Genomic DNA, 144,179 nt, shown 5'->3' on the forward strand with positions numbered 1-144,179 from the left:
CACTCTTACCCAGAGCTCTGCTGGCTGGAAATGACAGCCCAAAGCCCACTATGCATGGAGGCTGATAGCTCTCATCCCTTTATAATAATCTTGTCACCTCTGAGAACCTCTGACTTTCCATGTGTTTCAAATAGCAGGGATCTTTCCCTTTTTCACTGGTATGTGTTGGAAGTCTAAAGTCAGTTTACTGCCATTCTCTCTGTGGAAAAAATTGGTTTATTGGGGGAAAAAAAAATCCATTGTTTTGCTTTTACAAAAGGAAAAAACACCCATCATCCTAAACTGTAGCCTGGAAAAAAAGAGAGAGAAGTGGGCATGTAAATTGGTCCCTGTGGATGTGAGTCTAAATCCTGTTGTTCAGAAATTGCCTTTCAATGTCTGAAATGTTCAATGTGTGTATGAGTCCTCTGTAAATTCCTGTAAATTGGAATTTATTAGTTCCATTGTAGTGAAATGGTTCCATTCTTAAGGTTTTTAATTTTCACTCATTTTTCCTGAGTATTCTATTTCTCCTTTGTTACTTAGAGAAGCACCCACATAAATGTGAGGGACTGAGAGACAGTACACAAGTACCAGTACAGTCACAAATTAAAACAGCTTTTTCTTAATAAATGAGGTGCTGCCTCTAATGAGAGATACAAACATTTTGGATGTAAATATGATTAACGCTTAAAGTCAAACTATTGCAGCATCGTTATTTTTAGAGTGACAGTCTTAATGAGAAGATCCAAAGTGTTAGAATAATTCACTCGGGTTAATACCTCAGATTTAAAATGGTTTTAACTGTTTGTGACTGTAGCATTGAAGGTTTTTAATTTGCTTTCCTTATGGCTCCTAGGTGTGTAGTATCCTCTTACAAAAAACAAAGTGAATGCTGCTGACATTGACCATTTGTATCAAGCAAGTGGACTACTGCAGTTTGCATTGGTAGTGGTTCTGATGATCTCAATCATTCCAGGAGCCTTGTATTTTAATGTGTGGAGCAGATACCCAGAGCATTGGAGGAGGGTATTTAAAAGTATTTTATCAATTTGATTAAATTATTTTATTGCCATAAGTTACATAGGGCACTTATAGAGAGTAAGATGCGTTCTTTGACAGTGGATAGTAAAAGGCAAGACACAGCGATAGCAGTAATGAAGGATTTCGAAATGCTGAGTTACTCATGTTGGGGTGGAGGCTGTAATGGTGAAATTTCCTGGAAGAAACACAGGAGGAGCCAAAGGAATGCTTAATTGAGAGCAAGAGCCGAACAGTTCCAAGGATAAGGGCAGTAAATGCAGCCAAAAGTAGGCGAGTAAGGGAAGGGGAGAGACATTTCTGTACTGATTTCTAGGTGAAAATGAGGTCAGGTTTTGGTGAGGATGAAGGGCTGGCATTTGGAGTAGGACAAGGAAGCTAGTGGAAGAGAGCAAGAAGGAAATGGAGAAAGGAATAACATAACTGCAGACTGCAATGTTAGTGGTACTATAGCTCTTAGGGCATGTCTTCACTTCCTGGAAGATTCATACTGCAGAGATCAATCTTCAGCATTTGATTTAGCAGGTCTAGTAAGGACCTGCTAAATCAAAGGCTGAGGGTGCCCCCATCAACCCTGGACCTCTGACAGTAGTGAGGAGTAAGGGAAGTTTATGGTAGAGTTTCTCCTGTCCACCTCCTGCTGTGCACTTGCTCCAGAAAATCCATGCAAAGTACATTGACACCAGCTACACAATTCACGTAGCTGGAGTTGCATCAATTTTCTCTGCTAGTTTAGACCTGACCTTACTTGCACCAGTTGACAGTTACTCTGTATGTCAGTGAGAGCGTTTTGGAGGGTTAGGGAGAAATGAGGCATTGAGTGAGAGAAACATAGCATGTAATTATGTTATAGGAACAAGCTGAAAGGTAAATGTGGGTGTCTGTACATACATGCAAATAATTTTTCTGTTAAAAGTGACACCTGAGTTTGCAGTACAACCCTGCCTGGCCTGTCTATAGTAGGGAAGAGAGATGGTGGTGATGGAGCTCAGTGTGGAAGCCATTGCCACTATTTGTGCTTAACCTGGTCTGTGGATAAACAGAGGATGGCAGTCTCCAGAGCTGTCAGTCTGTCTCAGTTTAGAGGATGGATCCCTATGACTGGATTAATGAAGCTAAACTGGTAAGTTTCCCCCCTTCTTCGATGGATTGCTCACGTGCATTCCAATTAGGTGTGTACACGCAGCGTGCATGCACCGTCCGAAGCTTTTCCCTCAGCAGTACTCAGCAATATATCCCTGCTGGCCCCTTCACCCACTCAGTTCCTTCTAAATGCTGTGATGGTTGTTGGAACAACCCTCAGCTCTTTACAGTGATCATTGTCTTCAGCATTGTTCTTCTCATTCTTTCAATTAATCTCCAGCTAAGTAGCTGCAAATTAAGTTAAAGACTCTTTTGTTTTCTGTTTAGTTACTCCCCAACGCAGCGCCTGTCTCAGATGCTGTAAAGCAGTGTTTCTCAAACTGTGCTCTGCGGAGCCCCAGGGGCTCTGTGAGGTTGACAAACTGGAAACATCTCCGGCACCTCAGAAAAATAGGAAACCTAGTGGGGGCCAGTCACCGTCCAGACATGTGCCCTCCAGCGGGGCATATGGTGCTGATGAGTCTAGAGCCTGGGCCTTCCAGGTTGGGTGGATCTCCCAGCACAGGGAGATCAGTCCCGTGAAGGACTTCCCTGAGCCCTCCATGCTGGATGCCTTCGAGGCAGCAAGGGTCCTCATGGACGCCCCCTTCCAGGGCATCTGAAGATCTGGCGCAGGAGGTTGGAGACCACAGAACACCCCTACTGACCCCGGCAGCACCGCTCACGGCACCTGCCAGCAGGATGTTCTTTCCCTTGTTCCCGCTCCAGGACATGGCACCAGACTCGGCGTGGCACCACCGTTTGGCACCACTACCAGTCCAGAGGGCCCCGGCACCTACCTCTTGTGTGAGATGCCTGCACCGCTATGCCACCGCATCTGCTTCAGCACCATGGCAAACCGGAATCCATGGCCAGACAAGTGATAGCTTCATCGGCATCCACGTCGGCTCCACCTTGGTCTGCCTTGGAGTATTCGTCTGACTCCGAGGAGGAATCCACCTGGTCCTCAAGGGGTTCCTGATCCCATTCGCAGCGCCGCTCCCGCTCTCGGCACCATTCCTGGCACCACAGCACTCCTTAACCGTACCAACAACAGTAGGCACAGCCTGTTCCGGTGCCAATGTTACAGCAAACTTGGCCCCCACAACCTCTGAGTCAGTGGTTGTTCTGGACCCCCTGGGCGTACCACCAAAGCCAGGGCATAGATCCACCCAGGCTGGGTTCCATCTCCTCAGGCCCATGAGCTCCTGCTTTGTCAACACCTCTGGCCAGGTCCCCTACTTTGGGCCGGTTGCTACGTCCTAGTCAGTCGTTTCCAGGCCCTGGGAGGATCACGGCTCCGGTGAGCCAACCTTCCCGCTTCGTCGTCTCTGGGTTCCTTGCACGTGGATGCCCCTGTAGGAGAGGTCCAGAAGGGGTCGTCATCGTCTCCTCCGGACAAGGCCTTAGGCGATTCCGCACCACCCATTCCCTCCATGGACGCTAGGGCCGACCAGGACCCTCTCCACTGCCTGGCCCAAAGTCTGGGGGTCCAGGTGGAGGTGTCCGAAGATTCAGTCCCAACGGTAGACCACCTACACTCCGATGCCCCCTCCAGAGTGGCTCTTCTGGTTAATAAAACTATAGCCAAAATTTCTAAGGCTTTGTGGCAAACCCCTGCATCTATCCCTCCGACTGATAAGTGAGCCAAAAGGAGGTACTTTGTTCCCCAAGAGGGCAATGATTTCTCGCCCTCCCCTGGGCTCCCTGGTGGTACAAGCAGTCAACCACAGGGAAAAACAAGGCCAGCCCACTGCCACCCCTAATAACAGGGAGGCCAAGAAGACTGACCTGCTCAGAAGGAGGGTCTATGCATCTGGGGGTATCCAGTATCGCATCGCCAATCAGCAGGTTCTCTGGTCACGTTATGCCTATAATACCTGGGTGTCCATGGACAAGTTCTCGGACCTGCTTCCCAGGGACTGTGATCTCCAGAGCAGCACTTCAGATGGTTTTCGACATGGCAGATGCCGCTGCCCAGGTGATGCCCACAGGTGTGGTCCTACACAGTAGTTCCTGGCTCCAGGGTTCTGGGGTTCCCCCAGAGCTCCAAAACACCCTCCAAGACCTCCCATTTGAGGGCCCTTTGCTCTTCTCTGAGCAGACCGATCAGAGGCTCCATGGCCTCAAGAATACCCAAGCTACTCTAAAATCCTTGGGCATGCACACTCCTGCTATCCAGAGGCTCACTTTTGCAAATAGGAATGTGCCTAGAGCACCCCTTCAGGCCCCACATCCTCACTTCTACTGTTGTAGGAGTGGGAGTGGTAATGGCAGGAACCAACAGGCACTGACCACACCCGGCTCCAGGCAACAACCAGGGGCCCCCTAACAAACCCCTGGGTCCCTGTCAGGGGGCCCCTGATGGGACCCCAGAGGGTTTTTTACCAGTCTCCTGACTAACCTTCCAGGACTGTTTATCCCACTTCTTCCAAGCCTGCCAGTCTGTTATGTCAGACCGATGAGTGCTGGAGATAGTAGAAAGGGGTTTACATAATCCCTTTCCACTTGCCCCCTCCTTCCCAACTCCCTACCCCGTCCCTTTTCAGGGACCCCTCTCATGAGCCTCTGCTTCAAGAGGAGGTCCAACATCTCCTTATGATAGGGGCAGTAGAGCGTGTTCCCCCTGAGTTTCAGGCAAGGGGATTCTATTCCTGTTACTTTCTGGTCCCAAAGGCCAAAGGGGTCCTCCGTCCCATCCTGGACCTCAGAGCCCTCAACTCCTTCATCGCCAAAGCAAAATTCAAAATGGTAGCCCCCGGAGACTGGTACACTGCCCTCGACTTAAAAGATGCTTACTTCCACATTTCAATTGCCTCCTACCACTTCAGGTTCCTCCGACTTACTGTGGGCCCATATCTCTACCAATTCACGGCCCTCCCCTTCGGTATTTCCACGGCCCCTTGGGTCTTCACCAAATGCATGGCCGTGGTGGCTGCCATGCTCAGGAAAAGGGCGGCGTTCCCCTATCTAGACAACTGGTTCCTGAGGGGGGACTCTGAGACTCCGGTGAAAGCCCACATCACCATAGTCTGCACACTCTTTGATATAGGCCTCCTGCTAAATCTGGACAAATCAACCCTAACTCCCACCACAATAATAGAGTTTGTGGGCATCAACCTGGACTCTCTGTCAGCAAGAGCCTCTACCCAGCTCCCAGATTCTCACAATAGGCAGTCAGGGCACTCCAGAATTTTCCAGTGATCACTGCCCGATCTTGAATGCGTCTCCTGGACCTCATGGCCGCCTGCACTCATGTAGTGCAGCATGCCAGACTGTGCATGTGCCCGCTACAGATGTGGCTATCGCGGCCGTCCACTGTTGGGACGGAGCGGTGACGGTTCCTGCATCCGTCCTTGTCTCATCGGATTGGTGGACCCATCAGGTGGAGGTCTTCGTGGAGGTCCCATTTTCCAGACCAGTGCCATCCACTCGCCTTGTCACGGACGCGTCAGACACTAGCTGGGGAGCCCATTTAGGAGATCTACATGCAAGGTATATGGTCTGCGGAAGAGAGCTCCCTGCATATCAACATCAGAGAGCTCCGGGCAGTCTGACTGGCTTGTGATTTTTTTTCTTTCCCCACCTCAGGGACAAGTCTGTCCTTATCCTGTCAGACAACACAACAGTGGTGGTGTATATAAACAAGCAGGGTGGGGCTTGTTCTCCTCGCCTGTGCTTGGAAGTGATTCACCTGCGGGACCTCTGCATCGGGGCAAATATCCACCATGGCCTCTTATCTCCTGCTAATTCACAGGGTCCTCCTCAGAGTGCGGGAATTCAAGGCATCCCTGATGCTAATCGCCCCAGAATAGCCCAGGCAACACTGGTTCTCAACCTGTCATGTGAGAGACTAATAACCCTCCTGCCGCTTCCAGACCTGATATCTCAGGACTCGGTCAGGCTCCGCCACCCGGACCTGCACTCGCTGCAGTTGACAGCATGGAAGCTCTGTGGTTGAGGGCTGAGGAGCTTCAGTGATCAGAACGGGTTCAGGAGGTCCTGCTGATTATCAGGAAGCCCTCCACTAGGACCACGTACCTTTGCTAAGTGGTTCTGCATCTGGGCTTCCCAGAAGGGGGTGCACCCAAGGCGGGCTACAAGCTCCATGATCCTGGATTACCTGTTGGATCTCAGGCTTCAGGACCTCTCTTCCTCCTCCATCAAGGTTCACTTGGCAGCCATCTCACCTTCCACCCGGGGAAAGGGAGGAAAACCCTGTTTGCTAACCCGATGGTCAACAGGTTTCTGAAAGAGTTGGACAGGCTCTACCCACATGTCTGCCAGCCCATCCCTCAGTGGGACCTAAACCTGGTCCTTTCCAAACTTATGGGACCCCCGTTCAAACCGTTAGCGACGTGTTCTCTCCTATACCTATCTTATAAGGTGTGTCTCCTGGTGACAGTCACTTCTGCCAGGCGAGTATCTGAACTCAGGGCACTTACGTCAAATCCCCCCTACACAATATTTTTCAAAGACCAGGGTTAGGCTCTGCCCCCATCCAGGTTTTCTGTCTTTTCCACACCTCCCGGGATATTTTCCTGACAGTCTTTTACCCTCAAGCCACACACATCTGAGAGAGAACAGGCTTTACCCACTTTAGATGTGCGTAGGGCATTGTCCTTTTTATTTAGACAGGACAAAACCATTCAGGAAGTCACTGCAACTCTTTGTGGCCATTGCTGAAAGGGCGAGGGACCAACCCGTGTCCTCCCAGCAGATCTCCTCCTGGATAACCACTTGCATCAAGAAGTGCTATGCCCTGGCGGGGGCACTGGCCCCACCCCTTAGAGCACACTCCACAAGAGCCGTGGCAGCCTCCACTTCTTTCATGGCACAGGTTCCCATCTTGGACATCTGCAGAGTTGCTACATGGTCCTCTGTCTGTACCTTTCCAATTACTATGCACTAACGCATCAAGTCAGGGAAGACACTGCCCTGGGCAGGGCAGTCCTCCACTCCTCTAGCTTCAACATCCGGTCCTCCTCTATAGGTTCTGCTTTGGAGCCACCTAATTGGAATGCACATGAGCAATTACTCGAAGAAAGAATGGTTACTTACCTCATAACTGTGATTTCTTCGAGATGTGTTGCTCGTGTCCATTCCAAATCCCCACCTGCTGCCCTCTCTTCGAAGTATTCCGGTAAGAAGGAACTGAGTGGGTGAGGGGGCCAGCAGGGGTATATATGGGCCGATATACCAGCGCCACTCCAGGGGGCTCCCTGCTGGCCCTAAAGGTACTGCTGAGGGAAAAGCTTCTGACGGCACATGCACGCTGCACGTACACATCTAATTGGAATGGACATGAGCAACACATCTCGAAGAATCAGTTACAAGATAAGTAACCGTTCTTTTCTGTTTCGCGGGCAGTGGTTGGTTTCATACATGTCTTAAAAAGCATTTTAAGTCTTTGAAAACAGACTCTTCAAATTTGGATTAGTAAAACAGTGGTTCCCTAACCCGAGATTAAAGTTTGTACCTTAAAGCTAGTTGCCAGTATCTCTGATTAAGATACAAGCTATATATATTTCAGAGTTCCGGAGTCTTAATATTTAATTGCTTGTGATTCCCATGCTGAATGTAAATTAGCCTTGGACATGAAGAGACTAATTGAATGTAGTAGTAACTTTCTCATTGGCCTGTGTCACCCATGAGTGATTTATGGTTATTTCTCCTTATGACAGTAGTTGATGTAAATCTAAGGAGAATTTGAGCACTATCTTGAGCTGCTATGAGAGAACCAATAATTTTACCTGGTATAGGTTTCTATCTCGTATAGATTGTTCTGTTTTTTAATTTTTATGAACATTCATTACTGCAAAGTTCATTTTCACTTCATCTTGAATTTCCCTCTATTCAATGGCAAATGAAAATCAGTATGTTTATACCTGGGATATGACAGTTACAAATGAACCAGTCACTTGGCTTTTACAATGCGTGTAGAATAATGTGGCAATACTGATGAATTGCAGCTGGTATATCTTTTGATGTTAAACCATCAGCTTTAATAGAATAAGGAAAACTTATTCCTAAAAGCTTCTGTATTTCCTTCACTATAAGGTATCTTCTCAGAACATCTACAAGCTGCTGTCTGGCTTTAAGGAAATAGCACATGCCTCCTTATATTCGTGGTTTGGGTCATAGTGGTATGTAATGCAGCCAAGAGGGACTATAGCACTCCAAATGTATTTATTCAGGACTCTTCTACACAAAAGTTTATTGTACAACTTTGACTGTACAGGGAAACCTCAGAGGTACAAACCCTCAGGACTGGAGGTTGTTTATAACTCCTGAAAGAAAAACACTATTTTTTCAGTTATTAACATTCCGAAGCTTACACTGAACATTGATTTAATACAGCTTTGAAACTTTACTATGCAGAACAATGTGCTGCATTCCCTTTATTTTTTTTTAGTAGTTTAACACCATATTTCTTTTTGTTTCAGGGCTTCAGGGGATTTAAAACATCATGCCATTAATTGAACCGTTGAACTATAATCGAATACCATTTATTTCAATATTTGAATGTTTTCTACATTTTCAAATATTCATTTAAATTACAACAGAATAAAGTATACTCACTATATTTTATTACAAATATTCACACTGTAAAAAACAAAAGAATTTAAATCCCCCCCATTACAAGTACTATAGTGCAATCTCTTTATCATGAAAGATGAATTTACAAACACAGAATTATGTACAAAAAAACCTGAATTCAAAAATAAAGATATGTAAAACTTTACAGCCCTTCTTGTTCAGCCAGTTCTGTACACAGAAGTTTGTTTATATTTTCAGGAGGTAATGCTGCCCACTTCTTGTTTAGAATTTCACCTGAAAGTGAGACCAGGTGTTCTCATAGTACTGTTATAGCAGGTGTCACAAAATATTTACATGCCAAATGCAGTAGAGGTTCATCTGCCCCTTCGTGTTTCAACCACCGTTCTAGAGGACATGCATCCATGCTGATGACTAGTTCTGCTTGATAACGGACGGTCCAAAGCTCTGCAGGCCAACACATGTTCCTTTTAATCTTCCGAGTTAAATCATGAGCAAGATGTTGATTTTTTCTTTTCTGATGGTTTAGGTTTTGCAGTTTCGACATGGGAGTGTTCTTTTAAGACTTCTCAAGGAATCTTCCACAATTCCTCCCTCTAAAATTTTGGAAGGCACACCAGATTCTTAGACTTTGGGTCGAGTGCTGTAGATATCTTGACAAATTTCACCTTGGTGCCCTCTTTGAATGTTGTCAAATCTGTAGTGAAAGCATTCTTAAAATGAACCTGCACTGGGTCATCATCCAAGACTGCTATAAAGTGAAATGTGTGGCAGAAAGTGGGTAAAACAGAGCAGGAAATGTACAGTTCTTCTCACTTTCCCAAAGAATTCAGTCTCAATTAATACATTTTTTTAAGAGCATCATCAGCATGGAAGCACGTCTGGTAGAATGGTGGCCAAAGCATGAAGAGGCAAAGTAAACTTTAGCATATCTGGCAGGTAAATACTAGGGATGTAAGTGACTCATTGACTATCCGTTAAGCAAAAACCCTCCCCCTTGCTATCTTTATCATAGAGACAGCAAGGGGGCGGGGCGGGGCGGAGGAGAGAAAGGGGTGCTGGAGAGAGCGGGCTTAAAAGCCGGTTCCCTCCAGCTCTGTAGGAGGAAGCAGGGGTGCAGTTGCAGCCAACTTTGAAATGTACTCAGAGTCCCCTACTGGCCCCACGCTCCATGTGGTGCTTCCGCTTTGAAATGCACAGGATTCGCTGCTGGGGCTCTTGTACATTTCAAAGCAGAAGCACCCCCATGGAGCCCTCAGTCAGTGGCGGACTCAGTCCCCCGCTGGCCCCAGACGCCATGCTTCACTTCCTCTTTGAAATACACAAGTGCCTCAGTAGGTTTGTATGTTTCAAAGGCAGAACACGGTAGTTCTTGACAGGATTTTCATCGGCTATTTGATTAGTCGATGAAAATCCTGTCAACTATTCGATTAGTATTTAATCGAAATTTAACATCCCTAGTAAATTACCTTGCAATGCCAGCTACAAGAATGCCATGTGAATGCCTATTCTCACTTTCAGGTGACATTGTAAATAAGTGGGCAGCATTATTTCCCATAAACGTAGTCAAACTTGTTTCTCTAAGTGATTGGCTGGAAAAAAAAGTTGGACTTCTTCATTGCACTTTCACAATACATTGCAGTGTAGTACTTGTGTGAAGTGAATTGAAAAATACTGTAATTTTTTACAGTGCAAATATTTGCAAAACAATGCATTTTAAAATGTAGGAAACAATCAAAAATACATTCCAATTGATATTTTATTTTTAATATTGTGATTAAAACTGCAATTAATTGTGATTAATTTTGAGTTAATTGTGTGAGTTGAATAAATTGACAGCCATAGGTGTTTTGGTTATTGTGATCTATGCTGCTACCTGATTGTGTATTTCTCGTTCCAAATGACGTGTGTTTGGTTAGTTCATAACTTTGGTGTTAGTAATTCTGAAGTTCTACTGTATTAGACATTCTAACTTATTCCTCTTGGGATGGTACATTATGATACTCCTTAATTGCATGACCACATTATCTTTTCCTCTGTCTGATTAAGACACAGGATGTACAAGAGAGCCCGATTAAAGTTGCCTGGGCAACCTGACCAAGTTCTTGGTGATGCTTATCCATGTGCACATTCTGGTCTCCAAAAGGCTTTTTTAGCATGTTACAGGCAGGGCCTAACCACTTCCTTTTGGAAGAAGGATGGTATTGGAGTGAAGGACTGGAAGTTGGAACTCAGGTTCTGTTCCCAATTTCCCACCTTTGTAGGTTCCTAGCTTCAGGGCTGCCTGTTCAAACACAAGGTTCAGAAAATATGCTCAGATCCTCTAATGCTATTGAAATGCAAAAAAAATGGTTTTTGTGTGTGCATGCATATAATTTCGGTGCTGAGGGGAGCAGCTTCACCATGTCCCTTCCACAGTCTCAACTCTTCAACTATTTTTTTAAATCTTGCTTTAGTAGCCTCTAGTTAACAAGCCCTGCTGTGATTCTGCTTTCAACTGCTGCCAGCAGCCTTTATCAGATTCTTCCAGTGCTACTCACCTGCAAAGCTGGGGGAAGAAAGAAGGAAGCCTCATAGTAAAATAATCTTCTCTATGATGGATTTCAAACACCTTAATCTACCAAGTACTATGTGTTACAATGGTCAGAGTTACCTGAAGGCACTATTACCACAAGACAGATCAGATAAGGCACAATTGCTAATTTTCCCTTCTTGGGCAAGGTACTCGAGAGGGCGGTGGCGTTGCAACTCCAAGCTTTCTTAGAAGAAACAGACTATTTAGATCCATTTCAGTCTGGCTTTAGGCTTGGTTTTGAAACTGAAACAGCCTTGATGGCCCTGGTAGACGATTTATGCCAGGAGATAGACAAGGGGAGTACATCCCTGTTGATTCTCCTAGACCTCTCAGCAGCTTTTGATACCATTGACCATGATATCCTTCTGGGATGCCTGGCGGAGTTGGGTATTGGAGGCACTGTTTTGCAATGGTTCCGGTTCTACCTGTCAGGATGCTTTCAGAAGGTGGAGCTAGCGGGCTGCTATTCGACCCCATGGCGGTTGTGCTACAGGGTCCCACAAGGTTCCATCTTGGCCCCTATGCTGTTTAATATCTACATGAAGCTGCTGGGAGAGGTCATAAGGAATTTTGGAGGATGGTGCCATCAATATGCAGATGATACCCAACTCTATTTCCCTGTGACATTAGAACCAGGTGTGGCAATGACTGATTTAAATCGGTGTCTGGAGGCAGTGATGGTTTGGATGAAGTCAAATAAACTGAAGTTGAACCCAGATAAGACTGAGGTCCTGTGGATCAGGAGGCCATCAGTGCGTGAATGTGGCATGGCACCTGTTCTAGACGGGGTTACTCTCCCCTGCAGCTTGGGAGTCCTCCTGTACCTTTTTTTAACATTTGAAAATCAGATTTCTTCGGTGGCCAGGAGTGCTTTTGGGCAACTTCGTTTAATCCGCCAGCTGCGACCCTTACTGAACAAACATGACTTGGCCACAGTGATCCATGCTCTTGTTACATCCCGACTGGATTACTGTAGTGCACTTTATGTAGAAATGCCTCTAAAGAGCCTTCAGAAACTTCAGCTGGTCCAGAATGCGTCTGCTCGAGTTTTAACCAACACTAATTATACGGAGCACGTTATGCTAGTGCTTTGGCAGCTGCACTGGCTTCCAGTATGTTTCCGGGCACAATTTAAGATTTTAGTTATGACCTTAAATGAGTTGGGTCCAGGGTATCTGAAGGACCGTCTTCTCCCATATGAACCTGCCCGGGGATTGAGGTCAGCTGGGGAGGCTTTGCTTCGTGTTCCCCCACTGGTGGAGATAAGATTGACATCTATGCGGAACAGGGCATTCTCAGCTTTTGTTCTCAGGCTGTGGAATTCTCTTCCTCGGGATATTCATATGGCACCAACGCTAGCGTTGTACCGGGGTCAGGCTAAAGCCACCCTCTTTACTCATGCTTTTATTAATGTTTGAGAATGTATGTGCGTGTTCCTCCCCTCTATATGTTTTTAGCTGGTTATGCCCCTCTGAGGTCTCCTATTTTAAATTTGTATATGTATTTGTATTTTTTGTTTGTTCTTGTAAGCCACCTTGAATATGTTAAATAGAAAGGCGGGGTAAAAATATTTAAATAAATAAATAAAATAAATAAATTATGAGCTGGCCTATATACATTCCTGATGTAAGAATCTGTGGATGAGTAGAGATAGAAGGACCTGCTTTGGTTCTGAGTTTTCTTGTGTTGACTACTCTGCCTTTTTGATTGTTTCCATTTGGTGGGAGGAACATGAAGGTCCATAAAGGAGTTTGCAGTCTTGTTGAATTTGAAAGGTTCATTCTGTCTGGATTTAGGACCACAAACTCAGGAAGTTATTAGGTCCCGCTAGTTAAGTATCCTATCTCAGATGCTGTAGAGCAGTGTTTCTCAAACTGTGCTCTGTGGAACCCCAAGGGCTCCACGTGGTTGACAAATTGGAAACATCGATAGGTACAACACATACAATCAGTGGACCGCTAGGGCTCCACATAAATTTTTACTCATGTAAAGGGCTCCGGAACCCAAAAAGTTTGAGAACCACTGCTGTAGAGGAAGGCAGATTTGCAGTAAGCATTATATGTGATAATCTGCCCTTCCCACATTAGCTCTGATTGGTTTAAATCAAGAAGCATGAAGTTTAATATCCCTCACAAAACTTCTTCACCTTAGTTACAACAGTGCTGGATCGTCTTATCGAGGTCTCCTTTTTGAATCTCGATAATTCTGGGCTTTAGTGATTTATTGGATCAATATGGCCTACTACAGTCTAATGTCCCTTCTAAATTCGTGGCATCACTGGAATTCTCGACAGAATCTAACTTCCTGTCCTGAAATTGGGACATAGCAGCTCCATGTACTTGACGTTTTGTGGTGTGAACTCTGTTTGGAAATGATTTTAACGTCTTCTGAAATTCATGATTTTGCACCTGAGACTTCAAAATACAGCGGTATCCTTAGCGGCCGTGCTATGCTTTGCTGCATCTGCTGCTGACCTCCGGAGATGATTTTCCTGATACTTGATTGGTCGCATCTTTGCGCCTTGCCTCTGCACACCTCCTGCCCGGGCTCTGGTGCTAGGTTTCGGTTTCCTTTCTGTGGCTCCGCTAAGTTTCCTTTCTCCTCCCAAACCGGCGGCTCTCACTTTTCCTCCGCCGTCTGAGTCAGCTGATTTTCAGTCAGTCTGCGCCGGGGAAGAGCTGTGAGCATGCGTCGGGGGGGAGTTGGTCTTCCCTGTCCGCCTGTGTCTCGCTGCTGAAGTGGAGCGCAGGGGCCAGCAGTTGTTTTCTCTCCGCTGCAAGCGAGGAGCCAGTGCAAGGGGGACACAGGGCACCTGGGAACTAGTTGCGCCAGCGCGGATCCACACGCTGGAGCGCAGATGACTGCGGAGCAGAAAGCCAACCTGCAGTGCTACAGGCAGTACATTGAGAAGACGCTGAATCCTGCCTATGTGGTGGGCAACATGAAGGAATGGCTCCCCGACGGTGAGATGCTGGCTGGGCTTGCACTGGGGGCCGAGAGGGGGGCTGCTCTGGCCAGGATACCCCTCGCCCTCCATCTCCCCCTCTCACGAATGTTCCCTTCCTGGTTTGCCACGTAGTGGGAGTTTTTTGTTGTCTCTTCTCCCTGCTCATTACTTGTTTTCCCCTCTTGCCCATTCCTCTTTAATTACATCCCATGAAATCAAGCTATTGCTATTGAATGTTGGCTTAAAAATAGATTGGGGGCCAGAATACAGCAAGAGTCAGCAGGGCCCCTTTAACCTGTAAAGGCAACTGTATCCTGCGACTCACTGCTCCTAACCATAGAATCATAGAATCATAGGACTGGAAGGGACCTCGAGAGGTCATCGAGTCCAGCCCCCCGCCCTCAAGGCAGGACCAAGCTCCGTCTACACCATCCCTGACAGATGTCTATCTAACCTGTTCTTAAATATCTCCAGAGAGGGAGATTCCACCACCTCCCTTGGCAATTTATTCCAATATTTGACCACCCTGACAGTTAGGAATTTTTTCCTAATGTCCAATCTAAACCTCCCCTGCTGCACTTTAAGCCCATTACTCCTTGTCCTGACCTCAGTAACCAAGAGGAACAAATTTTCTCCTTCCTCCTTCCTCTGAATTACAAAATAATTTTAGTTTTCCTCAGCACCCATTGCTGAGGTTAATAGGAGCTTTGACATGGACTCAGGGTCAGGGCTTTAATTCTGTGCAGTACTGTCCTTAGGTCTAGGATTTAAATGGAGAAAGCAGGCAGGAGGTGGAAAAAAAATACTATTTCCCTTGTTAAATGGCTGGTAGCTTAATGCATATAGTGAGTGGAATGAAAGGAAGAGGCAGTTTCTACTGTGAAAATGTTGAACCGTGTAGGTATATGATGTACTTGTGCTGTGCTGAGTCTTTTTATATTTAGTTGCTTTGATGCTTTGTCTGTACCTGGCATTATATGTCTGGGGAAATGAACAGTCATTGCTGCCGGATGTATGAGTTGTGTCCTCTTTAAAGTGCTAGCCTTCCTGCTCTTGGGACAGGGACTACCTTTGTGTTCTCTGTTTATACAGCTCCTAGCACAAAGGGTCCGTTGTGCTCCAGTGTCCTACTGCAATGCAAATAGATGACAATGGAAGATCCATGCATTAAGGCAGGGGTGGGCAATAATTTTAAAATTTTTTGAAATGGCCCCCAGCCACACTTTAAGGGGTGGGTCCAGGATGCTTCCAGGCTTCCCCACCCCCAGACCATGATTGGTCTGGGGTGTGGGAACGCCTTTGCCTCCCTTCCCACTAAGCACCCATGCCTCTGGAGGTGGGAGGAGACTTCCCATGCTCTCCCACCCCAGCCCAATCAGGACCTGGGGACAGGGGAGCACACAAAGCCTCCTCCTGCTCTGCCAGGAGCGTGTGGCACTTGTGCTCCTCACAGGGTGGAGGAAACTTTGGCCTGGGGGGCTAGAGGAGCCTGCAATCAGGGCTTGGGGGTGGGGGAGCGGCAGGGCCTCTGCTGGCTGGATCAACCCACTTGGCAGGCCACATCCAGCCTTTGGAAGCCCTTTTGCTCACCCCTGCAGTAAGGACTACTGCCTCTATTAGCCGCGGCGCACAGCCCTCGGTGGATGATGGCTGTGAATGAGTTATTATGGTACTCCTCTCAAAACACAGCTTTGGATTAATTGGAAAGCCTGAGTCTAATGGCTTGAAATAGGGTAGAATCATAGGACTGGAAGGGACCTCGAGAGGTCATCGAGTCCAGCCCCCCCACCCTCAAGGCAGGACCAAGCTCCGTCTACACCATCCCTGACAGATGTCTATCTAACCTGTTCTTAAATATCTCCAGAGAGGGAGATTCCACCACCTCCCTTGGCAATTTATTCCAATATTTGACCACCCTGACAGTTAGGAATTTTTTCCTAATGTCCAATCTAAACCTCCCCTGCTGCACTTTAAGCCCATTACTCCTTGTCCTGTCCTCAGTAACCAAGAGGAACAAATTTTCTCCTTCCTCCTTGTGACACCCTTTTAGATATTTGAAAACCGCTATCATGTCCCCCCTTAATCTTCTTTTTTCCAAACTAAACAAGCCCAGTTCATGAAGCCTGGCTTCATAGGTCATGTTCTCTAGACCTTTAATCATTCTTGTCACTCTTCTCTGTACCCTTTCCAATTTCTCCACATCTTTCTTGAAATGTGGCGCCCAGAACTGGACACAGTACTCCAGCTGAGGCCTAACTAGTGCAGAGTAGAGCGGCAGAATGACTTCACGAGTTTTGCTTACAACACACCTGTTGATAAACCTAGAATCATATTTGCTTTTTTTGCAACAGCATCACACTGCTGACTCATATTCAACTTGTGGTCCACTATGACCCCTAGATCCCTTTCCGCCATGCTCCTTCCTAGACAGTCGCTTCCCATCTTGTATGTATGGAACTGATTGTTCCTTCCTAAGTGGAGCACTTTGCATTTCTCTTTATTAAACCTCATCCTGTTTACCTCTGACCATTTCTCTAACTTGCTAAGGTCATTTTGAATTATGTCCCTATCCTCCAAGGAAGTTGCAACCCCACCCAATTTGGTATCATCTGCAAACTTAATAAGTGTACTCTCTATCCCAATATCTACATCATTGATGAAGATATTGAACAGTACGGGTCCCAAAACAGACCCTTGCGGAACTCCACTTGTTATCCCTTTCCAGCAGGATTTAGCACCGTTAACAACAACTCTCTGACTACGGTTATGCAGCCAATTATGCACCCACCTTATCGTGGCCCTGTCTAAGTTATATTTGCCAAGTTTATCAATAAGAATATCATGCGAGACCGTATCAAATGCCTTACTAAAGTCTAGGTATATGACATCCATCGCTTCTCCCTTATCCACAAGGCTCGTTATCCTATCAAAGAAAGCTATCAGATTAGTTTGTCATGACTTGTTCTTCACAAACCCATGCTGGCTATTCCCTATCACTTTATTACCTTCCAAGTGTTTGCATATGATTTCCTTAATTACCTGCTCCATTATGTTCCCTGGGACAGACGTTAAACTGACTGGTCTGTAGTTTCCTGGGTTGTTCTTATTCCCCTTTTTATAGATGGGCACAATATTTGCCCTTTTCCAGTCTTCTGGAATCTCCCCTGTCTGTCATGATTTTTCAAAGATCATAGCTAAAGGCTCAGATACCTCCTCTATCAGCTCCTTGAGTATCCTGGGATGCATTTCATCAGGACCTGGTGACTTGCTGACATCTAACTTTCCTAAGTGATTTTTAACTTGTTCTTTGTGTATCCTATCTTCTAAACTTACCCTCTCTCTGCTTGTATTCACTATGTTAGGCACACCTCCAGACTCCTCGGTAGGCACCTTAGAAATCAAGTGAATGCATGGCTTGCACTTCAGACCTGACAAACTCACTACATGGAACACATGTATTTAGCTGTAAAGAGTAACAAGTAAGGTAGTCAGAGAAAGCTCCTAATTTGCAAAATACATGGTCTTTGAGATGTATAGTCAGCTAGTATTTAAGGAATAATATATGTATATCGAAAGTATGCTTTATGGACACGGAGTAGAAAATAGCCATGATGTGTGTTGGTGGTGTCCTGTTAACACGAGATGAATTGTCACCCTTCACTTTTTAGCTGGCAGTGCAAGGCTTGGTTGTTTAGCCTTGTGCAATAATAAGGCCTGGTCAACACTAGAAAATTATGTTGGCATAAAGATGTCACTCAGGATTGTGAAACTCCACACCCCTGAGTGTTGTAGTGTAGTGGATCTAAATCACTGCATGAACAGCATTAGGTCAGTGGGACCGTTCTTCCATCCACTTAGCTACAGCCTCTCAGGAAAACCTGCCTCGTGACACTGTCTGCCCCACATGGCCTTCCAAACCCTTCCCAGAGCCCCCTGCAGCCAGTTGCACAGTAGGATAGCTACCACGATGCACTACCTTTGCAAGAGCTGTTAACGTGGGTGCAGCCCACCATCACAAAGAGCACAGTGGTGACAGCAGTTTAATTCCTGCGCTTTAATGAGAGAGGTATAACTTGCTGTGCAGAAACTTGCCAGTGTAGACATACCCTTTGATTGGGAAACAGTCAGAGGCAAATGCAAACAATTGAAACCAATAAAAGGTAGACAGGCAACATTATAACAAAACAGGGATTCACCCTCTGTGAAAAGAAACAAAAGCTATTACAGTACAGTGAAGGGAGATGCACTCTAGGTCCGTTTACCAAGGAAAAACTTGAGTGGAACACAAAGGTGACTTCATGAAAGTTTGGAGCCTGGTTTTTGAGAAGCCAGCTGGTTTTGCAACAGACTGAATTGTGGAAGATATTGGGGTGTAGGGGTATTTATCAGATGGGAAAGATGCTAATGATAAGGGTAAACTCATATTAAAATTTTATTATTTTTTTCTATCATCATAACCCAAGAAACCTTTACTCGTGTTACATAGGGTAGCCCGATGGTTTCAACAAAAATACCAGACACACTTGATATTACATCACAATCTACATTACATCTTATTTAGAAAATACTGGACATTTATATTTTCTCATTCATATTTTCTCAGTTTGTTTCCTGAACAGAGAGCTCAAATACTGGAATGTCCAATTCAAAAGCGGACACCTGGCAACCCTACTCATGTAATACAACAAGTATAAATTTAAGTACTTAAGAGCCGTATCTCTTGTAGAAGCAGCAGTTTAAATTGAAAATTTACAGTTCAATGTGCCTTGGGGACAGATAATCTGGGATTTCTAGGAATAGACCATGTCAGGGGCTGGATATCATATGGAAATGATTCAAAGAGTCTCGGGGATTGGGGTGAATTTATTTATCTATAACCAGCACGATGAAAAGAAGAGTGGGCGTTGGAAGGCTGGTGGTAATGGGGAGCTGACACCATTACCTCAAGACAGACTCCCTCTTGCTGGAAGCAGGGGGGTAACAATGACTGTCTTGGATTCCCCAAGAGCCGTGAGACTGGAGATCAAATTGTCTTGTCAGCTTTCTTAATTTCAGCCAAGAATTTGCAGTCTAAATTTGAGTTTAAGATGAGGATCTGTAGAGATTGTTTCCCACTCATAAAGGAGTCTATGCTTCCTCTCCTTGTCTCTGGAAGTGCAGTGTAAACATGCCCAGTAAATATTTTAGAGCCTACAGCACTGTGTACCAGTTGCAGTCCCTGCTGCTGTCTTCCTGCCAGAACTACAATTTTAACACATTCCCATCTAATTTCATTCTAGATGTCAGCGAGAGAATTCAGATCGAGCAGAAGGGGCTTACCGCTGCTGCACAATTCTTTGTTGACTCCTTACTGCAGCTTGAATCAGAAGGATGGTTTCGTGGATTTCTAGATGCACTGCATGAAGCAGGTTTGTTTTCCCTTGGAAAGCTGAAAAGGTTGATTTTTTTCCTCTCGCCTCTCTCCCGCTGCTGCTTTTTCATTTCGTGTGTGAATTTGCTGACCTGGCAAATGAATTCCTGTTAGTTCTTTAGTTCAAGTTGTAGCAGTGCAAGCTTCTCCACTAATGTGTTTCTACTTTAAGCAGAATGGGCAAGTTAGGCTAAAGGATTAAGAGCCGTGATTAAACTGGGCTGGCTCATGGCAGCTTGGTATGAGGGGTGTGTGTGTGTGTGCGTGCGTGTGCGTGCGTGCACCCTCTTGTGTCCCAAAATCTTAGCTTTCATTAACTTAGTCAGCTAGCAAAACAAAACAAAATGCAGACAAACATTGGGTTTCAAAGAAAACATGCAAATTGTGAACCATTTAACTGATGCAGTGAGGTCTCCAGACAGCCTAAGATAGTAACTCTGACAGCTGTGATTTGTTGGAAGCCTACTTGCTGACAATTAAAAGCTAACATTTTTAACTGTGCAGCTCAAAGCAAGAAGTAATATTATGAGGACATGGGCAATTTGATTTGGACTTGATTTTTCAGGCCGTTTTCAAGTATTTGAAGTAGGAAAAATCAATCTTTATACTTGTGAACTGAGGAAATTCATCCAGGATTCAGACACATAATGAACAGGGACCTGAAGATGCCATCATTAGTCCTTTTTCAAAGTAAACACAATGCTTCAATGGTGAGGTGCAGAGTATATAGACATTTCACTTCTCCCTTTGATGGACTTATTATAAGGCGTAATGTTATTTTTAAAAACATAAACTAACAATTTAAATGTCACACACTTCATTTATCAGCATTGTATTTTATTTGCCTAGCACTGAAGTGTATACAATGCTATGTAATGGCTGAGTTTGTACCAGATAAATAATGGGTCCATGCCTTGAGGATTGTGTTCAGATTGTTCCTAAATGCTGTGACCTAACCAACAGCTTTTGTGTGTGTGTGTGTGTGTGTGTGTGTGTGCGCGCGCGCGCGCACCAGGGGTTTGCTTAGCAAGTAGTATTTAAAACCCTCTGATCTGACAAAGGAGAGCTCCTCTGATCTTAATGGCATGTAACTCTTGATTAATTGATAAAATACAATGCAATTGTCCTGTTTGATTTAAATTCAGTGTGTTGCCTGGTCCCCCTGAAAAAAATCCTGTGTGCTTCTTTTAAGCACAGCAATATCACCTAGAATGTAATTAAGCTGGCATGAATCTAGTTCAGGTATTTGCATAGGCTACTAAGCTGTTTTATCTACATTTACTGGGAGATTTTGGTGCTGTGGGGATCGATCTCCTGGGGGTTGATTTAGCGGGTCTAGCAAAGACCTGCTAAATCAACTGCTGATTGAACTCTTGTTGACTCCGGTACTTTCATCAACCCCTCTATCCTTTCCCCCCCACGCAGTGGAGATGCTGTGGGAATTCGATCTAAGAGATACATCGACTCCAGCAATGCTATTCACGTAGCTGGAGTTGTGTACCTTAGTTAGACATTGCCCGCTAGTGTAGACTTGTCCTAAGAATGAACTGCCAAAAACTAAGTATATCCTTCATGACTTCTGTATGATATATACAGGTGACTATAGTGCACTTTGACTTTTGCTGGAGGACTCTTTCATACACGTTAGAGATTGAAAAGGCCCCAGTGGTTCCCAAACTTTTTGGCATCACGCCCCCTTTTTTGATTTTTGAGAAACCCTCATTGCTTCCCCCTCCCCAAAATAGCAGCAAAACTTGAGTAAACAAAACAAAAAAAGGAACTGACTGGGGCTGAGAAACAAAAATAGCAGGAAAACCTGGGGGGGAGGGGCCTGGGTTGCCTCATGCCCCCCCCTTGAATTTCTTCACGCCCCCCAATTTGGGAACCCATGCACTAGATGATCTAAATGCGTTGTTACCTGTGTTGTGTATGTAAACATTCTGATTTAAGCAGTTGCAGGCAATGAGGCTTCTACCCTTTCCCTTGGGAGACTATTCCATAGCCCATCTGTACAAAGTATTAAAAATCTTATGTTGCCGTTGTACAAATCAGTGGTACACCATTACTTGTAACAATGTGTTTGGATCTTGTCAATCCATTTTAAGAGAGTGATAGTTTCTGGGCCACTTTTATTTCTGCTCTAAGTGATTTGAGACCAAGGGAGACTTCCATAAGAGGAGAGACTGGAAAGACAGGAGATGTTTAGGCTCAAGAAGAGGTGAGTAGAGGATGTAGCCAAGGTTCACACATCCATGCTTTGTAATGGGGACTTGAAGTTTGGCAGGGGATCTGGCTTGTGCCAGCAGTTGGCCTTTGGCTGTTCCCAGAAAAAAGCTCCCAAATTTGGACACAGCCTCAGAAAAATGGATTTGCACATGTTCAGTTGTTATAATTTGACAGCCCAGTTCTCTGAACATTCAGTCTGTGCTAAGCATGTTTTCTCTGACTGGTCTCTGTGACCATAGCCCATGCAGCAGTTGAGCATGGTTTATCCCAGAGGGACACAGACTGAAGACTTTCCCCACAACTACCCCTCCTTTACCCCCAGGATCAGTTGCAGCACTGAGCTCCAGAACCAGTGGTGCTGGTCCACTGGCAATTGGAGGGGGAAAAGAGAGCAGCTTGATGTGAATGGAGAGAAGTGAGAAATGGTGGCAGGGAGAGAGAAGAGATACGGGGAGGGCACAAGATGGGGAAGCAGATAGGAACAGGGAGGAGAGAGGGGTGATAACAGAAGCTGAATGGGAGAGGGACCACGAGCCAGGGGTGAGAGAGGATAGGAGATGGGAGAGCATCCTGAGATCCAAATGAGGCCTAGTCCTGTGGAAAAACATTCCCTTTGTATCATAATGCATAGGTAGAAGGCAGCCGAGTTAAGGTTTCACAGGCATAATTAAGTTTGGAATTTCCTAACTTGTCTTTATTGACTTAGCAGCCTTAACCTCTTTAATATAGGGAACCTTTTCTGGTTTGTTTTTGTTTGCTTTTTATGTAAAGCAAAAAGGAGCAGTAAAGGGAATCCAGTTTCCTTTTCAAAATGTGTTTGCAGTTTACGCAGTGGCTCTTAGCCAGTCATGGGCCAAAATAAGCATTGTTTCTCCACTGTTGACAAGAGCATCTTGTTCAGTCTCTACATACCTGTTTTAATTAAAAGCGGAGTTTGCTGGTGTAATTTCCCCAACCCCCTTTTGTTTTTAAGGTTACACTGGTCTGAGAGAAGCAATCGAAAACTGGGATTTCCAAAAACTTGAAAACCTGGAGATTCATCGACAGTTGCTGAAACGTATAGAAGCTACATTGAGAAAAATTGATACAGACCAGATAATTCCTCTTGTATACACTTGTCTTATAGACAGAGAATGTCAAGAGATTAAGCAGGTATCCCTTAAATCAAAACTGCAACTTGATTTGCAGAGTTTACAGTTCTGTGATAATTGTGTAGTCTTGACTGGGGCTTCAGCTATGTCAGTATGATATAGAAACTAGGGAGGTTCAAACGATTAAAGAAAGGAACCATGATTAATTGTGAAATTAAAAAAATGATTAATTGCTGTTTTAATCGCACCATTAAACAATAGAGTAACTTTTACTTAAACTATTGATTTCAATTACAAAATGTACAGTGCTCAGTTTATATTATTTTCATAACATATTTGCACTGTAAAAGGATCAGAAGAAACAGTATTTTTCAGTTCACCTCACACACAAGTACTGTAATGCAGGCAAAGTTCCTTGCTGCTTTGAAGCTAATCTGTTTCTGTGGCATACACCCATATCTAGTTGCGGTCATTAGATAAGGCAATTAACCATTCAGACAGTTCACAGGTACTTTTACAATATGGAGACACACATTTCAAAGAGACATGATCACATGAACAGAGTAATGTTATACTAAAAGTACTATCTAAATTGTAATATCCCCTTTTGATATCTGAATCAATAGAATACAGTAATAAAACTTTATACACCGGAACAAAAGTTTAGCATCTACAAGCTACGTATATCACATTGTTAAACTTCTAGCAAAGATACAGGTAAACATAGATCAATACAATTAGAATCAACTTCTTGAGTCTCTAGCAGTATAGGCCTACATTTCAAGGACTCTAGTCTATTAAACAAGAGTTTGCTAACTATTTATAGGGAATGGCCTGGTTTACCATGTCAATGCTTTCCTAGAAAAACTTAAACAATGAATAGTCTAGCAGCACCTTAAAGACTAACAAAACATGTAGACGGTATCATGAGCTTTCATGGGCACAACCCACTTCTTTAGAGGAATGGAGTTATTAAAGGTCCAGTTTCAAAATAAATCGGGGATAGGGAGGGAGAAGAGTAAAGGGGGGGGGGGGGAAATAGACTATTATATTCTTAAGGATTGTTTTCAGGTCAGACGGCCTGCTGGTTGTTTAACCTTTGCTTGCTCGGCGTCATATCCATAAAGGCAAAAAAAAAGCAAAATGAAGGTTTCAATCTGAAGCTTTTAAATCCAAATCATCTAATGAAGTGAGTTTTGCCCACAAAACTATATACTTCTGTTACTCTCTGAGGCAAGTCGACACAGCAGGGCAAAACTCGAATTAAGCCACGCAATTTCAGCTACGTCAATTGTGTAGCTGAAGTTGAAATAGCTTAATTCGGCTTTTGGCACTGTCTGTGTAGCAAGAAGTTGAAGGAAGAGCACTCCTTTAACTTCCCTTACTCCTCCTGAAACAAGGGGTACAGGAGTCAGAGTAAGAAGTCGACATTATTTTGAAATAATGGCTTGCTGTGTAGAATAACATTAGTTATTCTGAAATAACGCTTCTGTTTAAATGTACCTAAACGCTTCTGTTTAGATGTAGCCACGGGACTGCTTGTTGTTTTTTAAAGCCAACAATTAGATTCTTTTCTTACTGAGAGGGTTAAAGATAGGTGCTAGATTTTTACCTCTTTTGGCATGTTGCCATCAATTAGTAAGCAGCAATGCTGTTGTTTATCTGTGGTTAAAGCATCAGTATGCTTGATGCATTACAAGGCAGCTAAATTAGATGGTCTCCATCCCTGATTTTACTGGCTTCCAGACAAGAGGAACTTCCTAAGCTATTGCATTGTTTTAAATCTGAATAAAATATTGTAGTATTATTATTTATTTTGTATGTTTTGAAAGATACTCCAATTCAGTTAACTTAAAATCTTTTACCTGGGTTTATAATATTTCATATTTTTAAGAGACATTTCATCACATGATTCCAAAACATTTTACAAAGATCGATAAGCAGGGCTTGACAAATGGTGGCGAAAGCTGCTCGCCAGTCCCGCGCTGCGCATGTGCAAGAGCCACATTGCGTATGCGCATGCCGCCGGTAAACAGGGTGCGTGGCTGAAATCTACTGGCCATGGGCGAGTAGATTCTATAGTTTGTCGAGCCCCGTCGATAAGCATTAGTAACCCCTCTTTACAAATTGTGGAACCTAGGAACAGAGACCTATCATAGACTTTCATCCTTCCAAAATTGAAACGCATACATAACTCTGTGGTTGCGAGTAGTTCAATTGAGTTCAGTGAGGTTCCTTGTGAATGTAAAGCCATGCACATACTCAATTGTTTACAAGATCGGAACCATTGTGTGCTATGCAGAACATTACAGAGTTTTGTCCTGTGAAGGCTCAACAATATCTTTCTTTTGAATGATACATTTTGATATTTTGGAAGTAGTTACAAACTTTGTTTGTACTTTATGCAGGTTAAAGAACATAAAGGCCCCATGGCTGGTGCAGTAAAGCTCATAGAATGCCTTTGTAGGTCAGACAAGGAAAATTGGCCCAAAACCTTTCATCTAGCTCTAGACCGTGCAGGATATGACGAAGCAAGCAAACTGTGGAATATGAAAGAAGGTAATACGCAAATTCTTATCATATTCTGTTGTTAAGTTTCTGCTGTTTTACCTGACAGAGGGGTAGCTGTGTTAGTCTGTAGCTAAAAAAAAAAACCTTTAAAAACAACAATGGTCCTGTAGCACCTTAAAGAATAGCTATATATTTTTTGGTTAGTCTCTAAGGTGCTACAAGATCATTGTTTAAGTTTTTTCAGACTTGAATCATCTTCAGTAAAATGTGATTACTTTAAAAGGACACTATCAGCTGGATTTCTTTATTTTTATATGGCTCAGTTTAAAAAAATGTGTGTTTTGGTAATAAAAATCCCTGAAATATAGAACATTTAAAAGGTTTTTTTCTTGCTCCATAATAGGTTCTTTTTAGCAAAGGAGAAATTAACTATATAATGTAAATGAACAAATTGACTCTGCTCAAAGTGAACAACCCGGAAACATTTGTCCCACTCTCCATGCCCTCAAGTACATTCATCTATCATGATCTCATGTGGTGTTTGTAATTGAAGGGGGACAACAATTTCAGACACAAATGTGATTTGTCAAGTTGATGGTGCCTCTTATAGAAACTGATAAACCTTCCTTTGCTGTCCCTCTTGGAAAGTGATCTGTATAGGTTTCCACAATCCATAATGGACTGATCCCCTTTTCCTTACATATATGTGCACACAATAGAAAAGCAAAGATCTTATGTATCAGAGTTTGTGCAGTGTCTACTGGCATTGAGATTAAGCAACTTCTTTTGTTTTGTCCAAATGTGGTGTTTTCCACTAAATCCACCCTCTACCACTAAATCCACCATTTTGTGTGTTTCGTTTTCCCACTTCTTTGGTGTTCTATAAATACTGTCACCACTGAGTTTGCTTCATACTTCCCAGGGAAAGTTGAGGATGGGCACCATATAATTGAGCCAAGTGATTGTTACGGATGAATCTAGATTCAATTTTTTTACTCTTGATTTGCTTTGACCTAGAACATAAGGATCTTGCTTGAAATAGTTTTAATTAGCAAAAATGGGGGGAAATATGTAAATGTTTAGCTATTTTAAATAACTTTTTCATTTCTGTGGTTGGCTCCAATTTGGAGTTAGCTTTATATTACAGTAACCAGTCTGTGTAACTTTGTCTGTGCGTGTCCCCTTACCATCACCTGTATTCATAGTCCTCTTTTTTTTAAAAAAAAAAAAGGCTTTTAGGGTCTTTCATGAAATCTATCACATCGAAACTAAAACTTATCCAATTGCTATTAGACATAAGAGAAATTATCCATGTTGGAGATGTCATTCACAACTCTCGAAGTCTAAAAGAGTTGGTGACAGAAGGCACTGCTAACTAATGCCTGCTCTTTGGAGCTGGATTTGTTGGCTAACAAAGGAGAAGGGAAAGGTAGCTCTGATGTGCTTTTTGTGTGTTTGTTTTTTATTCACAGCTGACTGATAGTTCTATGAGAAAACAGTTCCAAAATGCAAAACATAGGAGGAGCAAGGATATCTAGCGGATGCCCTCAGAACTAGTCAGAACAAGAGGCAAGAGGAGTTGAGCAAGCTGCACTTTAATGAGTGTGTGGTGCTTCTATAAAACCATAGGTCTCCATGTAGTCATTTGTCTACCTTATGGCCAGCCTGCAACCACCATTAGTTTTACTTCAAAGACACTAAGAGCAGAAGAGGCCATTACAGTCATCTGTGACCTCCTCCACTGCCTGCAAACAACTGATTCCCCAATAAGATTCTATGTTGTAGGAGAATTACTTTTCCTGACCTGTCAAATGTATGATATTTAAAATGGAAAAGATGACTAAGATGCTTGCCTTCATATTGTTCAGGTAATGATACAGATATGGATGTTGAAATGATGGATGAACAGAACAGGACCTTAGACATAAATGTACAGTACTCCGAAGAAGCAGAAGTTCACAATTTCAGTGAAAGGCCATGTTCTCCTTCAGGTAATAGTTAACCGCTCAACACTCTTGTAGACCTTAAAATTATGCAATCCTGTAAAAGTCCAAATTCTATGTTGTGTCCTTAAAATGGTTTGCAAGAAAATTTTAGGAAACAGCCTTCTGCATTGATTTTCCTACTGCCTGGTTGAGCATCACTGTTTGTTGCTAAAAGTGTCCAGTGTCTTGGGCATGACACACACATAATATACTTCTCCTCATTTAGCATACACTATTGGAAAGTTGGTGTTTCATAGGCACACCATAAGAAGTGGTTAAAATACTAGTACACAATCCGTAGTGTTCTCTGATTTGAGTAAGTCAACACCTGACTTAGCTGGTAATTTAGATAAACAACAGTGTAATAGTCTGTCATGACTGGAACAAAGCTGAGCACCTTAAAATATTGCTTGTTTTGCAAATTTCCTTAACTGTTTTGATTAATCTTAATTTGTACTATTACTCTCTGTTGTTCACACAATGGTAACTAGTAATTGTGCCAGAGTGGCTGTTTGTTTTTAAAGTTAAAGTTTCTGAGTTAAAGAAAGTTCTGGAAGGTATAGCAATCAATAGACATAAGAACGTAAGAATGGCCATACTGGGTCAGACCAAAGGACCATCTAGCCCAGTATTCTGTCTGCCAACAGTGGCCAACACCAGGTGCCCCAGAGGAGGTGGATGGAAGACAATGATCAAGCGATTTGTCTTGTGCCATCCATCTCCAGCCTCTGACAAACAGAGGCCAGGGACACCATTTCTGTCCCCTGGCTAATAGACTTTTATGGACTTAACCTCCATGAAATTGTCTGGTTTTTTCTAGACCAGAAAGAGATTAAAATAAGACACATTCAAGCTGTGCATAGTGATCACAGAATTTTGCTATGAGAAAACACGGTCAGACATGTTTATCAGGTGCTGTGTTTTCTGGCTTGGAAAGGTTGGGTCAAGGTAAAGATCATTGTTGACTCTACCTGCAAAGAGTTTGAAATGAGTTAATAAAAATGCCAGCCTGTAACATATGAACCACTTACAGGTCCAATCAGATACATGGGCTGTAATAAAATATTTTCCCTTAAGGGTGCTACTCATGTAATTTTAGATCATAACCATATATGGGGAATAATATCTTCTCACCTAAGCATTGCTATATCCTTTTTATGTTATGAATCACGTTCACCACAGTTTTTGTTTTATATTCTAGAAGTTTCTGAACAACCTACTTATGAACCAAAGAAGGCTAGAAGTTATCAGATTGAGCTTGCCCAGCCTGCTATCAGTGGGAAAAATACAATCATATGTGCTCCTACTGGTGAGGACCTGTTTGTTTACAGTGTGAATTTATTTTTTGAGAAGTGCTCTTTATTTTGCTGTGTGGTGTTAGAGGGGAGGATTGGGGGTGTGGGAACAGCCCTAGCTCCATCCCTTCCACCCTAGGCCCTGCCTCGTCCCCCTCCATGGAGCCAAACCCTGTCTGATCCCAGCCCAATCCTTCCTGGCCACCTGAAGGGCCGTGCCTGCTGTGCCACAGCCCCAGCTTTCCCTGGCAACTGTGGAGTGTAGGCATTGCCTTCCCTTGCTTACCTGAGCTGCCACCCCTGTGTGGGCCAGAGAACCTGGGAAGGGGGGTGAGAATAGATGCTACAACTTTGTTTAGAACAAAGATTTGTCAATTTTTCCCATCAACCTTTTATTTAAAAGCAAACTACCCATTAAGTTTAATCCACAGAGGAGCCCCAAGGACTCTCCATTATGATCATGCGGAGATAAGAGATGAGGATCTGCAGCCTGTGATGTGTAGAGGGGTCAGACTAGATGATCATGATGGTCCCTTCTGATCCCTGAGTCTGTGGCATTTTACAGCCAAACTAAAATCCCTCTAATTTGTACTTTGATGCTATGAATGTTCCCGCTGAAATTTCCAAACTAGTCTTTTATGGGCTAAGTAAATTTTCCGTAGTGTCTGTATAGTGTACTGTTTACTACTTTTCACAGAGAAAAGTGTAAAATTGAGACTTTGGAAATTTATCTTGAGATTCTGCTGTGGATTTTCTGTCTAAATAAAGAGCTGCAGTCTCTACAAGCACCAGGCCTCAGGGACACTTTCATGTCAGCTCAGGGACAGGTCAATGTTAAATTCTTAGTTTAATCACAAAACAGCAGTCTCCCTTCTGCCAAGAGAAGCCGACTGAGCAGTCAACTTTCATTGGCTACTTCCCTCCTCAGGTGTTGCCCATTTGACTCACCAATTTCGATCATCACAGGCCTGGAGCAGGGGAACTTTGGGTGGGTTGGACTGGAAGAGGGGCTGTAGAGAGAGAAGCTAAGGAGTGTAGGAAGGGTGAGCAGCATTGTGCAGGGAGACTGGTAGGTTAAGATACCTTGTCAGTAGACCGTGACCACATTCAGAGCTGATTGAAGTCAATGTAAAGACTCACATGGACAAGCACTAGATCATCTTCTCCCTGTAGTGAATCTCGTATAATCTTGCGAGGTCTGGCTGAGGGACTGGATACTTCAACCTCACTTACACCTACAGTCATGGAGAATCATGGTGCCCCTCCCTAATTTCTGTTCACTGGACTGTTGGGAAAGAGTGCAATTGAGGAAGAAAGTTGTGGAAGGAGATAGGCCCATGGAGCAAGCCAGACTCCATACTGGGAGTTGTGTAAGCAGGACTGAGAGAGGGTCACATGGGAAGAGTGCAGCACTGTAGGGTTCAGGGAGAGAAGGTGGGTTTCGAGGGGGGAAAGTGACCGCTGGGGAGCTGTGTGGGACACATCAGAGCTCATGCAGCTTGGATAGTGTAACAGGCCCATGTGTTGGGAAGTATTTGTGTGTTCTTTGTGCACTAATTCCAACATTTTTAATGTTCACAGCATAACTGTGTATGCAGCAATACACAAAATAGTTACACAAAGGTTGGTATTCTGGTTTAATGGAAAAAGTTGAAAAACAAAGACCTTAAACAGCTGTAATCTGATGAGGAACATCTCTTGATTTTTACCCTTTTTTTGGTGGGGAGTGTTTCTTACTATTTTAATGTTTGTTTTGATACATGCGCTGAGCTAGAGAAACACATTTTTCATGCATTGGGGGCGCATTATGGGGTATAAGCCAAAACAATTGTGGCAGGTAATTAAAGAGGTATCCATAACATTATTTAGAATGTTTCATTTCACTTCAGTTTCTTATGAAATTGTGATGATTGCTTCCAGGTTAATCATCAACAATCAGGATTTGCGAAACAGAAGAGGACAGAACTTGTAGGGAATTTGCATCCCTTTGAACAAATAAAGTCAGTATCCTCTGAACAGAGCTATCAGTCTCTCTTTAATCCATTGCTTTGTCAAAGGACTGTCATTACATATGGCAGATAAACTGACTTATGTTATCTTGGTATCAAACAGATTTGGTAGTACAGAATAGAAAGTGATGCTAAGTATTCTGCATCCCCAGCTCCATTCTATTCTCCATTCCAGCAGTGAGCTTAATGTAAGGTTTGTCTGTATGGAGCCCTAAATGGTTACAGCTGCGTTTTCAGTTTGGTGGCTTTATGGGAAACAGTGACTAGCAAACATTAACTGAGAACCTGTGGGAAAATTCCTCCTGTTACTAATTCTATGCTTTCATGTTTGATGCCTAATAGGATCTGGGAAAACCTTTGTGTCACTTCTGATCTGTGACAATCATCTCCGAAACTTGTCCCAGGATCAGAAAGGGAAGATCGTCTTTCTAGCAACTAAAGTTCCAGTATATGAACAACAGAAAAAAGTATTTACGCAGCACTTTGAAAGAACTAGGTGGGTACAAGTAGACACATGTGGTCTTCAAGTTTCTGCACTTCCTAGTATCAAACAGTAGAAACCATAGATTCCATTACATCCTCAAAATTCCTTCTTTTGTTGCACCATTTCAGGACTGTCGCTCAGTACAGTTCTGGTAAAAAGTGTGACTTAACTCCGAAGATGAAAATACACCCAATCAAAAGGTGACCAAACTGTCCTTGAGATGTAATTGAAGACTGCCCCTGAAAAGCAGTTACTTAGGTACAACAATATAGAGCCCTTCTATGGACTTTCATTTAGGTTTACAGGAGCTAATTGACATGCATCTGCATGTAAGCTCCTCTGTGCTAAGTTCAGGAAATGCTTTCTCTTTTTTTTCTAGCTCAGATCTTTGGCTTTCAGACACATAGCGAGTGGGAGAGGTTTTCTAAATATAATCCACTTCATTGACACAACATGATGGCTGAATGACACTGTTGATAACAAAATGCATGGTCCTACACTATGCGTTTCAGTTGGGGAAGTTGCAGGGGATCAGTAGATCTGAAAATGTGGTCCCCTATTTAGACGTGACTCTCATTGACATTAATGGGCTTTGTACCAAACCTTAAGGTTATGTCTAGACTGGCATGATTGGCAGTCTAGATTGGCACGGACGCTTTTGTGCAAAAGCACTTTTTGCGGAAAAGCGTCCGTGCCAATCTAGACACGGTTTTGCGCAAGAAAGCCCCAATTGCCATTTTTGTGATCGGGGCTTTTTTGCGCAAAACAATACTGTGGTGTCTACACTGGCCCTCTTGCGCAAGAGGGTTTTTGCCCGAATGGGAGCAGCATAGTATTTCCGCAAGAACACTGACAATCTTACATGAGATCGTCAGTGTTCTTGTGGAAATTCAAGCGGCCAGTGTAGACAGCTGGCAAGTTTTTCCGCAAAAGCAACTGCTTTTGTTGAAAAATTTGCCAGTCTAGACGCAGCCTATGTGTCTAAGTTGAAGATTTTTGGCCTGAATGCATCTGTCTTATCAAATGTCACTACAGGTTGAAATTCTCTAAACAGGGACTCTCTGGTCCAACATCATCCATTGGTCCAGCACAGGTGTTGCAGAATCAGAGTCCCGGTGGAAGGCCAGCAGCAGGGAACTCTGTGGAGCCAGCAGGGCAGCAAGCTACTCATAGCTAGTTATTGGTGGGGTTGCCCAGTGGGGCCAGGAGCCCTGGTGTGTGGCTGCCTGGTGTGGTTGGCAGAGCAGTGAAGCCTGCAGCAGGTGGGGAACCAGCCAGGAGGCCAGTGGGCTGGGCCAGAGGGTGAGGGTGAAGGCGGAGAGAGGGAAAGCAGAAATGGCCTCCCCTGGTCTTAAAAAAAATGGCTTATCCGGGACTGGTCAGATCCCAAGGATGCTGGACCAGGGAGGTCCAACCTGAACCTTACTTGATACCCTATGAAAACTTGTCCCATCTTCTTTGCTTTTCCTTCTGTACAGTTACACTAATGTAACTCATATTAATGTCATGACACGTGTCTTTTTCTTTTCCAGGTACAAAGTTGCAGGGATTTCTGGGGAAACGGCTGGGGATGTCTCTTCAGCAAGGGTTATTGAAGGGAATGATATCATTGTCTTGACGCCTCAGATCCTTGTGAATAGTCTCAAAGATGGGACCATTCCCTCCCTTGCCATTTTCACATTGATTATATTTGATGAATGCCACAACACCACTGGCAATCACCCCTATAATGTGCTAATGACCAGCTACTTGAACCTTAAATATGATTCAGCTGCAAAACAGCTGCCTCAGGTAAGGAACAACCCATTGGTGGGATTGTTTGGAAAAGAAAATGCTCCAGTTTAACCAGAACTGCTTCAGGTTTTGTTAACTCTATGCCTTTCATCTTTTTCCAGTTTTCCTACAAACCCCATCTTGCTGATCCTGAGACTTCACATATTGACATTGTTTCCTTTTGAGGCTTCTGGCTAGACCACTTTCCAAACAGCTGTCTCCTTTTAGTCAGCAAGATGTGACCTAATCCTTTTAACCACAGACTGGAGTGTTAGGAAGGGAAGGAGGAAAACCTGTGTTACAAAATATAATCTTTGTAACACTGTAATAATTATTCGTAATAATAATATAATTATTTGTTATAATAATATTGTGACGTAGTGGGGGTACCTGGCTGGTTTCTATGCTGCTGGCTCTGGGGGAACCCCCACTGGCTGCTGTGGGTACCACGACCCAGCAAAACAGGATGAGTCACTATGCAAACCAGTGGCCAGACACCCCCCATGGAGAGGAACAAAGGAAGGTGGAATGCTGCCTTGGCTGGGGGGCAGGGCTGGAGGTGAGGGAGTTGGTTGCTGGCTGTCGGAGGGCATGGATGAGACAACCTAGGGAGAGGAGCTGGAGTTTAGGGGCCCAGTCTCCCCCATCTCAAGGGGGCCTGAGGCATCCTAGCCCAGTTCCTGTGACCAGATTACATCTGTGCTGCGCTGTGCTGGAGGAGCAGTAAACCACCCTCAATTCCACTGGCTGGTGCAGTCTGTTTGCGCCATTTCGGGGTGCAGGAGACGGGGGACCCCAACGCGCCGTCACAAATATAACCTTCCAGGAAGGCAGCACAGAATTTGGTCACAATGATTCAGTTGTCACTTGTATTTTTAGGAGCTATAAAATATTATTGGGCTCAGTGTTGTCTTTAAGCAAAATCAACTACAGATGAGCTAGAATCAAAGTTTCTCCGAGCACTGATGCAGGAGCAGCAAGAACCTCTGGATCTTGAGAAGGATGTTGGGGATGGGGGAGAATATAATATAGTGGGTCTTGGTGCCTTTTTTTTTCATAATATCAATGCCTGGGCTCTTGATTTCTCCTGTTTTGCCCTCCTCTTTACAAAGAGGAAGATCAGTCAGGGGACTGTCATGTTACTGGCTGCTGCTTTCTAATGACATGAAAGTGACTATTTTGTATGTGAATATGTGCTCAGATTGTTGGCTTAACCGCCTCTGTCGGAGTGGGCAGTGCCAAGACGACCGAGGAGACGATAGAATACATCTGTACGCTGTGTGCCTGCCTCGACATACAAGTCATATCTACTGTCAGAGAGAACACTGACGAACTGGAGAAGATTGTATACAAGCCCCAAAAATGTAACTGTTTCAATATGAATACATGATTGCTAAGGTCCTGGGTCGATACCGTGTCTAAAAATGGGGGTGCTGCATCCCCATTTGGTACAGCACTTAAGTCAAACTCAGAATTCAGCTGCACATGCATGAGTCCTGTTAACTACAATGTGACTTACCCCCATGCTTAAAATAATGGATGTTCTGAAGAGCTGTCCGGAAATAGGGATGTTTTCCTGAATTGGAACAAAAGTTCTAGTGGGCCTGCTGGTGTCTCACTTACTTTCAATTTACAGCAATTTATCTTCGTTTAGATCAGGGGAGTTACACAAGTCCAGCAAAGCATTTGCCCCCCAGGTTTAATTTTAAGCACAAGTAGTCCCAAGGACTGCTCACATGTTTGTGCTTTGCTGAATCAGGCCTGAAAGTAAGAGAGAACTAAACTTGATCTGCCAGTCTTGTGTTTCTTGCGAGTCTTTCAAGTTGGAAAGCATAGTGCTGAAACATTGAATGTCATTTGAAATCCCCTTTGCTGTGTCCTGTGTTCTTGAGAAGTTTTTCAGTCAGAAATCCACTTTCATGTAACTTTGTAAAGGTAAATGTTGGTGTGTTGTTATATTTGATATATGAAGGGAGGGGAAACAAATATTAACCTGTCAGGAATTCTAGTGTGTCTCAGAATTTCTTAGAGAGAACCTCTAGCTGCAGAATTTAGATCCAAATCTTGAGCCCTCCTGTTTGGACGCAGGTTTTGGTTTGGGGCTGTTTCTATTAAACATGACTGTGATATGTAAAAGATTTAAAGCTTGGAGCATATAACCGTGTTGGAGTAATTCTACATCCCATTTAATTTGTTTGCCTGTAAGGTGTGTGGAAAAGGAATGTATACAGTGTTGGTCTGGAATTTTTTTTTTATAAATGGAATGGATTTCTTTGACATTCATGAAGAATTGAGTCAGTTATGAAATTTGAAAATAGAGACTTTTAACTATGAAACCAGTTCAGTATAGGTATTGTTTGTAAATTAATTGTGTTAGCCAGTACAGGCAGTCCCCGAGTTACATGGATCCGACTTATGTCGGATCCCTACATACGAACGGGGCTTTTCTCGCTGCGGAGGACACGGGCGGCGGGACCGCCCAGACGCGCTGCAGTCCCGCCACCCGCATCCTCCGCGGCGAGAAAAGCTGCTCTGCGTCTCCCTGGTCTGCTGGGGGGAGGGGGGTGCAGCTAGTGCGTGCCTCCCCCCCCCCCCCCCCCCCCAGCAGACCAGGCTTTTCTCGCCGACGCCTGGGATGTAGAGCAGCTGGGACGCTGCCGGGTTGGTCCCACAGCGCCACTCCTTGGCGCTACTGGACCAACCCGGCAGCACCCCAGCTGCTCTGCCCCAGGCGTCCCCAAGTCAGCTGCTGCTGAAACTGAACAGCGACTGAGTATAGGAAGCCTGAGGCAGAGTTGCTCTGCCCCGGGCTCCTTGGAATCAGCCGCTGATCAGTTTCAGCAGCAGCTGACTTGGGGACACCTGGGGTAGAGGAGCTGGGGTGCTGCCGGGTTGGTTCCCGCAGCCCCGAGGTGTGGCGCTGCAGGGACCTACCCGGCAGCGCCCCAGCTGCTCTGTCCCAGGCCTCCAGATTCAGCCGCTGTTGAAACTGATCAGCGGCTTATTTCAGGAAGCCAAGGGCAGAGCAACTCTGCCTCGGGCTTCCTGTAGTCAGCCGCTGGTCAGTTTCAGCAGCAGCTGAATCTGGACGCCAGTTCCGACTTACATACAAATTCAACTTAAGAACAAACCTACAGTCCCTATCTTGTACGTAACCCGGGGACTGCCTGTATTTTGTGGGACGGCTCGTTTGTACAAAAGCATGACTGTTAAATGCCAAGATAAAACCTTCCTAGGTGATTGCTAAGAGCAGGCAAAGGAGAGCATACAAGGAGCCTTCCCCAGTGAACATGGGCTAAGTAAGGGCTAGACAAAATGGCAGTCTGGGAGCTTCTCTGAGTGCGGGAGCCCTGAGGGCATTTCAAAGAAGGCTGCACTGTGGATCCATGGATCCCACAGACTTGACCCATGGATCTGGCTGGCTGCTGCTCTGCTTTCTGAAGCCCTTTTAGGAAGTGTGCTTTTCTGAGAGACTGTCTCCCAAAGCTCACTAAAAGGCTGTTTGACTCCACTGTGCTCCCAACATGCACACAGTCGAGCTGCTAGGAAACACTGCTGTGTGTCTTGTAACCGAGCCTTTCCTGAGAGTTGCATGAAATGAAATAAAGGAAGACGAATAGACCAAAACACACAAACTGTTGGTTAGATGGGAACTTCCTAGAGCTCTGTTTTCCCTATCATTTCCTAGCTTTGCTTTTTGCAGCTGCATTTGCAATCTACTGTTCTTCTGTTCAGGGATAACAGTATAGTATGAACATTAAATGTGTGATGACCAAAATCAGCTTTCTCTGCTGATTTTTGCGAGTAGCACTTTGCCTGTATAGCTCTAGGGATCTTTTTTTTTTTTTTTCCTGCATGTACAGTAAAACAAATCTTTGTTATCCGGCACTCTATTAACCAGAACACTTTGTTAACCGGCATTGCCCCCAGCCACAATACTGTCACATCTTCAGGCGCACAGGCCTGACTTGGTTTACCATGATTGGCTTAACAATTTTTTATTTAAGAAGTACTAATCATCTTTATCAAAATAGAAATGTGAGATCAACTGCCTCACACTGCAAAAATACCAATATTAAAAACTTGAGTTTTACTATTATTGTCCATTGGTTTTTCCTAGGTTGATAGGATCCTCAGATAATTGGAATGCCTTAATCCCCGAGCGTGTTGGTTAACACAGGTTTTACTGTATAACTCTGATGATAAAGGCATTTGTAGTTGCATATCTAGGTTAGACTCGACCCTTCCAAAGATCAAAGACACAACTACAAAGTATGTTAGCAAAGAACAGCCATGCCCACTATTCTTCCATCTAGGGTCCACATAACCATTTGTCTTGTTTGATAGAGGGCCTAGAAATGTTTTAGTTAATCAGCTTTAGGTTGTGATCTGTTGCTGATCGCTTTGTGGTTCTTTCCCTCTACTCTAGCTATCAGACATGTTGGGAACCGTCCCAAAAACCGCTTTATGGACATTATCTCAGTCCTGATGTCTGAGACCGAGGCCCTGGCAAGAAAGGTTTACCCGATAGGTAAGATTACGCAGAATGTCCAGGAGGGGGGGAGAACTGGGGATTCATTCTTTGACTATATCCATAATAGGCTCCTCTCACTGCATCAATATTCATTCCTTCAGTTTCCTTTCACCTTTTTATCCTACCTTTTCCTTCCGTTTTCTTTTATAATATCTCTTAGATGAAATAGGTCTTACGTGGAAAGGGAGCTTGTCATTCAAGCTGTTTTAATTTGTAATGTCACCGTCATTTGACATGCTATGAAACCACATTGCCTCGTGTGTGGAATAGCACATGAAACTGTCAAATAATGTTAAGTAAAAATACCAGAGCTTTCTTTCAAGTGTGGTGTGTGTTGTTATTCCTACAAAGACGGTTCTGTTGTGTGATATTTCTCCAGATATTTCCTATATAGCAAGCCTATGCTAAAGAATCACATGAGGCCTTGGGCATAGCTTACCTTGATTGTTGCAGCATCTTCCTTTCCTGTCTCTGCACTTCTCTCCTTCCTAGTCTATCTAAAACTGCAACAGAAATTTATCTTCCTCTCTTACAATCCTTGAGTTGGGTCACTAGCTTGGCCTCTTTGTCCTTTGAGATTCTCTGTGGCACTATCCTGCCTACATTTTGCTTCATGGGTTGTTTGTCCTTACTGTTCCCTTGGACTCCTCTTCCCAGTCACTCATGTAAGGGGTTTGGAGACAGGTGCTCATATAGTGTATTGAATCCCGTGACGCCCCATGTGAAGATACATTTTACAGATGGGGAGTTGTGGCACAGAGGCACTGTCAGGGAATAAGACAGGGTTGTGTAGCAAAGAAGGTTGTCTGTGGAACTGTCACAGAGTGTGGGGGAGTCACCGGGCTCTGCACCCCCATCTGCAGCCAGATGTGACTCTGAGCCAGCAAATAGAATGGCAGGTTTATTTGTTTGCAGTGGCACAGCACAGACTTGTTATTGGAAACAGGAGCATTCCGTACAATCCATCTTGAGGATGGGGGGGCCCAAAGCCAGGGCTCTGGGCCACTGCCCCCCCAAGCCAGTTAAGCTCCCATCTCCCTAAGCCAGCCGAAAAACCAATTCATACACCCAGTAGCTCATCACCCAGCTCTCTAGGCAGCCCCCACTGCTTGCTTAGTTCTGCTTTCCGGACAAAGTGTCACATAACTGAATCCTCTACCTAGCTCAGGTGTCAGGATGGCCTAGGCCGTTCCCTACGTGCCTTCCCTCAGGAGTCCTCACCGAAAGCTAGCTCTCGCTCTCGCTCTCACACTCACACACCCCATAACAAAGTAAACAGTGAATGCAAAACCATACTGAACACAATCCCCACTACATCACAGAAGCCCAGCCCAATTTTTGCAGAATTTGGAAGGTGTGAGATGAATAAGGCAGGGGGTTGCAGGGGTAGAGGGTGAATTCATGTTTAAGGCAGTTGAATGCCACCCTAGAGAACTGGATTCTACGCCTGCCTCTGCCAGAGTTCCTGTTGTATGCTTATACTTTTCCCACATTTTTGAATTGTGTTCTCCTCCTTGTCTGGTGGGTGCCCAGCTGGAGTCATCTGGGTATGATTTACAGAAGTGCTGAATGCTCACAACAGCAAATGAAGTTGAGGAGAGTTCTGTTCTGAACATAAAATTCCACAAAATGCTAAGCATTCTGAAAAACGAGATGATAGGAGTCTTAGGCAACATCTATGCTTAAGTGCAGCTGTACTCTCCCAGGGACAAAATAAACTACTTCCAATGGTGCTTCTTGTTGCTAAACTTCTGTTTGGAGTATGGTTGTTTTTTCACAGCCTTGAATGACACAAGTTTTACCAGCAAAAGTGCCAGTGTGTACACAGCCTTCAATTAGGAAACCAAAATAAGTGGCTGTTTGTGACCTTAATCTCTCTCTGACTCAGTTCCCCATGTGTAAAATTGGGAGAACACAGTCCCTATTCCTCACAGGAGAGTTGCAAAGTTAAACTGTGAAGCAATGGGATACTACAGTGATAACTCAATAGAAAAAAATCCAAAAGGAAATTGAGGCTTGGTCTATACTAGCAGCTTATGTTGGTACAGATTGAACCTCTCTAGTTTGGTGCTCTCTGGTACAGCAACATCTATGATCTGGTATGATTCGTATGCCCACTTATCATGGGTGTGGTCAAGTTTCTCTGGGTTCCGAGTTTGTTTACGCTCAGCCGCCAGTCCTGGCTCTCACTGTTCTGTGCTGTTACTTAGCTCCAATTTACCCCTAAATGCCTTCTAAGAGCCCAGTAAGCAGTGGAAAAGTCACTATTGACCTCCTGTGGTCCAGAAAATTCTCTGGTCCAGTACCAGTCAGGTCCCAAGGGTGCTGGATTAATGAGGTTTAACTTGTATAACCACATCGCTCAGGGATTGGGAAAGTCCACATTATGACACAGGCCACACACTGAACAATGGGGATAAAATGCAATATAGACTGTTCCTTCAATGCACAGGATAGATAGTGTTCACCAAGTGAGGGAAGGGTCCTGTGGAGAAAATAGGGAGTGAGATGTAATTAAAGTCTCTGCCATAGGGCGTACACACGAAGGAACTGAATTAATGTTGCTAAGGTTTAATTCTGGCATTTCCTAACTTTTGAGTGCTTGATTTGGAAACTTTTTATGTTCTTTTAATACATACGTTCAGTGTCCTGGATCCTGTTCTGGCTGTTGTAGTTGATGACTGAATAAGATGCATTGATGTTGTTTCTGCTCCAGATGCTTTGTCGCACATTAAAACTAAAAGTTTTGGAACGCAGTGCTATGAACAGTGGATTGTTGACACTCAGAAGAAGTGCAGAATGTTGCAACTGCCAGATAAGGAGGAAGAGAGCAGGATTTGTAGAGCTCTTTTTATTTACACTGAACACTTACGGGTGAGTGAATGCCTTTCCCTTTTGCATGTCGTGTTCACAGCATTGCGGATGTCTCCAACTAAAGTAGACTAGGACTCTACCTGTTGCCCAGATTTCTGGGTGCTCTCTTTGTAGGTGGGATGATACGATGGGCCAGACTTAATTTGCGCATTCTTTCATACAAAACATTTTGCAAAGTTAGGATCTGTGGGTCAAATGGCCGGAATGCATTCTAATAAATGTAATGTGGAATGATCAAATAGTACTTTGTTTTCTTAAGGGCTTCATAATACGCAGAAATTAAACATTGGTGATAGAACTTGAAATGTTTTGCAGATAAACCTTCCTTAAGGCATAGGAATATAAATTACAGAGCAATTACTAACAGTAGCATCAGTCCTGCAAAGGCTTATGTCAATGCTGGACTTCTAGCACCTCAGTAACCGCATTGAAACACATGTAAATCTTGTAGGATCAGGACCAATATTTGTAGCTATATCAGCACTCAGATGTAGAGCAGTGTCTTGGATATTTACTTAAAGCCATACTGGTCAGGAATCACTACTTGTAACCACTGTTTTCCTGTGCTACTGTAGAAATAACAAGCATTTCACTTTCTTCCTCTCTACTGATTTAAAAATATTGCATGCCTCTCTCTAAACAGAAATACAACGATACTCTCATCATCAATGAAGATGCAAGGACTTGTGATGCACTGGTGTACTTGACTGAATTTTTCAATGACATCAGAAGTGGAGGGTTTGATGAGACAGATCAACAGTTAACAGCGAACTTTGAAGGTACTTCATGCAGCCCCTCTGAGAAGTGCAAGTACCGGGAGGGGGTTGGGAGGTTGTTTATGATGGTCCAACTTGCTTCCCCTCCTGCGGGGTGTCCCTGCTTAGAGGTTCTGACTGTTGGGGTCTAGACTCTCAAGCCAGTTGTTGGCTTGAAACCAGCTTTGCCTTCCCTCTATTGTCCAGTGCAGGAAAAGACTTTTTAAAGTTAATGGAAAGTCTGAGATTCCCTGTGCACCTGGTGGACAAATGGCCTGGCTTATCAGTGGGGACTGAACTTGGGACCTTCTGTGCTAAGACCAGGAACGTCTATCCCTTAAGCTAAAAGAAGAAATAAACTTGCTGTCAGCTATTGCAGAGTCTGTCTCCTATGTGGGCCCGTCACTCTCACTTTCTTGCTGTGTTATGTGAGAGCTGCGGGGGAGGGGGCAATCTCCAGTGCTAGCAAAGGAGGGAGGAGTAGGGATGGGACATGTGCTGCACTCCATGCTAGTTGGGCTTGTACTTCCCCAGCTCTCCTGGCAATATTACAGCAATGCCTCCAGGAGCTGGGATGCTCACCCCCTTCTTGAGCTGCGGTTTAATGCCACAGGGTAGCCTGTGCATTGAATTTGGAGAACAGCTGAGTAAGAAATGAAGCGTTCAGAATCCGGCTCTGATCCTGCAGCTCTGCAGACTAATTCCTGTTGAGATCTGTGTGTCAGATGCGGGATCTGTCTGCACAGAGACAATAGGAGGATAGCCCCGCTCCAAGGTTGTAGATTGATGCTTACTGGTAGCTGGTTAGCCAGGGCTTGGTGAGGTTGGAGCAGCCTTCTGCCCGCAATGGTCTGGTTAAACATATTGGCTGTGTCTAGACTGCATCCCTTTTCCGTAAATCCCCCCGCTTCATTGGCGTAAACATGGCTGCCGCTTTTTTCCGTCTCGGAGCTTTGCCGGAAAAAAGCGCCCGTCTAGACGGGGATCTTGTGGAAAATAAAGCCTTTTCTGAAAGATCCCTTATTCCTTATTTTAAGAGGAATAAGGGATCTTTCGGAAAAGGCTTTATTTTCCGAAAGATCCACGTCTAGACTGGCGCTTTTTTCCGGCAAAGCTCCAAGATGGAAAAAAGCAGCAGCCATGTTCATGCAAATGAAGCGGGGGGGATTTAAATCCCCGCTTCATTTGCAATTGCGATGTGTCTAATTTGCATCCCTTTTACGGAAAAGGGATGGTCTAGACACAGCCATTCTGGTTAAACAGAATTTTACATCCCTGCCTTGGAGCATGTCTACATGGCAAACCAGGGTACTTGACATTCACAGCCTGGTAGAGCCAGCAGAACCAATATTAGTCTTTAAAAGAGCCAATTTTTAAAAGCAGTTTTTGATTCAGATGCCTGCTCAGAGGGTATGCTGCTGTGATTTCAGATTCAGAATGCAAGTGATTCAGAAATGGCTCGATAGGGACTCGCTTAAATGTGTACACTTTTTGGGTGGTTTTTTTTAGGAAGGCAGTCGAGAATCTTTGAAGAAGTTCAGTGCAAGGGACAGTCCCTTGACACTCGGCAGCTAGATGTGGGTCTGAATGCCATTCGCTGGAACAGAGGATGCTCGCTGTGATCTGAGGAGATCCGTGTTTTCTTCCAGCTAAACAACAGGAACTGAAAGCAGCCTCAGAAGACGAGCTGAGTGAGAATCCCAAACTGGAGGAGCTCACCTTCATCCTGGATGAAGAATATCGCCTAAATCCAGAGACCCGAACGATTCTCTTTGTTAAAACCAGAGCTCTAGTGGCTGTAAGGCCTTCTCTCCTCAACACTACGAAAAGAGGCAGCTAGAAAATAAATCCGGGGGGAGCATGCTTAGCCTGTTTTTCTTGCCAGACAAAATGCTGTTAATTAAGTTTTCTTTACCCATCTTGAGATCTGTTTAACTGGTGGGGGCCATTAGGAGAGGATCCCCTTGTCACAGCCTAATGTGACACTATTTTAATGTAATTTAGATGGAACGTGAGTATGTGACGCCAGGCGTTACAGCTAATGGCTGCTGCTCTTCAGACTGGCTGCAGAGGAAGGCTTTAGTTTAGGCCTACCAGTATGGCTACAGGGAAACCATATTGATACACATGGGCTGCACTTATTGCACATGCCAGGGGCTCTTTGTATCCCTTTCTGTGGCCAAGAGCTTGGAGAGCGTTACTAACAGGTGTCTTTCTTTCCAGGCTTTGAAGAAATGGATTGATGAAAATCCTGCCCTCAGCTACCTGAAACCAGATACATTAACGGGGCGTAGCAAACGAAATGAGCAGACAGGTATGGGAGTTTGCACTGAGGGAAGGGAATTGTATGTTCCCAAATCACATTATTGCATCATCTTGGTATTCACTTTCCATATTCCAGGACAAGTCAACGAGTAACTCCCCAAGCTAATACTACAATTCCTGCATCAATACTAGGGAGGGATCTAAAATGTATAGGAGACTTTAACACCCAGATGGGACTCCTGCTTTTCCTGCCAGAATCTGTGGTTAAAGTGCTAAGTGCATTAGCAACAATATTTTGCTCTGCAATTCTGCTAGATAAAAAAAATAAAAATCCTTCATCCTCTCTCTTAATTCTAGCAATGCAATGGGTGTTCTCTGTTCAGAGGTAAACAAACATTTAAAAATGTGACTGTACCAAACAGAATAAATCTGACAGTTTGCCAACCTCTGAGTGCTTCCCCTGATCCAGGGAACAAGGATCTCATTAAAACAAATCTGTTAAGGACAGCTTCAAATACTTGTGGAAGTGTAAAAGAACGTTGCTTGCTCAAGCAATTCAGTGTGACGCTTTCACAAGAATCTCCCCATTAGATATGGTATGGCACGGCTTTCGAGTAATTTAGGAGTAAGCTTTATATCTTGATTGGTGGTGTTTTTTCTCCAGAGTCTTCATAGCAGACAGACTGACTTTTGCTACTGACTGCAAGGGTAATGTAGATATTATTTGATTTCAGTATCTCTCAGTGCATTGTATTCTAACTTTGCATTGTAGGCATGACACTCTCCAATCAAAAGGGTGTACTGGACTCATTCAGATCCAACGGAGACAGTAAGATACTAATAGCTACAGCGGTTGCCGATGAAGGGATTGATATTGCTCAGTGCAACCTGGTCCTCCTTTATGAATACTCTGGCAATGTCACCAAAATGATCCAAGTCCGAGGTATGAGACACTGGAACTTAAAACTATTCTGTGAACATGGTATAGGTTTAGAAAATACCCCAGTCAGCCCCTCTGGTTGGCAGTCATCTTTACTTAGTGTATTTATCTTACTCTTATTTCTCAATATTACTTTGTGTTTCTAGATGAACGTAGGTTCAAGACAAGTCTTGATGTAAGTTTGTCATAGGATAGAGTCGTCATTTATAAAGTGGTGTGTATGTGTAAGTAAATTATACACATCACATAATGCACGCCACATATGATAGTGCTCCACTTTCAAGGAACATCACTTAAGCACGCATTTGTGCATGCAGATATGCACAGAATAATAATATAACCCCACATGCAATTCGAGGTGTTGCAAAATATGCCCCCATAGAGAAATCAGAAGAAATTCCATTCTGCTTGCATAGTTATTTGGCCCTTGTACTCAGTGCTGTGCACAGAGGCACAATCTGTCCTTAAACTTGTATATAACAGAGTGCCATCAGGTGTATTGTTGGAAGCATGGCTTGAATCTGGGACTCATGGACTTAAAAAATGAGTGTCAACTGCCTGAGCTAAAAGAATGTCGTGCTCATAAAATGAGTCATTCAACCTCTAAAGGGGGCTAGAGGACCTTACTCTAACTGTGGAAACAAGCAGCAGTCCTGTGGCACCTTAGAGACTAACAAATACATCATGAGCTTTTGTGGGTAAAACCCACTTCATCAGATGAGCTAGCCTTTATATGTGGGTTACACTTTCAGCTACAAAAGGGGAAAATGGTGCTAAATTACCCACCTTTCTTTAACAATCCTCTGCAGTATTTAATTTTGTCACCAGAGCTATGAAATTCAATACTGCTGTGAAATGGTTATTCTATTAATTGTAATTGATCTTTCATTGAGTGAGCTCCTGGCATGTGGCATTTGTATCAGACACTCAGGGCATGTCTACACAGCAGGGCCAAAGCTGAAATAAGCTATGCAACTTAGGCTACGCAATTAACGTAGCTGAAGTTGAAATTGCTTATTTCAGCTTTTGGAACTGTCCACGCAACAGGAGCTCCAAGGTGGAACACTCTTCCTCCGACTTCCCTTACTCCTCGGGGTTACAGGAGTTGGAGTAAGAAGCCATCCAATGTCGAAATAACTGCTTGTAGTGTAGATGCAGGCTATATTATTTAGGAATAATACCAATTATTCCGAAATAACACGGTTGTATAGACGTACCCTGAGGGTCCTGGTTTTAGTATTTATTTTTGTATTAAATAATTACTTCAAAATTAGAGGTTTAAAGTGTTAAAGGAAAAAGATTTCACTTGCTGCTAGTGCTGTTGTAAATACCTGCAAAAGAAGTTGGGTATATTAGCTCCACTTAAAATTAGTTTTGGAACTTGAGCTGAATGTGGGAAATAGCTGGTTCTAACAAAGCCCCTTTGTAAAATTATAGGATAACATGGCAAATCCTATATAGTAGTAATAGTCTGTATCATCATAGAGCCACAGACCAGTTGAGATCAGGGCTTCATTATGCTGGGTATTGAGAAAATACACAGTGAAGAGATAAACCTTCCTCTAATGGTATTTCCTCTTGTCACAATCAGTTTTCAGTTGCTAAATTTGTATTGGTTTTGGTGGTAACCCAACAATAGGACAGAAGAACATTCCTCACTTAGCCTTACAGATTTTTCTAAAAGAAACCAGTGAGACAAAAGGCCCAGGTTGCTGGCTATAACATATGACTGAATCACCCTTAAAGGTTTCGTGCATCAGTGTGTAACACTGAAGAGAGAACACGCACAAAATAAGGTGTGATCTTTGTAACTTCAAAATTTCATGGAGTAAGTGTGGTTGTGTTGAAGATGCTAGTTTAGACAGAGGGCCTGGCCTAATGAACTTGAACTGGGAGCCTTTTCTAAGCATGCTTCAATGTGGGGATAGGTAAGGGACACAAGAAGAGCCCTGCAGAAGTGTAACGCTCCCAGTGTCACCATGCCCACTGAGACACCTGCTCTGTGACACAGCCTGTCTGCTGTTTTGCTCTGTTCTCTGTAGATGGTTCTAAAAGGGCTAATTGTCACCCGCAGGCCGTGGAAGGGCAAAAGACAGCAAATGCATCCTTGTGACCAGCAAAAGCGAAGTGGTTGAGAATGAGAGAAACAATATTTATCGGGAGGAGATGATGAACCAAGCCATTGAGCAGTTGCAGGAGTGGGATGAGGATCGGTTTGCAAGGAAGGTAGGTCCACTCGCATTCTGTATTGATTCTGTCACGTGAGAGACAGACCCTAACCTGGGCCGTGTCACAGGGCTATCTCAGCTGCACCGAGGATTCACTCGGGATAAAATTCTCCCTATGAACAGAGCACAAGGTCTGTGTGCCAGGTAAGGCCTTGTGCTCAACCAGTGCACCAGGAAGGGATAAATACCCCCAGTATGTGCTAATCCATTGTGTAGTATTTCTGGGTGCTGTTTCACCCCAATGGTAGCTGCAGATCACCAGATCAAAGTGGGTATTAGAGCCATCTATTTGCACTTTTATGGACTATTGCATTAGTGCACAATTGGACACTTATGTGGCAGGTGTTCAATATGGTAAATGATCATTTCTTCTTGGAGCTGTGAGTGGGCTTAATAGCACTGAAACAATTTCTAACTATTGATGACAGAAACCAGATAAAGCCCAATTAGTTTTTGTGTCCACATTGGGTTATCTGATTTATGTTCTGGACTATTCCAGACTTGCTCTGAGTTTACAGTAGCAATGTCCTGTTTCAGTTGCAGTGGCCTCTGGCTACTGAGTGCACAGCTCCCTGAAGCAGTGGATTCTGGGGAGACTTAAAAGGATCGTTGGTGAGCAGCTTGGGACTGTAGAAGGATGCCTCTTTGAATAATTTGCTTGATTATGTCAGGTCCCCTCAATCCACCCAAGTACTGGAATGGTGGTTAGGCTCACTGTAAGCCAGTCTAATCCTGACAATATTTGACCTGGGCGTTACAAATATGCTGGGAGTATCATCCACTGCTTAGAACAGAAAGTCCCCACTGTGGAGATCACCCTCCTTCACAGATTGTGCCAGTAGCAGCCTCGGGGCAAGACTCTTGACACCAGCTAATCAGCAAAGCTCCATCGATTTCCACACCAAAATTCACTTTGGCTCCCACAGTATTTCAGCTACCACAGAGGTGAGAAGCAGCAGCTGTCTAGTACTGTCAGTGAAGTAACATCACTTTACAGCTGCTGAGGAGCGGAGCTTGGAGATCGCATTGCATTGTGATGTCACATCCCTGAGGCTCTGTTAAGATCTGCAAAAACCTTAATCTCTCCTCAACAGGCTCAAAAGTGATTTGTCCCCAAGCCCCCCCTGCTCCCAAGGTTTTCAGTCACCAGCCGAGACAGGTGCGGGCTTCGTATTTCTGCTAGAAAGAGACTTTGTTCAAGAACTGGGTGTCAGGTTGCCCGTCACACATGTATCTTCTACTTCTATATCCATTCATGTGTGTGGGGATAACTGGGGTTAGCAATTCTGCAGAGAACAGGGGTGGTTCCTTTGGCCAGAGTTATTAAGCTTGAGAGACTGAGTCTCATTTTCATCAGGAGCAGTAGAGAGGACCTAGAATTCCACCATGACCTCCATTTTCGAGACCAGACCTATAGCTGGTGTAAATCAGCATAGCTCCATTGACTTCACTAGAGCTACACAGATCAACATCAGTTGAGCATTTATCCCTCTGTTTCTTGGGTCATAATATCCATGTGTTCCTATGGCTTTGCTTTTTAGATAAGTAACCTACAAAACAAGGAAAAGGCAATGCGAGACTGCAGGAAGAGAGAGAAAAAACAAAAGCCGCTGGGTGGCAATAGGGAATTGCTCTGTGGGAAGTGCAAAACTTATGTTTGCAATACAGAGGACATCAGGGTTATAGCGGTAAGTGTACGTCTTCGGAAGCTGTGAATGTTATGCTTTGCAAGTAGTTTACCAGCTGTGTCTTACCAGTCCCATTTTAGTGTTACAGTGGGGGGTGGAAGTTAAAATATCAGATGGATGCAGAAGGGGACATAAATCGGATCTAGTACTAAAATTCCTCTAGTCTACCCTGTTACTGGTGGCCAGCACCATATGTTTCAATGAAAGGTGGAAGAATCAGTGTAGCATACAGTTTCATGGAACAAGGACCTGTAGGAGACATTTTTTCCTAAGCCCAATGTGTTAGTGTTTACCTCATGCACAAACAGTGGTTTATATCCTGTTTGTATGCTACTGAATGTAACTGGAGGTTCACTTCCCACATCCAGGTTAAAAAATCCTGCTAAGCTTTTTGCTGAAGATTAGTATTGAATTGATGATTTCTAGGTGTTATTTATAGGGGGATAAAAGTTAAACTCATTACCTTTCCGTTTCATTGGCTATCCCCTCGGTCCTATATTGTGACAGAGGCTATATAGGAGCGCACAATTTACTATGTCTACTATTCAATATTTTATATAGCTCGTGTCCTTTCTTTCATCTCTGCACTAACAGCAGTGATCTTCTCAAGCACTCCTAGGGAAGTCTCTCCAGACCTAATAATTTTCATTACCCAGATCTGAACCCCTTTTCTCTGGTGTGCATCTCCTGAGATGCAGGGAGCAGAAGAGAGCACACTGTTCCCAGGCAGGACGTATTACAGGGGGTCCCCGCTATAAGTTGCCCTGGCATACATCCGTTCCACACTAAAGTTGTTGACATTTGTAGGAACTGATGTGTTATAAGTCTTCCCATTCCCCCCTATACGTCCTGTGAAACACTCCCCCCAATTTGCTTAAATGGAAGTCAGCTGTGGGAAAAAATTGCCTGCTTTAAGTTGTTTTGCTATAAGTCCCAAGTTTTTTGGAACATATCTTGGACTTACAGCGAGGAGCCCCTGTATTGTTTTATAGAGCAGCGTTATTCTCTTTAGGATTTATTCTCTCTCTCATTGCTTAGGCAGTGCCCAGAGATTGCCAGCTTCCTACATGTACAAAACCAAACATCCCTGTCCTGTCCCCTCTCTGAGGCCCCACTCCCCGGCCTACTCTCACTTGCTCATTTTTACCAGGCTGGCTCAGGTTAAGATGTAGGCAGCGCCAAATTTAAAAATAAGCTCTTTAGATTCTGAATAAACTGCCCAGTTTGCATAGCTCATTCTGACAGAAGCGTTCTGTCTGGATGCACCCAACCTCTTACTGAGACTTCACCAAAGCTTGCACATTACATCTGGTTTTACAAGTTTCATGAGAGAAAGGGAATGAGTGACCTTATCTTACTTTTGTAAGGGAATTTTCTTTCCCATCGTTGCTATTGTAACTCAAGCTGTTTTGTATAGAATAAGGCCTTGTGGTTTAAACACAGTGACAGAGGTAGAATTCCCTTGGGTGTCCAACATTAGTTGGCACTTTGAAAATGCCAGTCACATGGGTAGAATACTTGTCCCAATGCTGCTGCCAAGTAGGCTATGAGGGTAAAACTTAAAGGTTTTTTTAATGAAAGGAACTCCCGTATGAAGGCAGACAAATGGAAATTTTTTAAACGCTAATAAATTTCTGGTATTAAGCTGCATCTAATAATTTGTACTGTCACTTTAGGAGTCTCACCACACAGTTGTAGATGCCCAGTTTAAGGAACGCTTTATAACGAAGCCTCACAAACGGCCAAAACGATATGGTCAATTTGAGAAGAAATGTAAAATGCACTGCCAGGATGCCAAGTGCCAGCATGACTGGGGAATCACAGTGAAGTACATGGAATTCGATGACTGTCCAGTGATCAAAATCGAAAGCTTTGTGGTGAGAGACATCACAACTGGAAAACTCTCAAATTTCCGGAGATGGAAAGATGTCGATTTTGCAATGAAGGAATTTGACACTAATGAAATGTTAGTTATTCTGTGCTAAACAGGACATCTGATTCCCTGCCATCACACAGTGTGAACTATTTCAAGATACACACAGGACTCTTCCTAACTACCTACCTTATTTGCTGAATGGGTAAACAGCAGACTTGCTTAAAGAGGTTTCTGTTCTCTCTCATTGGTAACTCAAAGTTTAAGGTGGATGAAGACTAATAATGCTCTACTCATTATTGTGCTTCATACAATAAGTGATAGATGTTTTGTCCATAATTAGTTAAAAGTACAAACAAGCAGCTTTTTTGGTCAAGCTTACCATCTAATTACCTAATGAGTCTGGCATTCTTAAATAAGAAGGAGTAAACACTTTGTCACCTCCTATAGACAAGAGTGAGCACTTCCTACTTTGTATTCTGGCTGCATGCTTTGTTAAGTCTTCTCCTTTACAAAACAGTTTATGGAAAAACCAGTTTCCTGTGTAATCAAACTGCCAATGGTTAAACATTTAGCTATTTGCATGTATTTTGCACTGATTCGCTTTGTTGCCCTTTTTGCAGACCATGGAGCCAGAACACATTACATATTAAATTCAATTATCTTGCTTCAGAACTGCTTGTGTGGTTTGCCTCCAGCCTTCATTTATGCTAGGTTGTAGAACTGTTTGCAGACAAAATATAAAGTAAATTGTTTAATCGTCTGTTTCCATTGCTACATCATTATTTTCCTGCTCTAGGGTTTCAGAAAGTTCCCATTTATAAGAGCCCATGTGGTCACTCTACTTACCTCTGTTAAACTGCAATTAGAAACTGTACTACAGTAAAGCACACTATGGAACTTTTTGTGCATGCTACCCTTCCATAAAGACAAGCACAAAGATTTTCTAATTCAAATAAGCAGGAGGTCAGAGGAAGTGATCACAACAATTTCTCATCGTGCTTTGAGTCTGATTCCCTCCCCTCCATCCTCTTTAATCAGACTTACTAGGAATGTTAAATTGTTATCTATATAATACTCATAATGGCAGGTTAAGAGAAATTAAGAACCAAAATGCATCTTTAAAGAGCCACAAACAATATTCCTTTTGCACTATTAGCATGAAAACTACTGCAGTAGTTACTACTTACCTGTAATTTTTGGTAGATAGGATGTTTATCACTGTGAAAAACCATAAACTGTACTTCTCAAATATACTCAGGCCTTCCTCAGGAAGATAAAAGGAAAGTCCAATGCTTTGATCAAACTTTTTTGAAAATAGATTTAATCTCTTAGAAATTTGTCCCTCAATGGTCCACTGTCACAACAGAAATTTAATGCTTAGAGAAGATATTCTTAAAGGAAGAGCATTCACAGTGTAGTTAGAGCCAAGCAATTTACTAATTTCAGCATTAGCCCCTCTCAGGGGATTCTGATCAAATCCTATTTAAATAGAGGAAATAAGGGGGGGGTTAAACATCCGTGCCAGTTTTCAGGAAACTGAAATGAGTACAGTGCTGTGTCTGGCTGATGACAGGTGTCAGTCAAACACACCTTGTATACAAATTGTTTGGGCAGTGTGTACAGCTCCTTCTGCATCAACCCATACTAGAATAGTTAATCTAGCCACCATACCAAAAAAAGTACTTAATTGGGAATAATTAATGATTGTGTCATAAAACTGAAAGCGTTCTACCTGTGTAAACAAGCCCCCCCCCCCCCCGGGTTATACAGTCCACAAGGAGACAACTGATTTTGTGGTTTAGACTTTTAAGTTCCACAAGTATTCAATGTTCTCTTGTGGCCATCAGAGGCAGGTTTCTAACTGGGCATTTGCTTGCTGTTGCTTTAATTAGGATGCCATTTTACGGATCATGTAGTTCAGGATGCCCCCATTGCGGAAGTACGTGAGCTCCACATCAGTGTCAAATCTCATGGTGGCTTGGAAAGTTTTGCCAGTATCCAGCTGTGGGGATTAGAGAGAGAACAGCAGTGTCAGTTCTGCTATCTGAATGACTGAATTCTGTAAGTATTCCCAGTGCAACAGGATCTGCTAGTGAAATGCAGGTTATTTCCCACATTCCACTATAAGCCACTCTTGCTTTAGCACTGACAAACATCAACAACCAGCAATGTGCAGAAGTGGCAGAGTCACTTCAGTGGTCTACCTAGTGCAGTATCTTAGCTGCCTGGAGTTGGAGCCAGATATGAAACCTCAGTAACTTGGCTAGGAATAAATCCCCACATACAATTTCTACCACATTCTAGTCATTAAGGGTTTACGTATGCCTGGAAGCACAAAAGCTTGTGTCCCTTCAAATGGTTCTTAACTGTGCTTTATTATCTAAATACAACTATTTACTGAAGCCAAGAATTTAGAAACAATGTGGTAAAAACAGTCATTCCATTCACTTTTTTTGCAGCCTCATTTTCTTGCTTGTTACTGGCAACAAAGGGGGACAAGAAAAAAGATCAGTTATGAAAGGGTTAATTTTTAATCACGGTTTCTATACTAAAAGCCGTCCCTTTCCAGGAAGTGCACGCATTTTGAGAGAGCTACATTAAGAATTGATATTTGTAGTTCTTAGCTTACAGTACTTTAAGCAGTCTCTTTACCCACAACTCCTTAAACATAACTAGATTTACTAATTTGAACACAGTGCAAAGGCAAAATGGTGGGGACCATCTAAAAACATACTCCCCATCATCTGTTTGGACCTAGCATATGCTTACAGTTGAGTTGTATGTTGCTACTACAGTGCGCTGAGTGTTGCTCAACCCATATGCATTGCATACTTTGTACAAGTCAAACTTAAGATTCAGTGGACTACATCAGTGTTGATTAGCTGCATGAAAGAGTTGCTGGATTTCCTCCTTTGCCACAATCTCTGTACAAAGGTGTCACCCACTCAACAAAATTTACAAATAGCAGGGGCTGGACCAACAATACTGGAAGGTTAGACTAAAGACGTGAAAGGTTAACTGGTGGGGGCCGGAGCAGCTCCTGCCCATGGGGGCCTGCCGTTAACAGGAGGTTGCTCCACAGGCTGAAACAGCCTCTGTCCATAACAGGCCTGGGTGCCCCGCAGGTAGGAATTGCTCCGGCCTGGCTGAAGCAGCTCCTGACTATTATGACAGGGGGAGCTGGGATCATCAGGCCCCCTGCCAGCTCCCCCTTTAACCAATTTAAACAGGATTTTACATCCCTGGGGAAGAAGGACATGGGGCTGCTAATTCAATGGTGCTTTTGAAAATCCAACCTTTGTGATTCTGATTACCTTGATCTGGACATTCATCCCTGGTGCAAGTTCTTCAGGAATGACAATTGTGTAACGTTCCCGTCCTGTGAGACCTAGACGCTCAGCATCCTCTCCAGGCAAGTACTGCAGGGGAATCACTCCCATTCCTACCAGGTTACTGCGGTGGATGCGTTCATAGCTCTCGGCCAGGACAGCTTTGATTCCCTGGGAAATGCAGAGTCTGCATTAGAACAGTCTCTCTACAGGCGGGCAGGAAAGTTCTCCTTATTAGCAGACAGTGGAGCCACAGGCAGAGAGAAAAAAAAATTGGCATGTTGTCTTTTAGGGTACGTCTAGACTACAGGCTTCTGTCGACAGAAGTTTTGTTGACAGATACTGTCGACAAAGCTTCTGTCAACAGCGTCTAGACTACATTCAGTTCTGTCGACAAAGCAAGCTGCTGTGTAGACGCAAAGGACAGTTTACATGCAGTAACACCTTCTGTCGACAGAAGGCGTTATGCCTCGTAAAATGAGGTTTACCAGCGTCGACAAAACTGAAGTCAGCAGAAGTGTAGACGCAGGTATAGTTTTGTCGACAAAAGTGGACTTTTGTCGACAAAACCATGTAGTCTAGACACACCCAAGCAGGCTCAGAAGGCAGCTGTTCTGTGGATAAATGTTTGTTTATATTATGCTTGTGTGTCCCTTACTATTGATTTCATAGAGCACAGCAATCCCAAATAACACCCCATTTAAATAGAAACTTGTATTCAAACCCAGCCTTGTGGGAAATGAACCAACAGCCCAACCTACTCCATTGTCGCAAAGGACAAGTTCCCGTTTATGGCAGCGGGATCAGAACTCTTTCCAGTAATGCACCAGGTGCATTTCAATAGAATATAGGTGCCCCCTCGCCACCACCAGCCTCTGGCTGTGAGGTGCCAGACACCCAGGGAACAGAGTCCTTGGACCACAGGATGTTCAGTCCACATAAAAGAGTGACCATTACAAGCTCTACCCCTTTTTTGTTGGAAGGGTCCTGTGCAAACCAGCCTCTGAGTACAAAGCAATTGTACTCAAGTTTAGGAGAACAGTGTGCACCTCCTGTTGAGTACAACCTATTGCTGTTGGTTGGCATGACTTGTGGGTGGGCTTGGACTGCTCAGCTGTACACTATTGCTTCTGAAATAGCAAGTCCTGTTTAAGAGCATGAAAAACTTAGCTATTCACTGGGTAAGAATAAATTTCCTTAGGAGGGATAACCGGCTTCCCAAGCACAGAGCTCTGCCTATGGGCTATACAATGGCTCCTAGCAAGGACTCTGGTGTGCACATGGCACCTGCTTCCCTCTGCTGGTTATTAACACTTGGAGGGAGTCAGACACACGCTTTGGAATATTCCCTCAATTTACACTCTTCACCCTCCAGGGGGCGTCTGGGCACAGGCTGCTCTGCCTTGTTGTGAACCCTCAGGCTGCTTCTAGCATCTCCCCTCCCCACCTTCATTTATTACAGAGCCACTCACCAGTAGAAAAGGGCCCTTCGCTGCCCAGTCCCGGGAGCTTCCAGAGCCATACTCCTTACCCGTCAGCACAATCAGGGGGTGGCCTTCCTGCTTGTACCTCTCAGCAGCATCAAACACGTCCAGCTGGAAGGAAGCGCAGACATATTAGGTTCTTGTGGTGTAGGAAGTGAAGAGCCCTACTGCTCCCATGTCTACCAGGAAGGTGCCCTAAGACCTTCACACACTTTCTTCCATAATCACAAACGTACAAAACTGCCGTTCGGCAGAGAGCCTATGACACAAGGGAAGTGTGCGTTGGTCAGAATGGGGGTGATACCGATGTAGTTCAAGACCACTCGAAATAGCTCTTTCAAGTCACTTAATACAGTGTCCAATCCCAACATAGCTACCTCTTCCTATACCTACAGGATCACTTGTGCACCCCACCCTGCTTTATACTGGGTGGTCTCTCGCCACAGGTGCTACGGTCAGAGCTGAAATAGCCAATAGTAATGGAAGAGGTATTTTGTATGTGGGAATGACAGCAGGCAAGGACTGCATCTCTACACACATGCCATTAGATTTCTCTCTCGAGTTCTGTCTGTCTTTAATGATCTCTAGCAACACACAGGCTACGTCTACATATTAGCATCCCTTTTCCAGAAAGGGATGCTAATGAGACGAGTCGCAATTGCAAATCCGTGGGGGATTTAAATATCCCCCACGGCATTTGCATTTACATGGCTGCCGCTTTTTTCCGGCTTGGGGATAAGCTGGAGAAAAGCGCCAGTCTAGACGCAATTCTACGGAAAATAAGCCCTTTTCCAGAGGATTTCTTATTTCTACTTGAAATTAGGAATAAGAAATCCTCTGGAAAAGGGCTTATTTTCCGGAGAATCATGTCTAGACTGGCGCTTTTCTCTGGCTTATCCCCAAGCCGGAAAAAAGCGGCAGCCATGTAAATGCAAATGTTGCGGGGGATATTTAAATCCCCTGCGGATTTGCAAATGCGACTCGTCTCATTAGCATCCCTTTTCCGGAAAGGGATGCCAATGTAGACGTAGCCACATTGAGCTAGCTATAGCTACATAACTTCTTTGTATATTGATACAAGAGACCTCAGAGTTATGAACGGATTGGTGAGTTACACCTCATTTGGAATCAGAAGCATGCCATCAGGAAGCAGTAAAGATTAAAAACCAAAATTCAGTACAGCCTTAGCCAACACTACTGAAACAATAAAAGGGAAAGTTACCGCTTTGACAAGCGTGGAAACAGTTTCCTTCCTTTGTTTCATTTAAAAATAGGATGGTTAAAAGCAGCATTTTTCTCCTCCAAAGTCAAGTTTAAGAGTAAGAAGTCAATGTTTAGTTGTAAATTTTTCTAAGAACATTGAGTTGTTCAGAGTTACAAAGAACTTCCATTCCAAAGTGTTCATAACTCAGATTCCAGTGCATACATATTGCTACATACAACGTACAGACCATCAATATAGATGTGTTCTCTAGAAAGCTCATATTTTAGAGAGCCAGAGTCTCAAGCTGGTGTAAGTCAACATAGCTCCAGTGTAGTCGCTGGAGTTACATCAGCTGATGCTAGCTAAGGATCTGAGCCAAGGACCTTAAACCAAAAATAACTATTGCAGGTTAAGTCACTCTGCCCAGGTAGGCAGCCCCAGTGTGGATCAAGCAGTGTACTCACTGTTTCTCCAGATGGGAAGTGGATGGTCTGGGGTGCCTGCTTATTGATGAATTTGTTTAACAAGCGAATGTTTGCAAATGTCCCTCTGACCATGACAGCATCGTTACCTCTGCGGGAGCCATAAGAGTTGAACTCCCTGGGAGTCAAGCTATTAGAAAAAAAGACACTGGTGTTTATTTTTAAGCTGAAGTGGCTGCATAAATCCAACGTGCAGCAGCATCTATGATGCTCGAACCAGCCATCTTGTCAATGTTGTTTGTCTGAAAGCTCTATCCTAGCACTCACGGGGTCCCCAGATCTTCATTACTTCTATATCAACACCTCTCTCGCCAGCCCCTGGAACATGGACCTAGGCAAAGAGGCTACCAATGCACTATTACCCAAGCACCATGCACCACAGATGCTATAACAACAGAAGCCAGGTTGTGGTTAGCTTCCAGAACCACTAGCACTCTCCTCAGATCAGCTGCTACTTAATCACCATCATTGATCACTTCCATTGCTATAGCAGCTGGGTCTCCAACCAGTGCCCCTTATTCCAGGCACTGTTTGAATCAGTAGAACAGAGACTGTTCTTGGGCTCTTTGGGGCAAGAACTTTGAGGGAGGAGGGAGGTAAGGCAGGTCTAGGTGGGAATATTAAGTTATACATGACCCCTTCCAACGGAGCCAGTAACAGACGCAGAGCACAGAGCTGGGTTGTTTGAACTGGGATACAGCCAAAGTGCGACTTGAACACATTACATTAGTTTTGCAACTTGTGCATGGGACTTTAGACTTTTAGCCCAATTGACATCAATGGGACTTGTGCCCATGATGCAAGAATGATTTGCATTCAGTAACCTCTGGTGCATTAAAACCTGTTGAAAGGCTTGTGTTATAAAACATATTTTTAAAAAAAAATCATTGTGTGTAAATTTCAGAAACAAAGAAGGACTAGGGACTGACACGATGTGCGAAACAGAATGGAGAGCCCAGCTTGAGACACAATTTCAACACTAACCCAAAGGCTGGCAGACAAAACCACAGACCTCTCAGAGAACAGCAAGGCAAGAGGGCAGTGTGCTCAAGCCTGTGCCAGCTGCACTGACCAAGAAGGAAGATCTGAACTCGAGCTTCCATAGTCCAAGGTGTCCTGGTTTGACCAATGGAGTCCCATACAAGAGAGGAAATGAGTTTAGGGTTAAAGTTTGGTACTAATGAAAATTCTGCAAGTTTTGCTGTTGACACCAATGGAACCAAGATTTGGCTGGATTATCTGGAAGAGAAATGGTTGATGCAGCTCTTACTGTAAGAGAAGCAAAAATGTCAAGGGAGGACATAAGGTGAGCATTGCTCCCTTGCCACATGATCCTTGGAAGGCAGCTGCTCCTGAGAACAGAAGGAGCCAGCTCTTTCTGAAGAGGTTCTGATCAGTACAAGGCATTGAAAACATCAGGGAAAGATGGCAAATTAATTTCAACCTTCTTACTTGTACAGCACAATCACTGAACCCCAGTGTGAGAGGGGGAAGGAGCACAACATAGGATGTGTAGGAAGGGGGGAAATATAAAGCACGTAACTTGACTTACCCTCTGCTGGTTAAATAGCGAGCAGCGGGGCTATTCCTTGCTATATTCCCAGCTGGAGAGATGTGGTCAGTTGTTACAGAATCTCCCAAATTTAAGAGCACATAGGCATCAACTATGGATTTAGGAGGCTGAAGCTCCAACGTCTACCGAAAAGACAAAATGAAAAAAAATAGTGACCAAGAATTTGCTGAGTTAGTTGAAAAGAGCAAGAGGCACTCTATAAGGTTACTAAACTGACCAGTCCAAAAAAAAAAAAAAAATCCGCCCATTCTCCAATCAAATCGCCACCCTCTGAATATTCATTACCTGTGTTGCAGGATTTTTGTTTTTTTGGAGGCTTTTTTAATCTTGGCTATTTGGGGGGAGGAGGGAGATCCCCTGGGGGACTATGAGAGCAGAATTCAGCCTGGTGGAAGTCTGAAATAACTTATCACATCTGTGGATTACTCCAGCTATACATCATTTTAACAGAACTGGGCCCTGAATTCAGTGTAACTGCCCTGGAAGTGACCAGGAAATTCTTTGGAAAGAAAAAAAAAGTGCCTTACCAGGTTCTCAAAGAAAGGAGGTGATTTAATATATGTAGATTTAAGATCCCAAGTATACAGTTTATCCGATGGAGCAGCTAAAGCATTCCAGGATTTATTTACTGTCTGAAAAACAGAAACTCGCATTACATTTTCAAAAGAATTTAAGTGACTTGGAAGTCTAAGTGACTTTTAAAAATGGGTCTCAAGCTTTTGAAAGTGTTCCCCTCCCCCCACAGTGCTTTCTTACATATCTGCTGGAAAATCTTCCTAGTATGCCATTGTGTGATTCTGTGCTATCATCTAAGTACTGAAACAACCTTCACTTCATTACAAATCGAACCTCGGTCAGACAGCTGGCCATATGTCCGGAGAATACTCTAATATTCTACGGCACTTTTCATCCAAGCATCTCAAAGCACATTCCGCAAATTCGTGAATTAAGCCTGAATACCCCTAGGAAGGCATGAAAGTACGGCAAACACATGTTTTCTTGTTTGGATATTAACATACAATGTATCTGTGCCAGCCAGAAATCCCTACAGAGATGGTAATCTCCCTTAAACAGTGTTGTCTCTCTCATCCAGCATTCTATCAGCTACAGGATTACACGAAGCAAAGCACCCTGGAACAATGCAACCACCATTTAATCTACAGGAATTTGCCAGCTATACGTCCTACTTTTAAAATTACTACTTTTAACAGGAGCATGGTAAGTGGGAAAAATATACTTCATTATCTAAATACCATCAGAAGCTATTCTTGCTGAAGTACACCCGTCAGTTAATGTGATAAACTAAGTAATTGATTCACCTCTATTTTCTGGTAGACTTCTTTAAACATCCCTGGAATGACGTATTGATGCTCAACCGCCTGGATCTCGTCTCTTGTTGGCCAGATGTCTTTTAGGAAAATTTTCTTTCCTTCTGCATTTACTCCTGTGAGAGAGCACACACCATGTGGTAACAAACATGCCCCTTGAAAAAGTGACCCAGTTTCTGTGTGCTATGTTTGTACCCCTTGTTCTCTACTGTACTCCACCCTTGGAGACTATGCTGCCTTTTTTTTCCAGCCTGGGCTAGCCTGGTAGGTGGAATCTTTGACCCAGTGGAGTGGGGTCACCTGCAGCTGTTGATGACAGTCAGGGTGAACTCTCATTAGTATTTTCTAGGTGGTCTGCCAGGAGATGCTGTGTAAAGCAAGCGTCTGCCTTGCCTAAGACTGCTGAGGCCCAACGCCCAATATTCCCAAGAAGGCATTCTCTAGATTCAGGAGATTGGTGCTATTAACACCCCTTTCTCGTGTGCACATAGTGGCCGATATCTACTTGCCTTTTATCTCACCTCGTTGAGCTCCTCACTAACCAACAAGTAAGAGATGTTTCTGCTGGACTCTGACACTCTTCACTGAGTATCAGTTAAATTTACTTTAAAACATTGGGGGATACGGGAGAAATCCCAGCAGTTTCTTACCTAAAGGTTCTTTCTCAAAGTCAATCCTTACAGTCCCTGCAATAGCATAGGCTATTACCAGTGGCGGGGAGGCCAGGTAGTTGGCACGAGTATTGGGATGGATGCGACCCTCAAAATTCCTGTTTCCGGACAACACGCCCACGGCAATGAGGTCTCCCTGCAAGACAGCGGTAGAGACAAGTCAACAAAAAGGCCTTTGGGCTCAAATGCATTGGGAATGGCTTTACAGGTGAGCTCAGAGGAAAGAGCGATGGAACAAGGCAGCTAGCAAACAGCGCTACACAGCTCAGAGCTGCATACGACAGAGCAGTTTATGTAGTTAAACAGCAAGAGCATGGTTGAATGATGGCACATGGTCTGGGTGGCCGTGACTGGCACTGACCAGAAATCATCAGGGCCTGCATTTGGCTAAGACCTCTAATACATTAAGGAAAGGGCTCTGGTGAATCATCAGCACCGCATTTTCTCTGTCCTGTATTGTCCGGAAGGTCAGATTAGAGGCTTGGACCATCTTTTTCTTCTGTGTTGGTGCAGCGCTTAGTACAATGGTCTGTAACCAGGGCTCCTAAGTGCTACTGTACTCCAAATAACAATCAAAATGGTTCTTTCTGGCACGGATATCTGGGATTGTTCTGAAAGCACATAAGTGGCCCTTGGAGGTCTTCCATCCAAACCCTGAGCCCACCCAACAGATGTGAGCCTGCAAGAGAGCTGGCTACAGACCACCACTGAATGAACTGCTGTCATTACAGTATTGCTGAATCAGAGATTCAACGTTTGGGCTGCATCCGAAGCAACACCAGCTGAGACTGCTCCACTGCCTTTTGTGGCCTGATGTTGCTTGGTATTCCCAGCAGGGAATACACAGAGGCTTATTTTGGCAGGGGAAAAAAATGTTTTACACACAGAAGTCCTCCCATAAGCTTCTTAAATATGCAAGTCAAAGACACCAAAACTACAAACAAACAAGCTCCTCAACCAAACCATCGTGAAACTGGTTAACACTAAAGGCTGCACAAAGTGGCTAAGAGATGACTTCAGAATTCCAGGGCAAAACTGCATTTTGAACAGAAAAGCACAGTAAAATAGCAAGATTACACGTAGCCCTCAGCTATTCTGAAGATTTTCCCTTCCCCCGGGGCAAGCAGAAAACCTTCTTTGTCTCTTCAAAACATGGGTCTCACTAGTCCACCCATCCCCCGTTAATATCCTTAGGTTAACAGAAAATGCAGGTAAGAAACAACAGTTTTGATCCTGCTATTGAAATTCTGAGCTTTAGCTGAGAAGAGATTGCCAGTCACACGAAAATGTCTGGTTCTGGCACAGACAGATTCCTGGGAGGAGATATTTTTAGAGACCCAGCCTCTTTTCACCTCTGATCGATTCAGGAATTTAAGCTAGAGGCCACATTCAGTCCTGGTACAGACTAGATCCAACAACCCTAAAGTTAATGGATTTGCACCCTCTTACAATGGGGTTGTATTTGGTCTGCAGTTTCTAAAGGTCAATGGGAAGACTCCGTTTTCAAAAGGTGAGTAGTGATTTTGGGTGTCCTATTTCAAGGGCCTGCTTTTCCAAGGACAGGCACACAGCACCCCGAGAAGTGAAATCAGCCCCCTTTTAAAATGGGATCTTAAGTTGACCAGCCAAAAACAAGCATCCAAACCCACTAGTCATGTTTGAAAATGTAGGCTTCTATCTCCTCAAATCCAGCTATACAGCCCCATTAAAAGGGTGTTACAAGAAGGAGGGAGAAAAATTGTTCTCCTTGGCCTCTGAGGATAGGACAAGAAGCAATGGGCTTAAACTGCAGCAAGGGAGGTTTAGGCTGGACATTAGGAAAAACTTCCTGTCGGGGTGGTGAAACACTGGAATAAATTGCCTAAGGAGGTTTTGAAATCTCCATCTCTGGAAATATTTAAGAGCAGGTTAAACAGACATCTATCAGGGATGGTCTAGACGGTGCTGGGTCCTGCCAAGAAGGTAAGGGACTGGACTCTATGACGTCTCGAGGTCCCTTCCAGTCCTAGTGTTCTATGATTTATAAACACAGGCATTTGGATGGGGGATGTTATTCCAGGGGTTGCTCTCTGTTACCTTTCTAGACCCCCGTCCATTCTTTAATTAGATAGAAATCTATTCTGGATTAAAATATGGACATCCCAACTAACGGGCATTTTCCCAGACACAAAAACATGCCTTTTATAAAGCTGCCTTCTACATCAACTTCAACGATGACGCTAGAACTTTCTACACATTCAGGTATGGCTAGACGACATGCCTCTGTCGCCAGAGGCATGTAAAATAGGCTACCCGACATAGTCAATGAAGCCGGGATTTAAATATCCCCGGCTTCATTAAAATAAAAATGGCTGCCGCGCTGAGCCGGCTCTGCTGATCATCAGCACAGCGCGAGTCAAGACGCAGAGCGGTCGACAAGGGAAGCCTCTGTCGACTGCTCCTGTAAACCATAGTGACAGAGGCATGTAGACTAGACATACCCTCAGCGACTGGTCGCCTCCTCGGCAGACAGAGCTGCCCATTCCCCACTGCCACCTGGAGGGCTGCTTGTGGAGATCAACATCCCAAGGGCTTTCTACTGCTGCACCACAGGACGCTTTAAGTAGGATCACCTGCTCTTGCTGCAGTGCACCGTTGTGTGTGCAGGGAAGGTGTTCTCAGCTGTGTTAGAATCACAGCCCTCTCCTGCACAGCCCCTTGCCAGCAAAGCCTACCTCAATCTCTTGACCGAGTGAAATAAATAAGCAATTTTGTCTCTGAAAGACCGTCCAGCATTACCTGCTACAGAAGATTTAATAGCAGCTAAGTACCTGAGTGATGGCTTCTACTACAGGATCTGGAAGAGGTCCGCTGTTCCCAATGCAGGTCATGCACCCATAACCCACCACATCAAACCTAGAGACAGTATTAAATACATTAGCTCTCATAAGATGGGTATTGATTACTTCTTGATAACGCAAACAACCTGGCAATCAAGTTGTAACACATTTCCTCCCCGTGGGAACAACACAAACTATTCAATATTTTTTTCTGCTCAGGAAAATGTCTATGATAGTGGTGTGTGTTTTTATGCGGTTTCTAAAAAAGTGTATACATAAGTGCACGATTGGTGCACCTAATTTGCACGCAAAATTGCAACAAGTACAATATGTTGCATTCAGTCATTAGTGCATGAGACTGTAACAATGCATAATGCAGAGCATGTTTGTCATCAGCCAAGACACAGAACAAACTCCTGAACTGTAAGTCTTAAGCGCGATACTATTTTAGAATACTTATGTAAAGAAATAAACCATTCCCTTGCCCAACAATAAGTCTTTAGTGCAATCAAAGGCTCCAAAAGGCCAGCTTCTCAGCTGGTACAGGTTGCACCTCCCAAAACCAGAATTCTCTGGTCCAACAACCCAGACCACGGATGTTCCTTGATCAGAGAACCCTGGTAGACTAGTGACAGGGGGGAATCCAGGAGGGGCTGGGTTGAAGCAGCAGGAAAGAGCAGGGCGGGAGCTGGCAGCAGCCCCCAGCATCTCTTGACAGCCTGCAGCACTGGGACTGGGTCGGAGCAGCCCGCAGCTGTGCAGGATCAGGCCAGCGACAGCCCATGGCAGCACAAGGCTGAGACTAGAGCCCTGGGCAGCCCGCAGCAGTGGGCTCAGAGCCTGCGGGCTGCCGCAGGGCAAGGCCCTGTACTCTTGGCAGCCTATGGCAGCGGGACCGGGGCTGGTGGTAGCCCCAGCAACCCACAGCAGCGTGGGCCGGAGCTCCAGACAGCCTGTGGAAGCAAAGCTAGAGCCCGTAGGCTGTCACAGGGCTGGGACCGGAGCCTGAGCCCTCGGCAGCCCGAGCAGGGCCAGAGCCAGCCCCAGCAACCTGCACTGCTGGAGCCCGGCAGGCAGTCCAGTCTGGGCAGGGCAGCAGCAGCGGGACTAGCAACCTCGCTGGCAGCCCGGCAGGGGCTGGAGATAGTCTCCTCCCTTCCCCACAGCTGGCAGAGTCGGGGGCTGGGGCAGCAGACCTTCTCTAGTCTGGCAAATTCCCTGGTGTGAGACTGATCCGGCATCCTCAGGATCTGACAAGAGATGTCCAGCCTGTGTCAGAGTCAGCTGAGTAAATGACAGTGCCTGGCTTACACAAAGATGTGGCCTCAGCTACGCCTTTCAAACCGTGGACTGCAAGTTCTCCAAGGACCATGGGAAACAGGCATCAATGAGCCCTGAGAATAAAAAGCAAACCCCTCTTACCCTAGCTGAGCAAGGTATGGCATGACTCCACTCTCCCTCAGGTAGTAAGTGACCACCCCGCTGCCTGGGGACAAGCTGGTTTTAATGTATGGCTTCACAGTCAGGCCAGCGTCAACAGCTTTCTTCGCAAGCAACCCTGCAAAACACAAAGAACACCTCTGATTGTCCTGGGCCATTGCACAGGCCACCTACAATGGAAAATCAAAATCCCAGACACGGCTGACATCCCACTTGAATAGGCTGAAACAGAAGGGATTTGATTTCTGGCACTGGACTGGTTTGAATCAGCAACACATGCGTAAGCTCCACGGACTTGGAGTGCTTTGACGAACTGTGGTACTGCTCTGCCTGCTTTCATTTCCAGTGGAAAGCTGTGTGCAGCTACAGACAAAGGCACATTCATATGCTTGGCAGGGTATCATCATAAGATCAGGTGCTTGATCAATAGAAGAGCTACTTCCATGCATTAGACAAGTGAAGCGGTGCCATAAAACATTCCACATGAGATGATCTGGTGAACTAGGGCTGACCTAACTACTGGTGTAAGTTCATCTGGCCTTTTGATTTAAGCCAACAATCTCCCAATGTGTATCCAATTTAAGCACATTATCTAATTGCCTTCCGAGTGTGAACCCTTCCAAGCAGTTCACATTCCATCTCTTAGGAGATCCACAATCCTTCTCCTGGGCATATTGAACTGTTTGTGGCTGGGCAGATTCAGTGCTCGTGGTATAGACTCAACAGATTCGGAGACTGAAGCCCACCGTTTGGTCACGGAACAGGTACAGCAGTTGCAGCAGCCCTGAAAGCTGTATCCCAGTGCCCGCCTCTATGTCTCCGGGGCAAGAGGACAGATCAGCGTCTCTAAAATCTATGCCCTTCTTGATGAGGCTGCTAACCAGTGGTGGCTAGTTTTTGCCGGCTGCAGTTCTTGGGCTGAATGATGCGAATCGACCCCCAAGTCATAACATTTAATGGACAAAATGTCAGGCCCAAGTGCCTAAAATTTGACTCCTAAATACAAAATAGCTCCACTTACATGAGCACTCAGTATCCAGAGACACCAATGGGAGCTGCAGGTGTTTGGTGACTGAAAATTGGGCTACACTGAGGTGCCCAGATAAGACTCTAAAAGCTTAGGTAGTTTTAAAGCCATTTAGGCATTTCAGTGCTGAGGACAGCAATGCCTAACTGATTTAGAAGCCTAAATTTTATCTGCAAAAGGCATTGAGGCATGAGTCTAAATTTACCCGATACTTAAATTCCTTTGGAAAGTGAGATTTAGGGTACATCTACACTGCACCCTTAGCTTGAAATAAGCGATGCAATTTGAGCTATGCAAATTGCGTAGCTTATTTTGAGTTAATTTTAAAATAGCGTATTTCATAATCTGGCGCAAGCTAAATGGCGCCAAATTTTGAAATAAACCGCTATTGTGAAATGTCCCTTCTTCATCAAGTAGTGTCCCCGAGGGTGCTCCACTCGAGGTGACGGGCTCGTCCCGGCGCCGCAAACCGGAGGAATATTCCTTAACAGTAGCCCCCCTACTGGACCGCGTATGCGCGTCTGCCTCTTCGCGCCTCTCTGCTGAGCCCAGTCCGGTCCTGTCAGTTTCTCTCCAACCATCCGCAGCTGCAGACGGACTTAGATAAGGCTCCCTTCTCCTCTCTGAGGAAATAATGGGTGTCCCGTCAAGATGCAGAATAGCTATTTCAGGATACTGGAAGAATCCTGAAATAGCGCCACAGTGTAGATGTAGCCTAAGGCATTGAGATATTTAGGCATTGCTGAGCTCAGTATCTTTAAAAACCTGGGCCTAAGAGCCTAACATTAGACACCCAAGTTTGAAAATGGCACATATGTAAACACACCCAGTAAAGGGTTAAAAAAACATTATTAAGGTTGCAAGTCAAGCAAGCAATCAAAAGTTAGGCAGTGACAGAATTGAGGTTGCTCGGGCAACTCATAAGTTGGCTCCTTTGTGCATAGGTCTGATGATATAATCTGTATAACTGCAGGATCACATACTATTTTCCATACGACTCTTGCTTATTCCAGGAGCACCATCCATCCCCTGCATTGAATGAAACTGCTATTCAGTATTTTGTTTTCTCCTGATTGTGCAACGTGTGGCCCCCACACCTTATTCACTGCAAACTCATTTCCTCATGGGCTCTTCTAGGGCACTCATCAATGTAATATCTGAGTTGTCTTCACACACCCCTAGATGCAGGAGAGGTATTATCTCTATTGTAAAAATGGGGACATAGAGGCAGAAAGGTATGAAGGTCAAAGTCATCCACCAATTTTGGGTGCCCACTTTGAGAGGCTAGGACCTGATTTTCCAACATACTTATTATTGCAGAACACTTTATATGTTCAAAGTACAGCTCCCATTGATTCAACTGCAGCCATTAAATGCTCAGCACTGCTATAAATCAGATCCAGGGCCTCAAGCCAGGAATGAACACCAGTTAGGGTGTGTCTACACAGCACAGTTATTTCAAAATAACAATGTGAGCACCTGCACAGCAATTCCATTATTTTGAAATAATTTCAAAATAATGGACGGTTTATTCCGACTTCTGTAAACCTCATTCCACGAGGAATAACACCACTTCTGAAACTGCTATTTCGAAATAGCTGTAGTGCGGACGTGCCACGGCTGCTATTTCAAAATAACTCCCACCCAGGGCCATTCCAAGTAATTACTCCCTAGTGCTTCTTGGAGCTCTAAATCGAGGTAGTACATCCGCATTAGGGGAGTCTGCCTCGGACTAATTTCAAGGTTTCCCTGTAGTGTAGACGTGCTATTTCAAATAAGCTATTTTGGAGATTTTCTTCTGGAATAGCTTATTCCGAAATAAGTGTGCAGTGTAGACATACTCTTAGTGACCATCTGTAAAGAGTTTGGTTCAATTGACTTGCCAAGCATCACAGGTGCTCTGTGGCAAAGGCAGGCATAGAATCCAGTTCTCAAAGGTGACAGTCAATTGCCTAAAGCATGAGACCATCCTGTTTCTTCCTGCAGCCCCTTGTCTCATTCACTACACACATTCCACACCTGTGTAACAACTAAGTGCCAAGTTTCAAGACATTCTCTTTTATTACACAGCCTGTTCCCTCTGCAGGCTCAGTACATCCTGTGCATGGAATGAGGCAGGGATCCTAGGAGCGAGGGAGAACATTTGACAACGTAATTAACGACTATCAGAATGAGAGCCAAATTAAGGTTGCTTGGGCTGAACTGTTTCAGTAAAAGCTCTTCCCCAGAACAGCAGCCGGTGGCAGACATCTAGTGTGGAAAATTTCAGCCCAAGCTCTTAAAATCTGGCAAGTTATAAGCAACTGAAAAGAGGGTCTTAAAATGAGCAACCTTAACTACAGGCATTGCTACCTGCTCGGCCAGTAATATTTGCAATTGTTTTCGATTTGGAAAACAAATAGAAGCACCACCTGGGTGCTGTATAATGTGCCAAATGCAATACTAGTGTGAATGTGCATCTTTAGTCCTGAACAACTGTGCAACTGCCCTCCCATCCCCAGATGATTGGCAGGAGCAGGGCAGTGGGGGAGGGGGTATACCTACCACCAGGCCTTGGAGCAGCTACCAGGCATGTCCAAAGTCCGGCCCGGGGGCCAATTGCGGCCCGTGTTCCGGTTTAATACGGCCCCACAGGTAATTTGGCAATATCTATCTTTTATGGCCCCCAACGAATCCATATGTATTGAGATGAATACATTGTAAAATCTCAGTTAATGTCAGTTGGTCTAAATCAGTTATAAATATATTTGGACACAACATGTATACTTGGTGTTATGTTCCTGTTCATATTTTTTGAACTTAAAAGTTGACAGACAACCTTTATTACCAATAATATGTAATGTACTTTACAATGTTCCTGACATATATTTCAGCTTCCTGGATTTTTTTTTCATCTGGCCTTCAGATATGAAAGGCAGAGTGATTTAACACCTGTTTAGATTTGTCATCCATGTGACGAAATGAAAAGTATGCCATTTGCAGTAAACTTTGCATAAAATAGTTAATTTGCATTTAATTTTAATGGTTCAAAGAATGTCAGGCAAAATGGTCGGCCCTCACGCATGTTCACTTCATCAAATCTGGCCCTCTTTGAAAAAAGTTTGGACACCCCTGAGCTACACAGATTACTCCCACCTGCCTGCTTCCCCTCTCCCCACATCCAACAAGGTTCTGACCTAGAATGTCTTTTCACAGCTCCTGTTACAGAGGCACTGCACAGCCTTTGGAGTGGAGCTAGAACAGGTGCAAAGCGAGGCCATTCCCCCACCTCCCACTGACCTACAGGTTTTCTGGCATATGCACAAACATGGCTGCCAGCCAAAATTTGGCACAGAGATGGAAAGAAAAGGAAACAAGAAACCGAAACCAGGAACACGAGCGAGCAGTTCTTCCCTTTTCCTCCAGGGCATGAACGGAAGGGTGAGCATCAGACAGAAGCATCCCGTGTCTACCAAAGAGCTTCACTGTTGCTATCAGAGCACTAGGTCTGTAACAAGGAACCGTAGGGATGGAGCAATTACAAAGAAAGATAATGCTGTTCTTGGGGCTGTGTACAATGCAAATTCCCACACGCACATGGGCCCTTGCCTCCAAGCTAAAATCCATTACAAAATCACCGACTTGAATAGCAGCAAGTCTGGTACATACGTCTAGCCTACTGTGTGGACAAAGCAATTTGATACCACCCTGGCTAAGCACTGTATCAAATGCCTCACCTAAAGACCAGAGGCAGGCAATAACTAGTGCAAAGTGAGATTTACTGGAACTTACCACACTTAGACTTGTCAGCAGGAGGGAAAAAACCATGTGAGTATCATCCAGAGATTTCAGGTATCAGCCCAAATATTGGTCTCTGGATTCCTCTTGTTACCGCGTGACTGTGGCATAAAGGGATGTGTTGCTCTCATCTGAGGAAGTGGGTTTTGCCCAGGAAAGCTCGCGATACTAGATATTTATCTTTTTGTTAGTCTCTAAGGTGCTACAGGACTAGTTGTTTTTTTTCTGATGTGATTCCATTGATGTCAACGGGGCTTGCTTTTATGAGGCAGACTGAAAACTAGAGAAATTGTTGTAGGCCAATGACCAGACACACTTACCAGCTCCTAACATAACAGAGGGGTTGCTGGTATTCGTGCAGCTAGTAATGGCAGCAATCACTACCGAACCGTGGGTGAGCTCAAAGTTCCCGCCATTGTGAACAAACTTCACACGGTCACTGTGACGGTCTGGGGCGATCTGGAACCCTTTGAACCCTTGCTAGAAAGGGAGACAAAGCAGAACAAAGGTAGACGAGGGTTAGTGCAAGTATGTGAACGGGCAAAGGGGGACAGAACGGTACCACCAAACAGCGGTGCTTTACAAAGCAAAGCATTTGGTGACACTCTGCTATAGCCCCCCCCAGGCCACAGGAGAGGAGGACAAAAGAGCTTCAGAACGAGATGCAGCAACACTTGATGTTAGTTCCAGGGGCCTGCTTCAGTTCCCAGCATTCACCCAACATGGCGGCTGTCACATTTGCATAATGGCGGCCAACCCTATCCTCTCATCCCATGGTGAGGAGCTGGCAGCTGCCTCTTGCGGTGGAACAGAGGATGGTATTTTACAGAACTCCTTGGGCCTGCACAGAGGCATCTGCAATCTCATGTTTCTTGGATCCCACATCAGGTTGTACAGCAGCGTGCAAACCACACACCAGCTACGGAGAGAGAATGAGGCTTCTCTCCAGCCTTCACTGAGAGCCAGAGGTCCCAGGTTTAGTTCCGCCTATCGACATTACAAGCACACAGAATCAGGATCTAAAAAGCCACCCCACGTCCCTAGCCGAGTCACTCAAGTCAGGCGTGGGCCTCTGGCCGGACTACCCAAGATTTCACACCATTGGCACTGAATGGTGTGACCTTCGTGACAAGGTCTAACTGACTAGACAAAGGACAGTCTTCAAAAAATGGAGAGAAGCAGCTTATCAATACTACACACTAGGATAGAAAACCTGGATGGCACAGCAAACGTAGGTTTAGCTAGATTTGAAAACTACTGAATTCTCATAGGTCCTTCACAGGGCGTGTGCCTGAACTGTGAAGTTTAGCTCTGGATTCAAGTCTAAAATTCCCCAGAATTTAGGGGGTTTTTAGAGCTGGGACCTAATCAAAATCCTATACTCAGTTCTATTAACTGCTGTCTAACTGTATGGACTGCAAGAGGCATTTAGGGTTCATTTTAAATTTTAGTTGGGCAAAAAGCACCTCAGGAAATCTGCAGTGAGCCTCAGACTGGTATGCCATTATCAGGGTGAGTCACTGCTTCAATACTGCAAAGGCTTCACTAATGGATTGGGGCAAACCCACAGACCACCTGTGTCCCATGGCCCATAACTTGAGAACCACCATACTTATTCCTTAGTGTTAGCTTCTAGGCTACAGTTGAAAATAACTTGGAAACACCCAAGGTTATTTATACATAAAGTGCACTGAACTGTTTGCCATCAGTCTCTCTAGTGACTAAGCACTAGAGACAGTTTCCTGAAGACGAACATATTTCTGTTTGCAATGCTTTGTGCCTTACCTTGGCTCCCAGGCAGGTCTCAAAGTCCTCCTTCATCTCTGACACACCTACTTTGTCCTGAGGTCTTTTGGGCCCACTGCAGCAAGGCACGACGGTGTGCAGATCCAGCTCCACAATCTGTTTGCCAGGAGGAAAAATACAGGTCACTAAGCTGCTATCATGGAACGAGCTAAATCACACACGATACATTGCTCTAAAGGGTCCCAGTTTAGCCATGCGCCACACAAGGAGTCCCACTGACTAATGTGCTTAAGCACCTTGCTGAATCAGGGCCTTAAATGGTCTCCTGACAACATGAGGCCATTTGAAGGGAGTCAGATACTGTTACCCCCCAAGGAAAAAGTTTTAATAGCCACCTCTAGTCCCCATTTTCAAAGGTGACAAACACAGGAGCTCAAGTTGAAATAAAGCCAATGGGATAAATGTGTTAAGTCACTTCTGGAAACAGATCTGAGGTGGCTTGTAAATTTTACCCCCAGCCTCACAATCGAGACAAGTCCTATTGCTAGCACCAAGACGCATTCTGCGGAATACTAGCAAAGGGGTAATAACAAGACCACACAAGCAGCCTCCTGCTCACCATTTTGCAGGCCACTAGGGACTAGCAACTAGGGATTGTTAGATAGCGTGAAATTGAATAGTCATTTAACCTCATATAATTTTAGTGGTTACACGACTATTCGATAGTCCCAGAGAGTGGGGCCAGCAGCCAGTGCACTCTTAGCCCCACTCCCCGGGAGCCCCCTACCATCCCATGCTGCTGCCTCTATCAGAAACAGCAGCATGGGATGGGAAGCAGGAGTCAGTCCCAGCTCCCCATGCAGACCAGCTCTCATCTGCTGCCTCTGACACAGAGGCAAGAGCGTGGGGTGGCAGCAGCCCCTATTCATGGGGGGCCTGAGTTCCCCACAGACAGAGACTGCTCTGCAGCAGCCTCCCCTGCCCGCCCCCTTTCTGCCTCGAATAGAGGCAGCAAGAGTGGTGGGAAGAGGGGAAGGGTGAGGCAGGCGGCTCCAGGGAGCCAGCATGTGCAGAGAGCCGGCTTAAACATGTATCGGCTCCTGCCTGCCCCCCTTGTGCTGCTGCCTCTGACAGGCAGGCAGCTCCATGGGAGCAGATATGTGCGAGCAGCTGGCTTGAATGCTGGCTTCCCTCATGTATTGGTTCCTGCCTGCCTCTCCTCACCCTCCACGCTGCTGCCTCTTTATCAGAGGCAGCAGTGTGGGAGTGGGGGGGCAGGTGGCTCCACAGGATCCATTGCTCATGGGGAGCCAGCTTAAAATCCGGCTCCTCAGGGTCACTGGCTCCCACTGGCCTCTCCCTCAACTGCCTTTGGTAAAGATAAGCTCAGGCTTATTGGTTATCTGTGCAGTCGTCTACATGTCGACATCCCTAAAGTCAAGTAGACTGAGATTGCTGGACACATTCCAAGCCCTGAGATTGGGTGTGAGCTGTTACAAGAAGCTGCCTATACAGTCATGGAGTGGCCTGCCAACTACAGTACGCCAGGGCATGGTTTGGGCGTGGGATTAAATAAACTGGAGTCATGTTAAAGAAATTTTCACACAGCAACAAAAAAATTTTCAAAAAGAGAACAACAAAAATAAATACAATTCAAGGGAGGTGAGCAGAGGGTCAGGAGAGAAGTAATGGAAAAATTTAATGATGATCAAGACTTTACCTGGGTAAAATCTGGATCCTGGGAGGAGTTACTGAAATCTCGAAACATCCCCACAGCCACAAGATAGTCCTTTATGTGCTTAATTTTTTCTTCGTCGCGGCCTAAAGTGAAATCCAGTCATAGCTAAAGAACAACCAGTCAAGATACAGAAATTTGGGCATTTTAATTATGCAGACCAGGACATTGAATGGGGTAGGTTGCATCCACATCTACTTCATGTTTAACTAGAAAAGCAGGAGAAAAGTCACTGGATCTTTGATGAGCCCAATCCCAGTTTACTGGAACTATTATTTGCATCCTAAGGTTGATGTTGAACTCTTGACAAGAAATTTTCATATGCTGGAGTTCATAAGGGCTTAGCCCCGAAACACATGGTAACTCATAGATACCATGTAAAAAGGGACCCTTTCCCAGGGTTAAGGTTTAGAAAGGCACTGGGACCAAATGCACGGCACCAGAGGTGTGATTTGATCTCTCATTTCAGTGAGATTCTGGAGTTAACCCCACTCAGGTCAATGGCGTTATACCAAAGTCAGGCCCTGTACCACTGTCAGGGCCCAGGTGTATACTCTGGATCTTCAAGTTCTGGTCTCTTTTTGCACTTACCCGTTTGAATCAGGTATCTGATGCTGACTTCATCGACTGGGAAGAAGGCTGCAGTTGCTCCATATTCTGGGCACATATTGGCAATGGTGGCTCGATCAGCAATGGACAGCTGGGCTACGCCAGGCCCAAAGAACTCCACAAACTTACCCACAACCCCGACTTGACGCAGATGCTGTAACACAGGAACCAACACAGGTGCTCAGCTCTGTTCCTCACCTCAGAATGTGAACGGCATACGTCATTCACAGGCAAAGCTTTCTCCCAGTCCTGGGCCACCTGGGATCAGGGTTTGGTTTGGCGTGTAACAAAGCATCAAAGCTCAATGCCAAACGTGCCATCCATGCGTGATTCTGCTACCACTGCAGGCAATGGCAAAAAATCCTCGGGAGCATCCACGGGAGTAGGTTTGGATCCCAAACCTGTCCATGACCGCAAGGGCTGTAAGAGCTCTTGCAGTTGCAGCTCTTCCTATCCCATCAAATCAGGAGCAGGGTTAAATGTTGATTCCACAATCTGGGGTGAGGCTTAGCAGCAGACAAGAGGGAAGGAGCTGCAGAGCTAATGTGGCCCAAGCCCAGTGTGGCTGGGTCATAAAGGATGAAATTAAGATGACCGCTCCAGAGACAGGCCACTGTACACAGCCACACTAAGATTACACACGAATGCCAGGCTGTAGCCCATTACAAGAAATCCCCCATACTCATGGAAAAGCAGCAGGGGTGCATGTTACCTTGGTAACGGTAAGCACGATGTCTGTGGACGTTACCAAGGGTTGAGGGTTTCCCACCATCTTGTAGCCAATCACTTCAGGAAGTACCATGCTGATTGGCTGGCCCAGCATCACGGCTTCTGCTTCAATGCCACCAACCCCTGAATCCAATTGTCATGACAAAAGCACAATTTTTTTTTTTTTAGATGAGGCAATGAATGCTGGAAGTTAATTGACCAGTGAAATAATATTATGGCAAATAAGGGAAAAGGAGTTACCAGACAGCAGGTCTTAGACTGTGCTGTTAATAGGGGATATTTCTTAGATAGCCTCTCTTCTCACATTGTCCAAAGCTTTTGTTTAAGAAGAAAGTTTCTAGCCACCAACTTACTTTCATTTGGAAACTGAAAAATCACTAACTCAACTGTGTTTAACCACAAGGGGCTGGTTGGTCAGAACAGATCAGGACAAATTGGGCTCAATTGTGTGTTAACGAGTCTTGAGTAAATTCTGACAGCAGAAGAGTTTTCCCATGCCTGCTGAGCATGCCTGAACCTCTTCTACACTGACCAGTCAGCATTTTATTATTTGTAGTACCATACCACTAGGCACAGATCGGGACCCATTGCACTAGGCACTGTACAAATACAAAGCAAAAAGATGGCTCCGACCTCAAGAAGCTTAAAATCTAAGCACAAGCCAACAGTCAACAGATGGATACAGTTAGATGGGAGAAGTACAAGGAAACAACTTGATAATATTAGTGATAAGCATTGGTCACAGTCTACCAGCAGCATGACCGACGGTCAAGCAGTCAGCTAGCTTGACTGTCTTGCAACTCTATTTGGGGTAGTTTCCTTGTGAAGACGAGGCCGTGGTTATAAAGAATCTTCCCAACACAATGATTATTTATTCTGTGTATTAAGCTAGCTCTAGAAACTAGGGATGTCAATGTATAGTCAGTTACATGATTAACCAATAAGAGGCAGCAAGGGGAGAGGGGAGAAGCAGAAGCCAATATGTATGGAGAGCCAGCTCTGCCATGAGCTCTGGCTTCCGTGGAGCCAGCTGCCTTCCTCCCTCCCTCCGCTGCTGCCTCTGGCAGCAGCGCAGGGGATGAGGGTAGAAGGCGGGAGCTGGTACACACGGGAAATGGCTTTCAAACAGGCTCCCAGCACTTATCAGCTCCCATGGAGCCGCCTGCCCCTATACTGCTGCCTCTATCTTTTAAGCCGGCTCCCTGCGAGCCCCAGCTCCTGCCTGCTCCCTGCCCTGTGTGTAAACATGTAACTGCTAAAATTTCCAGCAGTTACAAGTTTACACAAATACTCGATCGTTAACATTCCTACTAGAAACCCCAGTCACTGACCAGGTGCTGTACAAAACCACAGAACAAGAAGATGGTCTCAAAAAAGTTAAAATCCAAGTAACATGAGCTGTTGCAGTCCTATATTACCAAGGCTGCAGATTCAGAAATTCCTTATACAGACTGTAATCTATATAGCACTACGTAAAGTAGACACATATACTATGACTTACACTGTGTGCGACTGAAAACTTTATCCATGCGTTTGTAAGCTATCAACATTATTGTAAGCTCTCTGAGACCAAGACACTTTGTTCTGTGTTTATACAGCACCTTGCTCGCTGGTTGATGGACTCCTAGTTAACAAAGGGATTTGTAGGTGTTTTCAAAATAATGTAAGTATCATTGTGGTATTCCCCAGGTATTCTTTATACTAGGAATAAAGATGACTGCAAAATGCTTTGGTTAGACTATCTACTTACACAGATGAAATGTCAAACCTTCACTGTCTACCACTGGCGAGGAACATATTTCAGTGTTATTCTGGCAAGCTGTGTCCAAGTAAAGAACATCTGGTACAAGAATACTGGCAAAGAGTGATCAAACCTTGTCTTGATATACTTCATCTCCTTGACACATTTCATCCCCTCTCGCCAGCGTTTGGCATTGAATCAGAGTTTCTGATCCAGCACTGTATTTATAGTTACAGTCACAGGGTAAACTTCTTCAAAAGCATCCAAGTGATTTTAGGCTCTTTGGTGTCTCTGAAAACCAGTGAAGCTTTCAATAGAACTTTGGCTCCCAAGTCATTTAGATGCCCTTGAAAATTGTCCTCCATGTGTCCTCACTAATGCTGCCACCCATGGAGATTTTAAATCCTCAGTAAAAAATATTTAAAAATAAAAGCACAAGCAAATCCTCTATGACTGGACATGTGATTTGTTGTTGGCTATTACTTGTACAATCAATGGGTATGGAACAGGAGATCGGGTTACAAAATCCTGGTTTATCGGGCCAGCTGAATTGGACACAAAAAAGGGAGTCTGTTGTACTAAATCAGTCCTTGTATTTTATAGGTGGTTTGACAGGAACAAGAGCCATAACCTAACCAACCAGTTCACGAAACTTTAAGTTACAAAATTTGAGTGCACTTACCCCAGCCTAGTACTCCCAGACCATCAATCATTGTAGTGTGCGAATCGGTGCCTACCAGGCTGTCGGGATAATAGTACCCATTCTGATCAAACACCACTCTCGCCAAGTATTCTAAATTCACTTGGTGGACAATTCCTGATCCGGGAGGAATAATTCTCATGTTGTGGAAAGCTTGGGAACCCCACTGAAACACAGTAAGAGCCCCACATATTAAATATACAGTGGATTAGAGTTTGTTAATCCTATCTTGATACACATAACGAAAATAAATTCTTCCCATACCTTTAAGAATTCAAATCTTTCTTTGTTCCTTTCAAACTCCAGCTCCTGATTCTTCTGCAAACTGTCTGATCTGCAAGTGAAATAAATGAACAGAGGTAAAAGTCCCCAAGTGAATTTAGTATGCGGACGTACGTGTGCACATGGAAGAACAGCACTTGTATCTCATTATGACCATCAGTTTTATATGCTTCAAGCAACTGCAGCAGGGAGCTACAGGCAAATCATGAAAAGTGCTTAACAAGTCTTAAGAGTAATACCTCATGCTTGTGTCTACACTGGCAAGTTATTCTGGAAAATCAGCCACTTTTCCGGAAAAACTTGCCAGCTGTCTACACTGGCCGCTTGAATTTCCGCAAAAGCACTGACGATCTAATGTAAAATCATCAGTGCTTTTCCGGAAAAACTAAGCTGCTCCCGTTCGGGCAAAAGTCTTTTTCCGGAAAACTGTTCCGGAAAAGGGCCAGTGTAGACAGCACAGTAGTGTTTTCCGCAAAAAAGCCCCGATCGTCATTTTCGCGTCTAGATTGGCCACGGACGCTTTTCCGCAAAAAGTGCTTTTCCGGAAAAGCGTCCTGACAATCTAGACGCGCTTTTCCGAAAATGCTTTTAACGGAAAACTTGTCCGTTAAAAGCATTTCCGGAAAATCATGCCAGTGTAGATGTAGCCCATGTGGGGCACAAAAGTTAATCCCATAGGGTATGTCTACACTACAACGTTAATTCGAACTAACTTAGTTCGAATTAGTTAATTCAAACTAAGCTAATTCGAACTAACGGATCCAGACTAAAAAACTAGTTCGAATTAGTGTTTTGCTAATTCGAACTAGCATGTCCACATTAAGTGGCTTAAGGATGGCCGGAAGCAGTGCCGGCAGGGCATCAGAGGAGGACTTAGAGCGTGGAGATGCTGTCTCAGGCTAGCCGAGGGCTGTGCTTAAAGGGTCCCGACCCCCACCCCAGACAGACAGTTCTCAGGGGTGCCCCGCTTGCAAAGCAGTCCTGGCTTGGATTGCCCGGAGTACCCACACTGGACACATCACACCACTCGGCCATCAGCCCGGCTGCACTTGCCACAGGCTGCCATCTGGGGAGAGGGGGCAATTGGGGGGCTGCAGGAGAGCTTCCACCCCCAAAAGCCCGCAGAGCCAGCCCAGTCCTCCCCATCGGGGGCTCGTGCCCCATTCCTCCCTCACCTCCTTCCACTTACTCTTCCCTAGCCCCTCTTCTTGATGTACAAAATAAAGATAACGTGTCTTCCAAAATGGAATTTGTCTTTATTGAACAAAACTGGGGGAGACTGGGAAAAGGAGGTGGGAGAGGGGAAGAGAGAGGCTGGGAGAGGGGAGGGCAACTAAAATAATCAGGAGTTGGGAATAGGTCCCATATGAAGAGAGGCTAAACGGACTGGGACTGTTCAGCTTAGAAAAGAGGAGACAGAGGGGGGACAGGATAGAGGTCTCTAAAAGCATGAGTGGGGTGGAGAGGGTGCATACAGAAAAGTTCTTCATTAGTTCCCATAAAGTAGGACTAGAGGACACCAAAGGAAAGGAATGTGTAGCAGGCTTCAAAGTAGTAACAGAAAGTTGTTCTTCACAAAGCAAAGAGTCAACCTGTGGAACTCCTTGCTGCAGGAGGCTGTGAAGGCTAGAACTAGAACAGAGTTAAAAGGGAAGTGAGATCAAGTCATGGAGGCTGGGTCCATGGAATGGTATTAGCCAGGGGGTAGGAGTGGTGTCCCTGCCTGAAGTTTGTGGAAGGCTGGAGAGGGATGGCACGAGACAAATGGCTTGGTCGCTGTCTTCGGTCCATTCCCTCCAGGGTCCCTAGGGTTGGTCGCTGTCGGCAGACAGGCTACTGGGCTAGATGGACCTTTGGTCTGACCCAGTACGGCCATTGTAAGCTCAGGGCTCAGGGTCGGGGGTCTCAGTGGACCCCCTTGATTCTCTTGCACACCTGCTCCTGGGTGGCCAGGCTGGCAGCTCTCCTGCCCTAAACGGCCACTTTCCTGTGCCTAGTGCGGAGATCGTGGACGAGGTCCACGATGTCTGCACTAGCCCAGGCGGGTGCCCGACTCTTGTGGTCCCGGGCAAGCTCCCGGGAGCCGCCAGCCTGGTCCCGGGAAGCGGGGGAAGGCTGGAGGCATCGGGTGGGTGGCTCGATCCGTGCCAGGTGCAGGGTCTGCTGGCTTTGTGCTGGCAGGCTTTCACCTGGCACGGGCACCGTAGCCAGCCCGTGCCCCTTTAAGTGCTCCGGGCCCGGGAGGGGGGCAGACGAGTTTCCCTGGTGTTGGCCAGAGTGGCCACCAGGGAAACCTGGGGAGGGCTAGCCTCCCACTAGTTCGAATTAAGGGGCTACACACCCCTTAATTCGAACTAGCTAGTTCGAACTAGGCTTAATCCTCGTAAAATGAGGTTTTCCTAGTTCGAACTAAGCGCTCTGCTAGTTCGAATTAAATTAAATTAAACCCCTCAGCCTCTCCTCATAAGTCATATGCTCCAGCACCCTAATCATTTTGGTTGCCCTCCGCCGGACTCTCTTCAATGCGTCCACATCCTTTTTGTAGCGGGAGGCCCAGAATTGGACACAATACTCCAGATGTGGCCTCACCAGAGCTGAATAAAGGGGAATAATCACATCTCTGGATCTGCTGGCAATGCTCCTCCTAATGCACCCTAATATGCATTAGCCTTCTCGGCTCCAAGGGCACACTGTGGACTCATATCCAGCTTCTCATCCACTGTAACTCCCAGGTCCTTTCCTCAGAACTACGACTTAGCTGGTTGGTCCCCAGCCTGTAACAATGCTTGGGATTCTTCTGTCCGAAGTGCAGGACTCTGCACTTGTCCTTGTTGAACCTGGATTGTCTGTGTACTGCCATATTGGTCTCAAGATCTAATCAACTGCCATATTTGGGGTTGGAAACAAATTTTCCCCCAGGTGAGACTGGCAGATACCCTGGGAGCCGGGGAATTGCTTTGTGTGCTGCATGAAACATGAGTTTAAACAAGTGTAAAGGGTGAAATCTCTACAACTTTTAAGTCTTTAAAAACATGATCTGAGAATGTCAGTAACTCAGCCACAGGTTGGGGGGGGGGGTCTGTTTCAGATGTGGGTGAGGTGCTGCGGCCTGCCATTTGCAGGTTAGACTAGGTGATTACTATTGTCCCTTCTGACCTTACAGTCTATGAGTGCTCTTTCATTGTATGATTCCCCCCCCCACACACACACACTTTTGTATTGTTTTCATGTAAGTGGACAGCTTCAGTATTTATTTCCCAGAGAACATTCCACGTATAGAACAAGTTCCTGAGTAAGGCAACTGGAGTACTGGAGGAGTTTGGAAAGCAGAAGAAAACCAAGAGAGGACATGAGAAAGCAGGACAATGGCATGAGGTACAGCTAAGAAGCACAGGAAGATGGGTGGATTTCTAAGATCCTGATGCTGCAATGCTGTGCAGATGGCCCTCTGTGCCAAGTCCCATTGATTTCCATGAGGCTCTATGCAGGAGCAAAGTAGCTCACTTACAGGACTAGTTTTCCACTTCCCCCTTCTTTCCGTTCCTCCTCTTCCCCCCGGCATAAAACCAACACTTTGCACTTTGTCACCAAGGCAGCAGCAAGCTAGCAACCCCGTTCTCAGACCTGTGCCAAGACAGCCCAGTGTAGTAAATGGTTTGACTTAAGCAGTCTTGAGCCTCTGTAATGCTGGTGACAAATCTGAAGTTTGCATAGCACAGTGTAGCACCACTGACTTCAGTAGGCCTATGCTAATTAACACCAGCTGACCCTGGCTTCCTAGCAAGCATGAAAAACAAGACATGCTTTATTTCCTTACCTCCTGTTAAAATCCACCTGGATGGAATGATCAATCACTAGATCAGCCGGGCATATGGGATTAATTTTTTCAGGATCTCCACCCAGTTTTTTCACAGCATCACGCATTGCGGCAAAGTCAACCACTGCTGGTACGCCACTGAAATGAGAGATGAAACAAACTGAAGTGATTTAAAAGCAGAGCCCAGGTCCTCAGGTGCAGCATAGCCTGCGGATGCCGCACTGCCAGCAGATTCTGACTCAGAAGCCAACATTGGAATCGCTACTCCAGTGCAGCAGGGTAGCAGAAAGAACAAAGCCACATTTGGATTCATCAGGGCAGAACACTGGGGTGGAAACTCAGAAGGGAGAGTTATTGTGCAACTTAGGCACTGGACTAGGAGCCCTGCTGAGGCCTGGCTTGCACCTCCCCCAGGAGCGAACCTCACTGAGCTATTACTACATTTAAAGTGCAGAGCTGCAGCAGCGGTAGCGAGCTCCCCCCTTATCAACTAATCGAGTAGTCAATGCAAATTCCATCGACTACTCAATTAGCTAATTAATCTTTACTTAAAATCCCCAGTTCGGGAATCAACCTAACACCCTCAGCCATGAAGACTGAAGCAAAGACTTTGTTTAGCTTCTCCGCAATGACCTTATCGTCTTTGAGTGCTCCTTTGGCAGCTCAATCGTCCAGTGGCCCCACTGGTGGTTTAGCAGGCTTCCTGCTTCTGATGTACTTAGAAAACATTTTGCTATTACTTTCTGAGTTTTTGGCCAGCTGTTCTTCAAACCCCTTATTATATTTTTACACTTATTTGACAGCGTTTATGCTCCTTTCTATTTTCCTCGCTATGATTTATCTACCACTTTTTAAATGATGCCTTTTTTTCTCTCTCTGCCACAGTGGCACCATTGACTGTTAAGCCAGGATGGCACTTTTGGGGTTCTCTTAGGGTATGTCTACACCACAGTTTCCACTATACTACAAGCAGTTATTTTGACATGTCAAAATACTGTTGAGCTGGGGACTTTTTACTCCAACTCCTGTAATCCTCATTTTCTGAGGAGCAAGGGAAGTCAGAGGAAGAGTGCTCATTCTCAGACTTCCTGCTGTGTAAACAGCACCAAAAGCCAAAATAAGCTATTTCGACTTAAGCTACGCAAGTGACATGGCTGAAGTTGCGTAGCTTATTTCGGCTTTAGCCCTGCTGTGTAGAGATGCCCTGTTTTTTAATTTGGGGTATACATTTAAGTTGGGCCTCTATTATGGTGTCTTTGAAAAGTCTCCATGAAACTTGCAGGGATTTTACTTTTGTGACAGTACCTTTTAATTTCTCATAGACTCATAGACTTTAAGGTCAGAAGGGACCATTATGATCATCTAGTCTGGCCCCCTGCACAGTGCAGGCCACAAAATCTCACCCACCCCCTCCTAGAATAATCCTCTCACCTATATCTCAGATATTGAAGCCTTCAAATACTTTGAAGACCCCAAGATGCAGAGAATGCTCTAGCTGTGATCTGTACCCCATGCTACAGAGGAAGGCGAAAAACCTCCAGGGCCTCTGCCAATCTACCCTGGAGGAAAATTCCTTCCCAACCCCAAATATGGCGATCAGCTAAACCCTGAGCATGTGGGCAAGACTCACCAGCCAGACACTCAGAAAGTTCTCTATAGTAACTCTTCTCAACCCTCCATTGACCTATTTCCCACTGATAATGAAAGGTCAATTAGTTACCAAGATCATGTTATCTCATCAAACCATCCCCTTCATAAACCCATCGGCTACGTCTACACTGGCCCCTCTTCCGGAAGGGGCATGTAAATTTCACTAGTCGTCGTAGGGAAATCCGCGGGGGATTTAAATATCCCCCGCGGCATTTAAATAAAAATGTCCGCCGCTTTTTTCCGGCTTTTAAAAAAGCCGGAAAAGAGCGTCTAGACTGGCCCCGATCCTCCGGAAAAAGTGCCCTTTTCCGGAGGCTCTTATTCTTACTTTGAAGTAAGAATAAGAGCCTCCGGAAAAGGGCACTTTTTCCGGAGGATCGGGGCCAGTCTAGACGCTCTTTTCCGGCTTTTTTAAAAGCCGGAAAAAAGCGGCGGACATTTTTATTTAAATGCCGCGGGGGATATTTAAATCCCCCGCGGATTTCCCTACGACGACTAGTGAAATTTACATGCCCCTTCCGGAAGAGGGGCCAGTGTAGACGTAGCCATCTAGTTTAATCTTGAAGCCAGAGAGATCTTTTGCCCCCACTACTTCCCTTGGAAGGCCGTTCCAGAACCTCACTCCTCTAATGGTTAGAAACCTTCGTCTAATCTCAAGTCTAAACTTCCTACTAGCCAGCTTATATCCATTTGTTCTTGTGTCCACACTGGTATTAAGCTTAAATAATTCCTCTCCCTCCCTGGTATTTATCCCTCTAATATATTTAAAGAGTGCAATCATATCTCCCCTCAGCCTTCTTTTGGTTAAGGTAAACAAGCCAAGCTTCCTGAGTCTCCTTTCATAAGACAGGTTTTCCATTCCTCGGATCATCCTAGTGGCCCTTTTTTGTACCTGTTCCAGTTCTAATTAACTAACCTCCTCATTTTTGTGTAGTTCCCCTTTCTGAAATTAAATGCCACAGCATTGGGCTGCTGAGGTGTTTTTCCCACCAGAGGAATATTAACTTTTATTACATTATGGTCACTATTTCCAAGCGGTCCAGTTATATTTACCTCTTGGACCAAATCTTGTGCTCCACTTAGAACTAAATCAAGAATTGCCTCTCCCCTTGTGGGTTCCAGAACCAGCAGCTCCAAGAAGCCATCATTTAAGGTGTTAAGAAACTATCTCTGAATCCTGTCCTGAGGTGACGTGCACCCAGTCAATATAGGGATAGCTGAAATCCCCCACTATTATTGAGTTTTTTATTTCGATAGCCTCTCTAATCTCCCTTAGGGTTTGATAGTCCCTATCACTGTCCTGATCAGGTAGTCGGTAATATATCCGTACAGCTACCGTCCTAATATTGGAATATGGAATTACTATCCATAGAGATTCTATGGAACATTCTGGTTTATTTAAGATTTTTTACTTACTTTGATTCTACATTCTCTTTCATGTATAGTGCCACTCCCCAGCATGACCTGTTCTGTCCTTCCAATATATTTTGTACCCTGGTATGACTGTGCCCCATTGATTCTCCTCATTCCACCATGTTTCTGCCTATTACATCAATATCCTCTTTAAATATGAGGCACTCTAGTTCACCCATCTAATTATTTAGACTTCTAGCATTTGTGTACAAGCACTTTAAAAATGTGTCACTATTTAGCTGTCTGTCATTTCCTGATGTGCCTGAACAGCACCCTTTATTGGGGGACCTGTAGGAGTGACAGCAGGATACATCCATTTCAGTAGCCAGAGGCATTCAGAGAACGCATGGGGCTGAAAAACAGGAACCCTCAAAAAGCTAACCCACACCAGCAATTTACTCACTGTGGGGCCCTGCGTCAGAACCCAGATTTTCAGTGCAACTCAGGTCCCATTTAGGCCGCTACTCAAGGGCTAATCTTGATAAGAAAGCCCAGCACTCCCATTGGGATGGGAAGGGACAGATTTTAGAAGAACTCAGCAGCTACCCTGACCACTTGTTTAGGTGTCAAAATGGGAACTGAGCTGGTTAGAAAGTACAGATCACCCTCTCTGTGCTTCATTGTTTCCATCCATAAAACGGTTACCATCCCTCAGGATGTGAGACAGCTAGGACCCTAATGCTGTTCACAATACAGGGTATGGCGATTTTGCCACTGACTTCAAAATGCAAGCCAGACCAAGCACTCAGTCCCTGTAGTGCATTGTAGAGAATGCAGGGCAATACATTATTCACTAGGGTGAGACATGGAATCACTCTGTTGTCCAGTAATGTGGAGAATTCTAAAGCTGTACTCTATTGCCTCTTACCACGTGAGTCCAGGGTTTAAAAAACAGTGGATTTTGGAGGAGGTTGTGGAATCCCCATCTCTGGAGATATTTAAGAGTCGGTTAGATACATGTCTATTAGGGATGGTCTAGACAGTATTTGGTCCTGCCATGAGGGCAGAGGACTGGACTCGATGACCTCTCCAGGTCCCTTCCAGTCCTAGTATTCTGCGAGTCTACTTTTATAATAACCCCTTATTTTGTAACATTGTATATTACTCTTTCTGCCCCATTCCCAATTATCCTGTTTCTTTCCAATTATCGGTCGTTGTGTTTCTGCAGGTTTTAAATATTATATTGTAGAAGTCAACTTTTTAAATGAAAAATACTACAGGAGTGTTCTCCGTTAGATGTGAGCAAGGGTCAGGTTGGGGGGAAAGATGGTGGTACCACTCTCTAGGTTCCACCCACAGGAGGCACCCAAATGAGACACCATTCACAGGACATGGGCAGATGCTCAAAATATGATCATGGGGCTCTCTGAGCTCTATTAGGCTTCTTGAAATGAGCTGCTTCTCCATGGGGCTTGAATGTGTCCACAGGCTCTATTAGGTCCTTAGGCTTGGATCCTCCTTGATTGGGGAGTCACAAAAGGGTGGGGGCGTCTCTCAAATGCACCAGAAGGAGATATCTCTCACCATAAATGGTGGGCATCTGAGTCTTCCTCTCTCTCTCTCATTTTTACATGATGGATTTAAATAATAAACAAAATGTGATGTTTAAGTTATTGGTCATAGGACATTTGAATTAATGGGACACTTACAGCTATTGCTGTCTTTGCATTTCTCTCTTCACTGAGTTTGGTCAAATGGACAGACAGTATGTTTAAAATAACGTGACACCGTATCCACCTTCCATTCCCCTCTGTTTTGCCCATGCAAATGGTTGTGGTTTTTACAATCCCATTTTCCTAGTTTATGGAGGCTTTCGACTCACGTTAAATCCTGCAAAATAACTCGGGCAGGATTAAATGGCACTTCGACATTCTTGTGCTGCACCACTTTCCAGCTGAGGATATTCTCAACATCTTCCTTCTTCACTAGGAACTCGTCACAGTTGCGGATGGCTGCCTCCAGGAGGACCCTGATAGAAAACGGCAAACGTTCTGGGGGAAAGAGACAGAAAGCAGATTGGTTTTCATCTTTTATAGGAAGTTTCCAGATACAGGTTGAACCTCTCTAGTCCAGCATGGTTTTAATTAGCCAATGTCCACTTATCATGGGTGTGTCCAAGTTGCCCACAGTCCCATAAAGTTTGTGTACAGCCACCAGTCCTGGCTCTCAGTGTCCTGTGCTGTTATTTAGCTCTAATTTACCCCTAAATGTCCTTTAACAGCCCAGTGAGCAGTGCAAGTGTTGGTAATGCTGATAGACAATACTGACCTCCTGTGGTTCGGCAAATTCTCTGCTTTGGCACCAGTCAGGTCCTGAGGGTGCTGGACTAAAGAGGTTCAACCTGTATCTAAATGTGGTTGTGTTCTCTCAGCTTCTGGGTAGTGAAGTTTTGGCTCCATGGAAGCCAATGGGAGACTTGACACTGACTATAAACAGGGCCGGGCCAGGATTTCATACAGCATCTTTACTGGGGGCATACATCCTGCAATCACACACTTCTCTCAAGTTCATCCCTTTAGCAAGGCAGCATGGAGGAAATATGTCCGTCTATTGATTTGGCTACACCTTCATGCCCAGTCAGGAGATACATGACGCCCATCGGAAGCACTCTCAACTAACAAATAAAATGACCAAAGTTGCAGTCCAAGTTTAGAAAAATAACATCCCCATAACAGGAAGTTAAATAAGCCAAGAGGCTCAAATGCAAAAAACGGGATTACAAATTGATCTTTAAGGGCTGGCTTTTCATTTGTACCCATGTTTCTGTGCCCACAAATCGAGTGTCATCTAGAGCTGCAAGGCCTTCCCACAGTTACTTTCAATGCCCACCACAGTCTGAGTAGGTAAAAATGGAGCACACGCACGCATCAGCTCCCTCTGCATGCTGCCAACGTACCATATCTCACATCTCCCAATTTGTTCAGATTGAAGAACTTCTTTGCAGGCTGGGTGGGGTCTAGCGGCTCCGCAATCCATGCAAATGGGTTGCTCATGATTGAAGCCCCTGCGTGTCACTGAAAACACAAAAGAAAATCATATCAGTGGCCCCAGAGGTGAATTCTGCATCAGATGACACGGATACTTCACAGTTTACATTAGACACACACAATTCCCTTCTGCAGTCTTTATGGTAGGAATGTTCTGAAGATTATAAACAAACCCAGGTGACTTCCACAGGACTGAAATGCCTGTATTTGAAGCACCATGACTATTTCCAGACAGGCTTTGTGCCTCTCCACCTGGCTAATCACATAGAGGTTGCATTTCTTCAACAAAAACTGCCCAAGTTTGAACGGATAGGTGCCTCTACCAGGCAGGCCAACAAAAACATCTATATTGAGGACAGGAAGAGCCTACTAAAAAGATTACTCCCCCAAGCTTCAAAGGTGCTAAGCACCCACATTTTTTATTGACTTTAAAGGAACTTGTGGGTGTTTCCCTCCTCCAGGAGGAAGAAAGAGGAATAAAAAAAATTTAGCCAGAGTGTAAAGAATTTTTCAATTTAACACCCATCACAAATGGGTCTAATACGGTGATCTAGAAGACAGAACATTTGATTGAGATGTAGAAGACCTGGATTCTATTCCCAGCATTGCCTCTTGGATGACATTAAGCAAGTTATTTTACGGCTGTATGCCTCAGTTTCCGCTCTACAAAATGGTGGTAATGATACTCACTTCTTTTGTACAGCACAAGATCTAGATACCATTAATACCACTATTAAAAATAAATAATAATACAGGGCCATGTTATGCATACGTCAATTACACTAGTGAGATTACTATCAAAATAGTCCAGTTGATTTCACTGGGACTAACCAGCTCAATTTAGGGTTCACAATCTGTCCTGCTGTGTTTTCAGACTATTCAGACATCAGTCACACCTCATTGCACTTTAATGCTTACAATTAAAACTAAGTACATGGGTGGAAAGGAGAGGCACAGAGGGATTTTAGTTTGGTTAGTGAGGCAGGGAAAGGCTTGTAGAAGTCAATGATTTATGGTTATAAGGCACTACAAATAAGCTACAATGGCCCGAGACAGGCTTATGAGCAGGCAAAGGCATCTAGGAGAGAGACTGCTCTGTTTACTTACAGTAGCAATGCCTTTTGCATGTACTGTTTTATGCAGAAGAGAGAAACCACCACAAACTGCAACTGACTACACTGCACACTTTCGCCTCTGGGAATGCTCACAAGAGACTTCATATATACAAAACTGAATAAAGTATTAACCCTCTTCACTTTGCAGGCCCTAAACAGTAAATATAAAAATATCACATCCATATTATTTCCAACTGCTGCATAAACCGAATTGTTTTCCCTACATTTTCGTAACATCAGAGCAAGGACCACTGGAATTCTTGTCTGCACATAATTCCCTTAGGCACCAACCAGGTTTTAACTCATTTCATTCTCAACCTGACTTGGATTATCTTCATGTTACTTTACAAAGTGACTGGCTCTCTCAGCCTTACAGCTATAAGCTACTCGCACAGTAATTTATTGACAGCAGCATTCCCGGGGGTTTCGTTCTGTGAATGTTTTGAACCATCAGGGTTTTCTTTCTTCCTCCATTTCTTAGAGCCTCTGGGATTGTGCATGACACCAACAGAACACATCTGCTTCCTCCCTGCTAGTCTAGTCAGTCAGGCCCACAGATGAATTTTATACCATCTTCCAAACTCAGCTCTGTGCTTCATTGCACGCTTAGTATTTGCAAGATGATTTAATGCAGCAGGAGATACAGAACACTGGGAAGTTTCCTGGCTGATAAAGCAAGTGACCACTGCTTTGCAGTAGCCATAAAACCGGTCTTCATTGTACCCATTTAGCACACCCTAATAGTTTTAATTTCAACTGTAACAGCCAGTCATATGTCCATGTCTATCATGCTGGTTGTTCCCTGTGAACAGTGGCTATAAACCAAGTGATGCTGGACAAAGTTCAAGCCAACCATCCATCTAGATGAAGCTGCAGGGGGAATGAGACTTGTCAGAAGCCAATGAATTTGCATGGATTTGTAAGTCATCAAATTCTCTGGAAACAGATTAACTTTCTATCACAGTACAGTGTTTATTGCTTTGTTGCCTGCCTTGAAAAGGGACCGTTCCAGGATGAGCATGCCATGGAGCTGGTATCAATGGCTTTCCAGGATTCGTGCCACATGGACGGTCACAAGCATTTCATCGCTGGGACAAGTCCATGGGCAGCAGAGCTCTTGACATTTTCAATGAACTGCAAGACTCCTAGCCGATCACACGCTAACCAAATCGATCCTGCTTTCACCCAACCACATCAAAGTGGTTTGCAAAATTAAAACAAGATTATATCCCAGATAGAGGCTTTTTAAAAAATAAAATAAAAGCATGGCAGTCTGTGCTCATCAGCTGTCAGGAACTCCCGATCAAGTTGCACAGTTTACAAATAAAGAGGTTTTCTCACAGCCAACCATGTAAACAGGCAAACTGGAGTCTTTCCGGCTTATGCATTACCATCCCCCCCCCCCCCCACACACAAACACATTCTGTGGGCTGAACTCTGCATGGGGGCCTTATTGTGCTGGAGCAGCCCGTCACCCCTGGGTACAAGTTAACCATGACCCGAAAACATCACCCCTTAAAAGTGATTTTTACAGAGTAACTGGCTCCCCATTAACAACCCTACTTTTAGGTAATCTCCTCTGTAGCTTGTAGCTCTCATACAGTACTAGGTATGTTAAATGTACAGTAATCAGCTAATCAAATAGTCGATGTCTATCCAGTCCCTGGCCTCATTAAGGACTTGGATAACAGTAGAGACTATGCTCATACAACGTGCAGAGGACACCAAGTTGGGAGGAGCTACGAGTAATTTAGGGTACAGGTTTAAAACACAAAACGACATGGACAAATTGGAGAACTGGTCTGAACACAACGAGATGAAATTCAACAGAGAGAAGCGCAAAGTACTTCATTTAGAAAGGAAAAATGAATGACACAATGGGGAATAACTGGCTAGGCAGTACTACTGCTGCACGGGATCAGGGGTTAGAGTGGACCAAACACTTATACGAGTCATCAATGTGATGCCAATGCAAAAAGGCAAACATGACTGTGGGTGTCTGCACGCAATTGGCGTGTGCAAGACGCAGGAGATAATTGTATTGCTCTACTTAGTATTGGGGAGGCACCCGATGGGAGTTGTGTGTCCAATTCTGGGCACCACAATTTAGGAATGATGCAAAAGACTCCAGAGGGCAGCCACAAAAATGATAAAAGGGTTAGAAAACCTGACCTCTGAAGATGTTTAGTCTTGAGAAAAGAAAGCTGAGTGAGGCAACTGACAGCAGTCGGGCCATTATAAAGAGGACAGTGATCAATTGTTTTCCATGTCCATGAAGGTAGGACACGTAGTAATGGGCTTAATCTGCAGTAAGGCAGATCTAGGTTCGATAGGGAAAACTTTGTTAGTTGTTAGAGTAGTTAAACCTCAGAATAGGTTTCCAAGGGAGGTTGTGGAAGTTTTTAAGAACACCATTCAGCTTGGGTCTAAATGTTCTCCACTGGGGACTTTTCTTGTGCCCACGTCTCCTGAGCAATGATTTAGGGCAGGGGTAGGAAATAATTTTTAATGGGGGCCACGCCAAGGTTTTGGTAAGCAGTCAAGTGCCACACTTCTGTGGAGGGGGCACAGGGTCTGGGACAGTCAGTGGAGTAGAAGGGAGTTTGGCTGAAGAAGGAGGTTGTGATCTGGGGCAAGAGCTTAGGGTGTTGGGTCCAGGAGGGGTTATGGGTGCAGGAAAGGATTCTGGCCTGGGGGAGAGGGTTTAAGAGGGGGTGCAGGTTCTGGGAGGGAGTTGTGACCTGGAGGAGGTAGGGAGAGGGGAGAGAGAGGGTTTGGGTGGTGGCCTGGGGCAGGTAGTTGGGAAGAAAGGGCAGGGTGGGGGGGCAGAAGCTCTGGCTGAGAAGCTCTTACCTAGGTGGCTCCCAGGCAGCAGCTCTGCAGGAACTCTGCCTGTGTGCTGGGTGGGCTACTCCATGCAGCTCTGCTCCAGCACAGGGAGAGGGGAGTGAGGAGGCTTCATTCACTGCTCCTGCCTTCAGCAAAAATTCTCATCTCCTATTGGCTGGAAACTGGCAAATGGGAGCTTAGGGATTTTGCTAGAGGGCAGGGACATCGCAAAGATTTCTCGCTGCCCAGTTTGCAGAGCAATTAGCAGCCTGATGTTTAAAGTGGATGCAGCTGCTCTTTAGTAAAGAGTGCGGGTGAGGTGGCTGCAGGCCGGATCTGGAGGCTTAGCCTCCTCTTGCCCATGCCTGATTTAGGGGGAAGAGAGGGAAGCAGAAGCCCCTTCCCCAGGGTTGTCAGCAAGATTTGGACTCTTCTCTGAAGCTACAAATGCCAGAGGAACAGGTGGCCTGTGAGTACCCCCCACCCAGGGGCAGGGGGCTTTCAGCTTCAGCCCTGGGATGGAAAGCAGCAGGCTCTGGCCATGGGCTTCGGTATCAGGCCGCAGCCACGTGCTCACCACCCCCACATTGTCGTTGGACCTCACTAGCTACCTCTATATTCAGGACTTTATTTGTCCTGCAGTTTGCAGGGGGAGAGCCTTTGCCTGAAAAGTAGCATTTGTATGTTTGTTGAGATCACTTTTCACTGCCTCCCAGCTAGCTAGCAGGTCTGATGCTGTGAAAAGTGATGTTAACAAACATGCAAGTATCACTGTTCACAGCAGCAGCTATACTAGCTAGCAAGTCTAATAAAAAAGGCACCACAAATGGCAACAAAAGACAAGAATGCACAAAGCATCTTATCGGTGTTTCTATTCTGTGTAGGCCCAGTAAAGAATAAAGACAACTGTACATTTTTTTATTATTAAATTTGCAAAAAAGAAAACTAAGTTACAACAATTTGGATGTGAATATGGGCACATTTATTTGTTTTTCCTAGAATTACGCACTTTAAGAAAAATTGCCAGTGGTTGCACTGAGGGCACTAAACATTTTGTTGCGAGAACCCCAAAGTTTACTTGGCCCTGCCACAGCACAGGGGTCTGGACTTGGTTTCTTGAGATCTCTTCCATCCTGATGATTCTATGTTTTTTTCTGATCAGGTGTCTTATGTTTTGTTGCATTTTAAATGACAATAGGAATCCCTCAAACATTTGAATGGAAGTCAGTTTCTGAGCATTTCTCCACACACATCTAAATTATTGCCGGCTTGTTTCACATGAGCTATCAGAACAGGATTCAGATGGCAGAAAAAATCTCCGTCACTAACGCGCCATACTAGAGTCAAACTATCCCTTCAAGGCAGAAGGTTTTGAATCATATTACCAACTCCCAAGGCCACCTAAAATTAAAGTTGTTCAAAATGTTACAGCGCACGCACGCACATTCAAAAGCTTTACTCATCTCTGTTGCAGGCTGTCCCTCCTCTGCATTTAATCTACAAGGAATTGGAGCAGAATGCCAGACATCTAAATTAAAGCTCTCTCCAGACAATATTGGACATTTTCTGCAGACTTTCATCTCACCAATTCCCTCTTCTGGCATGAATAACCAGTGTACACAACTCCCGGGCGCAACCGGACCCTATGCATACAGCTCCCTTTCCAAAAGTGAAGACGGGCACAGAAGAGGGAATTGGTGACACGAAAATCTGCAGAAAATGTTTAAAAGTAGAATCTCTTTCACAGGCTCTCACAATCTGATTTGCATATGCTCCTTTGGGCTCGTATCTATTTGGGCTCTAATCTTTACCGAAGTTCAGCGATTCACACTCAGCTGGTCTGCAACAGGCACCCTCTCTAATTCAGTAAACCCTGACTAAAAAAAGATACAGAAGCAAGGAGTTTTCTGTGCAGCTGAATTTCAGTGGCGTTTGGGTACCTACGTTCCTTCCCTTGAGAATACCTGTGTTAATGTGCCATCCACTGATTTAACCAAACTTGGGATTAGCCAAAGGAAGACTGATGTCGTCTTTGTCAATCATAAAATATATCAGTATGTAAGTATTTTACGTAAGAGTCCCTATATTGTATAGAATCTATGATACAAACACAGCTACATTAATTTGAAAAAGGACAATGCACGGGGCACAACTATTTTAGATTTACACTTAATTGCTTTAAATATGCAAGGCAAAACAGGACAGTTACACAGCCCCTGCATAGACACTACCTAGAATCAAATTTAAAGATATCTTGGGAAACTTCAGTGCCTATGATGTTTTCTCTAATTTTTTTGCATTCATGGGAAGAATATTTTTATGTGCACCAAGGCATGCGTGTACTAGGAATGTTAAATTTCGATTAATCAGCTAATTGAGAGTTGATGGAATTTCTACTGACTACTCGATTAGTTGAGAAGGGGGAGCCATGCCTCAGCCTTTTAATGTAGTGAGAGCCGCCCACAGCTCTTACTACATTTAAAAGGCAGAAGAGCAGCAGGGAACTGCGGTGCTTCAGCCTTTGAAGTATAGCAAGAACCCCATCGGGCTCTTGTATATTTCAAAAGCAGAAACACAGCAGTTGGAACCGGCATGAACAGGGACTGCTTCAGTCTCTGCTCGCGCTGTTTCCCCCCTATGCCTCTGCCCCCCGTAGAGAAACGGTGCTGGGGGAAACTGGCTTTTCAGCTGGCTCCCCCCAGTACCAGCTCCTGCTCCCCCTCTTGCTGCCTCTCTCTGACAGAGGCAGCAAGTAGGGGGGAGGGAAGCGACTAGTCAGATAAGCATATGCTTGTTGACTAGTTGTTTATATCCCTAGTGTGTACGTGCCCCACTAGAAGAAACCAGGGATGTTCAACTGAGGATAATAAGCTAATTCAGTGGTTAATGGAATTTCCATGGACTACCTGTCAGCCGACGGTCAGGGCAGCGTGTGCGTGTGTATTACACCCAAGTCTTCAACTGCTGAGACACAAAGTCTCGTTGCAGTGTGCAGCCTAGGAGGCTGGAGGGCGCCCCGAAAAATAGTTTAACGTCTGTGACTTTACTGCTAGGACCGGGATCCCGTCGCAGAGGGCAGCCAACAGGCTCTCAGACGCCCCGAGTTTATAGGAAGAGCTTATTACACCTTAGATTTCAGCTGCTAGAATTCGTAATTCCTTCGCAGCGGGCAGCCTTGGGGAAAGACTGAAAGGTGCCCCAGTGGATTGTGTCACCTGGGTGTGACACAAATCCAAACGCCCAAGCTCTCCCTATATCTGTCCCTAATGACCGGCTGAAGTTCTTTTAAATTGTGCTTGGTTCTATTACAGCAACTGAAGGAGTCAGGTTAAAACTTAAACAGTTACAGGTTTATTTGAGGAAGCTTATAAATCATATGGTTGCAATGGCTATTGTTCTATTTCTTAACTACTAGCAAAATATAGATCTTAAAAATGGTTACAAAGAAGATAAAGATAGAAAAATAGAAATAATGGTACCAAGTAACAGCTTACTCTTTCTATGTGTACACTTAAGACAGAGGACCACATCCAGGTACAATTTTTACCCCCTTCTGTGCCTCTCGACTCCAGCATGTCAGGCCAGGGCCGGTCCCTCAATTCCTAGGAAAGACGAAAATACGAGGTGGGCGTCCCCATAGAACCTCGGGAGGTCAAACACCTAACCCGACCAGCAGGTAGAGGGTAGAATGACACTCAAAAGAGAGTGTCCTGCTGTACCACCTTTATACTCATGGGGTCACGTATTTCTCTTTCTTGTCTATCATGCCAAATGGGGCTGGTCTGTCTTTTGTGAGACCAGTTCTTACAAGGGAGTTGTGAACTTAATTTACACTTGTAAGAGAGATAACTAAATTGGAAGTACTGGGCATTCTTTTCTCAGTGGGGGATTCCTCTCCCAGGGACTGTGTGTTCGTATCAACATGGGCGCCAGCCGGGCACACTCGCATATCCTGATCTTGCATCAAAGCAGATCAAAGCTTAATGGCTATGCTGATTGCCTTAATCGCTCTCTCTCTCCACATATCTGTTTTTTCAGCTTCTCAGGATCAGATGAGCCAGCATAGACTATGCTGATTTTACTGCTCTTTCTCTGCCCTGCATACAGACATCTCAGAGGGCAAGCAAGATTGTTTGAGATGGGGGGGCTGTCTGGCTACACTACCTGATGAGGTGATGGGGTAGGGTGCTCGCTAAGCAGTCCTGCTCGCTCGCGCTGCCCTGGGAGCTACCCCGTCTTCGGCTCTGCCTTTTAAATGTAGTAAAAACCTGGTGGCTGTTACTACATTTAAAAGGCAGAGCCGTAGCGCTGTTGCACCTCTGCCTCCCCTAACTCCCCACTGTGGAGACGGTGCTGGGAGGAACTGGCTTTTAAGCTGGCTTCCCCCAGCACTGGCTCCTGCTTCCGCTCCCCACTTGCTGCCTCTGATAATGAGGCAGCAAGGGGGAGGGGAAATGCGAGTAGTCGACTATTTAACTATTCTTTTACATCCCTAGTAGAAACACATACTGACAGCTGAGGGCACAATGCTAATCAGCTGGGCAGCACCTAAATTTCTCCTAGGTGGCCCCCCAAGCGCTCAGCTTACTGGGAACACTGGCCTGCAATATCATTTAGAGACAGACAAGCTATGTTCTACAATATATTTTCTACATTTGCATTCTCATATACCTAGAGAAATATGTCAGCCAAGGCCCCATGGTAGACATGACTGTTCAGAGAAACAAAAGCTCGTTCTAGTTACCAATTGCTCTATTTATGTCTCATAAACCCACTATATAAAAAACATTCCCTATTGTGTGTTGCTGTAAATTAATCCATTTAGTAAAGCAGTTTCAACGCAATGTAATACAGAAGCCTTGAAAAACAGAGCAGCTTTCAGAATAGGAAGGAGACAAAGAAAAAGACTGACAATTTGGAAACTGAAACATTTGATTGCACAAAGCAACAGCACAACGGGGACCACCTGCACTTGCAATAAAACATAGGATAAGGACGTAACAGCACTGTATACATGAAAACTTAAGGGATTCACTTTTAATATTAGTGTTTTAAATGAACAGCTCACCACAACAAGAACTGGGCCCCACACTGTCAAGCGGAACATATATTGAACATTTGCTGTAGATATAATTAGTCTTTTTTAATTGATAACATGTCTGATGGAAAATCTTGGATGGGTCCATTAACATCAATGTTATAAATATAATGCATTGCCACTTTGGACTTCATTTTCCATGTACTGTGCAAGCAATTAGGTGGCGATTTCTTATTTTTTTAGTTTTTATACTTCTTCATTTCACCTGATCACTTAGAATATGCAAAGGGACTATTATTCCACACCCCTTTACAGTTCATATTTGTACTTTCCTATGCAAACTGAAAGCGTGAGCAACTAATTCAGGGTAGTCTCAAAAAATCCAGCCACAGAAGTTTAGATAAGCTACCAGACAATGGTATAACTTTCCTGCTAGAAAGGAAGCTCAAGGCGATGAATCCAGTCTTTGATGAGGACAGGTGCATACCTTACGCTTGACAGTGGTTGTCAAGCGTTAGGCATTGTGCATTTTACCCAACTTGTTATCCAACAAGATCAAAGCTAGCAAAGTGACACCGCAAGTCCCGTGGTGAGCCAGTCTCTGGGAATTTGAACATCTGCTTTCCACTCCATCAAGTCACTCCCGTTCCAGGCATATATTTCCATATGCTAATTCACTCACCATTCTTCCTTGCACCTCACACACACATTGATACTATAGAAGTGATGATCCAAAAGGCTTCTATGACTTAGCTTTTGTTTTGCTTGAGGAGTCAGAAATGCAAGACACACCCGCCATGGTCTTTTCAAAGAAAGCCCTTAGACCACAACCTGGTTTTACAGGAGTTAATGAAATCCAAAAGCTAACTTCCCTACCAAGACATAAACATTATAGAAACACTGTAGCTTTGCTTATGTAGGAAGTGTCCTTGTTAAAATTAACACCATTCTGTAACTACTTTTCTTGTTACAGGGAAAGAAGTCACAAGCAAATAACAAACATGCAGGCATTTCTAGAGGTAAATATTCCTAGAGATAACAGGAATGGCAATGTTAAAAATTACCCAGTTGGCAGCAGCAGCTCTGAATTTTGCCCCAAATCCAGGTGCTATATCAACTTGCTACAGCGTCCCTTTCAATGAAGGGACACAAGACGGCCGATTAGTCCATGTTCTATATGAAACAGTTTTAAGCAAGCTTCCCTCTTCATATAAAGTCAAAGTCCACCTGTATGCATATCAATGCTCTGGGGAAGAGGGCACACTTATCTCCTCAGGAGGTAAAGTGCAGCACCAAGTACTTTTGATTTATTTCAGAAAGGGTTGTGGGGTTGGGCCTCAAGACAGGACAGAATAATTCAATAGGAAAGGAGAAAGAATGATCAGGAGAAAATGTAAATCCTTTGCTCCTTTCACTTCTCTCCTTTTCCAGGAGCCAGACCCACCATTGGGTTGCTTTAGCCACGTACCCGCAAGCTCCCCTCAGCTGCTTGGGAGTGGACCAAAGGGAAGCACAGACAGGTAGAGAGCAGCAGTCATACCACCTTTGGAGTTTTGAGCAGAGGAAGCAGAAGGCAAATGCTTAGGTGAGAGCTCCAGGTCCAAACAGCAGCTTTAGGCCTGGAATGGGCAGCGGTTTGGCAGGTTTAGCCCCTGGTGGGCTGCCACCGCTACGTTTACCTGCGCCTCCACAGGTACCAGGGATCGCGGTGCCCATTGGCTGTAGATTGCTGTTCCCAGCCAATAGGAGCAGCAGGAAGCAGCATGGGGTAGGGATCATAGAATTAGAGCTGGAAGAGACATCAGGAGGTCATCAAGTCCAGCCCCCTGCCCAAGGCAGGACCAACCCCAACTAAATCAACCCAGACAGGGCTTTGTCAAGCGGAGACTTAAAAATCTCTAGGGATGGAGATTCCACCACCTCCCTAAGTAACCTATTCCAATACTTCACCACCCTCCCCTAGTGAAATAGTTTTTCCTAATATCGAACCTAGACCTCCCCCACTGTAACTTGAGACCATTGCTCCTTGTTCTGCCATCTGTCACTACTGTGAACAGCCTCTCTCCATCCTCTTTATAACCTCCCTTCAGGAAACTGAAGGCTGCTATCACCCCCGCCCCCCGCCACACTCTCCGCTTCTGCAGACTAAACAAACCCAACTCCCTCAGCCTCTCCTCATAAGTCATATGCTCCAGCCCCCTAATCATTTCGGTTGCCCTCCACTGGACCCTCTCCAATGCATCCACATCCTTTCTATAGTGGGGGCCCCAGAACTGGACACAATACTCCAGGTGTGGCCTCACCAGAGCCGAATAAAGAGGAATAATCACTTCTCTAGATCTGCTGGCAATGCTCTTCCTAATGCAATCTAATATGCCATTTGCCTTCTTGGCTACAAGGGCACACTGTTGACTCTCATCCAGCTTCTCATCCACTGTAATCCCCAGGTCCTTTTCTGCAGAACTACTACTTAACCATTAGGTCCCCAGCCTGCAAAAATGCTTGGGATCTTCCATCCCAAGGGCAGGACTCTGCACTTGTCCTTATCAGATTTCTTTTGGCCCAATCCTCTAATCTATCTAGGTCACTCTGGACCCTATCCCTGCTCGCCAGGGTATCTACCTCTCCCCCTAGCTTAGTGTCATCTGCGAACTTGCTGAGGGTGCAATCCATCCCCTTATCTAGGTCATTAATAAAAATGTTGAACAAAAATGGCTCTAGCACGGATCCTTGGGGCACTCCGCAAGGAACCGACCGCCAACCTGACATCAAGCCGTTGATCACTACCCACTAGGCCTGACAGTCTAGCCAGCTTTCTGTCCATCTTACAGTGCATGTATCCAAGCCAGACTCCCTTGACTTACTGGCAAGAATATTGTGGGAGACAGTATCAAAAGCTTTGCTGGGACCCCTGCGGGCAGCGTCCCCGCCCCCCTCGCTACCTCTGATAGAGGCAGGGGGGCAGGTGGCACCCCAGAGACAATGCTATAGGGAACCAGCTTTTAAGCTGGTTCCCCCCAGCACTGGCTCCTGTCTCCCCCTTGTTGCCTCCCAGAGGCAGCAAAGATGGTGAGGGGCACCACAGAGAGCACGGTTGAGTGGGACTACTTAAGTTCCCACTTGCCCTTTGCAGCACTTCTGCTTTTGAAACGTGTAAGAGCTCTGGAGGGCTCTTGTCCATTTCAAAAGCAGAAGTATCCACAGTGGGAACAGAGACTGAAGCAGCCCCACTCGCACCATTTCCCCACTGTGCCTCTGCCTCCCCTGCCCCCCACGGAGATGCCTCTCTCTGATAGAGGCTGTAGGGGGTGTGGAAGCGATTAGTCAGTAGTCGCTAACATCCCTATTCACAGCCTTTTGCGGTCTCAGGCAGTGGCGTGAAGAGGGTCAGTCCCCACCTGCCCTTTCTCAATGACCTTAAGCAGATTACTGCCTCACAAAAGCCAGCACAAACCCCCCAGAGAAGTCATTTAGTGAAATCCCAGAGCACAGTTCTGCACAGGAGCTATTTGACAAAGACCTCTCTGCTGCTTTTATAGAAACACTCATTTCTCTTGAGCTGTATGCAGTGATTATGAAGGGGTCCACCTTTTGCCCCTACCACAAACCTTATCAAAATATAATAGAGGAATGGATGGCGCAGAACAATGGTCATTAAGGCAGAAGATGACAGAGAGGCCAGCACACTAACCATAATTAGCAACCAAAACTAAAAGCTTTCCTAGGGCTTGTCTTCTCTACTGTGCAGTTGAGAGCATCCCCCGCCACTTTAAGTATGGAGGTGAGTGGCTTTTTCACACTCATGAGCAATGTACATTACATTGACTTAAGTGGTAGTGGAAAAAAAGCGCATTGTGTTTGGGGTTGAAGTTCCCTCTAATCTTTTCCATTCACGTGTGGATTTTTTCCAGAATAAACGTAATGTGCACTGAGACGTGCGAATGTGCACCACTCGTAGAAACAAAACCTAATTGTGGGAGCATTGCTCATCAGCTGGGCAGCATTTGAATTTCTCCTGAGCAGCCACACAAGTGCTCAGCTTACAGGGAACACTGGTTTGGAGGCAGATGGCATTGCCCTGCCTGGTGTGGCTCATTACAAAGCAAAGCTCTCCCTTGGTGACAAGAGCAGTAAGTGGGGGCCGCTTGCTTGAAGGCGCCCTACTGCTATGCAGGCTAGGAAGCTAATCAAGAGGCACAGCAGCTTTGCAGATTTCCCTCTAACCCAGTGTTTCTCAACCTTTTTTTTTTTATAAAGTACCCCTTTATTAAAAAAATGTAAGTTCCCCCAGTACCTACAGTTTTCAGACACATGCTATTTTTTTCTACTATTGCAACACATTTGTTTAAACAACTTAATCGTAGCTAGATGGGCGATGAAATTTTTGGGTGTAAAAAGTACAAAAATAAAGCGCTGTAAAACTTAAAACAAAAATTCCATTTTCTCTAAGTTTCAATTGTGTTGATGTCCCTCCCCAGACTTCCCTCAAGTACCCCTAAGGGTACTCGTACCACTGGCTGAGAAACATTGCTCTAACCCGTACGGTGATTAAGGCAGTGGCTGTCAACCTTCCCAGACTACTGTACCCCTCTCAGGAGTGGAGATTTGTCTTTCACACCCCAAGTTCCAACTCACTTAAAAACTACTTTCTGTCAAAGACAAAGAAAAATCTAAAAGCGTCACAGCGCACTACTCCTGAAAAAGTGCTTACTTTCTTAATTTTGCCATAAAATAAATCAATTGGAATATAAATATTTTACTCACATTTCAGTGTTTAGCGTAGGGATGTGAATGGTTTACCAGTTAGCCTCAACCTTCCCCATTACTGTTAATAAGTGAAGGCAGGAGGAGACCTCCTACTGCAGTGGGCAGCTCTAGTCCTGCAGGGCCTGCCACCGGCAGGGAGTGCTCCAGCCCAGCTGAAGCAGCTCCTGTCCCCACCCACCCATATAATCAGTTAACCATTTAAACTTAATGTTTAAGCAATCAGTTAACTAATTAAATGGGATTTTACATCCCTATTAGAGAGCAGGATGAACAAGTCATTTATGAAATTTTAGTTTGCACTGACTTCGCTAGTGCTTTTTATGTAGCCTGTTGTAAAATCAGGCAGATCTCGCAATGCGTTGATGTAGCCCCTGGAGAACCTCTGTGAACCCCAGGAGTACAAGCACCGCTGGTTGAGAACCACTAGAAGAAAGGACCCAGACGGTAAGAGGTAGGGATTTAACATTAATCAACTAATCGAATAGTCAATTGAAATTTCATCGACTAGTCGATAAGGGCGCTTCAGCTTTGAAATGCACCAAGAGCCCGCCTTGGCTGTTATACATTTCAAAGGCAGAACTTTGCATGGCACTTCCACCTTTGAAATACAGCAAGAGCCCCAGCAGGGGTTCTTATGCATTTCAAAGACTGAAACGCTACATGGAGCCTGGGGCTAGCAGAGTCCCCAGCAGAGTGGGGACTTTAGTACATTTCAAAGGTGGAACACCACCTCTGTGCCCACGCCCCTGCCCCCTCCCACGGAGCTGGAGAAACAGCTTTTAAGCCAGCTCCCCCCAGCACCCCGTCCTCTCCCCCTCCCTTGCTGCCTCTTTCTGATAGAGGCAGGAAGCGGGGGGCAGTGACAGGGAGAAGGCGTCAACTACTGTGTTGAAAAGCTTATCGGGTAGTTGACTACTCGCTTACTTCCCTAGTAAGAGCAGAGCTCCAGCTAGTTCACTAATCTGAGGCCATGCAACATGGGTGCATTTCCAATCCTTCCTCACAATGGGAGCTAAATTCTCTTAATAACACTAGCAGCTTAGCACTCCTGAGCAATTCCACAGGAACAAACCCATGAGAGAACTCAGTGGGTTTCAGCCAAAGAAAGAGTAGAGAGAAATGTTTAAGTGGTGTAATTACATTAAACAGTAGCAGCCATCCTTCACTTGAACAGTGTAGAGAAGAGAATGGGCCCTTATTAGCATCAGAGATGAGGCTGGCTCAGGGACCCTGCTGTACTGACCCATATCACATTGATATATTAGAATTGCAAACCCTTTAAAACAAGGACTCTTCTTTGTATGCCTTGCACAGCTCCGAGCTCCTCACAAGTACTTTATTACTGATGTCAGGCTCTCCCTCACACCAGATCTATTCTGTAAACACAGAGACTGAAGTCTCAGAGTACAATTGCTACTCCACAGATAAATCAGAGAGTAGCGTGAAGCTAACATGAACCACAGCCTCTGAAACAGCCAAAACCTGGATGGGGTTGGGGGGGTCTGTCTCCTAGATGTAGGTCCTCTAGACTCAGAACCCAGGCACACTGTCTCCACTAGGAACATTCCAGGCAGGGTTATATGGGAAGGTGATGGGAGTGTCCGTTCTGTGTCTACACCCTACAGGCTTGACCATCAACAGGAAAGCAGCAAGCAGTGCGCTGTTTTACGGCAGCAAGTCACTGCTGCAGCTGCACCACTGGCAAGGATTATAGGGCTTTCCTACCATTCCATGAAAACCTGCTAGAACTTGAGCAGCTGCACCATTGCTGGTAGTCACTCTTACATGGGCACTAATGTTTGTCACAGCATGATCCCATCACTTGATAAGGCACTAGGCTGGGAATCAGGAGATACAGGTTCTATTCCTCACTCTGTCACTGACCAGATGGGTTGCTAATCTATACCTCCATTTCCCCTCTCACCCTTTGTCTTGGCTTTTCACACTTTGTCTCTCTGAGGAAAAGCTTACACTGGTAATATGTAAACATACAGCTGCTAATAAAACAAAATCATGATCCCCTGTGGAACCTCCCACACTACCGTGGTAAGGAGTGATAAAGCTGAATCGCTTATAACCAACAATAAAGAATGTAAAGCTGTATTTGTTAGTTCACACTTTCCTTTCCCTGATTAAGCATTACTTGTCTCTTCCCCCACCCTCTGTATGGAACCTTGAACTCATGAGAGCAGGTTTATGTGCATTCATGTCACCTAACCACCAGGGATACCAGCACAGCTCTTTTTGCTACTGCAAACATTCTGGCTGCTTCTAGATTGGCATGATTTTCCAGAAATGCTTTTAACGGAAAAGTTTTCCGTTAAAAACATTTTCGGAACACAGCGTCTAGATTGGCATGGACGCTTTTCCGCAAAAGCACTTTTTGCAGAAAAGCATCCGTGCCAATCTAGACGCGCTTTTCTGCAAAAAAGCCCTGATCGCCATTTTCACAATCGGGGCTTTTTTGCGGAAAACAAATTTGAGCTGTCTACACTGGCCCTTTTGCACAAAAGCGACTTTTGCCTGAACAGGAGCAGAATAGTATTTCCACAAGAAGCACTGATTTCTTACAGTAGGAAGTCAGTGCTTTTGCGAAAATTCAAGTGGACAGTGTAGACAGCTGGCAAGTTGTTCCGGAAAAGTGGCTGATTTTCCAGAAAAACTGGCCAGTTTAGACACAGCCGCTGTGTTTGGCCATGATCCTGCTGCCTGGTCCATGCAGGCACCTGCACCTGTACAGGGTCACACTGACTTCATTAGGCACCATATGAGGAGAAAGATCCCTCCATGTGCAGCTTTGCCAAGGTCATTGGGACTGCATACAAATACAGAGGTCTGTTTGCACAGATCAGAGTGTGTGATGAGGACTTTGTGTAGATACAGTGTATGGGCGAGAAAAAAAACTTGCCTGAACTTTCCTCAAGAATGTAGGGGGATTTTAAAAAAATATCTGCATACACACATGCATACAATAATTTACAGAATATTGTATTCTATTGAGAACTGAACCCAGAGTTTAATATACTGGTTTGAAAGTTCCTATATTTGAAAATCCCTACACCAAAAAGGTGGCAGGATCATCCATTAATAACTGGAAGCTCTGCTAATAGGGAGATTCCTTTCACTTGGAACAGGAAGGCAAAACTACACAGTCATCCCCCAGACACACAGAAGTCAACAGTTACTCTGGATTTGCACCAGCAGGGCAAAGGAGAATGGGAGCCTGTGTGATCAGAGCCAGTTAAAGGATTGACGTCCCAGCCATTCCTATTATATGGATTTTCAGGCCTCATCTGGATTTTCCTGGCAAAGGAAGAGACAAGCGAGAGCAGACCACGCAGCACATGCCCTTTGCCTCTGTCGCTGGGAGACACCCCTCCATGGCAGCAGCCTGACTTGCTCCCAAGCTGCCAGGGGGGTTTGACTGCTGACCACAGAGCCCGTGCGACCGGCCCGCCCTCCCGGGGGTGTTTCGTCCTCTCCGGGGGGGCATGAGAAGAAATTCACAGGGCTGAAAGCGACCCCCGGGGAGGGCAGCTCAGAGGCGCTCAGCCAGGCCGCCGGCCGGGAGAGGCGAGGCCTGTGCAGAGCGCAAGGGGGAATGTCCCCAGCACGGCTCTCATCCCCGGCCCTGCGGTGCGACCCCGCTCCCACCCCGGGCCCGGCGCTGCAGATAAGTTGGGGGCAGCCCCGCTGCTCCATTTTACGCCGTTTTCGGAGGGGCAGGGCCAGCGGGAGACCCCCCCAGCGAGCGGGTCCTACCTTCCCCGAGCGGGCTGCAGGCGCCGGGGGCCGGCTGGGGCAGGGCCCGTCCCGCGAGCGGATTCAGCGGCCAGCGGGCACAGGACGCGGCCGCCGGAGCGGGGAGCGCTGGGGCGACCCTGCCTCGCCGCGCGATAGGCTGCGCCGCCCGCCTGTGGCTGCCGGCTCCTCCCCTGCTGCTAGGGCGGAGGGGTGGGAAACGGAGTCAGCTGCTTCCCACGGTGGCCGCTGCCTGACCCGCCCCTGCAGCGCGCTCCTTCGCCCGGGCAGGGCCTGAGCAGCGGGGGAAAGCCAGGCCCCAAACTTTTACCCCTCTCCGGCCTTCCCCCGCTGGGTGGGCGGGAGTCCTACGATTTCCAGGCCAGATCAGTTGCTCAGCCTGTCACCAGAGTGGGGCGGGTCCCCTTACTCAGAGGCCACAATGCTTCCTCCCTGACATTTACTATACACATAGGAAAAAGGGTAGCCGTGTCACCGAGCAGCCTGTGGGATGGTCCGGGGTGCCTGTGGCTGAGAGGCGGACCTATGGGTAAGGCTGCGGTGTGGAGGAGAGACATCTGGCTTTAACATAATACAAAATTTGAGATCCTTATAATCTTCCCCCTACGTCTCTCCTCACTGTAGTTTGTGACACTCCCTGTCAGAACCAGCATCTGAGAAACGCTGCATTGATCTCCTAGGGCAGTATTTCTCAACCTTATTTTTTAATAAAGTACTCCTTTTTTTAAAAAAAAATATAAGTACCCCCAATGCACTCACTCCTCCCTCAGACCTATGCACCCCAGCCCTAACTCTAACCCAATGCACCCACCCTTCCCCCAGAGCCAGGCACCCCTAGCCTCACCCCCCTCCCCGCTCTAACCCAATGCCCCTCTCTTCCCCCAGAGCCAGGCACCAGACGCATGGTAACCCTACCTTTGAAGTGCCCGCTCCTGCCGCCTGGCTCTGCCTCGGCAGCTTGACTGCAGGGAGCAAATGGCCCACCTGCGCCGGGCTCGCTGCATGGGGCTGTGCACCCCCACCCCAGTCTGGCACCCCCCTAGCATAGCATCCGGGGGCAACTGCCCCCCCCGTGCCTCCTCTCTACGCCACTGATGTGGGGGGGTGTCCTTTGGAGCAAAGCTAATTGTGCCACTTAATCACCTTTTAGTTCTTCTCTCAAGTGCCAGGGGAAGGGGCGATGGGGATGCGTTGTACTGAGCTGCTGGAGGGGATAATGTGTATCTCCAGGTTCAGCCGTCCTCTCTGCTAGAGCACACCAGGGAGGCTGCCAGAGAGGAAACGAACTAGGAGAAGCAGCTGTGGAAGTGATTTTTTTGTTCTCCCTGCCCAAACACACCTCCCAACATGGAAATGCCCTGGGTCTCATTGGAGCCACTGCCACCACAGCCGTGCACTTTTCCTACCAGCTGGGGCGCGTGCACAGAACAGCTGTTAAGGTCCAGGCACATGGCTCCGAACATTCAATTTGACAGGCATGTGCCACTGCCCCCTCCCCGATTCCCTTTGCAGGGAAAAATCCTGGACGTTTTTTTGCCAAATTTCACTTGTGTTGACGTACCCCCCAGGCTTCTTTTGCATACCCCTAAAGGTACACGAACCACAGATTGAGAAACACTGTCCTAGGGGTCTCATGTAACACTGGCTGTACATCAGTGGGAGCAATCCCAGAAATGCATGCAGCTAAACAAAAGCAAGTCACAGAGTACTTCTGAGCTAAACAAATGCGAGATTCCAGATGCAAAGGGTCACAGACATTCCATAGGCTTTATGAAAATATGCTTATGAATGTGACATAACTGGAATATGCTTCATGCAAAATTCCCAATGTAAAATATAACTGGAAAAGTTATAATCTTCTGAATATGATTTTCCCATTCCTGAAGTTGAAGTTAGAAATATGAAGCATAAACCTGTTTACTGATTTGGATATGCTAAGTGAGAGCCAGTCGTAGTACTCAAGGAACTTAATGATCCAATACTCAAGACAATGATCTGTGAATAGACTAATTTTTTCCTGTAAGCCAGGGAGGAGGGGCTATCGTTTACCCTTCCACGTGGCCATATCATCTTGTGATCCATCTCCTGTGCTGTATATAAACCCCCAGTTAGTGCTGGGAGCCCATTTACACTGAGGCTATGTCTACACTGCAGGTATTTGTTGGCAGAGAGTATGCTAATGAAGCACTCATTAGCATTTGTCTCACTGCCATTTGCATATTCTCCACCAATGTTTTTTGCGCAAGAGGTTTTTGCACAAAAACAAGCAGTGTAGATATGCTGTTTTGCACAACCCCCCCCCCCCCCCCTTTTGCACAAGATCTATATGCCTCAAATAAGAAGGTATACAGATCTTGGGCAAAAGGATTTTTTTGTGCAAAACGGACCTGTCTACACTGCTTGTTTTTGTGCTGAAACCTCTTGTGCAAAAAGCATCGGCAGAGAATATGCAAATGACAGCGCAACAAATGCCAATGAGCGCTCCATTAGCTCATTAGCTCTGCCGACAAATACCTGCAGTGTAGATGTAGCCTGACACTTTATAGCACTGTAACTTCCTGTGATGGGAAGAGGAAGGGAGGAGTGGGGTTTCTTTTACACCCGTGAGCCAGAAAGTTGCAGTGTAGACTTAGCCTTACATATTGTACTTTTCCACTGACTGTGAGAAATAGTTTCAACTGAACACAAATATTTCCTGTCTTTTGCAAAACCTACATTGGTAGGAGACCAGACAATAGGAGTGGCTGCTGTAGTAAGTTGAGGATCGGTAACATGGAGTCAGCAGGCCTGAATAAAGGCCTGAAGCATGAAAACAGCAACAGGCCTGGAATCTAGTGAGCAAGACTTTGGTTCAGTAACAAGAAAGAGGCCCTATTGATAACTGTGTGATTGTGTATGTTAGGTCGAGCATGGAAGGACATAGGGAGGCACCGAGTACAGTCTGTAAGCCAAAGGGGAGTAGCGGGTATCTTAATAAGAAATGTCTTGGAACAAAAGACTCCCCAAAAACTAATGTACATACCGACCTAGGTTCAGGACTATGTCGAAATTGACAGCATGAAGGATAGTAAGTGAGCCCCCCTTCCATAAAGTGAGGGGTGGTAACTAGGCAACAGAGAGTGGCAACCTGGTACATAAAGAAGTGATGGAAGTTGTTTGTACAAATCTATAAAAGGGCACCGAAAAGCTCCCACCAACCCTGGTTGGGGGCGCGGGTGAGGGTGCTTTATACATTTTTGTAGGCAGGGGCATTATTAATGCTTACAGAATGCACAATGGCTTAGTGTTGAGACTTTTAGGCTACGTCTACACTGGCATGATTTTCCGGAAATGCTTATAACGGAAAATTTTTCCGTTAAAAGCATTTTCGGAAAAAGCGCATCTACATTGGCAGGATGCTTTTCCGGAAAAGCTCTTTTTGCGGAAAAGCATCCGTGGCCAATCTAGACACGCTTTTCTGCAAAAAAGCCCCAATCGTCATTTTCGCGATTGGGGCTTTTTTGCGGAAAAGACTACTGTGTGTCTACACTGGCCCTTTTCTGGAACAGTTTTCCGGAAAAGGACTTTTGCCCGAACGGGAGCAGCATAGTATTTCCGGAAAAGCGGCTGATTTCTTACAGTAGATCGTCAGTGCTTTTCCGGAAATTCAAGGGGCCAGTGTAGACAGCTGTCAAGTTATTCCGGAAAAGCTGCTGATTTTCCGGAATAAGTGGCCAGTGTAGACACAGCCTTAATGTATAGCATTTGGTAACAAACCTGCTGGGGGTAAGTACATTGCCAACACTTGCAGAACGCACAGTGGCTTAGCGTTGAGACTTGCTGCTGATGACTGTTAGTGAATAGCATTTGGCAATAAACCTGCTCGATTGGTTTCATCCTTCCCTCAATCTGTCGTTTCCAGGGGCTCTCAGAGATCTACTGTGTTGACCCCAGTACACGAGGTCTAACACTTTAGATAAAGGGAGCCCACGCACGCAGCTGAAAGTTTATCATCACTGATGGAGCAGAGGACCTGTCAGGAACGAACCAGGACAACCCAGAAATCCTGACTGACAACAGCTGCCAGTCATCGAGACACCCCTGCTTACCACCCAACATGACTGCTGGCAACATGTAAGACTGAACAGGGAGAAGAATTGAGTCCCACCTGGGAGGCTGCCCTGTCTGTGAAAGAAGATTATTAGACAACTGTATGCAACCAGTTTTTAATATATTACACTTAGCTTGCCTGTTCTGTTTTGTTTAATAACCTACATTGTTCTGTGTGGGTATGTCTACATTTGCCCCCTAGTTCGGACTAGGGAGGCAAATGAAGCATACCGAAGTTGCTAATGAAGCGCGGGATTTAAATATCCAAAACCCTTCTCTCGAATTAACTGTTACTCCTCATTGCACGAGGAGTAACAGTTAATTCGAGGGAAGGGTTTTGGATCGGACTACCACGTCTACACACGGCAAGTTAAATCAGGCGACCGGCATTTTAAAATGGCGACCGGCCGCGAATATGCGAATCAAGTGCAGGATATTTAAATCCTGCGCTTCATTAGCAACTTCAGTATGCTTCATTTGCCTCCCTAGTCCGAACTAGGGGGCAAGTGTAGACATACCCTATGGTACTTCTTAGACCACTTAAATCCTGCTTTTTATACATCATAACATCACTTTTGTTAATTAATAACCCTAATGTAAATAATTGTTACTGGGGAGGGGGGATAAGCAACGGCACTTATCTCTCTTGACCCTGCAAAAGGTCAAATAACATGAGCTTACCCTGTATGAAATTATATAGAGTAACTTGTGTGCTGAGACAAGTCCCTTTAGCTGAGCCTTCCCAGAGCTGAGCTGATCTCAGCATGGTTATTATACTGCAGAGGGTTATGAGTCCCATCTCTGTCCCTGCTGGAGGGCCTTGCACAGCGGGCCAGAGTTAGGCACCCTGGAGAGCAGGAAGGTGGTATTTCGGGGGTGGGGGGAATCTCCCCCGAATGGTATTTTGGGGGTGGGGGGAATCTCTGTGACTGAACCCATCACACAAGGGCATACAGCTGTCACTCCTCACACAGACTTCTTTTACAAAGGTAAACAGCTTGGCTAACCACCAGCCCAGCAAACTCACCCAGGATTTGAAGGTACTAGTGCTTGGATAGCAACTGTCACTGACTTGGAGATCAGGGACTTGCACAGGTGTCACTAAAGGCATAACTCAGCCTTCAGACTCTTTCAAGTGACGATGCATGAACTTGTAGAGCGTCTTGGAAAACACATCTTATGTACAAGTGGGTCAAATTCATGGTCATGGAGCCACTACTGTAGAGTCATTTTCTAGAGTCCAGGTGCCTGTTCACACAGAATGTGCAGTGAGACCAAATTAAGGTTGCTCTAGGAACCTTAACATTTTGTTTTCTGATTTTTATGTGGTAGTTTATCATGAGGTCCATATGCTGGCTAATTCCTTTGCCCATGTCCTGTATTCTCAAGCTCTGTGAGGGTGCCTCTAGCACAGAAACAGTAATGGGCCTTATTCTCCATTTTTAAAGGTAGCCTCCTATATTAACTTTTCTTTCTCTCTGAAACTTGCAGATCAAACTCTGCAGTCCTTACGCACACAAATCTTCCACCGACTTCCACCTGAGCTATGAGGATGAGGTGCAGTACAGCCAGCCCCTATGTTTACTAAAATTGTTTTTTATTTGAACATTGCTACGATAACAATGGTGTTTTACCCCCAGACACTATATAACACACATTGGGGCTTCATTTTCCAGACCTTGACACTTGTGCATGACGTTATATGTGATCCAAGTGCCACTGAACTTGATGGAACACCACTCAGGGACAGAGCTGTTGACATATGGAAATCGAAGAGGGATAGCCGTGTTAGTCTGGAACTGAAAATGTTTTAAAAAGCAACTAATAGTCCTGCAGCATTTTAGAGACTGACAAAAAATATAGACACTATCATGAGCTTTTGTGGGCACAACCCTGATTGCAGAATCAGGCCGACAGGGTAATAGCCTTGCATTCTGTGCGTGATTAGTTCACAAAGATTTTTTATACACAGCACGTGTTTTTATAGCTAAATATGTTGTATGCAATATTTTTGAGACCCTTTTTATTTCTCTGTTTTACTGTTTAATCCAACATACCCACATGCTTTAAGCACATGACAGAAGACTGTTTACTGTTAGCACAGAATTAAAATGTATGGGTCTGATTTTTTGCAAAGCCTCATAGAATCATAGAATTATAGGACTGGAAGGGACCTCGAGAGGTCATCGAGTCCAGTCCCCTGCCCTCAAGGCAGGACCAAGCTCCGTCTACACTATCCCTGACAGATGTCTGTCTAACCTGTTCTTAAATATCTCCAGGGAGGGAGATTCCACCACCTCCCTTGGCAATTTATTCCATGCAAAGGAACAGTCTCATTGATTTCAGTGAGAGCATTAGTGTGGATAAGGACGATACCCATGATAAGCTTAACAGGATCTAGTCCTGCTTCAGTTCTGCAGATGGGAGGCAAGAGGTAATGCCTTAATAAACACTGCAAAACAGCTCTGGTACTGGTGACAGGAGAAGATGAAGAATTCCCCAGATGCTTTAGAACGTTCCTCAAAATCTCAGATGCCTCATGTATCATCAAGGGCATTTTATCTGTTCATGTGTTTTGTTGACTTTGCTAATAATAAACCGTCCAGAACCTCATCATAAGATAATCATTCCAGTATGTGCATCACACAGTGATTATTTACTTAGTATTAAGATCAATGGTGCTGTGAAATAAATACCTTGGGAACACTCCTTTTTCTAGAAAACACAGTGTCCCCCACCCCTTCGATTCTGCCAGAACACAAATCCCACACAAGTCAATATGCCTATAGAATTCTAAATCCAATTAGCAAATCAATAATAACCCTTACACAAGGCTGCACATGTAGGTCTCAAAGCACTTTACAAAGCACCATTAGTACTAACGGGGAGACTAGATCAGAAAGAGGTGAAATGATTTTCCTAAGGTCAAACAGCAGATCAGTGGCAGAGGTGAGAATGGAATCCATGGGTACTAACTCCTGGTTTACTCCCTGTTCATTAGATCTCTCTGCCAGCCATTAGACATCTCTGTAGCACTTTGTTACAGTTCTTAGGCCAGAAATATGACCAGCGCTCGCCAGTGAGTCCATCTACAGAGCCCTTTTTTGCAAGTCTTTCTGTGGAAAAAAAATCCTAAAACAATTATCGATACGTTAACAAATGGGTGCCAGAGCAACTATATTTGTGCCCTATATTGTTAGTCTAATGGAAAACTACTTGCCTTGGTTTTAGTATGCTCAGCAGCAGGCCAAAAAGATTTTGGAAGGATGGGGCCAGGAGATAAGGTTTGTTTTACCCAGAGGACCAGTGTCAAGGGTGTGTGCATGTAGTGATGGTGTGGCCGGGTTGGTCACAGAATATTAGCGAGATGAGATGGGCAAGGTATTATCTTTTATTGGATCAACTTCTGTTAGTGAGAGACACAAGCTTTTGTGCTTACACTGAGCTCTTCTTCAGCTGGACAGACACACTTGGGGTACGTCTAGATTACATGCCTCTGCCGATGGAGGCATCTAAAATAGGCTACCCGACATAGTCAATGAAGCTGGGATTTAAATATCCCCAGCTTCATTAAAGTAAAAACGGCTGCTACGCTGTGCCGGCACAGCTGATCGTCAGCACAGTGTGCGAGTCAAGTTGTGGATCGGTCGACAAAGGAAGCCTTTGTCGACCACTCTCTTATGCCTCATGAAACAAGGTTTACAGGAGCCGTTGACAAAGGCTTCCCTTGTCAACCAATCCATGTCTTGACTCGCGCGCTGTGCCGACGATCAGCTGAGCCAGCACAACGCAGTGGCCATTTTTATTTTAATGAAGCCAGGGATATTTAAATACCCGCTTCATTGACTATGTCGGGTACCCTATTTTACATGCCTCTGTCGGCAGAGGCATGTAATCTAGACGTACCCACAGAGAGTGAAAGAGAGAGAGAGAAAGAAAAATTTGGTCGATCATACTTGACTGTTCTTTCAGTGGGTCTAATAGATTCTTCCATTTCAAATGGATCTCATCCCACCAGGATCCACTTGTGGGAGGAACACTCCACATGGATACCCCTCCTGTCCCCTGTGGGAGGGATGGAAAGTTGGCTCTGTGCTCTTCTATGTGAGGGTAGGGATCAGGGTGGAAGCCAGGGCATTCACATTGCTCTTTCGAGTGCCACAGGCACTCCACACAGTCCCAGGGTTGGCTGGTGTTTGCAGCACAGAGGTCAGGTATTAACTGGGCATGGGGAGTAATGCAGCCCCTCACCCCTCACTCACAGTAGCAACAGATTGGCTGGGCCAAGTCTGTACTAATGTAGCTCCCTGCCTGTAGTGCAGGTGATTTGGCAAGACTGCTTGCCCCTTGCCTTTCATCAGCACACAAGTCAGCGTTTGGCAGTAAAGGTTGCATTGGAATGGTGCTTGGGTTTAGGGTCAAGGACCTCCAGCCATTCACCAGGGATGGGCCATAGTGCTGGCAGCTAGAACAGATAAAAAGGGGGCATGTGTGGCAATTTTGTGCCTTTCTCCTTGCTATCATGGGAGCCCCAGCGCCTGTGATTTCCTGTTTTCTGACCGTTGTTTTTTTTTTAAATAACACTTCACAGAAGATAAAATCTGATGAGGAGCCTCATGTCAAGGCTTCTTCTTCTTCTCACTGTTTGGAAATTCATTAGCAAAGGCTATTGACAAATCCCCGCTCTGTATTCAAGTCCAGTAACAAATACCCTGCCAGGCCACTCGTCATCTGATGTCCTGAAAGCCTATTAAATGATGTCACCTGTATCTTCTCCATGTCCCATGTGACTTGTGATTTTGCAAAATAATTTCTGTGACTAATGGCTCCATCCTGGAAGTCCTTAGTTATGTGACTTGCCCTTACCAGCTAAGTAGTTCTGTTGTATGCAAGATCAGGCCCCAAATCACTGCCCTTGATAGGAGAGAACGTTCAGATTAGAAGTTTAACTGGCAGCTCACGACTTAACTCATGCTTAGATGCTTAGGCCTTAGTATTCATCATCTGTGTCCTGCCATTTGTTGCATGTTGTTTGGAAATGTTGCCCTGCAACCGCTACACAAGTCTTAAGCAAAGAGTATCTTACAAAAAGCTATGTAGAAATATTTATTCTAATATTTGAAGTTTGCTGCTTTTTTGACTAAAAGATCTTTCATTAAACTGATCCTGTATTCCTTACAAGATATGGGCGGGAGGTCATAGTTTCTCTCGGATTTAAGCATTAGTTTTTGTTTTTCTTCTTTTGTGCAAATGTGTCTCACTTAATCCGTTTAAATAGCTTGTTTTAAAAACTAACGAAAGTAAGGAATCTATTACACCGTTATTGGATGTAAACTATAAGACATCATTATGTACAATTAGCAATGGTATTGAAATAAACAATTGAGTTCTGTCCTCTGGTGGCCAGATAGGTACAGTGCGACATGCAGCAACGGCTCAGTGCAGGAAAAAAGTATCTTACTCTATTTGTATTAAGTAGCATTTTATAGCACTTTGCATCCATGGATCTCAAAGCCCTTTAGAAACATGAATAGCTTTGACGTTACAAACCCTGTGAAATATAAATGACTGCTCTTGTTTTACAAATTAGAAATTGTGGCACAGAGGTTATGTCTAGACTGCCACTTTTTTTCTGCAAAAGGTACACAAATTGCATTCCGCAATTTGCGTACCTTTTTCTGATAGTTTTGTTGAAAGAGGCTTTTCTGAAATTTGGCCCATCTACACTGGGCCCAATTTTGGAAAAACCTCCTCTTTTAGAAGAGCCAGGGCTTCTGAAAAAACAAAAATGTCAGAAAAGCAGACACATTTCCTGGACATGGTGGGGTTTATCCTGGAAAAACTCCGTAGTCTAGACATAGCCAGGGAGACAAACCAAGGTGCCTAAGATCAACTAACAAGTCTGTGTCAGAGCCAGGAAGAGATATGAGGTGTTCTGTCTGTCAGGCCTGCACTTAGCTGCAAGACCATCCTGTCTTGCACTCACTGTTCTTACAGAATTTTCTAAATAAGGAAGAATGTCTTAACCTTACAGCTCTGAACAAATCACAGCCTTTGTGTTTCAGGAAGCAGGACAAATCTAAAATTTGTAAAGGGAAGGCAGTCTGTTCCTACCAAGATCAATGGGACAACTCGTGTATAATAATAGAGGAATTCCCATCTGCCCCTTGAAGTCAGTTTCAGTTGTCTTTGCATTGCTGGAGTAGTGCAAAAGGGACTTAATCTGGACTGGAGTATGCTGTATGGTATTTATAGAAAGTGTCATTAGAAAAGCACGAGCTGTTAGTAGTTTGCAAACATTGTGGTAGTGTGTATGTGCACAACTGCCCTCTGCTGGCTCCGTACTGGCATCCTTTTTGTACGAGGCAGTACCCAGAAGCTTGCCTCCTGAGCTAAGGACCCTACTTACTAGGTACAAACTCAGAGTATGAGACAGTCCCTGGCCTGGGGGCCTTACAGGATAAATAGAAAAGACAGACAAAACCTCTGTATTACACATGGAAGAATGAGCCATGATTACCTGATTTGCATAAAGTTGCCCAGAATGAACACAAATCTTGGGCGTCTCGGTTCTGTGCCTGAAGCACAAGACCAACCTTCTCAATTTGCAGAACAGAATTAAATCAGTTTAAGTGTTTGCAGTTGCCTTGCCCTCCTTAATTTGGTTTACATTAACCTATTACTTAAAAAAATGAACAAGGCTTTTCCTTCAGCTGGAAAACCATGCATTTTGGAAACAAAAAATCTGAGGTTTGATCCCTCAGACACTATGGCTACGTCTACATTGTGCATTCTTGTGCAAGAAGATATTCAAATGAGGTGCGGCCTGAAAATAAGCAGCAGAACGGCTCTTCTGCAAGAGGGGGTTTTTGCACGAGAAAAAGCAGTGTAGACAGCTCCTTCTTGTGCAAAAGCTCCTTGCGCAAAAATGGGGGCTTATTAGGTATGCAAATGAGGCATGGTGATCTTTATTGCTGCACCTCATTTGAATATGGGGTATATATGGGAGAGTGGCATTTGCAGGACCGTGAAACAAGATTCCTGAAATCCTTTACACCCGTGTCATTGAAAACCTGTTGCATTGTAATTTCCACAGTATCCTTTCAAAACAAATGAAAAGGAATTGCATTCTGTCCCAGTGAGTTACCAGCTTGAGTGGTTGGAAAGAAGCTGACTTTACAGAGTGATAAGGAGGCTTCAGTTTTCTGGAGTCCTTCTACTTGCAATCAGTTTTACAAATACAAAAGCCATATACATCAGTCAATACTATTAAGCCAGATTGGATAGATCCAGGTCTGCTGGGTCTCAGACCTGTTCTATTGAATTCTGTCACTTCCAGTTAAATACTTCTGATTTTATTCTGGCTTAACCCACAAATTGTTTCACTTAAGGGAAAGATAGGGGAAGGCTTCTTACATACACAGAAAGGAGAGAGAGTATTATCCTCAATTTAATGCATAGTATTTACACAGCTTGCTTACAGGATTTAGGATCATTCCCAGCCCTCCAATCTTCTATTGATGTAAATCAGCTTCATAAGGCCCTGATCCTCAAAGGTATTTAGGCAACTAATTCTTATTGATCTGAATGTAAATTAGGTGCCTAAAGGCATCTGAGAATCTGGGCCTAAAAGATCAGAATATTTCTCCAATCTAAGTATAAGTAAATAACATCGCGTGCGAACAAGGGAGCAAATAAACATACCAGCTTCCAAATTCCTGGTGACTGTTCTTATGAAACAATGTTTCAAACATCAGAGTTATTCCCTGTTTTGGGACCAGTTCTGGTCAATGGATTCATCAAAGATTTAGCTATTGGCATAGAGAGTATGATTATTAAGTTTGCAGATGATACCAAACTGGAAAGGATTGCCACTGCTTTGGAGGACAGGGTCATAATTCAAAATGATCTGGACAAACTGGAGAAATGGTGTGAGCTAAATAGGATGAAGTTTAATAAGGAAAAATGCAAAGTTTTCCACTTAGGAAGGAACAATCAGTTTCACACAGAGAGAATTGGAAGTGACTGTCTGGGAAGGAGTACTGCAGGGATCATAGTGGACCACAAGCTATGAGTCAACAGTGTGATGCTGTTGCAAAAAAAGCAAACATGATTCTGGGATGCAATAACAGGAGTGTTGTAAGCAAGATACGAGAAGTCATTCTTGCACTCTACCCTTGCGCTCAATTGGAGTATTGTGTCTAGTTCTGGGCACCACATTTCAAGAAGGATGTGGAGAAATTGGAGAGGGTCCAGAGAAGAGCAACAAGAATGATTAAAGGTCTCTAGAGAATATGACCTATGAAGGAAGGCTGAAAGAATTGGGTTTGTTTAGTTTAGAAAAGGGTGTCATAAGAAAGAGGGAGAAAACTTGTTCATCTTGGCCTCTGAGGATAGAACAAGAAGCAATGGGCTTTAACTGCAGCAAGGGTGGTTTAGGTTGGACATTAGGAAAAACTTCCTAACTGTCAGGGTTGTTAAGCACTGGAATAACTTGCTTAGGGAGATTGTGGAATCTCCATCTCTGGAGATACTTAAGAGCAGGTTAGATAGACATCTATCAGGGATGGTCTAGACTGTGCTGGGTCCTGCCGTGAGGGCAGGGGACTAGACTCAATGACCTCTCGAGGTCCCTTCCAGTCCTAGTGTTCTATGATTCTATGATTCTAAATTAAGAGGAAAAAAACAAATAAACTTTATACCTGTCTTATCTAGTAGAGTCTCGATTATCCGACCTAAACGGGACCGGAGGATGGTCAGATAGAGTAATTGTCGGATAATATAGAATACTAATAATATACATGGGCACAAATAAGTATAAACTCAATTTATTATCAATTCTAATGAAAAATAAAAAAGAATATTTCAACAAACAAAATAGAATTTACAACAATTTTCTCAATATAAAAATGTTTAGTTTTTAAAGAAATGAGTGATTCGGAGTTGTTTTTGGGCATCCTTACTTTTCTCCACAGCAAGATCATGCCAGCGTCTGAATAGCAGTAAGTCTGTAGTGGTTGCTTCCTTCTGTTGCTCAATGTAAATTAGTGCTGCTTCAAGAGCCTTCATTCCCTCACTGTGACTCAATCTGTCCATTTTCTCTAGTTCGTCTTCCATAACATCATCGTCACTACGATTCACAAGATCAATTACATCTTTATCAGTCAGCTCTTGTTGCTCATTTTTTTCCATCCATTCCTGTATGTCGTCATTGTTTACATCTTCACAGCCTGGTATGTGTTTCAATAAGATTCAAAGATTTTCACAACTCTCTTGACTTGTTTCTTCGCTACATTCATCTTCGTTCGTTCTGTTTTTGTCATCCATAAGAAGCTTTTTCCGCTATCTTGCCAGTTTTTTTTCAATTTCTTCCCAAGCTTGTGCAACCCAATAAACAACATCTTTCAGGTTTATTTTTTTTAATTTATCTAGCATGCTATTTCCATCATCAATAACATCTATAAGTGATTTAAGAAGCTGACGTCAATATATTTTTTTGAAAGCTTCAATAACACCGTGGTTCATAGGTTGGCACAATGAGGTGACATTTGGTGGTAAAAAAATCACTCTTATGTTCCCATCCTTCAGTTCATCTGCGTTAGGATGAGATGGCGTATTATCAAAAACAAAATAGCTTTCCTTTCTAGATTTTTTGAATTCAAGAATCTTTCTACTGAAGGAATGAATTCATTATAAAACCAGGTTCGAAAAATTTCAGAGTTCATCCATGTGCTCTTTCGGTTGCTATACCAAACTAGCAGTGCTGTAGGAACTATGTTTTTGAAAACAGATGAATTTTTGGATTTTCCTATAAAGCAAGTTTGAGGTTATTCTGAGGCATTACTGCAGGCAAAAATGGTCACTCGTTTTTTGTTTCTTTTGTAGTCATGAGCTGAAGTTTCTGCACAGGAAGCCAGAGTTTTTGATGGAAGCGTTTTAAAATTTAGGCCCGTTTCATCACAATTATATATCTGTTCATGCAATAACCTTTCACTATTTACAACAGACAGAAATTGTTCTCTAAATTTAATAACTGATTCTGAAACTGCTGATAATTTTTCTCCGCAGATGTTGAGCTGCCTCACTCCATAACATTTTTTCCAACAATCTAGCTAGCCTGTACTAGCTGTGAAGTCGGCTTCTCCCTCATTAAATTTGTTGTGAAATGCCAGAGCTTTTTCTTGTAGAATAGGTCCAGTTATTGGCAAGCTGTTCTGGCTTTGCTATGTGAACGACAAAAATAAAGCTGCACTCACCTTTTCGTACTCGCATTTTTCATCATCTTTCTTTTTTTCAGACCTTCATTTGAAACCCTATCAGAGCACCATTTTTCAATTTCATTTCTTTTTCCCTTCCAGTCGCCAACAATAATATGCCCCACACCATATTCTGTCACCACTTTTTGCATAGTTTCGCCTTTATCTAGTCTTTGTAAGGCTTCAAGTTTTTGTTCCATTGAAACAACTACTTTCTTTCTTTTTTCACTTGCCATGCTGATAAAGAAATTTAAATCTACAGTACAGCGTCATCAAACAAATGCACTCGTCTGTGGTGTTGGTGCATGGCACTGATTGTTGTACACGTTGCATTCTTATTAATCAATTTGTCATGTTGGTGGGTGGCACATGACAGCGGGCAGGGCGTCGGATAAAACGGAATGTTGGATAACCGAAGGTCAGAAAATCGAGACTCTACTGTATACTTGGCATCTCCCTAATCTTAGGCCTTGATTCAGCAAAGTGCCCAGAGTCCATTGATTATGTCTCTTGAGTATGTGCTTAAAGTGAAGCAAGTGCCTAATTTCTTTGCTAATTTGGAAGGTGAAAAGAAAAGCTTGCTGGCCATGCCAATACGCTGGGTATGGAACTTCCACTAATTTCTTTGTGAAGGTCTTGCACATTGAGTGTCTGGGGCAGATCCTCAGCTGATGTAAATTGTAATGGTTCTACTGAAGTTGAGGCAATTATGACTAAGGATGTTAAATTGCGTTTAATCACCTAATCAAGTCGTCAATGGAATTTCCATCGACGACTTGATTAGTTGATAAGGGGGGGGAACTGATGAGCTGCAGTGGGGTTAGTTCCCAGCCCCGGGAGTTAACCCTTGTGGCTCTGCCTTTTAAATGTAGTAAGAGCCTGGTAGCTATTACTACATTTAAAAGACAGAAGCGCAGCGTGGGGGAGGGGAGAGGGGACCAGGTGTGAGCCAGGAATCAGCTGATTCTCAGCTCACATCTGGTCCAACTATATCTCTGGCTTTTAAATGTATTAAAGAGCCTGGAGGCTCTTAATACATTTAAAAAGCAGAGGTACAGCATCTGGAGCCAGGCATGAGCCAGGAATCAGCTGATTCCCAGCTCATGTTTGGTCCCTCTGCTATGCCTCTGCCTTCCCTGCCTCCACACCGCAGAGACAGTGTTAGTGATGGTGCTGGCGGGAACCAGCTCCCCCCAGCACCAGCTTCTGTTCCCCCCTTGCTGCCTCTCTCACCACAGCAAGTGTGGTGTGGGGAAGGAAGTGACTAGTTGAGTCGCTATTTGACTACCTGATAAGACTCTGTTTATCGGGTAATCAACTAGTTGCTTACATCCCTAATTATGACCATGTGGGCCAGCTGAGAATATCTCTCAGCTGTATCTCAGATAATCTTCATCTGCAGATAAGTGTTATATAAATATAAATCCAGTGAATAAATGAAATATCACTGCTATAGGGACCAGAAACAAGTGAGGTAGATGTTTAAGTCTCCACTGATGGGTCTTATTGCATCAGAGCTGTTTGACATTACCTTTCATCTTGGTCCATTCCGTGCTTTGCAACACACATTAGCCATCCTGGCCTTTCACTGCCCTTCTCTCCAAATCTTTCTATTTCATGTTGAGATGATAGATGTCATTCAGAGCTGTTTGTTTCCATTTTATTTGCAGTCTTCCTCCCTGCCTGCTTGCCTCCCTCCCTCCCTGCCTTCTGTCTTCCATTCAAGGATGGTATTTAACATTATGACTGATTATATTATAGTGGACACAAGGATGTTTTAAAAATAATTGTGGCCACATTTAGGCAAAACAAAGGTAAGTCTGAAAGCAGTTTAAATACCATTACTTTAAAAACAGAGGTCATTTTATACTGCAAATTAGTAGCTTGAAAATAACCATCTTGAGAAATGCACTGGGAATAAAAATGGGTTGGGTACAGTGAGGAAATGGGGTAAAAACACAACTACTGAAAGGGAAGATGGGCATTATGAGTAAGTAAGATGACCAGAGAACAGTAAAAAAGGAATTGGAATTAGATCACTTTCTCAAAATGAGGGGAGGGGGGAACTTCTAGTTGATTTTGTGATAATTCATTGACCATGTTAGCAGCTAAAAATATTAGAAAACTTGCTGAATAATCATCAAATGTTAAGTTGTTTTTGATTAACAATTAAGAATGCATAGAAAGAAAGGGCCAGATGCTCATTGGTGTAGCTCTAATGAAGCTGTCAATGAAGCTATGCTGATTTATATCAGTTGAGACTCTGTCCATTCATGACTAGGCAGTTTCAACAGTTTATTGGCAGACGCTTGCACAATGCACTTCCTGTCTTATGCACTGGTATAACATCCCTCGTGCCCTAAGTGGGGAACCTCTTGCAAGAAGGTGCTTACCAATACTGCAGCAGCTGAACTGCTGCTCTTCCTAAGCTTAGAGTCAGAAGAAAGTCAAGAGAACTCCTTTCTTCACGCCTTGTATCAAGCATGGGGATAATGAAAACATGAGAAATTCATACTGACTTCAGAGAGGGCTGGATGGGCCCTCAGTGATGGCTATACAAAAATATTCCTTCTGAGTCATTCTGAGTGTAACTGTTTCCTTTGAATAAAATGGGAAAGATTTTACTCTAACAGCTAATAAAAGTTATTGAAACAGCAAAAGAAAATGTTTCACTTAAGAGGGCTACCAGCTAAAGGTGGCTTTAACCCATTTGCCTGTGTGAAATTATGGGACTATTTAAACCTTGATGACAAATTACCATTTCTACCATCGGGCAATTCCAAAATTTACAAAAAGGGCAGAGTAGAAACTGGCAAAATGCAAAGGAAGCTCAAGAGCCAGGAGTGGTCTAATGTTCTCTCTCCTTTTCCTTCCTAGTCTCATCATATTTATGCGAGGAAAAAATATTTCAGAATAAATTCCACTAACTTTTTCAAAGCGGGGGAGCGAGAGAACAATACATTCCCATCCTGAAATCAGTAATTAATTTTACACCTCTTCCAAAATCATGCAAACAATTTTAACTGTTAACTTTAAAACAAAGCTCACATATTACATAAAACAATCATTCCACTTGGATAGAGTTCTGCATCTTATATGCCTAAACACAAGCGACATTCAAAAAACATTAAGGTTGCAAACAACCTTAACTCTGCCCATTGCAAGTATGCTCTATGATACAGTCTTTAATTATCTTGAATGCTAGGTCAAAAAATGTCCATCACACTTGCATATCAGTGTAAAATGTAGATTTTAAATTGAATTTATTTGTTCACCTTCTCTACTTTTTGCAGAAAATTTTGTTATTTCAAAATAAAAATCACACATAATTTTACTTCCCCAAAACACAACCTCCTGAACATGTGAAAACTGAAATATTCCATGCAAAATCATAAATATTTTGATTTGAAATGGCACTACAGTGCCTCATGATAGATGTGATTCAGGAACATTATGCCTCCATTGTCCTCTGTGGGATGAGCTCTCTGGCTGGACTACACCTCCTATGATGCACCATGGTCAGGGTCTCCTCTGACATACTCTCTCCCCTCACAAAAGGGAGAAAAGTGATGCATTATGAGAGATTTAGCTAATGATCACAGAGTATAATATCCACGAGACCTCACCACACAGCAAGGTGAATAGAGAATTGAGGTGGCTGTTCATTAAAAAAAAATTCTGTATTGTCTCTTCACAGCTTCTAACTCAAAGACTAATCCCACAGAGTAGTCCCACACTGTGTTTTTTTCCAGTAGCATTGCTCTCCATGGGTCAAGGTGGTAATGCCATTATAAACCCCTGCCTGGGTCTCTTGACAATCCTCCTTCATTCACTTTCAAACACGTACACTGAATGAGGAACATCCGTCAGAAAAATTCCATGTGATCATGTGATTATTATGCTAGGCTGGATATATACAGGAGGGGTGAGTGAGCAGCCTGAACTTTCACATTTCCAGGTACCGAAGCTCTCAAAATTCAAAGTCCAAGTGGCCCATCCAGTCTTGAATAGAAGAAAAACACTAAAACAAATACATTCCCCCAGGCAGATCTAATTGCACTCATACATTTGGTCACGTCCAATATGCAGACTTATGAAGTCACAACCCTTTTATAGTCATGCATCATTGCATGACTATTTTATATATTGCGTAGAATGATGCAAAGCTCAACCTGCCTATTTTAGAGGATACAGTTCCAAAAGTGTCCAACTTTGGCCTGATGTTGCTCCCTTTAAATTTAATGAGAGTTTTACCATTGACATTTATCGAAGCAGAACTAGATTTATCATGAGCCCATTAGAAAAACCCATGTGAATCTAAACTCTCAACCGAAAGGTAACTTTACCCCATTAAAGATGGTTGAGGTTTTTTTCATTGCTGGATTAGGAATAAACTGCTGCTAAACCTTAACATTTTAGTACTCTCTCTCTCTCTGAGTTTTACAAAAAGTGTAAATGAATAATCTCAATGGTGAGTTCAAATATTTGCTGGGAATCAGAACTTCTCAGACCTTCAGCGAGTGTGTCTCAAAAGCCTCTGAATAAATAGGTGAGAGCGCATGTTAGTAAAAAGTAAACAGAACTTTTTATAACACAAAGAAAAAGGACATTTGATTTGTTTTAGTGAACAGATTCATTTTTAAAAGTATCCTATAGAACAGTGGTCCCCAATCTTTTGGGGCTGCTGAGCACCCGGGGGCAGGGCCACGCATGCACCGCGTGCCCGGGGGTGGCACCATGCATGCGCCATGCACCCAGGGCGGGGGGCTGCGCATGTGCCGGGTGCCCGAGGCTCAGGGCGCAAGAATGGTTCAGGCTGGCCTTGGTCACTAGGCAGGTGCACATAAATGCCCCAGCAGGCGCCATGGCACCCACGGGCACCACATTGGGGACAACTGCCATAGAACAACAACTGGAGAGGACAAAGAGTTTAAAGAGAAAAACCAAAGAATCCTAAAAAACAAAAGTTTTGCACTGCAATAAGGATATAGCTCATACCAGATATTCATGCAGTCCTGTACTTGGATTGATGTCATCTAGTATACAAAGCCAGATTCTGCTTCATTATTTCCAGTGGCACTACTAATAGAGTTAGGCATCACTAAGCTTGAAAAAGGGCATCAAAACTCAACCCACAGAGAATATTAAAGTTAATTGGCTCAGTCATCAGCTGCGCCAAACTCACAGGTATGCAGCCAAAAAAGGACAAGAGGTAAAGGCAACTGGCTTCCAGACAGCTTGTTTCCTGCCTCTGGAGCCCAGCACAAATTAGATCTCATGCCTGCTGGAGTGCTCTCCTTAGGAGCCATTCCACTGGCCCAAGGTTAGTAGAGCCTAGTGTTCCAGCCACATTCCCTTCCATCCCCCTCCTATGCCAGAACACTCCTCCAAAGGAGAGGTAGGAAGAACGGATAGCATGCCATAGGGCTACGGCCACAATATAACACAAAAGCTATAACTAGACTACATCCCTCTTTCAAAAGAGGGATGTAAATTAGGCAGATTGAAAGTGCAAATGAAGCATGGATTTAAATATCCCATGCTTCATTTGCAAATTCATGTCCGATCGCTGTTTCAAAAAAGGGCATTTCGAAAGTGAAACCGCAGTCTAGCCACGGTTCTTTCGAAACCCCCCCTCTTTTTCTAAAGATTCCATACTCCTCATTTTTTCAAGAGTACGGGTTCTTTCGAAAAAGTTTTTTTTTCTGAAAGAACACATCTAGACTGCAGTTTCACTTTCGAAATGCCATTTTTCAAAATAGCAATAGAATGCGAATATGCAAATGAAGCCCAGGATATTTAAATCCATGCTTCATTTGCACTTTCGAGCTGCCTAATTTACATTCCTCTTTCGAAAGAGGGATGTAGTCTAGACAAGCTGAAAGGGATTCCCCTATGACAGGATTCTCCATATAAGGTAGATTTCAAACCCCATGGGGCAGTGATAGAACCTGGACTAGGGTGGGATCAGTTGCTCTGTGACTATCTGGGATATTGGAATGAATCCTGTTTATAAGGCCAATCCGATGTCCTGAATCACTGTGCTTTCTGCAACATGATGGTCAAAAACCTGCCCGACTTCTCTGATTCTTCGGTTACTGGCATAGAACCTTTGAATTACTGCTTTAAATAATTCATTTATTTTTACAGGCGTGTGGGAGAGGGCATAGAGAATTGGTTTTGAGCCAAGCCCTGGCTTTATTTTATTGTCTAGTATAAAATGAATATTCCGCATACAGATGTTGAATATTCCATTTGTCAGGGGTGAGATAGCCAAAGTCATCTGTGTAGCCTTCACTTCACACTCATTTGCTGTGTCCACACAAGGAAGCCTTTGTTTCTATTTAGCTGTATTGATGGCTTTTTGCTGTTGCTATAGTGTGTTGTGGTGATGCTCCCAGGCTTACTGCACAATGTCTAGCACCTTGGACGCTTATTTACACCTCAGCAACACGGGTGTGAAATAGGACTGCTTGGGTCTGGTAGCATGCCCCCGGGTGCTCACTTTGTGTGACATGTGCGACGCTGCGACCTGTGTGAATTGAGCTAGTGATCTCAGTTTATCCCTAGCAGATGGGCATTCACAACACACACTTCTCTTCCCTGAATAGAATTAATTAGGCATTAATAGGAGTCTTGGGCCAAAGACCAAATGGGGGCAGAGAATTAATTAATCTCTTCTCCAGAGCAGGACTGCAGCTCATTTGCCCGCACAGTGGGAAGAACCTTGCACTGCCACACATGCAGATACAAAGAGGGCTGCAATGAGCTACAAAGAGCAGTGCTCTAGAGAAGACATCTGTTCATGTGCCAGGGTGGCAGTGTGACTGTATCACTCCCCTCGACACAGATTTGTAAATTGCGGTTTGAAGTAATGCACAAGCCTTCTCTTAAGGTAATACACCAGCGGTAAATAGAGCATATGCTCGAAAAATCCATGAGCTTTCAGCCTATAGCAAATGGGAAGCTAAGGTTTTGCATACTACAAGACAGCCATTTTTATATCCACTCTGCTGTCAGGGCCATTCCCTGCTTTTGAGTTGCACAAGACTCTAATTTTGCTGGAGAACAGAGAATAAAATGAGGTGTGCAGGGTTCTTTCGAGAAAGGGGTTTTTTTTTTAAAGAACTGCATGTAAACTGCTTTCTTTTTTGAAAAAAACACTTTCGAAAAAGTGATTGGAAGAAAATATGCAAATTAGCACCGAATTTGCATATCTCCTTTCAAAAGAAGAATGTAGTCTAGAGGTACCCTTAAAATCAGAGTCCCATGGCCAGCCTCGCTCATCTGCAGAATACACAGCTGCATAGGGCACCTGAAAATTTGGAGCACGCCTGGGTCTTAGTGTCCACACACCTGCCTCTTCCTATCCCTGTTCTGTGGCTCTGCTTCCTTGGGAGAGGACCCAGTTAACTTACAAATGAAAAACCTGCTTGAGCTATTAGCAGAACTCAGGAAAGTTCTGCTCATGTTGTAATGAATGCGCATTTGCAAGCCCCTATCAGTTTTGAATTTACTATGCTAGTCTACAACACCTTAGTTTAAATCATGTTTAAAAATATTTCATTAGTGTGGTGCTGAAGATTATAAAATCACATCTCTAAAAAATTGTCACCCCTGCCCCAGCTGTCTTCAGGCACAGGGACACCAGTTTTATAGTACAGCATAAGGCCCCATAAAACCCAAGGAGGACCCTCAAGATTCCCCACCCATGCACACAGCACTGCCCTAGTTTGGCTCTTCACCCCTTGATAATTTCCTCTGCCCAAGAAAAGTGAGGTTAAATACTGTAGTCCTAGCCTAGGGACCCAGTGTCTGAACTAATGAGATCACTGTAGCATCTCAGTTTTAAAACAAGTGAAGTTTGCAGAGAGACCATTTCAGTGATGACTGCAGCAGCCTACTGGACAGAACCAGAGTTTGGTCTAGTAGTTAGAACCAGGGCCAGGAGTCAGAGCCAAGAGTCAAAGCTGTAGTCAGAAGCTGGAGAGGGAGCAAGGCCGGGAACAAGGTTGACTCAGGAGCAGTCACAGCTGCAGAGCAACCAGTAAACTGCTGGTGCTTCTGCTATGCTTAAGACCTGGCCTCTTCAGCCATTCATGGGGTTGTGCTCAAACTCGCCTGTATTCATGAGTCTCCCAGGCTCGTTGCAGGCCCTGAGTCCTGACTATGTCTGCCTGAGTCTGCAGCCAGCCTGAAACAATCTCTCTGAGAAGTATGACCTGCCCCATTCATTCCAGTAAAGTGTTAGCGTGGAAGCCCGCTGATCTGAGCCCCTCACTGCTGCCTGGTAATGGAAGGGCTCTCTCTCCGCACAGAGTTCTCGGCTCATGTGGGTGGGGATGGAATCCTCCTCTGAAAATAATGACCACCTGCTGTCTGAAAACCAGGTACCTTTAGGATCTCTCAAGCTGTGCACCCCAAATCATTGATACTTTTAGACCTTGATGGTTATCAATGATATTATGAAAAGCAGCTCTAGTCAAGTTCCACAGCTTTTACAAAGAAATACAAATAATTTGGCCATTCCAAAGTATTTGTTTTTCAAACTATATGGACTTAGGCAGTGTTTCTGTCCAGTTTCCGTCACTCACAGCTGCCTTTGTTTCAAATTAAACTGGACCTTCTAGTACTGGAATTAACCAATCCAAGTTTTCTCAATAGACATGAATCCAGAGGTCTCACTGGATCTCGGACATGGAGCAAAAGCCATAACAGGTAACGGAAGGAAACAGCCAGGGGCATAAACAGTAAATGCTCAGCAATTTCTAGATGTTAAACCAACCTAGCCATGCTCAACCTCAATCAAAAGTTTGTGTGTGCTCTAAGGAATCTCTGTATATGCTCACCCCGAGGGCTAGCTTTGGGTCATGCACTCCATATTCAGGACCAAAGGCGCAGTTCTTGTTTAAAATAAATTTTTCCGTCTAGCTTAGTATTTGGGGTATGTCTACACATTGCAATGTGGGCATTTATTGCAGAGATGGATGGTATTGATCTGATGTGACCCCACAGTGAATCCACATCTCTATGGCAGTAGCTCAGTTGATGGGGAAAAATATCTTCCATGAACACAGCAGTGTCTACATGGGGTCTTGGAAAAATTAAATTTTTCACAGCCCTGAGCCAGGTGGTTAAGCCAAGCTTACTTTATTGTGTATACCAGCTCTTATATGGCAAGTTTTGCCCAAAGCAGTTTAAAATGCTTGAGACCTTGAAGCTAGACCCTGTCCAAATAATTCATGTTTTATTATTGAAATCCTGACAGACTTTCACTTACAGCAGTGGTAGCTGTGGGTGCCAGCAGAATACTCAAGTGGGAATCAAAAGTACAAAGCCCATCCATCTGATATCTCATGGATTTATTCTCCCTTTCTTTGTGTGTGCACTGGCTTCTGTTGGCATAAATCATGCTATTTCTTGTACAGATGGCTAGTTTAATTATGTAAAGTAAAATCTCTCCAGAAAGCTATTGAAAACAGTTCAATAAACACTAATAAGAAACTGGGAGCTTTCCCTCAGAGAAGTGCAACATTACATCAGACCACTAAGAGGAGCTAATGTTTCATCCATTAAAGCAGAAGGTGCCCTTGCCTGTAGGGAAACATGGCAAAACACAGCTTCACCATAAACCTGGAAATAGATTTACCTAATAATAATATGAAGCATGGAAGCTGGGTTTTTTACAGGCTTTAACAAAGGACATAAGCTGAGGATAGGAGCATAATTTAATTCCAACCTTCTTTTCCATCCCTCTCCTCTGACACAGATGTGTATGTGTATTTTGTACATAAACTGTAGGTGATTGGAACACGTTTGTCCTAAAGCAGAAATTGCTAACAACCTGATTTGAAATATATTTTATTAATGGGGTTATTTTGCTAGCACATATTTAGGGTCAATTAATATGGGTTTAATTAATATGAAATGTCTGTTATTAATAGGGTTATTTTGCTAGCACATATGTAGCATCAATCTGGTTTCAATTATATCTGCGTTTTTCAGGACACAGCAGAAAATGTGTCTAGCAAACATGCCTAGTTCTCTCAGATAAGTTAGTAGCAACAGTTTGAAAGCAGGAATCTGCTTCTTTTCACAGGCTTTCCTTCCTGAGAGCTTGCAGGCATTAGGATAACTTGTGGATTGCAAATGCATGGACTCCTTGACAGACTATTTATTTCTTTACTTTTTCTCTTCCACATCTGCGGCAGTGAGTTGTGGCTCACAAAAGCTTATGCCCTGATATCCTAATACATTTGTTAGTCTTTAAAATGCATCTGTTATTTGCCCTTGTTATTTCTTTTCAGTGACTTCCAGTGTATGAAGATTCTTTTAATCCCATTCAGTTTTAGGGAAAGAGGATTTTACAGTCCACTTCTCTTGCAGCTGGTGTTGTGTTTGGTAGAGCTCTCCGCCAGTGGCTACCTATTCCACAATCTCTCCAGTCACTACCTGGCCTCTGGCAGTCCTTTTCCCTTTTAGCCTGAATAGTCAGCATTAAATGGGATTTGCATCCTGACATGTTTTGCATGTTACTATCCTCATGCAGAAAATCATGCAAATGAGAGTCAAGCAGTAAGTGAAAGCCCAGTGTGCATCAGAGTCACACCACCATCATTTACTCTGAAGTCAAAGACTGGGCGCTGAGCATAGACATCAAAGCAATTCGGAGACAGTTTGTTCAAATGTTATCCTCTGTGTGATGTCCACAGCACTGACAGGTAGGAAAAAAGTAGCTCAGCAGGACTGTCAGAAGAGGAGCCAGTGTCTGAGATTATTTTTTAACGGAAACCCAGAAGGTAGCCATAGGCTTATAATCAATGGTTTGTCTGTTAATCTCCTGCTAACCCTCCCACCACTGACAGACAGGAAGGCAATATGTTCAGACCAATGCAGCTAGCCTCACAGCTGTCTTTGAGCCACTGGATTTTATTACCAGCTCCCGGGAGCTATTTTGTAAGGTGGTTTTTCTTTCCCTCCCCACTGTGTTCCTATGTGTGTGTGAAGCTTCCCTCTCTCCTCCCTGCCCCCATGCCTGGAGCAGAGCCACATGGAGCAGCCAGCTAATCAGCCTGGGAATGCAGCTCAGGTTCCCGCAGGGCTAATGGCTGGGAGCCACTTAGGTAAGTGCCTCCCAGCCAGAGCCTGCCCCTGGCACCCCAGCTCCTCTTTCCCCTCCAAATACCTGCCCCAGACTGCCACCAAACCCTCTGTGCCTCTTTCCGCAGGTCACATATCCCTCCCAGATACTGCACTTCTTACAATCCTCCCCCCACACCAGAATCCTCTCCTGTACCCAGATCCCCTCCTGGACCCTGCTCCCCAAACTCCTGCCCCAGATCACAACCCCCTCTTTCATCCAAACTCCCTCTCAGAAAACTCCCTCACAGAAAACTGCTTTCATGTCCCCTCTTAGTTTTCTCTTTTCTAAACTAAACAAACCCAGTTCTTTCAGTCTTCCCGCCTAGGTCATGTTTTCTAGACCTTTAATAATTTTGGTTGCTCTTCTCTGCACCTTCTTCAATTTCTCCACATCTTTCTTGAAAGGCGGTACCCAGAAATGGACACAATACTCTGAGGCCTAATCAGCGCAGAGTAGAGCTCAAGAATGACTTCTCGTGTCTTGCTCACAACACACCTGTTAATGCATCTCAGAATCATGTTTGCTTTTTTTGCAAAAGCATCACACTATTGACTCATATTTAGCTTGTGGTCCACTATGACTCCTAGATCCCTTTCTGTAATACTCCTTTCTAGACAATCACTTCCCAGTCTGTTTGTGTGAAACGGGTTGTTCTTTCCTTAGTAGAGAACTTTGCATTTATCCTTATTACACTTCATCCTATTTACCTCAGACCATTTCTCCAGTTTGTCCAGATCATTGTGAATTATGACCCTATCCTCCAAAGCAAATGCGAGCTGAGTATTTGGCCAAGAGAAGTTAAGAGGACAGACTCTTCTGTAGTTTATCTTTTTATTGGTCTTCTAAGTGAGAGCTGCTTATTTTTCTGAATTTTTCCACCCACGCTTTCCATTGTTCTCCCTGCTTTCTCTAGAGTTAACACTAGAGAGCCAATAGAGCTAAGGAAAAATAAGCTGAATTCTACCTCATGCATCATCAGCAAAACTGCCTGTTAACTCCAGAATCTTTATTGTTAGTAATGATGTTAGAGTAGAAAGAGTAAAGCTTAATTTTCAATAGGAGGGTGAGATACATGGCTGGCAGTCAGAAATATCTTATCTTTTGTCAGTAAGTTAAGCAAATATGGCTCCAGATGATACCTTTAGGATATATTGTAATCTTTCTCCACACATAACTTGTATTTGCATTTACAGACTGTAATTTGCCATGATGTGAAGTGCTTTGTGAGACATTCATAGGAAAGATTTTTACGAAGCAAGCAAACAAATGTATGGGTGAGGTATAAAACTGAACAAATGTGATCTGGAACTCATTGGGAGAGAATAAATGTGGAATACTCAGATGTCACTCTCAGTACTTTTTTCCAGGCCTAACTGCTCAAATTGTTATGAAATAAAAAAATACAGATGGTAAACAGGTCTGAAGGAGAAAGAGGCAGATTTAATCTAGTCCTCAGCTCCTGGGAATCTGTAATGTAGCTCCATGGAAGAACCGCACTATGTTGCTTTATACTATCTTTGCTCATGGAAGAGATGTGAAGAAGAGTAGAGTGCAAATTAATGAGCTACAATTAATCTATTTCTCCTCCAGACTAGTTAGCACTAGTGGCAATGAAAGCAGAGGGTAGGATTAGCATTGCTCTGTTTCTTCAGTGGAAAAGCATTACTTTTGTTCTTATCGTCCCCCAGCAGTTCTGCATTGGGCATCGGTTGCTCTCTTTCTCAGCACTGATCATGCAAATGATACCAATGGACATTCTTCCATAGAAGTGTATGAGTTTTGTACTCTCTCTGATTTTGTACCAAAACATATGACTGTCCATGTTGGCTCAAAGCAATAGTCCATCTAGCCCAGTATCCTGACAGGGGTCAGTGACAGAGGCTTCAGGGAGAATAAACATAATAGATCAATGCTGAGGGCATGGATACACCACAGACTCATGGATACACCACAGTAATTACTGCAATGGCCAATGGCCACACTACCCTCCTTTATCAGTGGGGCACAGCCTTACCAACAGCCCTTCCACTGATTGAAGAGGAGCTAGGTGGGGGCTGAGAGCCAGGGTTCTCGGCTCCATGGAGCTCTACCTCCTTCAGCATCCTCTCCCCTTCCCCAGCTGGAAGCAAAGGCCAGGCTGGCCCAGCTGGGTTCTAGCTGCCCAGCTGTCCTGTAATTTTCAGGGCTACATGCTGGAACTCTGAAATGGCCAACAGCTGATGTAAGTAGGGCAGTATCTACACAGACATCATGTTACTACAACACCTATTGGGGAGGTGGAGTCATGATGTTGGCGGAGGAGAGTGCTTACATTAGTGGAACAAAGCTGTACTGTGCACACCGACATAATGAGGTCAACGTGAGCTGCCTTACATCGACCTAAGTATGTCCCATCACCTGGTATGAAGCCCCAACTGCTGGCAGAGCCTAGAGCATGCATACAGTGCACTCACCCAGCCATAGCCTAGCTAGCTTTAACCCAGCTAACGCAGTTTCTGGTAGAAGTGAGGCTGTGCCTAGTCACCCAAGAAATTCCACAAGGTTGTGGATTGGTTTGTACAGCCTACACTGCACCTGAGCTTGCTTGATGAAAGCTGGCTTAGAATCATAGAATCCTAGAGCTGGAAGAGACCTCAGGAGGTCAAGTCCAGCCCCCTGGCCAAAGCAGGACCATTCCCAACCTGCTTGTGCAGGTCTGTGCAAGCTGTGCATCACGCCTTGTCACTGCAGTGCCTACAGAGCTGGGGTAGACTCACTGGGGAGCTCTTACTGAAAAGTGAGATTATGTCTGGTGTTCTCCAAGCATGGTTTCATTTCCCTGAAAAGCATGTGTGTCCAGAATTCACAAGAGGGACCCCAAAAACCAAATTGACAAATCCCCACCCTTTACATTTCCCCTTCACATTTCCCCTTCAGGAAGGCCTCCAAACTGACCTAAGCTGGCAGAGCCTAGCAGTCTCCCTGCCTCCTAGGCATTCTCCCTTTTGCTCAGTCAGCACAGGTGGTGAGTTGTATGGGCCCACGGAGCCCAGGAATAGTCCACCAAAGTTTGGGGCTGATTCCCTCTCTCAGCCCCATCTGCTGCCTTTGTGTGTCCCGCCGCAATGTGTTCCCTGCCTGCCAGTTGCACTCCCCCTCATATGTCTTCTGGCTATGAAAATAGCATATCTGAAGTCAATGTACTTACCACGGCATCTTTTTGTGCTAAGGTCAGTGGGGGCTGCTCTCCCATTGACTCTGGCTTCTCTTCTTGTCCTAGTGGAACATGGATATTGACGGGAGAGCCACTTAGAAATCAATTTAGAAAGATGTGATAAATCAACTGCTGGTGGATCGATTGCTGCAGTTTCGATCCCCCATGTAGTGAAGACAAGCCCTAAGACTGGATGCCTTTTTTAAGACACATTTTACTCAAACACAAGTTACTGGGCTCAATGCAGGCATAAGAGGGTGAAATTTTTCTGGCCTGTGTTATACTGGTGGCCAGACAGATGTTCTGATAGTCATTTTTGGCCTTACAGCTGTGACTCAAAATAAAAGCAAAAGAGGGTAAAAGGAATTATTGAAGATGAAATAACTGAGAGGAAGGGATTGCAAAGAGGATAAACTGAAGAGAAACACAGAAAAGAAGAAAGAAAAACAAACACTAAAATGTGGGAGAACTGTTAAAGAGATAAAAGAATATAAATATTAGAGCCTGATTCAAAGCCCACTGAAGTCAGTGGAAAGACATCCATTGATTTCAAAGGGCTTTGGATCTGGCCCTTGAACACTCAGAACTGAGATCTCTTGGAGTTGTTAGAATTTTTTTAAGTGTTTAGAAAAGCAGTTTGCCACAATTTTTAAACTGGAAAGCCTACAATTAATGGTAGCTATGGGTGATCAGCACATCTGGAAATTCAGCCACTTAGTTAACGTGTCCTAGCATGTCTAAAACTTAAATAAAAGAACAGCTGCTTAAAAAGATGGCAGTGTGTCCCTCTCTGCAGGAGAGCTGAGCCGGATCACAGGTCCTGAGACAGTCAAAGCACTGGATGTAATATGGCGCCCATAAGATGTTTGCACTTTTACATTCATTCTACATCCATCCACGAGTTGCAGCAACAACATTTGGGCTCCCACAGGAGAGAATATCTTGACTGACCTGCCTGATGAAGGTAAGATGACACCTCAGAGAATGGCAAAGCTGGGGGCAGCTTTGACAAAGCTTAATGTTATTGGCAGCCATAGAATTAGGAGGAAAAGAGGGAATTATTTTCAGGATAATCATTCTTCATCCAGCATGTGTAGAGTGCTGGGCTAGGAAGAATGCCCGTCATCTATATCAATATCACAGGCTGGCTCGGTGGAGCAGCTGCTACAGTCCTGAAAATGGGAGTTACAAACTGCCTGTGAATATTAACCACCTGGGGATAACTGGAAATGCCCACTGTTATCTGCCTTAAGCAGGAATTTGTGCCTTCAGACAGATCAGCTCTGAAACAGAAGACAGCCCGTCATCATGTTTGACTGCATCTCCTTCGGCGTAACATCAATTTAGAGAGCAGGGATCTAATTTGTAAAAACGCTGCAGGCAGAGAAGCATGGAAATGGTTAAGGCTCACTGTGCCTGTTAACTGGTGGGCACTGCAGCTCCAGCTGTGTTCTTCGGCTTTGGGGGGGATTTCTGGATCAAGCGTGAGTTCAGTGTCCTCCGTGCAGCTGTAAGAGAAGCATCTGGGAGACAAAGACTGCTCACCAAGATCCCTTGGCAGCAGTACAGTAAACATTTTTATTGCACAGATAGTAGCCCGTGCACTTGACGATTACCTATATCTTGTTGTATTTTGCTGTCCGCTGCCTTTTCTTAAGTGAAGTGATGCATGCCCAGTCCCCTTTCTCTGCTCCCCTCAGTCGCTACAGATACCTGACCTACAGGGACACAGTAGCACAGAGATATAGCTGTCTACATCTAGTCAGGACAGGGGATGAGTATGTGGGGAACCTACCACCTATACAGATATCCCTGTAGATAGTAAGCTCTGAAAGACAGGAATTTTGATCTTCGTGAACATAAAGTATGCTGCATGACTAAAGCACTACATGCCTACCTATACATTCATATACACACATGTCCAGCTATGTGCCATCCCAAAGATCAGATTTCTTGTCTTAATGAACTTACTATCCAAAGGCACAAATAAATGGAATACAATATGGAGAGTGATCAGCAGGCACACCTAAGATAGAATGTGATTAGGGATGTTAAATATCAGTTAATTGAATAGTGGAGTAACCTCATGAATTCTGATTGGTTATCAACTATTCTATAGTCCTGCGGGTGGAGCCGGCAGCAAGTGCGCTCCGGCCCTACTCCTGAGGAGCTCCCTGCCGCTCCATGCTGTGGGGTGCCAAGGGAGGACCTGGTCCGTGAAAGGGGCCAATTTAAAAACCAGCTCCTCTTGCAGACTGGATGCCTGTCACTCTGTGCTGCAGCCTCTTTCTGGGTATGTCTACACTAGCCCCCTAGTTCGAACTAGGGCGGCTAATGTAGGCATTTGAACTTGCAAATGAAGACCAGGATTTAACTATCCCGGGCTTCATTTGCACATTCCCGGTCAGGCGCCATTTTTAAATCCCCTTAGTTCGAAATGACTGCAATGAGGTGTAACAGTTAATCCGAACTAAGGACTTAGTTCGGCTTAACTTCTGACTGCTGTGTGTAGCCACGGGCAGTCGGTTCCAACTAAGGGGATTTAAAAATGGCGCCCGCCTGGGAACATGCAAATGAAGCCCGGGATATTTAAATCTCGGGCTTCATTTGGAAGTTCGAATGCCTACATTAGCCACCCTAGTTCAAACTAGGAGGCTAGTGTAGACATACCCAGAAAGAGGCTGCAGTGCGAGGAGGCAGCAACCCCTGTCTAGGGGCGGAACCGGAGGGTATGTCTACACTACCACCCTAGTTCGAACTAGGGTGGTAATGTAGGCAACCGGAGTTGCAAATGAAGCCCGGGATTTGAATTTCCCGGGCTTCATTTGCATAAAGCCGGGCGCCGCCATTTTTAAATGTCCGCTAATGCGGACTCCGTGCCGCACGGCTACACGCGGCACGGACTAGGTAGTTCGGACTAGGCTTCCTAGTCCGAACGACCTAGTCCATGCCGGTATAGCCGCGCGGCACGGAGTCCGCACTAGCAGACATTTAAAAATGGCGGCGCCCGGCGAGATGCAAATGAAGCCCAGGAAATTCAAATCCCGGGCTTCATTTGCAACTCTGGTTGCCTACATTACCACCCTAGTTCGAACTAGGGTGGTAGTGTAGACATACCCTGAGCTCCTGGACCCGGCACAAGGTGGAATTGAGCTGGCCTGCCTGCCCACCTGGCTCCTAATACACTTTAAATGCAGAGCTGCAATGGGGGTAGGTCCTGGATCCGTTGCAAGCCAGGACTGAGCTGGGCTGGTGGCCAGCCTGCTAAAACATTTACTGGCAAGGGACCAGGGAGGGAAATGTGTGTTGTCTCTAGCATTAACCAATACGCTTTTGCTTATCAGTTAATCGACTACACTATTACATTCCTAGATGTGATCATTGCCTATGGCATGCTTCACAAAACAGATGGAGTTTTCTGGAGGAGGGTTTGGCAGATGCGACTTGTGAGGCTGTTCTGTATGTCGTGGGAGGCATGTACAAAAGCACAGAAATGGAGCCTAAGCACAGGAGACACGGAGGTCAGTCATGGAAGAAGCAGGAGTGAACAGGGAGTAGGAGTGAGCATTATTTCGGGGAATAAGGGCAGAGGCTAGGTCTGATCTTGCTGCCATTAAAGTCAGTGGGACTCTGTCCATGAACTTCAGTGGAAGTGACATTGTGAGAATATACACTGTTTTCTGTAGCAAGATGCCAGAAAGCATGTTGCTAGGGAAGAATCTAGGCCAGCGTTACTCAACTTTGGAAGCCCCATGGGCCACAATGATACTCTCAGCATGTGCCAAGGGCTGCAACTTAAATGTGGTTGCATATACATGCGCAAATATATGCAAATAGCTTCTTTCACACTGATGTATGTGCATACAAAGATTAAGGCAAGAGTACACAAGACGCAGGCCCCATTTAAGTCAGTTCTGCTGATATTAATAAAATGCAATATTTACCCCATTTCCACCTATCTGACAGCACTTTTAGGGTGTGTCTAGACTACGGGGTTTTGTCGACAAAAGTCCACTTTTGTCGACTAAACTATACCTGCGTCTACACTGCCGCTGATTTCTGTCAACATAACGTTGACAGAACTGGGCAGTTTTGTCGACGCCGGTAAACCTCATTCTACGAGGAATAATGCCTTTGTTGACAGAGTTCTGTTGACAGAAGGTAACTGTGGATGCAGGGGAGAATTTATATCGACACCAAAGGCCTCCAAGAAGAAGCCCTGGTAGACACTCCTGCCACTGCTTTCAACTCTGTTGTTCCTGCTTGTAGCCATCTTTAAAAGGCACAGGCACCCAGGATCAGCATTCTGGCAGCAAGCCAGCTCCAGACAGGACTTGGACTGCGCAGCTCTTTCCAGTAAGGCAAGTCAGAGCCATGTCACAGGGACAAGCCCCCCAAGGTCCCCCTGGCCCTTCCAGGGACACATCCCCCCAGGAAGCCAGAGTTATAAAACGCCGGGCACCCTCTTGGTCAGGGCCCGAGATCAAAGACCTCCTGGAGCTGTGGGCTGAGGAGGAGACTCTTCAGCTCCCACAGTCCAGGCACAGGAACGTGTATATATATATGCCAGAATGGCTGGCGGCCTGGCCAAGAAAGGCCACCACCCCCGCATGGCACCGCAGGTCAGGGCCAAGGTGAAGGAGCTGAGGCAGGGGTCCGTCAGGGTCCGTGAGTGTAGCTCCCACTCTGGGGAAAGGGCACACTCCTGTGTCTACTACGAGAACCTGGACAGGAACCTGGGGGCAAGGGAATCCTTGCCTCCCGAGTGGCTTGTGGAGTCTGGCTTGGAGACCCCTCTGCAGCAGCGGCTGCAACTTCAGCCAGACGACCTGGAGCTCCAAGAGGAGGAGGAGGAGGACAGCACCCAGGAGCCAGACACTGAGACACAGGAGGCCTCCCAGGCAACTTCAGACACAGGGGAGGGAACATCAGTCTTCTACCACTCCCACCCCATTCCCTGTGCCCGGTCCTGACCATCCCCCTTATCCGCCCGCCCCCACCCCCATGGACTATCCCCTGAGAGTGACTTACCTCCATCAAGACGGCCCCAATGGTAGACTTCCCCACGCCAAACTGATGCCCCACGGAGCAGTAGTTGTTGGGGGTGGCCAGCTTCCATAGTGCAATAGCGACATGCTTCTCCAGGGGGATGGTGGCCCACAAGAGGGTATCCTGGCATTGCAGTGTGGGGGCGAGCCAGGCACAGAGCTCCTGGAAGGTGGCCTTCTGCATCCGGAAGTTTCGGAGCCACTGGTCGTCGTCCCACTGCTGCATGACGAGCCGGTCCCACCAGTCAGAACTGATGTCCAGCCTCCAAACTCGCGTCTCCATGACTAAGTTTGGGGGCAAGGGTAGTACGGCTGCAACCTGAGCGGAGGGCTCAACTCCGGGCTCTGAATCCAGCTCTGCCACAAACGTCACGATGCTTTCATGAGCAGGGCTCGACAAACAATGCAATCTACTCGCCTATGGCGAGTAGATTACACGCTGGAAGAGCCGGCGCAGAGCGATCATCACATGCGCAGGGCACAGAACCATGCGGCTGGTGAGCAGAGCTCGCCGCAGCTCAGCTAGCCCTGCTCATGAGCATCGAACTTTCAGGAGCATGATATAGGGCCAGCTCAGGCTCCATGGCCAAAAAAGCAAACCCCCCAAAAAACCAACACAAAAGCAAAAAAACCAGAGCAAAAACTGCAGCAGCTTTGCTTTCCCTCTAGGAGGTAGGCAAGCCAGAAACAGGAGCAGAGCAACGGCTGTCCAGGAGGATCTCTTTAAGCATTCATCTCTGCAGAGAGCATGCAGCGGTGCCTGGGCTTTAAGGCTGCCCCTGTGACCTTCCAGAAGCACTGCTGGATGCCTTCTTTTGTCGACAGAACGTCCGGCAGTCTGGAGCCGTGTAATGCAGTCTATTCACTCTTTGTCAACAGAAGCTTTGTCAACAGATTCTGTCAACAAAACTTCTGTTGACAAAAACCTGTAGCCTAGACGTACCCTCAATGAGCAATGACAGTCCAGGAATTTAATTACTAAAATGCATATCAACAGAAGACCATTATATTGATTCCTTTTTTGGTTTGGCTCCCACCTGTGGGCCACGTGTTGACCCCTATGTAAACTCAAACCACGCCATGGGCCACATGTTGAGTAGTCCTGTTCTAGGTAGATGTTAATACTCCCTCTGCATCACAGCAAAATATGATTAGAATAAAGAAAACAAAGATTCTGCCTCAAGATGAGAAGCAGGTGATTGTTTTTTTTAACTGTTACCACAGGACATAGTGTGCAAAGTGAAGACTTTATGAACCCACGTGAGTAGGAGGAAAAGAAAGTACTAAAGTTCACCCTTCCATCTGCTTGGAAGTGGGGGGGCTGCCATGCCCCTTCTCTCGCTGCAGATGTAGCAGCTGCCTAAGTCAGCCCCTCCCTTGAACGCAGCACATGGCTGCAGGGGGCAGCCACCAGCTGCCTGGGGCTGGCAGGGATGAGTTGAGGAAGGTGCATGGGGCAGCAAGTGGGGCTAGGAGATGCTCTGGGGAGGCATGCGGTGGTGGTAGGCAGTTTCCCCAGCCTTGAACTTTGGTGGAGCTGGGCCACCAGGTCAGGAATATTCCTGGAGCTCAGGCCAGGAGGTCAACACCTTCCACAAGCCCGCAGCTAAGATGTGGAGGTCATCATAGCAACAATAGTACTGACAGCGATTCATCAGAGAAATGATTGATTAGCTATGAGGGCTAGCTAGCAGGGAGCTCTGTGCTGCTGGAAGGGGTGGGGCCTTAGGCAGAAGGGTGGGGCCAGGGCAGTCAGTCCTCAGTGCTGCCCAGACCGCAGTGCTAGACACCACCCATCCCTCAGAGCTATGCGGAACATGTAGCTCAGCACGTCAGTGGTGATTTAAAGGGCCCCTTTGAATTGCCAGGCCCAGGACAACTGTCCCCATTGTCTCCCCGCCATTGGCAGGCCTGAGCCTGGGCAGCACAACTCATTACCCCCATGTCTGCCTAGAACAGTAATGAACAATAACCCAAAACTACCAGAGTTACCTGAGTAATGACAATTGTCTGACAGACGCATGGGCCAGCATGCGTATAAGAACTCAGCTCAACTTTTATACAGTGCTCATTGCAACAGTCAGCCATCTGTATTTGCAATTCAACACTTCAAAAATGCACAAGTCAATCCTTGTGTAACACTATTGCACTAACCATCAGGGGCACCAGGGATCAGCTGTGTCTGGTGGGTTCCAAACACCCACTATTTTTTCCCTGTGGGTGCTCCAGCCTAAGTACCTATTGGCACAGCTAAGCCATGCCTCCAGTGCCCCAGCTCATGTTACTGCAGCTACAGTGCTATTTATGTTCACACTGCCTCTCATTAAACAGGGAATAGATTGCAGCATCGACATATCCCAAGTTATGTCCAGTAGAACAATATGGCACCAAGCATGTCTATTTTTTTACCTGAATACAACACCTGAAATGGTTCAACTTGTAAAGTCCTGACTCCTTACTCAGGAAACATTCTCATTATTCTTAAAGAAAGAAAAGTAACTGAAAAGCAATTGCAGTTCAAGAGTGCCTTGGGAAAGGCGTTTACACGTTTCAACCACAGACAAACTCAACATATTGCTTTAGGAATTTGTGGCTAGTGGTCTCATTCATCATAGCAACAATAGTACTGACAGCGATTCATCAGAGAAATGATTGATTAGTAATGAGGGCTAGCTAGCAGGGAGCTGAGAAGATGCTCAGAAGATTTCAAAATTTGCGTTGTCTCTTATCATGTTTTATTCATCATGCTTAATGGGACAGAACCAGGTTTTGTATTTACTGTCAATTTTTTAGCTAAACTTTGGGCATTTTAAAATCTTGGAGGGGTAGTCGTGTTAGTCTGTAATTTTTTTAAAAGAGTAGTCTTACAGTACCTTAGGGTATGTCTACACTTACACCCTAGTTCAAACTAGGGATTCAAATGCAAGCACTCGAAATAGTCAATGAAGTGGGGATTTAAATATCCTGCACTTCATTAACATGATCTTGCCGGCGCGTTAGTCCGAGGGCCAGCTGTTTCGAAAGTGAAAGTGTGCGCTGGGATGCTTAGGTTTGAACCAAACCCCTTGATTCGAACTAACGTTACTCATTTTTTGACATCAAAAGCTAAGTATGGGACCCTTTCAGCCCACTGAGTTATATGTTAGTCACTAAGGGTATGTCTACACTACCACCCTAGTTCAAACTAGGGTGGTTAATGTAGGCAACCGAAGTTGCAAATGAAGCCTGGGATTTAAATATCCCGGGCTTCATTTGCATCTTGCCGGGCGCCGCCATTTTTAAAGCCCTGGTAGTTCGGACTCCGTGCCCATGGCTACACGCGGCACGGAGTAGGTAGTTCGAATTAGGCTTTCTAATTCGAACTACCGTTACTCCTCGTTCCACCAGAAAGCCTAATTCGAACTACCTACTCCGTGCCGCGTGTAGCCGTGGGCACGGAGTCCGAACTACCGGGGCTTTAAAAATGGCAGCGTCCGGCAAGATGCAAATGAAGCCTGGGATATTTAAATCCCGGGCTTCATTTGCAACTTCGGTTGCCTACATTAACTACCCTAGTTCGAACTAGGGTGGTAGTGTAGACATACCCTAAGGTGCTATAGGACTACTCATTTCTTGTGGGTTTTAGACTCTAAAACCTCCATTGGTCCTACATGGAGTTTTGATGTTAAACAGCATGTCTTAGCTGATACTGTTGCTGGAGAAAAAGGAGGGGGAAAATTCTATATAGGCCTGTCGCGGGGCAGACTCACCACCATGGCACCTCCTGCTGGTAGCACTGGGAGCTCTTATATGCCCACTGGATGCCTCCCTCTGGCTAGTGTCTCCCCCTGTCCTCACGCCATGCTCTCTATTCCAGACCGGTGTCACTCCCGGACCATGGCGTTCTCTTCAGGACACTCCCTCCGGCAGGGCACTCCCCTCCCCTCGTCCCCCTTCTGGGGATTTATCAGCAGTCCTGTCGCTACACTCTCGGGTCCTCCCCTCCCAGGGAACCCCTAATTTCCCTATCCCCGCCTTGCCTCAGTGAACCCCTGCCAGTCTTCATCTAGCCCCTTACCTCAGGGGCAAACTTCAGTTTGAAATGGCCACTCCTCATTGGCAAGGGAGTGTGGACCTGCTTGCAGCCTCTGCCTATCCTGGATGTCTTCCCGCAGCCCTAGCACCCAGGAGCCTTGCTTCAGGCCCTGCAGCCTGGGAGTTTGCCTGGTCACAGCTTCCCCAGCTGTGCCTGCCTTTCCTCAGCCCTAAACCAGGAAGCCTCTGGCTTCCCTGGCAGCTAGGTCCCTCCTGCTTCAGCACTGGAGCAGACGCCCTGTCACAAGGCCTTATATTTTAAAGCCTTTTCTGACAGGAAATGCAGAATAATTGGCTAGGATGGAAGAGGCAGCCAATGTCTGTGCAATTTGCTTTTGGAACAAAATTGGCCTAGGTATATATGAACAGGAGTGATTTTAAAGCTTATAAATCAATCTGCTCCACATAGAGGGGCAAATTAATGGTGACATAAATCTAATGGCTTGTGTGGCTCAACGATCAGTAGAAGTTGGAAAGCCATGACAACAACAGATGTATTAGTAGATGATATGAAATAGTCACACAGGGCAGGAGAGAAATGCTCCCTGACAGCATAATACAACTCCAATTTTTCTTCTTGATCGCTATGATGCTGATAGGTAACTTGTTAAGGTGGAATAGTGGTGGCATCTAACAGGCACCATATAGTTAAGAGTCTGTGTTAGCACTTCCAGTATAAGTCCTTTTTTCCAAGAGCTTATGGTTCTGCAATAAAAAATTCACTCTGGCCTGAGACATGCTGCCCAAGGCATGAGCCCAGAAGCACAATAAAAGATATGTAAGAGTTTGGTCCAATGTCTACTACAGTCAAGAGAAAGATTCTCCTTTACTTCAGGCCTTAAATAAATTAGCTTACTATGAGGATCACCACCAGAGTACAATACAAATTTCCCCAGAATGGTTCTCTTGTGAACCACTATCTATGTACGTTTTTAACAACAGGTAGCTGTGGTCACCACCAGGCTAGGAAATACCTGTCTAGAAACTTACCATGGTCTTCATCACCATAGTATCTGTGCACTTCTCAACCAACCAGTCATGGTTTTTTGCTTCACAACACTCTTATGAGCTAGGGAAGGATCATCTTGTTTCACAAAGTGGAGGAGAGACTCATGATTTGCCCAGGGTCACACAGATGGTTTGTAATCGTTGCCAGAGTTCTGCAATTTCCCCCCTCAGGCAACCCAATGGCTCTGGGCAGTGCCGCAAATCACTGCTCTGCAAAGTCCAGGTGGTTTTCCAACCCCAGTTCCAATTCTACGACAGTCAAGCCTCTAGGGGGGCCCCACAGAGTCCAGGAAGAGGTGGACTATCGAGGAAATCAAGGGATGGGGAAACAACACGAATGATTGCTCTATTCCATCAGAGGGCACACATCAGGCTGCGGTCCTAAGAAGCATTCATACATAAACAGAGCAGAACAGCCCCTTCTCATTGAATCAGCAATGGACTCTCCCTTCCTTCCAGGAGTATCTGCCAGGCAGCAAGCATCCCAGGGTTCTCTGTCTTCAGCCATCAGAGGGATGGCTTCACACATCAAGGATTGAAGATCTGTTCTTCTCAGCCAGCGGCCTACGGGGCAGGGTTTCCCCTTTGAAGCTCCTCCTGGCAGTTCTCAGAGCTGTGACAGAGTGGGTCCACATGAGCCTGTTGCCCAGCCTGTGGGGTGTAGAGTCAAGCAGAGTGACAGAGCTGGGAACTGAATCCCGTGCCAAGGTCTGGCCACGTGTCCTATCCACCCTTTCTTCTCTAGAGTGTCACATTTTGATAGTTTTGGGACAATCTGAACCTCAAAGTTGAGGACCCATTTTTGGTGATCTTAACAGCACCTTGTGGTTCATTGCTAAAGTAATCCACAATGGGGGCACAGATTCATAGTAGTGGAAGTAACCACCTAATTTCTGATGAATGACTCATATGACTTTGATTATGAGTCATTCATAATCAAAGGTCTGCACTATACGCATTGGGCTTCCAGACCACTGAGGTCACCCAACACAATGCAGGCAGCACAAAATGGCTGGTGATGGCCAAGAGAATTTTTCCTGCACAGGGAAGCTCTCAGCAGGCAGAAATTTGGCAGGTAATTTTGCTCCCTTCTGTGCCAGCCTGTCCCTTCTTCCTCCCAGTGTAAGAGGAAAGAGGGCAAGGCACAG

At 44.9% G+C, this 144,179-nt stretch overlaps 2 protein-coding genes across 3 annotated transcripts; one reads left to right on the forward strand and one right to left on the reverse strand.

Moving 5' to 3' along the window:
- Positions 1 to 13,958: 13,958 nt before the first annotated feature.
- Positions 13,959 to 52,227, forward strand: RIGI (RNA sensor RIG-I). The gene is made up of 18 exons (XM_006123090.4): positions 13,959 to 14,238; positions 19,502 to 19,630; positions 22,832 to 23,010; positions 25,358 to 25,508; positions 27,329 to 27,451; positions 28,647 to 28,754; positions 31,092 to 31,245; positions 32,766 to 33,024; positions 34,208 to 34,370; positions 37,436 to 37,537; positions 40,257 to 40,414; positions 41,058 to 41,193; positions 42,819 to 42,967; positions 43,393 to 43,483; positions 44,207 to 44,377; positions 46,449 to 46,600; positions 48,144 to 48,290; positions 49,967 to 52,227. The coding sequence occupies exons 1-18, from the start codon at positions 14,133 to 14,135 to the stop codon at positions 50,273 to 50,275; spliced, it is 2,787 nt and encodes a 928-aa protein (XP_006123152.2). The 5' UTR covers positions 13,959 to 14,132; the 3' UTR covers positions 50,276 to 52,227.
- Positions 51,460 to 104,374, reverse strand: ACO1 (aconitase 1). Of its 2 annotated transcripts, XM_075931451.1 has the most exons (22): positions 104,221 to 104,368; positions 94,148 to 94,255; positions 86,619 to 86,736; positions 85,545 to 85,713; positions 80,660 to 80,797; positions 76,825 to 76,894; positions 76,543 to 76,726; positions 74,103 to 74,242; positions 73,373 to 73,544; positions 72,767 to 72,867; positions 71,086 to 71,202; positions 69,621 to 69,780; positions 64,479 to 64,614; positions 63,048 to 63,132; positions 60,217 to 60,373; positions 59,558 to 59,682; positions 58,766 to 58,870; positions 58,218 to 58,360; positions 56,648 to 56,795; positions 54,968 to 55,090; positions 53,481 to 53,666; positions 51,460 to 52,168 (listed from the first exon to the last, which is right to left on the reverse strand). In XM_075931451.1, the coding sequence occupies exons 3-22, from the start codon at positions 86,713 to 86,715 to the stop codon at positions 52,055 to 52,057; spliced, it is 2,670 nt and encodes an 889-aa protein (XP_075787566.1). In that variant the 5' UTR covers positions 86,716 to 86,736; positions 94,148 to 94,255; positions 104,221 to 104,368; the 3' UTR covers positions 51,460 to 52,054. The 2 variants fall into 2 exon arrangements, with proteins under 2 accessions (XP_075787566.1, XP_075787565.1); XM_075931450.1 differs by lacking the exon at positions 94,148 to 94,255 and having other exon boundaries at positions 104,221 to 104,374.
- Positions 104,375 to 144,179: the final 39,805 nt, after the last annotated feature.

Source organism: Pelodiscus sinensis, chromosome 6, assembly GCF_049634645.1.
Source record: "Pelodiscus sinensis isolate JC-2024 chromosome 6, ASM4963464v1, whole genome shotgun sequence".
NCBI lineage: Eukaryota > Metazoa > Chordata > Testudines > Trionychidae > Pelodiscus > Pelodiscus sinensis.

Coding starts and splice junctions, on each gene's coding strand:
- RIGI (XM_006123090.4), top strand. CDS start 14,133: ATGACTGCGGAGCAGAAAGCCAACCTGCAGTGCTACAGGCAGTACATT. Junction 31,246..32,765: donor CAGCACTTTGAAAGAACTAG/GTGGGTACAAGT, acceptor TTTCTTTTCCAG/GTACAAAGTTGCAGGGATTT. Junction 33,025..34,207: donor CTGCAAAACAGCTGCCTCAG/GTAAGGAACAAC, acceptor ATATGTGCTCAG/ATTGTTGGCTTAACCGCCTC.
- ACO1 (XM_075931450.1), bottom strand. CDS start 86,715: ATGAGCAACCCATTTGCATGGATTGCGGAGCCGCTAGACCCCACCCAG. Junction 73,545..74,102: donor TCGTGCTTACCGTTACCAAG/GTAACATGCACC, acceptor CCTGTGTTACAG/CATCTGCGTCAAGTCGGGGT. Junction 58,361..58,765: donor CTCCTTTCTTTGAGAACCTG/GTAAGGCACTTT, acceptor TCTTTTCGGTAG/ACGTTGGAGCTTCAGCCTCC.